Source organism: Nomascus leucogenys, chromosome 17 (assembly GCF_006542625.1).
Source record: "Nomascus leucogenys isolate Asia chromosome 17, Asia_NLE_v1, whole genome shotgun sequence".
Classification (NCBI taxonomy): Eukaryota; Metazoa; Chordata; class Mammalia; order Primates; family Hylobatidae; genus Nomascus; species Nomascus leucogenys.
The window spans coordinates 7,489,951-7,624,094 of NC_044397.1; the positions used below are offsets into that span (position 1 = coordinate 7,489,951).

The 134,144-nt window shown below is 51.1% G+C and overlaps 3 protein-coding genes, 1 long non-coding RNA gene and 1 pseudogene across 9 annotated transcripts in view; 2 read left to right on the forward strand and 3 right to left on the reverse strand.

The window, feature by feature from the left end:
- Nucleotides 1-12,872, reverse strand: part of LOC115830960 — a 14,562-nt gene extending 1,690 nt beyond the window's left edge. The window contains exons 1-2 of one of the 2 annotated variants that reach the window (XR_004026507.1): nucleotides 12,726-12,872; nucleotides 4,075-4,156 (exon numbers count right to left, since the gene is read on the reverse strand). This is a non-coding gene — a long non-coding RNA (uncharacterized LOC115830960). The remainder of the gene's footprint in view (nucleotides 1-4,074; nucleotides 4,157-12,725) is intronic. The other variant, XR_004026506.1, reaches the window with a different exon arrangement.
- Nucleotides 12,873-27,409: 14,537 nt separating this feature from the next.
- LOC100593103 lies at nucleotides 27,410-27,858 on the reverse strand (annotated as a pseudogene).
- Nucleotides 27,859-49,054: 21,196 nt separating this feature from the next.
- MRPL14 (mitochondrial ribosomal protein L14) lies at nucleotides 49,055-63,190 on the reverse strand. Of its 2 annotated transcripts, none has more exons than XM_030795980.1 (3): nucleotides 61,708-62,028; nucleotides 51,980-52,068; nucleotides 49,055-49,628 (listed from the first exon to the last, which is right to left on the reverse strand). In XM_030795980.1, exons 1-3 carry the CDS (start codon nucleotides 61,846-61,848, stop codon nucleotides 49,262-49,264), a joined length of 597 nt encoding a protein of 198 aa, XP_030651840.1. In that variant the 5' UTR covers nucleotides 61,849-62,028; the 3' UTR covers nucleotides 49,055-49,261. The 2 variants fall into 2 exon arrangements, with proteins under 2 accessions (XP_030651840.1, XP_030651841.1); XM_030795981.1 differs by lacking the exon at nucleotides 61,708-62,028 and adding an exon at nucleotides 63,071-63,190 and having other exon boundaries at nucleotides 49,059-49,628.
- Nucleotides 63,191-63,286: 96 nt separating this feature from the next.
- On the forward strand, nucleotides 63,287-91,521 carry TMEM63B (transmembrane protein 63B). 4 transcript variants are annotated; one of them, XM_030795982.1, is made up of 24 exons: nucleotides 63,287-63,405; nucleotides 70,289-70,471; nucleotides 70,744-70,823; nucleotides 71,055-71,093; nucleotides 72,073-72,163; nucleotides 74,210-74,247; nucleotides 75,214-75,356; nucleotides 75,455-75,506; nucleotides 75,996-76,104; nucleotides 76,749-76,819; nucleotides 82,851-82,931; nucleotides 83,369-83,492; nucleotides 84,236-84,369; nucleotides 84,497-84,634; nucleotides 84,775-84,928; nucleotides 85,845-85,951; nucleotides 86,209-86,295; nucleotides 86,549-86,614; nucleotides 87,830-87,992; nucleotides 88,596-88,701; nucleotides 89,678-89,845; nucleotides 90,086-90,201; nucleotides 90,378-90,458; nucleotides 90,705-91,521. In XM_030795982.1, the coding sequence occupies exons 2-24, from the start codon at nucleotides 70,313-70,315 to the stop codon at nucleotides 90,894-90,896; spliced, it is 2,499 nt and encodes an 832-aa protein (XP_030651842.1). In that variant the 5' UTR covers nucleotides 63,287-63,405; nucleotides 70,289-70,312; the 3' UTR covers nucleotides 90,897-91,521. The 4 variants fall into 4 exon arrangements, with proteins under 4 accessions (XP_030651842.1, XP_030651844.1, XP_030651845.1 ...); XM_030795984.1 differs by having other exon boundaries at nucleotides 63,293-63,405; nucleotides 70,237-70,471; XM_030795983.1 differs by having other exon boundaries at nucleotides 63,392-63,592.
- A 3,309-nt stretch (nucleotides 91,522-94,830) lies between these two features.
- On the forward strand, nucleotides 94,831-119,575 carry CAPN11 (calpain 11). The gene is made up of 23 exons (XM_030795986.1): nucleotides 94,831-94,869; nucleotides 102,859-102,930; nucleotides 105,377-105,627; nucleotides 105,988-106,057; nucleotides 108,382-108,500; nucleotides 109,019-109,152; nucleotides 109,297-109,465; nucleotides 112,043-112,126; nucleotides 112,228-112,313; nucleotides 112,556-112,630; nucleotides 112,794-112,954; nucleotides 113,188-113,366; nucleotides 115,588-115,599; nucleotides 115,920-116,131; nucleotides 116,430-116,469; nucleotides 116,567-116,632; nucleotides 116,719-116,776; nucleotides 116,904-116,968; nucleotides 117,224-117,292; nucleotides 118,131-118,209; nucleotides 118,307-118,423; nucleotides 118,893-118,951; nucleotides 119,074-119,575. The coding sequence occupies exons 1-23, from the start codon at nucleotides 94,854-94,856 to the stop codon at nucleotides 119,098-119,100; spliced, it is 2,220 nt and encodes a 739-aa protein (XP_030651846.1). The 5' UTR covers nucleotides 94,831-94,853; the 3' UTR covers nucleotides 119,101-119,575.
- The last annotated feature ends 14,569 nt before the right edge of the window (nucleotides 119,576-134,144 follow it).

Sequence of the window (134,144 nt, forward strand, 5' to 3'; positions counted from 1 at the left end):
ATGCTCTTCCTAAAGTTCCCCAGAGAAAGTTGGGGGTTAAATGATGAGTGTGTTGGCAGATTCGTGCCCTCAAAAAATTATGAGTGTGACCACTGTTAACAATGAGCAGGGACTTTAGAAGAGAACTAAGGAGCTGTCATTTCTCTCTGGAGGAGTGAAGGAGAAGAAATGATCTTACATTAAAGTCAACATGATTCCGGATGACCTAAGGGAGAATTCTGACTGCCCATGACATGAGCTCTCTGTGTGCAAGGAGCTGTGGACTGAGTCCAGAACTGAACAGGGCACACAGCTTCAGTGGCCTGACCTGAAACCCCAGCACAGCCTCCAAGTTCCGGGCTTCTGTTCCCACCTGTGTTAAATCAGACAAGGTAACGATTATGGATAGGGATTTAGGAATCACACAGAGATCAGTTTGAAGGCACTTTGGACAAGTTACCTAACTTCTCTATCCTTTGTTTCTTCCTCTGTTTGGAAGAAAAAAAAAAACAGAACTGGGTGCAGAGGGTTGCTGGGAAGATTAATTCAGTGGATGCCAGCTTAGAGCCTGGCACCCAGGACGAGCTCCATAAATATTCTCTAGTGGGGCTATTTTTCTCCTGTCTGGGCAGGAATTGGACAGTATCTCTTGAGTTCTTTTCAAGTCTAGAATGCCTTGATTCCACAAACCTGTGACTCACTGATTCTGCTTCTGGGGTCTGAGGACTGGGATGAGTTGGTTGCACAGCTCTGCCTGCAGGGCCCTGGCCCAGCACCTGGACATAGCCCAGCCTATAGTCTGCACCATTTCATTTCTACCAGTGGACTTCGCCTTGCCCATCATGTGCCCTCAGCCTCATGGGCAGCCTTGTGGCCACAGGTGGCCCTGCCAGCTGTCCCTGACCTCTGCTCTGCACCTTCACCTGAAGCAGGGCAGTGCGAGCCCCTCCGGCTAACTCCTTCCTCACACCTACGGTCCCCTGACAATGTCACATGCTGTGCAAGTTGGCAGGGCCAGAGGGGCCACAGATGCCAACACAAACACCATTCCTGTGAAGGGAGAAGAGCCCATGGGTGTTATTTTTAACCTTCTGATTAGAGGCCACAGCTCTGCCCCTGGGAGTCCTGGGACTAAGGGCTCTGAGGGGGATGTGAGCTGTCAGGCCTCACCTCAATGACTCCCAAGGGTATCGGGCTGCAGAAACCCCAGCCCTTCTACCACTTTGATGGAGAAGTGGGAAAGGGAGACACAGATAAAGACATGCCCCATCTTGCCCACTGATTTCAACTGGGGCTGAACCCAGCCAGGAAGGGCAAGGGTGCCACGAATCACAGAACATTAAACCTAGAGATGAGTCCTCTCCAGTCCCTGCGTTATACAGATAAGGAAACTGAGACCTGAGGGAGGAGGCCCAAAGTCACACTGCTGGTCAACACTAGCTTCCTACCCCCTTGCCCACCTTTTGTAGACCTGGAGTTTGACAAGGACATTTCTATAACTCTCCATGGCCACATCCTGGCGGTCACCTTGCTCCACCCTCTGTCCAGGTGACCCACCTTGCCTCTGCCCTCTCCCCAGTCTGCCCTACCCCAATGGGCTGAGCTTCTGACAACCCCATGATGAGGGCCCCAGGCCCTGGCTCACCCTGCAAGGACTTCCTAAGTGCCCAAGCAGTGCCCCCTAGAGGCCAGTGGCAGCAGTGGTCAGCACGGCGGGCAGCGCCATCATGGCTAGAGGCCCAGGCGAAGACGTGCAGGCCAGGGCGTGCCTGTGTGGGGGGAACAGGACCGAGCTTCTGCCAAGGGCCCGCTGCTGGCTGTTGCTGAGCTTGTGCTCGTCAGAGGGGTGGGGGCGGCGGGCAGACAATGGACCCCACAGCCCAGCCTCCTGGCCTTGGCCCCTTGAGCTGGGCAGGCAGCCGCTGGCCAAAGCAGCCGCCTCCATTGGTCCCTCACGTAGCCCACATCCTGACTGCTGGGTGGCCCTTATCACCGGGTACGTGCCAGAGTTCCACATGCCCACACTCCACAGTGGGGAGGGGACTGGGGGCCCAAGAGGAATGGGACCAGTGGGAAGTTAGGCTTCCTGTTTCCCTGCATCCCATTCCCAAGGAAGGGCTTGAGCAGGCCCTGAGTACCCCTTGATGGGTCTCTCATTCTCAGAGAGATCTTAGCCTCATCTCGCCAAGTCCCAACTCTCAACAACTGTTCCTCCCTTGGACCGAAGGGGCTGGGTGGAAGAGAAGAAAGAACGAGGCCAACAGCTTCATTTGAATGCTCTAGGTCACCAGTTCACAAATACCAACTGTTCCTCTTAACAAGCTTATACGAGAAGTAGCACTATACCATGCCTATTACTATCCGGGGAAACAGGCACAGAGAGGTTGAGCAATTTACCCACAACCATACAGCTGGTAGGGACAGAGTCAGGATTCAAACCCAAGCAGACTGACTCCAGAGCTAAACCACTCCTCAACAAAGCAGGGACGGGACTGGCTGGTGCTCAGCCCTCTACCCCACAGAAATGATGGCTTTGGGGTCAGACAGACATGGGCTCAGGCCTGGAGCTGCATGCTCTAGGGCCAGTGAAGGCCCTCTTTGGGCCAATGTTTCCTTACCTGTGAAATGGGTGCAGTGATGCAGTGAGGAAGGCACAGCCACATGGGCCTCACTGGTGGAAGCTGCTGCACAAATGCTCCTCCCCTTCACCCAGCAGAGCTCAAAGCCTCCTTTGACTGAATAATTAGAATGTCTTCTGCCTTGCCGCCTGAAGCCCACCATCCCAGCCTCCACTTCCTCTGTCCAAACCTACAGAGTGGCTCCATTCCCTGGCACTTGAGGTCTGCTGCAAGCCCCTAGCATGCCCAGCCAGGTAGCCCCGGCACGCTTGCTCAGCCCACGCACTGTTTAACCTTCCACAGGCACTGGGTTCTCCCTGTCTTCCCCCGAGGAAGACTGTGAGTGCCCGTTGTGGGGCCAGGGGAGGATGGGGCCGGATGAGCCCCTGCCTCCCCGGTATGTGCACACATGTAGAGTCAGGCCTTATTCAAGGAGCTGGGACCCTGGGCCCGGTCTCAGTTGGCTACCAGAGCTGTGTGGCTCTGTACAGGTCCTTTCACCTCACTGGGGCTGTTTCCTCATATGTCAAATGGACATCTACATCCCAGGCTGGTAAAGACACAGTGAAGCCACATCTGGGACACACCCCTCCCAGAAGACTTCCTCGTGATTTCTGCTAGCAGATTAGGACTACAGCGTGTGTGGGCAGGGAAGGGGTCTGGCTGGGAGGACAGGAGAAATGGACACAGACGTCAGAGAAGGCAGGAAGCAGAGGGGTTTCCCCACCACGATGAGGCTGCCCAGGCAGGGGAAGAAAGGCCATGGGGGCTGAGTCACTGGCTGTGTCTAATCTGCTGCCTCCCCAGCCACTGACAATGAAGTGACCACAGGCGGATCACAGGAGATCACAGGAGGGAAGTGGCCAAACAGGACAAGAAAGGGAGCTGCAGGGACTCTAGAGGAAGCAGCCTGAGAGGCAAGGCTCAGCCCCTGCCCTCAGAGGGACCCTGAGCTGATGGGGTAGCAGACACAGCTGCTGCCTTCAGTGAGCTCCCAGTCTGATGGGGGAGACATTCTTTTCTCTCAGGAGAGAAAGGAGCTCTGCCTTCAGGGAACTCCCAATCTGACAGGGAAGTTTTATCACCTTCTGCCTTAAGGGAATTACAGCTGTGACTGGGGACTCAGCCTCTGTTCTCAGGGAACCCCAGCTTGAGGTGTCTATGTCTGAGGGGGCAGGTGCCGGAGTGAGCGCTGTGCATTTGTGTGTTGACACCCTTCCTGGCTTCCTTCAGACCCTCCAATCTGATGGGGGAGACACAGTTCTGTTCTTAAGGAGCTCCTGTAAGATGGGGGAGACATAGTCCCCACATCAGGCGGCCACTAAAATGAAGGGGGAGACTTAGCTCCTGCCCTCTGTCCTCAGCGAGCCCCGTCTGCACCCACGGGCACTCAGGTTAAGCATGCATGTGTGTGCACATGGGAATGCATGCAGGCCCTGCTCTAGCCCTCTCAGGCACCACTCCCCACCATGCCCACCTGAGAACTCCTTACAGGAAGGAAGGAGAATCCTCGTTCGAGCCCAGGCTAAGGAGGCTTCCACAGAGGGGCTCCTGGGAGCCTAAAAGACAGAGGGTGGGGGAGACAGAAGTGCTACCACATCTAGGGTGGCTGGGCTCACTGTCCTGAACAGCTGAGCTGCATCTGCCTTCCTCACCTCCCAACTCCTGATCCCTGATTCACCCCAGCCTCACATGTCTGCTGAGATGCAGTACATGGTATCTCCCACACGCATGCGCGGCTCCAGCACATGGGAGAGGGTGGCTGGGGCTTAGAGCTAGAAGGAGCCTCTTCTTTTCCTCCCCCTGGCCCTCATGTTGCCTTTCACACAGCCACTCTGGGTGATGGGAGGGGGGTGACCAGTCCACCCCGAGTCACTATGACTCGGTCTCTCCACCTGGAACCCTCATACTCGGTTCACAGGCTCCATGAAGGGACAGTGAGCAGACAGGGAGTCAGCGGGGAGGAGGCCCACAAGTCGGGAGCTCCAATTCACCCACTCAATTCCTTCCTAGGGCAGGAAACCTTCAGGAGAGCAGAGGATGGCGCTGGGAGCGAAAATAACAGGCAAGGGAGGAAGCATGGAGCACAGGGCATTTCCCCTCAAGTGGGAGTTCCCCGAGGGCAGGGCTGTGACTCCCCTCAGACTGGGGGTCCCTGAGTCAGGGCTGCATCTCCCCCCTCAGACTGGGGCTCCCTGAGTCACGGCTGTGTCTCCCCTCAGACTGGGGTTCCCTGAGTCAGGGCTGTCTCCCCCCTCAGACTGGGGCTCCCTGAGTCAGGGCTGTCTCCCCCCTCAGACTGGGGCTCCCTGAGTCAGAGCTGCGTCTTCCTCACACTGGGGCTCCCTGAGGATGGGGCTGTGTCTTCCCTCAGGCTGGGGGGTCCCTGAGTCAGAGCTGCATCTCCCCTCAGACTGGGGCTCCCTGAGAACAGAGCTGTGTCTCCCCTCAGACTGGGGCTCCCTGAGGACGGGGCTGTGTCTCCCTCAGACTGAATTCCATGAAGACAGACAATGTGTCAATTCCATCAAACTAGGTCAGAACTAGATCTCCTTTAGCATCTAAAACAGGCGACTCATCCACCATCCCCAACATTATCTGGGGGTTTTCAGACTGGGTGGGGTGGGGCATCTACTTCCCGCCAGGCCACCCTCCTGAGGAAGGACAATCATGCTCACTGGCAGAGGCTTCCTCAGTGAGCAGCCTGTTCCCAGTTCACCCACTCACCCCTCTGGGTGGTCTCTCCCACAGTCTAGCCCCAGTCTCTCACGTTAAATCACCATGGGTAGCTGGGCAGGCGAAGCCCACAGGATGTGTGTGCAGGGCCTGCCTGGGCCTGGTGGGGGGTGTCTAGCTGAGAGCACAGGCATTTTGTAGCATTACCTCATGCCCACTGCCCTCAGCTAGGGGCTCTTCAGGACCATTTGAGCATGGGGAGTGGGCAGACAAGCCTGGGCAGCTATGCCCGTGGCCTGAGGAAGCCAAGCTTGGCAGGTTCCTGCTTCCATGAGTCCACATCAGCACAGGAAGTGGGTCCCGACACCATTAGCTTTCCCTTATCCTATGCTCTAGCCACCTGTATTAGAAGAGGGAGAGGCCTCCTACCCCAGTGGGTCCCTGTGAGGGGCAGCCCGACCTTACAGTGTATACATTTGGTAGTGAAGGAAGCAGGAAACAGCTGGACAGGCCTGGGAATCTCTCCCCACTCCCTAATCACCTTTCAATACGAGGAGCTGGGCTTTCCCAGCCCCCTATCCCCCACCCCTCCCTACCTCTTCTTGACCTCCTGCGCCTTTTTCAGGGAAATAAAACACAGAGCCATGTAGATTGGGGCTGGACTTCTGTGCTCTCCTTTTTCCATTAACAACCCCATCTCCAGGCTGGCAGGATCAGAGTTGGTGTCTCCCACCTAACACTGAGAACTGGGCATTGCCATGGCTGAGGTCACCCTAAGATATCAACCCCATTACACAGATGGGCAGACTGAAGTCTGCGGCTGTCACAGAATCAGGACAGATGGTGCCTCGGTGGTGATGCAGCCAGGCCTGTGGTCAATACCCACTCTGCCTGAGTCAGGAAAGCTCCTCTCTCGGCCAGACTGTGAGCTCCCTGAGCTCAGGGACTGGTCTCCAGCTTCCTGAAAGGGGTTTGCTGGGTAGGATTGAATGGGGGCATGCTAAGTACCGACCTGTGCTGGCCCTGGGATGGGGTTCTGTGGCCCCATCAGCCTAGCCAGTTTAGCTGCAGGGCCTCCTCACCTCTGGGCCCCTCCTTGGCCACAGGTCTCCCTGACTCTCGGTGCATGGGCGGCTGTGCATCCAGGCCAGAATGGGCCACGTGGAGAAGTCCCCAGAGCCTGGTGCAGGAGCCCGCTCCCCTAGCTGGGAGAAGGGCAGGTGGAAGCCCACCTGCTGTTCCCTGCCTCTGGGTCTCAGCCACTTGGCTGAGCCAGGCCCAGCTTGGGCAGGTTCTCCCACCTCCAGTGCCCCCCTCCCCTCACCCCACTCTGGCCTGACCCCTTTTTCAAGTACAGTGTTTGCTCCAGCCAGATGTCTGAACACAGTCTTGTTTCCAAGAAACCCACGCTCTGCCCCACAATCTCTACTCATCCTGCCCTCTCTCCCTCCTGTCCCCTAGGAGCCATCTCCCCAGGGCCACAGGCTCGCCACACTTCCTACAGAGCTTTGACCCTCTAGGAGAGCAAGCCCCTGCCCAGGCCAGGGAAGGGTTTCAGCAGAGGCAGCAGGGAAGGGGCAAGGATCCAGCTTCCCCAGTAACCTAGCATGCCTCTGTCTTCCAGCAAGTCACCAAACCACTCTCCTATCTGTCCCTATTGTCAGCCTATCCCATCCCTCAAGGCAGCAAGTTCTTAGGTTGGCTTCCCAGCGTGTGAGCGAACACGCGGCTTCATTCTTATCGGAAGCCAAGACTTGCTCCAAATGGGCTCGGCAGCAGAGAGTTCTCAAGAAGCCCAACCCTCAAATACATACTCTGTAACCTAGATGGAGGCTCTCACAGAACCTGCCAGCTGCAATCACTAACCCTGCTTTACACACCTAAAGGTAGCTTTTTTAAACTTTAAAAAAATTGTGATAAAATACACAGAACATTTATCATTTTAACCATATTTAAGTGTGCATTTCAGTGACATTAAATACATTCACATTACATACGTTCACATTACATACGTTCGCATTACATACGTTCGCATTACATACGTTCACGTTACATACGTTCACGTTACATACGTTCGCATTACATACGTTCACGTTACATACGTTCACGTTACATACGTTCACATTATATATGTTCACATTGTTGTGCAACCATCACCACCATCTCCAGAAGTCTTTTCATCGTACAAAACAGAAACTGTGCTCATTGAACACTAACCCCCCATCTCTCCAGCCCCTGGCAACCACCGTTCCACTTTGTGTCTCTACGAATCTAACTCCCTTAGTTACCTCGTTAAAGTGGAATTATACAATACTTTTCCTTTTGTGATTTGCTGATTTCACTTAGCACAATGTCCTTAGAGTTAACCCCTGTTATGGCATGTGTCACAATTTTCTGCCTTTTTAAAGCTTAATAATATTCCATTGTACATATGTACCATATTTTCTTTCTCCATTTGGGTAGCTTTTTTAAATTATTAACTTTTTTTTTTTTTTTTTTTTGAGATGGAGTCTCACTCCGTCACCCGGGCTGGAGCGCAGTGTCTTGATCCCAGCTTACTGCAACCTCCGCTACCCAGGTTCAAGCGATTCTCCTGCCTCAGTCTCCAGAGTTAACTAGTTTTTTAAAAAAACCAAAGTAATATATTCTCGTGGCAAAAAGTCTGAACAGTTCAGAAACATATAAAGTGAAAAGTGGACTTTTCCATCCCTTCTCACTCTGGTCATGGAAAGCCCTTTCTTGTGACTCTGAAATTTTAGAGGCAGAATGGCTAACTGGCTTTTATCCATTTTTGACACATATAGTGACATACTCCTCATTAGTACTTCTCAAACATGAGTATGCATCAGAATCATACACAGAACATGTTAAAACCACAGACTGCTGGGCCCCAGCCCTAGAGTTTCTGACCCCATAGTTCTACGGTGGCCCAAGATTCCGGGTTTCTTTTTTGTTTGTTTTTTGAGACAGGGTCTGTCTCTGTCACCTGCGCTGGAGTGCAGTGGCGCGATCTTGGCTCCCTGAAACCTCCACCTCTCAGGCTCAAGCGATCCTCCTGCCTCAGCATCCCTAGTAGCTGGGACTACAGGCTAATTTTTTGTAGAGAGGTTTTGCCATGCTGCCCAGGCTGGTCTTGAACTCCTGGGCTCAAGCAATCCTTCTGCCTTGGCCTCCCAAAGTGCTGGGATTACAGGCATGAGCCACTGCAACTGGCTGAAGATTCTGGATTTCTAATAGGCTTCATGCCCACGCTGGCAGAGGGCACACCCTTCATTGAGTAGCACCATCCAAGCAATGTCTTGCCACTTGCTTTTCTACTTAGAGAATATCAACACACGACCTCAACCTCACTCTTTTTAACCACTGCATACTATTGGTGTTTGGATGCATCATAACATATCCAATCAGTGCCCTATTAATGGACTTAATGTTGCTTCCAGTTTTTCAGGTTTGGAAGCAAAACTGCAATGAACACACTTGTATGTATACTTTGAACACTTGTGACATTTATAACAGTGCATCTGATAAATTCCTAGATATGGAACTCTCGAGTCAATGGTTTGTGAATTAATTCTTCTCATGTATATTGGCAATCATCTTCACAGGTGCAACTGTCTTCCCCCCAGCTCTGAGGACGTCTGTGTCCACACGGTGAGGGGTTGCCCATTTTAGTTGTTGTCAATCAAGTTGGTGAAAAGATAATCTTGTCATGTCTTCATTTTGATTTCTTCTATTTTGACTGAGGGTGAGCATTTTCACCTGCTTGTTAACCATTAGTATCCCCTTACCGGTTTATGTGCTTTGCCCATTTTTCTATTTGTTTTTATTTTCCTTATTGACTTGTAAAAATTCATCTGCCATCTATGTTAAAAATATTTTTTCCAGATGGTTGTCTTTAGAATTCAGGATATTACATTAAAAACAATTTTTTTTTCAGAGATGGGGTCTCACTGTGGTGCCCAGGCTGGCCTCAAATTCCTGGGCTCAAGTTATCCTCCCACCTCAGCCTCCCAAGTAGCCGGGACTACAGGCATGTAACACAACACCCTACGTCATATTTTAATACAGCCAATTTTTAAAAATTCTTTCCCTTTGTGATTCCTAGGTTTTGTGTCAAACTTTCCCCAATCCAAGAACATACACTTTTAGACTTTCAGATGTTTTCTTCTAGTAATTTTATGGTTTCCTTTTTACATTTAAATCTTTGCTCCATCTGGGATTTATTGCAGAATAAGAGATGAAGTGGGGAGCTGGATTTCTTTTTTCTCCCCCTTAACAGCTAACCAGTTGTCCAATTTGATTGAATAATTCATCTTTTCTCCTCTGATCTAAAATGTCACTTTATCATATATTTAATTTCCATTTGTTCACGGGTGTGTGTCTGGCCTCTACTCTGCTCCTTTGATCTGCCTGTCTGTTCTTGTGCCAGTACCCAACTATTTTATTACTGGAGCTTTCTACAACATTTTAGTAGCACTAGTCGTCCCTTATAATACTTCTTTTTCAGGATTTTCCAAGCTCTTTTTGCATGTTTATTTCTCCAGATGAACTTTAATATAATTTGTCAAGTTCAAAAGATCTTGTTGTTTTTCACATCTCCCAACAGATGTGATTTTCGGACGTCTCAGCCCACAGCCAAACAGAAACAAGTTGAGAATAGGGTGGGTTTGGTGGTCTGCCCTGGAGGCAGGCAAAGTGACGGTAACAGAAGTGATAGTTTATACGGAGAGAGCTGATGAAGTGATAAAGTACTATAAAAGCAGACACAAGAACTACGAAAATGTAGCCTTCATGGAATAAGCCTTTGGTGTGGGGCCAGAAAAGGCCTTGAATTTTCACTGTATTACAACCAGGATAGTGATGGACCCTGGTAACCACAACCCTGAGTCATGAAGCCTCACATGTTCTGCAACCTCTGATGAAAAGCCCGGAAAGCGTGTAATATCCACTAATGATTCCTATCCAAAATATCTCTTTTTAAGGTTTCAGATATTAATGTCTGGAAAACTAGTATGAAATGGTTCATTCTTGGATGGTGACATAAACATGACATGTTACTGGCCTCTCTACAGTTTTCTCAAAGCCCACCTTCAAATTCCAAGGAGCTGCCAGCTCTGGGATTTGAATTCACTCTATCCATGGAAACAAAGCTGAGGGAAATGTCGCCAGACTTTCAGCCAGTTCAAACACAGTAACAAAAAAAGGTTTATCTCATACTGAGCATCTGCCTCCAACACATGAGGCATGTAATAGGCAGATTATATTTTAATCCTCAACAGTCCCACTAGGTGAATGCTGTACTCCCATTATACAGAAAACTGAGGCTCAGAGGGGTCAAACAACTGGGGCAAGTTTAAGTTAGTAGGTGACAAAGAGCTCTCAGCTACCTTCACCTGCACATTCCACAGACCAGTCCCCTTCAGTTCACTCCCACGGGGACGTTCGAAACACCACCGACCCTATTCAGACATCCCTCTGCAAGGCCCCGCCACCTGTCTTGCCCTATGCCCACCTAGCCAGGAGAGCCAGGATGCATAAGGGGGAAGGTGGAGTGAGGTGCCAACCTGGCCCATCCAGGGAAGGAAGACAGCCACCCCCCCACCCCGGCCACCCACTTGCCGGTCCCCTTCCTGATCAGGGATTCAGGAAGTGAAGAGAGTGCCCCTGGAAGTCAGGAGACACCTCCAAGATGAAGGCCCTGCCTGCCACAGCCTGACACAGCCTCCCTGTACTCCCTGGGTTGTCCCCAGGACGCAGACTCTGTGCTTACCATACCACACCTTTGTCAGTGGTGTGGGCAGAGCCCAGAAGAGTCCTGGACATCCCAGGGAGTAGGAGCTGTGCAGGTGACATATGAGGGGGTGAAAGGGAAATGAACTCCCTTGGGAGTTCCCCATCCCAGAGGAAATAAAAGTCAAAGCACTCCTTTGTTTTTTCTTCCCAAGCCCTTATAAAGGGCTTTATGGGGCTTGCCTGGGATTGAGGTACAGCAGAGGTGGGAAGGTGAGGGCCTCCAGGCTGAGAGATCCTGGGGCAAAGGTGGAACTATATGGTCATGAACACGGGCATGTTCTGAACTCTGTGAACCCCTAGCCCGGGACCTGGCTGACTGCACAATCCGTCACCCGGCACCCCGTAGAAGAGCCTACTATGCGCAGAGGACAGTACTACCGGGGTGGCAACTGAAAAGGGTCCTGGGTAGAGGCGGGGTTTGCTGGAGGGGTAACAGAGTGTGCGCGGAGGGAAGAGGGTACGGGGGGCTCACCGCCCAGCATCCCCAACCCCGGCGCTCAGAGGAGCCGCGCGCTCCGGAGCTCGGCGCGCGCGATCAAAGCCGGCGCCGCACGCGCACGCGCGCCGGCAACCGCTCCCCCGCCCGCGCGGCTCCGGCTCCCGCGCGCGCGCACTTGAGGCCTCCCTTGTGCGTCTCCTCCATTCGCTACGTGCAGAATGGTCCGTCGGCAGCAGCTGCAGCGCCGGGTGGGAGGGGGAGGAGGAGGAGGGGAGGGGGAGGCGGCGCCCAGGTCTCGGGGAGGGGCCGCGGCGGCCCTGGCGAGAGAGGGGTGGGGGCGAGGGGCTGGGCCCCCGCAGCGGGGAGGACAGAGGGAGAGTCCGGGTGGGCTCGATGCTCAGCCTTCGCCCTCCCCAGCTCCCGCTTCTTTCTGCAAGGCCATTATGGCCATCTCCCGGCCTGAGCCTCCTGGAACCAAGCCGACCAAGAGGGGTTTTCTCCGTGTTGTCTCCTCCCCAAAACCCAGAATCCAGACCCAAGAAAGAACCACTCCTGCTGACCCCTCCTCCCGCTTCCCGTCCCAACCGCATTCCCAAGCTTTCGTGGAGGTGACCCGACAGCAAGCACTTCCCCACTCCGCCTTTCATGGGGTGGGGTCCCTAAGAGGTACTGCAGACTCACTCCCCTTTTCATCTCTTACCCCACCTGGAGGAAGAGGCATGACCAGGATGGACACCAGAGCACATTTCCCAGCATTTCCAAGGGGAAAGGCCAGCATCTCAGCATGCAAACTCCAACATGGCCACAAAGGTCGAGTGGCGCAGAGGAGAAGGCTGCTGCCCAGGCCCCTAGGGCCACTTCCAAAGGAGTGTGACCAGGACTAGGTTGCTGTGAACTCACTCGCATCACAGGGCTGCGCCCTATACACCTGTTTGTAAAGGGTCCTCCTGGAATGTAATGGTGAGGGACCACCAAGCGGTGGACCAAGGATTCCAAACAGACCAGCTCCCTGCCTTGCCAGGAAACCAGATGTGGCCCAGATGTCCATAGCAGTTCCTCCCACAGGGTGGGACACCAGCTATTCTGTGCAACCCCTCCCAACCCTTCTTCCAGGGTCAGGGAGGAAAGCTGGCGACCTCCGTTGTCCCTTCCCCCTTGGGCTGCTAGAAGGGAGTAACTCACTCATCCTCCGCTTCCTGCCAAGAGCCACCTGGGCTTACCTCTCCAGCAGCCACCTAGGTTCAACCTGTGGTCTAACCTCAAGCCCTCTGCTGACAGGTTAAGTCAAGATCGCCGGGAAGGAAGGCATCCAGTTTCATTACACACACATACGTACACACACACCCGACACCGACCCATACGCCTGGGCTCTGCACAGTGGCTAGACCCCAAAAAGCAGATTCTCCTTTTCCTTCCGTGGTGGCCTCAGTCTTTTGGCGGCGCCCTCTGCTGGCCACTAGGAAGTGCAGGAAAAAAGTCTGCCCATAGACGCTTGGTGGATCTGGGGAAGGGTACAAGAGGCAGAGAAACAAGTGAAAAGTGGGAGCCGAGAGCAGCGCTGGGCTGGCCACAAACAAGCGAGGCAAGGTGACGCCTTCCTGGAGGTGGGGAGTTTTGAGCCAGCTTTCCATGGGCCTCGGGAGACAAGCCGAGCTGGCAGATAGGGGCTCAGGACACCCCGGGGGTGGCCCTTCCTGTGTGCTGAGCCCTACCCCTGTCCTGGATGGCTCACACACCCACTAACTCATATGGCTGCTGTGCCCTGCTTGGGAGTCCTTCCTGTCAGCCTCTATTGGGGTGGTGGGTGGGGAGGAGCAGCCATGGAAACCCTGATCCTTCTAGTCATAGTCTGGCTCCCTGGGGCCGTGAGAGGTGTCCCCAAAGGGAAGCCTCCAATTGACAAAGCTCTGCCCCACCCCACATACACACAGGATGGCCCAAGCCCAGGTCCCTGGCATGGTGGGGCAGGGGCCTGAGTCACAGCCTGGCGTGACCCTGCCCAGTCCCAGGAGTGGCCAGCTTGTCCAGAGGTGAGACCCAGGTCAACAATCCATCAGTCTGCCTCCTGCCACCAGGTATCCTCCCCATCACGTCCTACACGTGGGGTGGGCCAGGACAGTGCTGGGCAGAGCTAGTGTTGGGCCTGTGCCTGGGGGCCACTAAGAGGGCCCGGAGAAAAGAATGGAGGAGTTTTCACCTCCTGAGCAGCACGAGGAGCCAGGTGGGGTTAAAGACAGGAGGGACTGGTTGGGCCCACAGGCATTTGGAGTCTCTCCCTGCCTGCTGGGTGAAGGAGGCAGCAGGTGCCAAGAACTGCTAGCTTCTAGGACCTGCCCCTCGAGTTGCTTCTCCTGCGGAGGGGCTTCTAGGGTCACCCTCAGGGCCTTCATCTGCACAGGCCCTTCACCAAGGACTTACCTCCAAAGGCAGCTCGTGCTCGCGCCCACTAGGGCCCAAGTCCCCAGACCCAACCTCAGTCTGCAAGCTGGCCAAGTCAGAGGGCCTGGCTGCCTGGACCACTCCCAAGCAGTAAATAGCACGGTGGGCTTCCTCCATCCTGTCTTCCCTGCCCCACTTCATTGATTCACTGACTTCCAACTTACTGGCCAGGCCCCCTTCCAGACCCTGCCTGGGTGAAGAGGACACCCAGAAGCAGTGATTGAAGGCCTAGGAGGCTACAGAGAGCCAGGTGCTTTAATTGGAGGTAATTAGTTAATTTATTCTGAAAGCAATGGGGCAGGGCGGGGACGGGGAGGAGAGAGGAGGGGAGGAGGTAGGGGGCTGTGACCTAACTGGGCTCAAACTCTCAAACTCTGGTCAGCCTCCTTCTGGACCACGGCAAACCTGTGTGTACCCACCCACTTAGGAGACCCTCTCCTGGGCCCCACGTCAGAGCAAGACCCAAAGTGGACTAGGGTGGCTCTGCAGAAAAAGCAGGTGCCCTGGGGTGGTGGGAACAGGCCTTTTGAGGTTAGGGAGGTGTGGACTGGCATGAGGGGATTGGAGAGGTGCAAGGAGCTCTGGGATGGGAACTGGTCCCTCTCGTGTGACGTATAATTCCATCCCTCCCAAAGTCATTACTCTCACCCAGGTTAGGGGCCCAGCCCCCCTCCTTTGGTCAGTGAAGTCCCAGGGCAGCCTATTTTAAATACAACGGGGCCTGAAGGCTAACTTCTGTCCTTCCTGCCTCGGGAAATCATTCCAATAACTGGGAAAAAAGGGGGCCCGAGGACAGAGCCCCTGCCGGGCCCCAGGGGGCGTGTCGTCGGCTCCTTTGCGTCGTCGGCCGGCGGCGTGGCGGGGACTCTGGCCGGCAGCCTCCCGCGCCGTCCGGAGCAGCTGACCCGCTGGCGGTGGGCCAGGTCGCGGCGGGGCCTGGAGGCAGCAACGTGCGGCGCGGCATGTCGCGGGCGCCGCGGCAGGGAAATGTGGGGGCGGGCCGGCGCGCCCCCACCCCGCCCCCCCGCCTACGCTGGCCCATTCATAAAACCTGCAGGCGCTGCCCGGCCTGGCAGCCTTGGTCTCCTAATTGCAAACTCATTAAGGAGTTTGCATCTCATTTGCATGGAAATCATTTCCTGGCCCTAAACAGAGAAACTTCCCGCCCCTCCACCAGCCCCTCTCTGCCCTGCTTTACCCATGCACAGTCTGGGAGAGGAGAGGGGGCATATCTCTGACCTGCGCCCCTTCCCTGGCCTCACCACCACCCTCCCACTTTAGGAGTTGGGGAGGGGATTGGCAGAACACCCACCCAGCCAGGAGCCCTGCCTGTGCCCCAGGTGAGCCGGCCCTGCCCTAGTGGGTCCAACTGAGGGGTGGTGCCTGCCAAGTCATTTGCCCCCCGGCCTGGCCGTGCCCAGGGAAGGGAGGAGGCGGTCGGCAGTTGGCCCCAGCAGCTGGTTGTACCTGGCAGGAGGTGGGTGAGGCTTTTCGTGCCCAGCCTCACGTACATGCCCTGCCACAGGCCGTGCCCCCACCCCCACACCCCTCACTCCACAGAACAAGCGCCTAGTGACTGCAGAAACAGACACCCAGTCATGGCACACAAAGGCACCCACACCAGGCCAGCCATCATGGCTGCCACCCTGGCAGCCACCCTGGAGGGCAGACAGATGCCTTCACAAGCCATTTTGTCTTTCTCCAGCTTGGTGCCAGGACTGGGGGTGGGGGAAAGGGTTTCTCCTGAGACTTCTCTGAGTAAGGAGGCCCACAGAGGGGTTTCCTTATGTACCCCAGCTGCGGCCTCTTGCCCTCTCTCTCCTGTAACCCATGTTTATAGAGGCCTCCAAGGGCTCTACCCTGCATGAGGACCTGCCCAGGTGAGGGGGTCACAGGAGCCTCCAACCCAGGAGGGGAAGTGGGAGATAAAGCCCCTAAGGAAGGGACAGCTAAGTGCCTCCCCAACCAGGGTCTGTCCTTCATGTCCCAAGTGTGTGTAGTAGAGGAAGTGCTCCCCAATTTCCTGGAGGTTGAGGGGGGGCGGTATTCTAAACCTTTGGAAATGGAATAGAACTACCTAAACTGTATGAAATTAGATACTACTTGGGACACTATATCCTGGTTCTATATGTCCTGGGACAGTGTAAAAACTGATCACAAAATTTTCAACATCACCGTCTAAAATACAAACCTGCCTCTTGTCTGCCTCCCCAGACATAAACCTGCTTACGCTTCCCATCTGCCCACACTCCCACCTGCTGTATCTGAAGTTTCTCCCTTCCGTTGCTAGGGCATAAAGGGGTGGGCAAGGATGTTCTGGAACGCTGACCACACATCTGTCCTGAGTATGGCTGGACTGACCCTACCCTCCCAGCTCCTGGAGCAGTTGGGTTTCAAGTGCCATATGTGTGCGTGGTTCAGGGGTGCTGGAAGAAAGTTTTAGAATGCCTATTTATTTTGCATCTAATCCTTTTTTCGTTTTGTGTGAGTGTGTTTTACAAGGTAAACTATATAAAACATACTCATATGACAGGTGCGTACTCAACAATCTTTTTTATTGCTAAGGGCACATGATCAAAAAACTTCGGAGGTCACTGGCCTAGACTTCAGGTGGGGCAGCTGTGGGCAGGGGATGGCTTGTCTTGTCCATCTAAGTATCTAGCCTGACACATGACTAGTTCAGAGCCTGGCAGGGAGCAGAGGTCAGGGACACAGTATTGAATGAACAAAGTCCACCCCTAGAACTGACAGATGAGGAAACTGAAATAATTCTGGGGCGGGGAGATTGCTCAGAGGAGGACTTGGGCAGGTTGAGAGAGTCTTCCCTCATTGCTGCTATGTCTGCAGCCTGCCCGTGTCCAACACCCAGCACCCACACAAACCTTACTTCTACCCACCGCAGGGAGCACAGCTCCCTCCTCTGCCTACCGGCAGAGTGGCCACCTGTCTTGAGCATCTTACTGGATCCTGATTAGCAGAGCCAGACAGGGTTGTCACCTGCCACATCCCTCTATGTGGCAGAAAGTCTGTTGCCAGCTTTGTATCCTAGAACTCTCTGGAAGTCAGTCTGGTGTAGGAGAAAGAATTTAGGCTCCAGACAGGCCTCAGTCCTCATCCAGTTTGGTGACCTTGTGCACAACACATAACTGGTATAAGCCTCAGTTTCCCACTCTGTATCTTGGGACCAATATTTGTACTTACTGTGCAGAGTTGTTGTGGATGTTGAGTAGCCCACTGTGTGTATAGGGTCTGGCATATACTAGGTGTTCAGCAAGAGTCCTGTCTCACTGTGTGCTGCAGGTGCCCCATGAAGAATCTGTTGAATTGTGATTTGACATCAGCATGGGAGGGAGAATTCCGAAGGCAGACAAATGAGCCTTTGCTCCCTCCTCTGCCTGCTGGCACAGTGGCCACCAGTCTGAGCTCTGTCCTGCGCCTTCCTGCAGAAATGAAGCAGCCACTCTGGCAGCCTTGGGTCTTCTCCAGGCTCATCCACTCTGTGGTGGGGTGTCCTCCCCCTTTTCTCCCTTACAGCTCCTTTCCCTTTTTCTGTGCTGCCTTCACGTCAAGCATGAGCTGAGGGTGACTCCTGGTGGCCATTCATATAACTGCAGAATCCTGACCATTGACACCGCCATCTGGAAGTGCATGAGTGTGCAAGGAAGCCATTCTTCACACTTTCCCTACACCTCCCAACTCCCTGTCAGGGCCCTGGGGAGCCTCGGGTGGCCACTCCCTGGGGACTCCACCCTCTGAAGTTCCACCTCTAAGGGCTTCACTTGCCTGATGGGTGGGGACGATCAAGGAGGCCTCTGCCCAGATCCTGCGCACCAGGCCTGGCTCCAGGCAAAAAGCAGGACAGTGGCTACTCTTCCCTCAAGTGCCACTGAACACCTTGCAGGCATCATTTTGTCCAATTATTATCACTAGAGCCCATTATCACAAAGGAGAAGCCAAGGTTAAGCAACTTGCCAAGGATCACACAGCTCCTCTGTGCCCAAATGGTGAAATGAATACAGGTGACACTCAGTGGGACACCAGACCAGCCCCTGGGGGACAGAGGAGGCCTATAGGAAGGAGCCTGCCATGGGGTTAGAAGCCTCAAATTCTGACCCGACCTTGCCCCAACTAGTGGGGTGGCTTCCATCAAGGGCCTCTGCTCACTGAGCCTCAGCCTCTTCGATGGCACCATGGCGTGGAGGACAGAGCAGGATTCTCAGATTGGCCGTACATGGGAATCATTGGGAGGATTTTTCAAATACCCATGTTTGCCCAGCCCTGACTCAGGAAATCAAAATTGGTAGGGTTGGCTAAGACACAGGTAATTTTCAGAAAATATTTCTAGGTGATTCTATAGGCAGCCAGGGTCGATAATGGGTCCTTTAGGAGTTCCCCATCTTCAGACTTCCCAGCCCTCTAGAGGTCAGCTCCCCAGGGCTCCCCTCTCTCCTAAGGGCTCTCCAGAGAAACTTTTTTTTTTTTTTTTTTTTTTTTTTTGAGACGGAGCCTCGCTCTGTCGCCCAGGCTGGAGTGCAGTGGCGCAATCTCGGCTCAATGCAAGCTCCGCCTCCCGGGTTCACGCCGTTCTCCTGCCTCAGCCTCCCTAGTAGCTGAGACTACAGGTGCCCGCCACCACGCCCGGCTAATTTTTTTGTATGTTTTTAGTAGAGGCGGGGTTTCACCGCGTTAGCCAGGATGGTCTCGATCTCTTGACCTCGTGATCCGCCCGCCTCGGCCTTCCAAAGTGCTGGAATTACAGGCGTGAGCCACCGCACCCAGCCCAGAGAAACTGTCTTAGCTTGTCCACCCAGACCCACAAGAAGCTGCCTCCCAACCACCCAAGGGGACACGGGCCCATCAACGCTTTCCAGAGGGGGCACAGTAGGCTTGAGACTCTTGAGTGTCTGACCCCAAGCCTGGCCTCTGGGGTGGGGGGAGAGAAAGTCATAGGGAGCTTAACCTCAACAGGATGAAGGCGCCATAATTAGGGTCAGGCGGTTGGCTCAGCCTGCGGAAATCCCCAGCTTAGTAGGGATGGGGAGTGGCATTGCAGCCTGCGGGAGGGTTCAGGACAGAAGTGAGGGGGCAGGGGAGCCCAGGCACATGGAAACCCAGGACCTAGGCCCCAATTGCCTCCTGAGAGAGCCCACTGGGAGCTTCTCGACACAGTTCACTCCCTCCTTGGGGTTGCTGAACCCCAGGGAGGGAGGGAAAGTTTGACCAGCCCCCCAACCCCAGAGACCCTACTGCTCCCTCAGGCTGGGGTGCATCAGGATCATCCCCCTACCCCAGCCTTTGTCAGGAGGAGGAGGGCACCAGTGGGAAAAGGCTACGTGAGTGTTCCCAGGGTGACCCAGGCTTCTCTCCTGACTGTAATCCTCAGGCCTTGAGAGAGGGATCGCTTTCCACTGTGGAATGTAACAAAGGGGACAAAATGGGGCAGGGGAGGGGGGCAGAAGCCAGGGAGGGAAGCTTGCAGGGTGGTACTTTTAAACCCCAAAAGGCCCTCCAGGAGGCAGCTGCACAGAGAGAACCCCCCAGCCCCCATAACTCCCTGAGCCTGTCATCCAGCTCACCCCAGGGCACAGGGTCTCATCCTGGGCTGTCCAGGTGTCCCCCCGCAGACTCCTGCCATGAATCCCAGTGCAGGGGGATTTGGATGATCACCTTTGCCAGCCAGTCATTTTGCAGGGGAGGAAATGTTCCAAGAGATGAGAACTAGCCAAGACCACGCAGCACCAGAACCACTCCTAGAAGCCCCGGCTTCCCCAGAGACTGCTTCAGTGAGCCGGCAAAAACTGGAGCCTGCAGCCTCAGGAGTTCCCACACATACCTAGGCCAGAATCCCTCTGCCCCACAGCAGGACACCCCTCCCTCTTGCCCTCCAGGGTCATGGGCTGGACATGGTAGGGTAAGCAGAGGGCAGATGCATACTAGTCCACACAAGCTGGTGACGGCTGGGACTAGGGGCCAACCTAGTGGCTCCCACATTGAGAATCAACGCCAATTCCAGGAAGCCTTCCCAGCTAACCCCCAAAAAGCTGGCAATACTTCCCTCCCACAACACAGCCTTGGCTCTCGAAGGCTGTCCTCTCTCCCAGCCTCACTCTGACTCATCATGTAGGTCCTGCATAGACCTCAGTTCTCCTGGCCATGGGCTCTCCCCATACCTTAACCTGGGAACCATTGTGGGCAGGACCATGTGGGACAAAAAGGTCCTGTGCCCAACCCAGCACCACTCACAGGGAGGCCTGGGGATAAGGAGGGGCTCTTGGAAAGGGGGCAGAACTCAGCTCAAGTCACAGAACCTGGGAAGGACCTTCTGTGGAAAGCCACTTCACATGTCATCTGGGATGAGCATGGTAGCTCACACCTGTATTCTCAACACTTTGGTGAAGCTGAGGCTGGAGGACTGCTCAAGGCCAAGAGTCAGAGACCAGCCTGGGCAACATAGCGAAACCTTGTCTCTCTGTATATTTTTTTAATATTAAAAAAAAAAATGTAAGGTCATCTGGTCCACTCCTTTGTGCCTCCCAGTTGGGAGGCATTGAACTTCTCAACACTGCAGAAATGGATATCTCTTCATGTATTTAGTCATTCATTCATCCATCCAATGAACCTTGCCCAACTATCTTCTACATCTCTGCAGCCCAGGCAACCCAGTCCATTCTCAAGGCACAGGCTAAATCCTTACCAAATAGAGTCAAGGGTCCATCCATTTCCTCTCCTGGGCCTAGCATGGTGCTAAGTGGAAGTAAAAGGTGCTGATCAGCAACTGCCGCCCACCTTTATGTTGTACGGTGGCATTCTCACCTGGCTTACACATCACAGGTTCATTTCAGACTCAGCCACCATTCCAGACAGGTTGGCCCTCACTGGCAGATGGGAAGCTGAGGCTGAGCAGGTGAAATGGTCTTGCAGCTGGAAGAAAGGTAGGGCCAGGACTTGGCCCAGGCAGCGGAGCTCCCAGCCCCAGATTTTACACACCTACTCCCAGCCCTCCACCAGCTTGGGTTTCATGTGGAAGACAGGATTTCCCCCGGGGGAATGAAAATTTGATTTTGGCCCCTAATTATAAAAATAATAACAGTGAAGATGGATCAGAGGCCTGCTGGTCCCAGTGCTGTGCTGATTTTGCTAAATGCATGGTTGTCAAGTGTTGCCCACAGAACCCCCCACCCCTCCTCGGGGCCAGGCTCACAATGCCCTTGGCTGGCACAGCTGCACATGCAGACACACACGCACGCACACACATGCATGCATGAGTCTCCGCACGTCCCAGGAGGTGTGTCCCACCCCCTTCATTCCCCTCTGATAACCCAGCGGCTTCCAGCAGGACAGACACGTACCCTTCAGGCTGGCCACGTCAGGCACGTGCCAGACCAGCTGCCAGGGCCCAGAACCTCAGGCCTGCTGGGCCCTAGAGGGTGACCTGCTCCATAGCTGACCCTGTTCAACCTCAGGAAGGATGGTAACTCTCCGGGACGTGAGGGATGTGAGACCCCACCCAAGCCCTCTTCGGAGTCAGTGTCCATGCAAGGTAGGGTTTAATGAGAAGCCTCAGGGAGCCCCCCAGCTTCCTGTGGGCACCCAGCCCCTGCTGGAGTCCTGAGGAGAGTGGGCATACTCCGAGGAGATGCAGAGAAACAAGCAGAGGCTCAGGTGGGGCCAGCAGGGCTCCAGCAGGAAAGGGGGTGAATCTGGGAAGGGTGGAGGTGATAGAGATGCATGGAGAGGGCTTGGCCAAGGAGTGCTAACTGGGTAGTTGGAATTTAAGAAAGGGAAGACCCGTGTGACCTGGAAAGAGATTAGGAAATGGGCTCTAGAGCAGGCAGCACTGGGTTTGGATCTTGGCCCTGCCACTTATAAGCTGGGTGACGTTGGGCAGGTGGCTTACCCTCCCTGAGCCCCTCCGTTTCATCTGCAAAATGGGCATACTAATAGCACCCAGCTCACAGATTGTGAGAAGAAAACGAGGTCCTCGGTGTAAAATGCTAAGCGTTGTGTCTGGCACACAGAGCCTGCTCAATTCACGGTAGCTGTTCTTTGGAAAGTACAGAGGCTCTGAGAGAAAACCCTGAGAAGTGAGCCACAGCTTACCCTGTGGGCTGTTAGAAAGGGGGTCCACATGAGTGAGAGGCAGCAGAGGGGCTGGGGCCAGGGACCAGGGCAGCCTCTGTCCTCGTCACTCTTGTCTTTGAAGGGTGTGACAGGGTGAAGAGGTAAAGACAGCCACTGCTGCCCTGCTGGGGTCTTTCCAGGGAAATTGTGAGGGTCCTGGGGAGCTTCTCTCCACCCCATGCCTCCATCATTCAGATGAGGGGGCCAAGGGCCACAGAGGAGAAGAGACTTGCCCAAGGTAACTCAGAGAGTGAGGATAGAGGCAGGCCTGCTAAGCCCAAGTCAACTTCCTTTTCCCTGCCCCTGCTCAGAAAGAGAAGCCAGGGGCCAAAGACCTGGAAACCACATTCCCTGGGAATAGAGATGCAAGACTCTGCTCCTGTTCCCATCCAGGGCTTTGACTAAGACCTTGCTGAGGCCTGGAGAACTCTCGTGCTTCCTCGAAAGCCCAGACCAAAGACACCTCCTCTGGAAAGCCCACCCTGACCGGTGATGGCTGTCCTGCCAGATGGCCAAGCTGTGTTCTGCCAGGACGGGCTCGTACCCTTCAGGCTGGCCACGTTGGCACGTGCCAGACCAGCTGCCAGGGCCTGGGGCCTCTTTTGAGGCTTTGACTTGGCCCCCACCCTGGTTCGTGGACCTGTTATTTCCCCATGCTGAGCTTCAAGGTTCTGAGGCCAGAGACAGGGTCCTAGTCAAGTTTGAGGCCTCAGATCCAACACCATGACCCAGCCCAGTGCTTTTGTGCATGGAATGAAGGAATCCTGACCATGCTGGGCTGAGACCTGCCAGGGCAAGGGCCCCAGGAGTAGGCACAGGGCCCTGGGGCATAGCCATCCTGCCCTGGCCTATCCCTGCCCCATGCCTGAGCCCCGTGCTAAGAGCAAGTTCCTGTTGCAAGCTGTACCCTGTCCCAGACACATGGCATTTACCAAAAGGGCAGAGACAGTGAGAAGGGCCTCCCCTGTGCCATCCACTCACAAAGGGGCTGGAAAGGCCAGCAAGGAGAGGAGTCATATTTCAAAGGGCTCTGAAGATGTCACAGTGACGGCAATGCTCACCACCTCAAACCGCCCAAGGAGCCATATCCAGACTAGACAATATAAGAAACAGCTGCAGAGCAGCGAGAGGACAGCAACCCTACCCCAGAAATGGACATGAGAGGTAAACAGACAAACAATTGAGGCCAGGAGCTCGAGACCAGACTGGGCAACATAGTGAGAATCTGCCTCTTCAAAAAATGTTAAAATTAGCTGGGCAAGGTAGGGTAGTGTGTGCCTGTAGTCCTAACTACTCAGGAGACTGAGGTGGGAGGATCACTTGAGCCGAAGTTGAAGGCTGCTTTGAGCTATGAGCACACCACAGCACTCCAGCCTGTGTGACAGAGTGAGATCCTGTCTCAAAAAAAAGAAAGAAAAAAAAAGAAATGAAAAGATGCAGAAAATCATTATACATCACTCTACCTCTGGTAGATGGGAAAAATTCAAAAGCCGGATAAAGCCCAGCATTGGTGGGGATGTGAGTGACAGCCCCATCCCCACAGGGCATGTACTAGGGGAATTTGGCAGCTCATTCATAGAGTGGGTGGACAGGAAAATGTGTGGCTGCACATCATAGGGTTCCATGTAGCAGGTGGAAGCAACAAGGCTAGATTTTATTTTGATTGATTGATTGATTGATTGACTGCACTCTGTCACCCAGGCTGGAGTGCAGTGGCGTAATCATAGCTCACTGCAGCCTCCAACTCCTGGGCTTAAGTGATCCTCCTGCCTCAGCCTCTCAAGTAGCTGGGACTACAGGGGTACATCACCATGCCCAGCTCAAGGCTAGATTTTATACAGTGTTGACTCAATGAGATCTATAACACAATGACATTTATCAAAGTAAAAAGAAAAATACGTGTTTACAAAAGAGTAATGCCCACCTGCAGGAACCATACAAACAAAGGCATCAAAGACAGTAAAATGGGGAGACAAAGGAAGGGTGCGAGGAAGAGAGGAAAGGAATAAATACCAAACGAGAAAGGTCAGTGATGCCAGTGAGCCTGCCATGGCCTGAGTAACACTAGCCACACCCCCGGTCCACACTGAGGACCACATCTGAGGTCCACAGGGAGGAACAGTCCCCAAGGTCCTCAGCACAGGCTCAGGTGGAGCCAGGAGCCGCGTCTGTGAGGGTCAGATCTGGGCCTGACCTCAGAGCTTGCCCCTCCCTGCACCCTCCACAGCAGAGGAGGCTCTTGGTGGAAGTCAAGCTGCTGTACACGCAGGGTTGCACCCACCTTGGGCCCCTTTTATGCCCTGGAAGTGGAAGAGGACAGACCTCAAACTAGAGCGGTGATTCTACCGAGCTGGGTGCCAGGAGAAAATGGGAAGCAAGTCCTCACTCTTATAAAAGTTCCTGGCAGGTCAGGTGCAGTGGCTCATGCCTGTAATCCCAGCACTTTCGGGGGCAAAGGCAAGAGGATTGCTTGAGGCCAGGAGCTCAAGACCCCAGCCTGGCCAGCATATTGAGACCCCCATCTCTAAAAACATTTTTTTTTAATTAGCCAGATATGGTGGCTTGCATCTGTAGTCTCAGTTATTCAGGAGGCTGAGGCAGGAGGATCATTTGAGCCCAGGAGGTCCAGGCTGCAGTGAGCTATGATCACACCACTGCACTCCAGCCTGGGTGACAGAGTAAGACCCTGTCTCAACTTTTTTTTTTAAAGTTCTTGGAATTCAGGTGATTTTTTTTTCTTTAAGGAGAGTCTTTATCTTTAGACACACATTTAGAAAAATCTGTGAAATGATAAGCTGTTATAGATGTGCTTCAAAATCTAGGTGTGGGGGCGGGGGGGCGGGCAAGGAGGTGGATGAAACCAGCTTGGTCATACATTGATAGTTGCTGAGTCTGGGAATGAGTGCGTGGGGTTCATTATACCTTATTCTCTATTTGTGCATGTGTTTCAGAGTTTCCACAATAAAAACTTCAAGAAGAAAAACTTCCCAGTAAGAAACTCTCCCATGTGAGGGGACTAGCCCCTGACCTCAGGGAACCCCACCCAGTCTGCCAGAGGACACACAACCCCTGCCCTGCATCTTCTTAGCCTGCCTCGGCTGGCCAGGAGCCACATTGTAGGACACAGGCATGGGGGTCCTGACAAATGCTCAGCCTCGGACCTGGCCCTTATCACTGAGGCCAAGGGTCAGGCACTGGAGCCACATCTAAGCAGACCTGGTTCTGGTTCCAGCTCCACCTTGCATGCGGCCTGAGGCACCTCACCTGAACCACACCTGCCTGGATCCGAGGAAGTGCCCAGTGAGTCCTGGGTCATTATCAGTGAGAAAGTCCTCCTGCTCTTTTTGTGGCTGCTCCTCTCACTGCCTCTGCCTCCACGTCTGTATGATGAGGACTGGAATCACCAGGCAAGTTTGCAGATTAAATGAGACAATGCTCAGTGTGCACTCAAGACAGAGCTGCCAGGACCAGGGGAGGGAGCTGACCAGGGTCATACATCCAGCTAGTGGCAGAACTGGGTTCTTCACGGGAGCAGGGCACCGTGCCAGCTGCCACTCCCATCCCCCACCATGAGGCCTTCAGGCCAGTGGACAGCATGTCTTCTTTCAGAGTCTGAGGCCGTGTCCCTGAGACCCTTCCCTCCAGCCCCAACTCCCACTCCAGGAGCCTCTGACTCAGGAGAGCACCAGGAAGCCTGTTTGGGCCAGATGCAAGCCAGGAAGGAGAGGGTTGGGGAAGAAGGAGGCAGAAGCCTCTATCCTGCCCTCCCGGAACACAGAGGTATCCAGGGACATCAGTCTGGGAGAGTGCACCCAGACTCAGGGACTCTACCAGGAGACTGCTGGGTGACTCCTAAGTCAGGAGTCTTAGCCTTGCCTGGCCTTTCCTTTAATTAACAATAATAATAGTCAACATTTGTATACCTCCTACTGTGTACAAGGCAGTGTTCTGCTTTAGGTATATTATCTCATTTAATTCTCACAACAACCCTAAGAGGCCAATGCTATTATTGTCTTCATTTTACAGATGGGGAAACCTAGACAAAGAGAGGGTAAGTAACTTTCCAAAAGTCACCCAGCTTGCACACAGCAGAGCTAGGATTTGGCCCCAGCCAGCCTGCCTTGAGTTTGTGCTCTTACCCCCACAGTGCACTCTCAGACAGCATGGCCGGGCTTTTCCTGAGCCAGCACTTCTGATTCCCCCTGGGGTGTAACAGCTGATACCCTGTTTATACCACAACACCTGGATGGGAGCTTCACCCAGGGGTGGCAGTGCTGGCACCCGGGCAGCACTCCCACCTTGTCTCTTACTTGGGAAAGCAGAGCAGAAAGTAAGTGGAAATAACGCTATCAGAGGGATGGGTTTTTAACTCATTTTTTCTTCTTCTTTTTTGCTGTTGTTGTTGAGATAGGGTTTCACTCCCATCACCCAGGCTGGAGTGCAATGCCACAATCTCGGCTCACTGCAACCTCCGACTCCTGGACTGAAGTGGTTCTCCTGCCTCAGCCTTCTGAGTAGCTGGGACTACAGGTGCATGCCACTGCACCTAGCTAATTTTTGTATTTTTTGTAGAGATGGGGTTTCTCCATGTTGCTCAGGCTGGTCTCAAACTCCTGGCCTCAAGCAATCCGCCCGCCTCTGCCTCCCAAAGTGCTGGGATTACAGGCATGAGCCACCGTGCCCAGCCTCCTTCTTCATTTAAATCACTCATAAAAAGTTAATCTGGGCCAAGTGCAGTGGCTCAAAAAATATATATATATATATACAAAAAATTAGTAGAGCATGGTGGCACACTTACTCGGGAGGCTGAGGTGGGAGGATTGCTTGAGCCAGGGAGGCAGAGGTTGCAGTGAGCCGAGATTGTGCCACTGTACTCCAGCCACTCCAGCCTAGGCAACAGTGAGACCCTGTCTCAAAAAACAAAAGAATGTTACCCAAGATCAGCAACAAAGTAGTCATGAAATGCCCTTACAACCAGTCACAGCAAGGCCCTGGAGAATCTGTTTCCTCTACTGAATGCAAGCAGCTGGGGCATCCCCTCCCAGCTGAAACATGCTGAAAGAGGAGTGGATAAGAGCACAGGTCTCAGGGTGGGTGCTGGCACTTCCAAGCTGTAAAACCCTGGACCACAGATTAGTTCACCTCTCTGGGTCTCAGTTTTCCCATCCATAAAGTGGGGTGATAATAGCATCTCCTTGCAAAGTTGTTAGAAGTTTGTTTGTTTGTTTTTCCTGCCTCAGGTTTATTTGTACAAATAGCAGAGGAGGACACCAGCCCCATGCAGATGGCAGCCCAGGAGGAGTCATACTAGTCCTTCTGTCCTCATGTTGGCGGACAGAGATCTCTACTCTGAAACCTTTGTAGGGGCCTGGGCAGCTTTGGGAGCCTGAGCTGGAACTGAAGCTGGAGCTGCAGCCCGGGCCTTGGTTTGGTCCTTGGCCTTGGACTTTGGCCGGCACAGCCTGAGCCCTTGGCAATGCAGGCACAAGCACACTTCCCAAGCTTGGGGTGGGCAATGTAGGCAAGTCAATGAAGCTTGTGGCTGACACCCTTTAGGATCTTGGGCTTAACCTCCTTGGGCTTTATGAGGACCTTGATAGCCTCAGCACGTGCCCGCATGGCCTTGGCATTGTTGGCCTGCATCTTTTTTAGACCCTTCTTCTTGTGCTTCTTGGCAAGGTGCATGCTCCTTAGGAACTTGGGGTCCACCCCATTAAGACGGGGTTTCCTGATGCCATTTTTGTGCCATTTTGGGGACTGGTTGTGTGTGTTGTGGTTCTTGGACTTTGCCATGTCTGCACCTTAAGCCGCAGCTGCTGAAGCACCTAGAACCAAAAAAGCTAGAAAGTTTAAATGAACTAATGTATGTAAAGCATTCAGCCTAGGGCCTGGCACATAGAAGGTGCACAACATGGGCTATTAGCATTACTACCGCGATCAGGACCACCCCAACCAAGTCATGCCCTCCTTTGGGGGAAGGAACTGCATCTTATTTATCTTTGTCTATTTGAGCATTTGCCATGGGGCTTGGCACACAGTAGGTGCTCCATGTCTTAGACCAGGTTCCCCAGAAGCAGATCCTGAGATGAGGATTCACAGCTGAATGATTTGGGAGTGCTCCCAGGGAAACTGGAGAGGGACTCGGGGAGCAAGACAAGAAAATAAGAGGCCAAGAAGAGTGCAGATTCAGGCAAAATTCTGCAGAGGGTGACTTCAGCCTGATCTCGCAGGGGAACTTGGAAGTGTAAATTACACCCCAGGGTTGTCCTCGCTCCAGGCAAGGGAGCTGGGACCTCACTCTCCTGCACCCCAGTCATTGGCTAAGGGCCACCATGGAGGGGATAGACTTCCAGGCACTTCCCATTATGCTCCAGTAGCAGAGGGCAGTGCTGAGAGGCCACCTAGAAGGGAAGGCACCCAGGGGCCAGGAGGGTCCATGAAAATGGAAAAGGGGTGGAGGGGACCTGCCACCTTCCGTAAATGTCATCCCAGCCTCTGAAAGGTCACAGTTCCCCAGGAAGTCCAGGACAGTGGAGGCAGAGTGGGCAGGGGGGACTGCCAGGCTGTGGGAGTAGCTCTAACTTACACCTTGGTCAGAGCCGGGAGGGTCCTCTGAGCAGCCAGCCTCCCTACCAGCTGACAGGGGCAGGCCTGGGACTGCCTGAGTTGGTCTGAAGAGCCCCTACTATGTGCCTGGCATAAATGCTGAGTTCTTCGCATGATTTTCTCATTTAACCCTCACACCACCCCTAGACAGATGACTCTGAGGCACGGAGGCATGTCATGGAGAGGCCTTCCTGTGACCCCCAAAGAGTGAAGGGCAAAGATGATTGATGTCATTAAGAAATGCAAATAAAAACCACAATGAGCTATCATTTCACACCCACTAGGGTGGTTATAATAAAAAATCTTTAATGAAACATAAGTGTTGGTGAAGATGTGGAGAAATGAGATCCCTCACACATTGCTAGTGGGAATGTAAAATGGTACGGCTACCATGGAAGTTTGGCAGTTCCACCTCAAGCTAAACACAGAAGCACGACAGGACCCTGAAATTCCACTCTTAGTACAGACTAAAACAAATTAAATACACTTGTTCAGACAAAAGCTTGCACAAGAATGTTCACAGCAGCACTATTCACAACCCCAACAGTGGAAACAACCCCAATGTCCCCCACTGATGAATGGATAAACAAAATGTGGTATATCCATACAATGGAATATTATTCAGTCTCATAAAAAGAAATAAAATACCGATGCATGCTGCAACATGGATGAACTTTGAAAACATTATGCTGAATACAAGAAGCCAGACACAAAAGGCCATATAGTGTACAATCCCATTTATAGGAAATGTCCAGAATGGGGAGATTTTTAGAGACAGAATGCAGATTGCTGGCTGCCAAGGGCTGGGAGGCAGGGACTGAGGAGTGGTGTGGAACTGGGGAGTGGTGACAGTCAAGAAGCATTTTCTATTTTTTTCTTTTCTTTTTTTTTTTTTTTTTTTTTTTCGAGACAGGGTCTCACTCTGTCACCCAGGCTGAAGTACAGCAGCATGATCTCCGCTCACCACAGCCTCAACCTCCTGAGCTCAAGCAATCCTCCCACCTCAGCCTCCCAAGTAGCTAACTACATGGGTACACCATTACCATCAAAACAACTCATTTTTGTATTTTTTTTTTGTAGATACAGGGTCTCCCCATGTTGCCCAGGCTGGTTTTGAACTCCTGGGCTCAAGCAATCCGCCCACCTCAGCCTCCCAAAGTGTTGGGATTACAGGCATGAGCCACTGTGCCCAGCCTGCACAGCATTTTCAATGTACTAAATGCTGCTAAATTATACACTTTAAGGCCAGGTGCGGGGCTCACGCCTGTAATCCCAACACTTTGGGAGGCCAAGGTGGGCGGATTGCCTGAGCTCAGGAGTTCGTGACCAGCCTGGGCAACATGGTGAGACCCCCATCTCTACTAAAAACACAAAAAATTAGCCAGGCGTGGTGGCATATACCTGTAATCCCAGCTACTCGCGAGGCTGAGACAGGAGAATCACTTGAACACAGGAGGCAGAGGTTGCAGTGAGCCGAGATTGCACCACTACACTCCAGCCTGGGCAACAGAGTGAGACTGTCTCCTAAATAAATAAAATATTTTAGAATGGTTAAAATGGCAACTTTTATGTGTACTCTACCAGAATTCTCAAGTTAAGAAAAAAATGTGAGTTTTGAACCTCCCCTCCAAGGGCCTGGGAGCTGCCAACACAGAGTCAGCCACAGTGTTTCCAGATGGACAGAACGAATCAAAAACATGTCTGCCAGACACTATGCTGACAGGAAGATGGGACTCAAATTGTTTTTAAAAATTTTTTGTGCCTTGGTCTGCTGGAGAAATAAAAGCTCTGACCTTGAGTTCACACAGGCCTGAATGTAAATGCTGGTTCCACCACTGGCTGTGTGACCTTGGGCAAATCACTGAGTCTTTCTGGGCCTCAGTTTTCTCATCTGTAAAATGGAGATAAGCAGCAGCTCTTCGTTCACTCATGAAAAAGCCCTAAGTGCAGTGCAGGAGCACAGTAAGGACCAGCAAGGGTTGGTTTCCTTCCTCCCTCTCCTTTCCCCACAAATGCCCTTGACATTTATCCCAGCCAGATTTCACCTGTACAGACACCCTCCCGGGAGGCTGTGCACAGGGCAGCACTTGTCGAGGTTCTCTGATGGACTCTGCCCGTGGGATGTTTACACTTTCAAAGAGAAAACGAGTTAATCGACAGGAAGCCTAAGTGATAGAGGAGACTGAAGAATTTCTGGACTAATCCAGGAAATATTCTGGACTAATCCAGGAAATATTCAGGCCCTTTCCCTCCAATCACGCCACCAGGCCAGCAACCTGCTTCAACGCTATCTCCCTTCCCACACACATGCTCTCCAAACTCCTAACCTAATAATTCCCAGGAGCTGGTTTCTGACCTTGTTCTCCCCTGTCCACAGCTCAAAATGTCAGCATAAGAATGCTGTTCGGCCTTTCCAGGGAAGAACTATTCTTTTTTTCAATTTTTGGCATTCAAATATTCATTTTTTAGGATACGATAGTAGGAAACTAATTTTTTACCTATCCTGTGTCCTTACTTGACAAAATAAGATGCCACCAAACTTTATGCCAGTTCCCAAAATGACTTTTTGAAATTTTATTGATAAATTCTCAAATCTGAGAGCACAACACTGTGCTCCCTGACCCCAATCTCCCTCTCCCAGCAGGGACTGAATCCTGCTTCATTTGCTCAGTGAGCACGAGGAGGGCATGGGCCCTGGGGTCCATCCCTGCCAGGCCACTCCCTCCAGCCCTCTGTCACTCCACAGTAGCAGACAGGCAACAGCATTTCCTCTTCCCAGCATCGCTGATGCCAGGCTGGGTACCACAGCCTCTGCATACCAACGGACTGGTCCCTACATCCTGGTGCCAGGGGAGGTGGGTAACGTGGAGCCATCACACTCACCCAATTACCAGACCTCTGGGTCAGCTTAAGAAGGGATGGAGGCCAGGCACAGTGGCTCATGCCTACAACCCCAGCACTTTGGGAGGCCAAGGAGGGTGGGTCACCTGAGATCAGGAGTTCAAGACCAGCCTGACCAACATGGAGAAACCCCGTCTCTACTAAAATTACAAAAAATTAGCTGGGTGTGGTGGCAAGAGCCTGTAATCCCAGCTACTCGGGAGGCTGAGGCAGGAGAATCGCTTGAACCCAGGAGGCAGAGGTTGCCGTGAGCCAAGATGGCGCCATTGCACTCCAATCTGGGTGACGAGAGCGAAACCTCAAAAAAAAAAAAAAAAAAAAAAGAATGCAGTGTCCCCAGCCCGAGACCCCGCCCTGCTTTCACCCCACCTCCCTACCCAGAGTTTGGCCTGGGTCCATGGCTGGAGTCCATTCCTAGCCTATAGCCCCAGGCCCTGCTGCAGTGACCCCCATCAGCCCAGGGCATTCTGTTCATGCCCCATGACTCCCATGAAGAATGAGAGCAGGGTGCTGGCTTTACAGGAGTTGGGTGAACCTCAGATACTGAGAGTGGACAACACTTACACAGCCCTGACCTGGAAAGGGGACCTGTTTTAAGTGCTTTATTTTGACTCACTTCATCCCTACAAGGTAGGTACTATTATATTCCAAGGAGGGAAAACTGACACACAGGGGACTTGCCCAAGGGATGTGAACCCTGGCAGTCTGGTGCCAGGGTCTGTCCTCTGTACTCTGCCTCAAGGTAGTCATTGCTCTGTCTAGACTCTGAGTGTCTCTACCCGCTCTCCTCTCTCCTCTTTGCTTTCACAATGATCCTGCCAGATGCTCCGTTTCCTGCCAGGAGGGAGGGCTACATGTGAAAATTTGGCATCAGAGTCTCAGCCACTCCCTCCTCAGGAACCACCTGCCTGCCTGCCACAGCAGGCGGTGAAGAGCCAGCCCTGACATCAGACAGCCCCTGGAGGCAGGCAGGCCTGTCTGAACCCTCCTCCCTGCTACAACAGAAATGGCTATCAGCCCCAATGGTCAGGCCTACAGCAGGCTGTGCCTGGCCACCACTTGACAGGCAGCGCTCACCCCCCACCTCTGCTCCAGGGGCCCAGCTGAGGCAGCACCTACCCAGGATGTCATGGTGCCATAGTTGCACCAGCTCCAGGACCAGGGCAGCTGAAAGCCCCTTTGCCCACTAGATGGCACAATGTGCACAGAAGTGTGTGTTGACCACTTGGCCACCCTTTCCACCTGCAGAGGAACTGGATTTCACCACACTCAGCATTTATCTCATTTTTATTCTCATTCCTCATCCTAACCCATAGCCAACCATTTGTATGTGTCCTTGCAAAACAAGTGCATGTATTTTTTAGTTTCACAATTAGTACATTTTATTTATGCACACACACACACACACACACACACACTATATATATTTCTTAATTGTTTTCACTCAGCACTGTAATTTTAAAACTCATTCATGTTGCTGTGGGCCCATTTCGTTTCTGGTGGGCACCTTCCACATTTATTTACCCACTCTGAGGGCGACAGGCACCCAAGTTCCCTCCAACACCCCAGCAACCCTGCCATGACCGTCCTTGACAGGAACCGTTACTGCCCGGCCTGAAAACCTAAGAAGCAGAATTGCCAGGTTACGGGGCATGCAGCGACTTCATTTGGCACAGTACTGCCAGCCAGCTCTCAACCCACCCAGTTCTTGGAGGGTTCCTGGGGAAAAGACGCCCAGCCTCCTAGGACTACTCAGCCTAGCACCCCTTCCTGTGGGGAGGGGCCCCAATCCTTTCTGCTTGGGCCTAGGGGAGATGAAGAGTCAGCAGCCTCTGTCAAAAGCATCTTACAAAGGTAAGACCTTAAAGTCCTACATGTCCCCTGGGCATTTTTTTTTTTTTTTTAAGTAAAGGGCAATGGCTGGCCTGTTAAATTCCCCACATCCCTCTCTTCAGGAGCCTTTCTGATTACAAAGCCCATTCTTTTTCTCCCTTCTCCCACGGAACTATCCCAGTTTCCTGCATTTCTCTTCCTCCGCCCATCCCTTTCATGTGAACACCCTACACTTACTAGCTATGTGTCTGTGGACAAGTTACTTGGACTCTCCCTCTTTGTCTATAATATGGAAATAAGTAGTATCATTACTAATAATAGGCACACAGGCATAATCCCTCCCTGGCCTCTGCACACAGCCCTCTCTCTAACTCAATGCTGCCCCGCTTCCCACGTATATTTAAGTAGCTCAAGCTCCTCCTTCCCCAGGAAGTCATCCCTGATTGAACCAGATACAGTCCCAACGTCCTTAATCCAACTTTCACCTAGTAAGAGCTCAAGTGGTTATTTTTGGCTGAAATTTGAAATAACAATAATGGCTATAATGCGCTGAGCACCTACTATGTGCCAAGAATTCTATGGCCTACTCCATATCCACACAAGAGTCCTGGGAGGCAGACATTGTCATCCCCGCTTCTCAAATGAGGAGGCTGAGACTCAGAGAGTGAGGTGATTTGCCCAAAGTCATTGGCAGGTAATTGTCAAGGTCAGGACTGGAATACAGGCTTGTCTGATATAAAAGCTCTACCCCACACCACCTCCTTCAGAATCCCTTCCTCTTGCCCTCATTCCCCCATACACATGGTGTGTGCATTGCATTTTAAAATTATTTGTGGTTTTAAGTACACAAATAATAGAGGGATATAGTCTCTTTATTAAAAAATTAAAGCACTATAGAGCTGTGTCATCGTTGACCAGGAACCTTCTACCTTCCCTTCTCCCCAAAGGAACTCCCACTATTAGCACTGTCTTGGGTATCATGCTTGTGTTTTTTTGCTTTTTTTTTTTTTTTTTTTTTTTTTTTTTTTTGAGACAGGGTATCTTGCTCTGGTGCCCAGGCTGGAGTGCGGGGAATGCAGTGGTGTGATATCACAGCTCACCACAACCTCTGCCTCCCAGGTTCAGGTGATCTTCATGCTCAGCCTCCCAAGTGGCTGGGATTACAGGTGCATGCCACCAGGCCCAGCTAATTTTTGTATTTTTAGCAGAGATGGGGTTTCACCATGTTGGCCAGGCTGGTCTTGAACTCCTGGTCTCGAGTGACCACCCACCTCAGCCTCCCAAAGTGCTGGGATTATAGGTGTGAGCCACTGCACCCAGTCCCATAAATTTTTCTGTATTTGTAGGAAATAATGTTGTTAAGTGATTTTACATAAATAATGTGTGTGGGGCCGGGCACAGTGGTTCACGCTTGTAATCCCAGCACTTTGGGAGAACGAGGCGGGTGAATCGCTTGAGACCAGGAGTTGGGGACTGGCCTGGTCAACATGGCAAAAACGTGTCTCTACTAAAAATACAAAAATTTTCTGGGCATGGTGGCCTGTGATCCCAGCTATGCAGGAGGTTAAGACACCTTGAACCCGGGGTATGGAGGTAGAAGTGAGCTGAGATTGCACCACTGCACTCCAGCCTGGGTGACAGAGTGAGACCTTGTCTTAAAAAAAAAAAAAAAAAAAAAAAAACAGAATAATGTATGAGGTATATCACTCTTCAACAGGCTTTTTTCCATTCAACACTATGTCTTGGAGAGCGGCATCTATCTATACCTACACCATCCTTTCTTGGAACAGTTGTGTGCTACTCCATGGCACACATGGACTTTGCTTATTTACCCAGGCCCCTACTGATGGCTATTCAGATTGTTTCCAATTCTATTAAAAACAGACGGAAACGAGTATGTACGGACCTCCCTGGGCACTGTGGGATGTGCTCTGTACAGGGCCTGGACAGTCATCTCATCTGTCACATTGTTAGCAAATACCTCTCACAGGGGTTCTCAACTTGGGAGCCACTGGAGGTTTCAGGGGGACCTCAAATCCCTGAAATTGTACCCAGAGTAACCTATGTGTGCCTCTGCATATAGGCACTATCTGGGGAGAGAGTCCACAACCCTTAGCAAGTTTCAGGTTTTCAAAAGGCCCATAAAAGCTAAGAAGTACCAACCTGTATTAACTTTCATACCTTTATGTTCTGGCTAATACGATGTTATGTGCTCAAAAGGACAAGCCGGGTAACATAAAGCCTCTTCTCCCCTTTGTTCTGCCAACAAGGATTCCATCTAGTGCTGAAAGAAAGGACCTCTGGAGTCAGACCCAGGCCTAAATCCTGGCTCCATCCATTACTATGCAATTTTGGGCAATTAATTAACAGCCAAGCTTCAGTTTCCACGTTACAAACTGAGGTGAGTAAAACCTGCTTCATAGAGTTGTTGTAAGCAGTAAACAAAATCCCTTGCGCCAAGCATCTAGCAGGCACAGTAGGTACTGCTATGCCCCTGTGCCTTTGGTTTCCTTAAGTTCTGGCCAAGAGCTTTAGGCAACTGGGACCTTCTCAAGGGCAGGGACAAAGGCTCACCCAGAGTCTGCAACCCCGTTGAGCTCTGAGCCTAAATCTGTCATGGACAAATTAGGAGTGAATACACTGAGAAGAGTCCTTGTCCAGGCTCTCTGGGTCATACCACAGCAGTGCCACTAGGAGGCTGCAGGACAGGCCCTGGGGCTGGAGAGACTCTGCAGGAGCAGCTCTGACTGAAATAGTGTGTGTATGCAAGTGTGCATGTGTTGTGTGCTCATCTATGTAAGTGTGTGAATGAGTATGCATGTCTGAGTATGAGCCTATGTCTGTGAGTGTGTATGTGTTGGCATGTGTGTGTGTGTACACGTGGGTTGGGAGAGGCAGAAACCAAAGGGAAGACAGGGTTTCCAGAGAGGCGGCAGCAGCCCTGGCTTCTCCCCTTGAGTGTCCAGGCTGCTGGAACAAATATTCCATTACCTACTCTGTGTTAAGCACTGCTCCTGTCCTTGAACTCACAGGAAGACAAAAACAAGACAGTTAGGTTCAAGCAATATTTCCAGGTGCCAGCATTGTTCTAGGCACTGGGGATACAAAAAGACACATTGCTTGCCCTCCACCAAGGTCAGACACGACACAACCCTGGAGTCGGTGGCACTTCAGTGAGTAGAGCCCTGTACAGGGCACCCAGGAAGAGCTGTGCTCAAGACCAGAAATCGTGGAGAAAGGCATAGTTGACCCTGTCCTGGGCAGCAAACCCTTTGAGAGGGGCCACATCCCCTACCCTGCCCTGCAGACTCAGACCCAAAATATCTCCAGCCACCTTCTTTCCTCCCTCACTTGGCCACCAAGCAATGCTGGACAGAACTCTTCCCTGTCGGGGGAGATCATGGGGCGTAGGGCCCTCAGTACCCTGATAACCCTTTCTCCATCCTCACCTTCCCGCTGGCAGCTGGCTCTACCTTTCCCCTCCCACCCTTCCCCTCACTCCCAGCAGACAACCCCCCTCTCCCAATTAACATACAAGCTTACCTCTCTGAGCATCCAGTCCCCCCACCAGGCTCAGGAAATGAGGTGCCCTTTCTCTTGCTCAGATTCTCCTGCTTCCTGCTCTGCTGGGGTCTCCTTCTATCAGTCACCACTGACCCCCACCCCCACTTCCACTCACAAACAACCACCAACTATGGCAGCCCAGCGCCACCGTTTCCCAGGCCTGGGACCTTAGACAAGTTACCCCACCTCTCTGAGCTTTGGTTCCCGTGCCTGTAGCACAGGGCGAAACCCAGTGATGCCGACAGAACCTACCTCATGAGGCTGCTGGGAAGATAAGATTAGACTGGGCACATAAAATGCTTAGGACGGGCTAGGAAGTGTTTAGTGAACGTGATCACTGCTGTAAGCCCCTGACAGCACCCACGGTATCTGAAGGGCACAAAGCCTCTAGTAGATGGTCAGAAATAGAGTCCAGGGATGGCATCAAATAGTTGTTTACTTTCCCCATCAAATCATCCTTCGTCCAAGTCAGATAAGCCCCAGGGGTCCCCGCAAGGGTCTCCATGCAGAGGCTAGGCTCTCCATCAGGCAGCCTGGTCCCAATTCTCTGGGTCTGGGCATCACCAGACAGCCTTCAGGGTAAAATGCAGACCATACTAGTGGGCCTTCTCTTGCTGATGATATTGACCTCTTAGTAACTTACTATGCCAACATATTCTTACCAAAGACCCCCTCGAAACAAGGGGAGAGCCACCTGTCTACAAGAAGAGTTGCTCAGGTGTCTCCCATCCTAAAATCCTTATGTCCACCTCCAGTTACAGCCCATCTCTCTCCTTCCCTTCTCAGCCAAGCTTCTTGCAGAAGTCACCTGCACTTCCCCCTTCTCACCCCACCACAGGCTGCCTGACCCCACAGCTTCACCAGTGACGGCCTGTGGCCACTCCACTTGTCCCTCCACAGGCCTCACTTCATCTGTTGAGGTTGACCACTTCCTCTTGGAACATCACCTCCCTTCCCCAGTCCTCCTCCCATCTCCTTGACTGTCTTCTCGACTCCCCACCCAGCTTCTTCCTCCCCACCTGCCTCCTAACCATCGGCTTCTCCAGCGCTCCACCCTGGCTTACTGCGCCTCTCCCCAGCCTCTCGTTGGGTGATCTCATGACTAGAAGCACCGCGCATTTCTAAAGCCTCTCAAGTCTCTCTCCCTCTGTTCTCACCCCTGACCTTATGTTTGGTGTACTGTACTGTCAACAAAACACTTGCAACTAAACAAGCAGAAAAGAATTTCCTCCCTTCTCCTCTCTCTCCTCCTAAGATCCTGAACTCCATAAAGAGCCCCATCCATTCCACCAAGTCAGAGCCCTAGAAGGTACCCTCACCTCCATCCATCTCCAAACTTTCACCAGATCCTGCCTGTTCCACTTCAGGGGAAGTTTATCAATTGAGTAGCCCAATAGGTTTAAGACTGCAGGTGCAGGGAGGCATGGATGCGCTTTATTTCTTGGACATGGCTTAGAGGAGGGGCACCTCCAGAGCACAAGGGCAGGGTGAGGGGCAGCACAGGCCAGCAGGAGAGAAAGCCCTGTAGCCCAGATCACACACAGTCTCACCAGACCCCCAGCTGTGCCATGGCTGCTGCAGGCATCTCCCCTCCCTGCCTCAGCCCAGGCCTCCACCAGTCAGCAGCTGAGCTGGCCCAGCTCCCCTCCACAGGAACAGCCTGCAGCTTGCCCTGTGCTCAGCCCCGACCCCCTACCCCATTCTCCTTCACTATGAAGTTCCTCTGAATACAAAGCCCACCTCTCAATAACCTATCCCAAGATAATTTGGTTGTGCTAACTTGAATTTCTGAACTCCCTGCCCTGTTTCCCAGCATGGTCCTTTCTCTATGCCAAGCTACTTCAACCTACTAAATAGCTATTTTCCCTCAAATCTTTCTTAACTCCTGTCCTCCATCCCTGCCTTGCCCTACCAGAGTATTATGTTGTTTTGTTTTCCTTTTTTTTTTTTTTTGAGATGAAGTCTTGCTCTGTCACCCAGGCTGGAGTGCAGTGGCACGATCTCAGCTCACTGCAACCTCCGCCTCCCGGGTTTAAGCGATTCTCCTGCCTCAGCCTCCCGAGTAGCTGGGATTACAGGCACATGCCACCACGTCCAGCTAATTTTTGTATTTTTAGTAGAGACAGTTTCGCCACGCTGGCCAGACTGGTCTCAAACTCCTGACCTCAGATGATCTACCCGCCTCGGCCTCCCAAAGTGCTGGAATTACAGGCGTGAGCCACCGCGCCTGGCCATCTCTTAAATTTACCGAATTCCCTGCTCCCTTCCTGGCCCCTCATACCATCCCTTTTAGAGGGGTTCTTTGCACAGCAGCTGGGCGATCTTAATAAATGTCCATCTGGGATGGGGAGCCACTGGCAAGTTAAAGCAGGGCAGTGACAGGGTTAAAGTCCCAGCACCTAGTGCAACCCATGTAGCCTTCCCTGGCCTGGCCCATCAGCCACCTCAGCCCCACTGCAACCCTCTAGGTACCTCAAACAGCTGGCAGGTCCCGGCACATCCCACCTGGCATCACACCTCTGGTTTTGGCTGGGATGAAAGGGTATTCCCACTTCAGCCTGTCACTTGACTAACTCTGACTGTCCAGCTTCCAGGCTCTGGGCATCTCCTCAGGAAGCCTTTCTGACCCTCTCGGGTCAGTGTTGCCACACCACATGGGCTCCTGTCACCTGCTGCAGGAGGCAGAAACTGCTCATGGATGTGTCTCCCTTCTGAGAGCTTCTCCAGGGCAAGATCCGTATTTTGCCCATCTGGGCACACATAGTAAATGTTTGCATCAGTCAGCGTCCAAGCAGGCAACAGGGGGCCACTTGAAATGGGATAATTTGAGAATTTAACAAAAGGACTGTTTACAAAGGTGTGGACCAGTACAGTGGGTGCTGCAGTGCCCTGACACCAAGGCTCCAAGAGTGTGGAGCACTGCCTGAGGGGCTGTGACATATGACTGAGGAGTGTGGTCAGCCCTGCAGCAATGGGAGCCCGCTGATGCAGTCCATACAGGTCAGCCTCCTGGGGCACAGGGCAGGGTGGAAAAGGGTGAGAGGGACCCCGAGGGACAGATTAAGATGTCCAACCCAGGGCTCAATCAATGTCAATTGAACAGAACTTCACTGATGAGACATCTGAGCATGGTTCCACAGGATGACCAACCTCTTCTCCAGGGAGAAAACGACATTCCAGGCCAAAGATGTGCCGAGGCTCACCTGTGGGGTCAGCATGGCTTATGCTGGTGTAAAGGCAGCAACAGTACCGACAGGGTTGGAGAAGCAATGAGCAAAGTCGAGGTCTCCAAGTGGGACAAACCCCTGCCTCCAGGCTGAGAGCACCGAGTGAGCACAGCTCCTCCGCCAGGCTGCAAGGGACTCCCTTGGCTTGAGTTTTCCAGACGAGGAATTGGGTTTGGAGGTGAGTGGTGGCCCTTTGTGGGGATGGGGAAGAACCCACACTCTTTCTTCACTTGATAACTCACTCAGCAAACATTAGGAACCCACTTGGAAACGGGTGTTAAGAGCTCCGGGGTGAGCCAAGACCCAGGAAGCCCCCAGTCGGCCAAGTGCAGAGAATGAAGACTGGCCCATTTCCTTGGCCAGAGTAGATGACCAAGCTGTGGAGTGACAGGAAACAGTGGTGTTAAATAAGGCCAGGAGCCAACCTCCAGCAGGAAGCACTGACCTCAGCTTGGGCCGGAAGGTGCTGACCTAAGAGGCAACTGGAAGTAACTACAAGTATCCACAGTGGTCATCCAACAGATGCTTCCGGAAAACTATTTTAATAGCTGAGGGAGGGCACATTACCAAGAAATATTTCCATCACAGGTCAGTGCAGCAGAAAAAGCAGAAGAAATGAGGTCAGGCGGTCCTGACTTCAAATCTCAGCCTGCCACTTGACTACAAGTCCCTTCTCAGCCTGGGTTTTCTCACTCATAAATCAGAAACAATAATCACACAGCATCATTGTGAAGACTTGGAATATGCAAAGTGTCCAGCACAAAACTGGCCAAAGCAAGCCCTCAATAAATTGGTTTCTCTTGTCTGTTCCTACTACTATGTGCCACAGACCAAGGCTGAAAGAGATGTGGCTTCTACCTCCAAGAGCTGCCTCCAGTGGGCAGCTAGATTGTCCCAAGAAGTTGGCAGCACGCCAAGACCAGGTCAGAGCCCTGGGATGAAATGTGAAGTTCCAGAAGGAAAGGGAACAGCACTGCTGCTGTAGGAGAATGGACAGGACTTCATAAAAAACAAAAATGAGGCTGGGCACGGTGGCTCATGCCTATAATCCTAGCACTTTGGGAGGCCAAGGCAGGCAAATCACCTGAGGTCTGGAGTTTGAGACCAGCTTGACTAACATGGAGAAACCCCGTCTCTACTAAAAATACAAAATTAGCCGGGCGTGGTGGTGCATGCCTGTAATCCCAGCTACTCAGGAGACTGAGGCAGGGGAATCACTTGAACCCGGGAGGCGGAGATTGCAGTGAGCTGAGATCGTGCCACTGCACTCCAGCCTGGGCAACAAGAGTGAAACTCCGTCTCCAAAAAAAAAAAAAAAGAAAAGGGAATAGTAGGACAAACCCAAAAGTGACTCCAAAGTTGTAAGATTTGTAAGGCAGGAAGGTTGCTGGTGCCACTGCTAAGACAGTCCTGAGAGGTAAGGGCAGAAGCAGAAACCAAAGCTCTGAGAAATGTGACCAGCCAAAGTGACCTGACATGTGAGCCAGTGGCTGAGCCCAAGCTAAAGCTTTGGCCTCAACCCCCCACCCAGAGCACTGCACATGCAATCATGTGGACCAGTTCTCCCCACCTCACTCTGTGAGCCAAATGGCCCCAATCTTCCGATGGCCTTGACTGCTGGCCTCAACCCTTCAGTAAACTGCAGCCTTTCTACATTTTCCAACACCTGCTCCAGCTTTAGGGCCCAAATCATGGCAATGGGCAGATAAACAGTGATCAAGTGCATATCTCCATAGATTGCGATGTGGTTTCATTCCTATAATTCTACACCACTATTTATGAACCATCGGCTCACTATGACTCCCAGATGCTCTCTGTCCTCCTTATACTCAACAGGTCCCACCTAGTCTCACCCTTAAGACTGTCAACACTTGGGGCCAGGGAGTTCTTTGTTGTGGGGGCAGTCCTGTACATTGTAGCATGGCCAGCAGCATCCCTGGACTCTACCCACTAGGCGCTGCCCCCAGTTATGACAACCAACACTATTTCCAGACATTGCCAAATGTCCCCAGCTGAGAACCACTGCCTTATCTCTTGTACAGCTTTTTCTTTCCCCCTAAACATGAAGAGTAAAAACACACACCAGCTTAAGGGATTATAGACATCACAGGATATCTTAAACTGGAGTCATAAACTGGAGTTTAATGGGGAAACAGGAAACACTGGGCATCTGGCCAGTGTAGGTGAAGCCCTTGGGATAAGGATCTATGTGGAGATAGGCAACTCTGTCCACCATGGGTCCTTGTAGACACTCCATAATGTCTTAGTTTTTACCAACCCCTATACTAGATGTCTACATGCAAGACTCCTAAATTGAGAATACAAATGTTAACTTTTCAGCTCTCATATTTTTGTGCATCTACTAAGCATCAGTGATAGAACTATGAACAAGACAGAGACTGCTCCTGAGCCCATAGGTTTGCCCAATTTCAAAGTGCTGTTAAGAAGTGCTATGCTGAGGAGCAACAGCGCTCAGCCTGGGCCCCACAGAGGAAGGAGAACACTGGCCCAACTCTACTACTTACTTACTGTTTCCTATCTTTAAAACAGGGACACCAGCCCTACCTACTACTCAGAGTTGTCACCAGGGCCTGCAGTAACAGAAGTTCTAGGCCGGGCATGGTGGCTCACGCCTGTAATCCCAGCATTTTGGGAGGCCAAGGTAGGCAGATCACTTGAGGTCAGGAGTTTGAGACCAGCCTGACCAACATGTTGAAACCCCATCTCGGCCGGGCGCGGTGGCTCACGCCTGTAATCCCAGCACTTTGGGAGGCCGAGGCGGGTGGATCACAAGGTCAGGAGATCGAGACCATCCTCGCTAACGTGGTGAAACCCCATCTCTACTAAAAAAATACAAAAAAATTAGCTGGGCGTGGTGGCGGGCGCCTGTAGTCCCAGCTACTCGGGAGGCTGAGGCAGGAGAATGGTGTGAACCTGGGAGGCGGAGCTTGTAGTGAACCAAAATAGCGCCACTACACTCCAGCCTGGGCAAAAGAACAAGACTCCATCTCAGAAAAAAGAAAAGAAACCCCATCTCTACTAATAACACAAAAACTAGCTGGGCGTAGTGGTGCATGCCTGTAATCCCAGCTACTTGGGAAGCTGAGGCAGGAGAATCGCTTGAACCCGGGAGGTGGAGGTTGCAGTGACCTGAGATCATGCCATTGCACTCCAGCCTGGGCAACAGAGTGAAACGGTGTCTAATGTCACAGTCAGATGCAGTGAAAAGAGCTGGACTGGGCATGAGAAAACTCAAGTTCTAGTCCCAATCATATGTGAAATGTGGGTGGCTCTTCAGCTCCGCAAGTCGAACATGGTCATCATGAATGGTCCAAACCACAATGGTGGGAATCCACTTCAGCTTTGTTTTGAAATAAACTGTTCTGAAGCCATAGGTGAGCTAACTCCAACAAAGCCTTGCCCTCAATTATGGGGACCCGGCCTGGAGAAACAAAATCCAGAGATAACCTTGAAACCTAATTTCAGACAAGGATTTCATCCTTTACCTGCAAACCTTTTACCAGACCTGGCAGCATAACTGATGAGTTAATGCAGTTGGTTGACAGGATGCCAGTAGACACATGGACAAATGAAAGCCCTGCTCCCTGACCCATGTGTACCTGCCTCTTTGCAGACATCAGCCATGGCCAGCCAGGAAGGGCACTGGGTCAGCCTGTGGGGATGGGGCAGTGCAGCCCACTCCCTGCCTGGGAAATCCAGTGGAGGCCAGGTGTAGTATCCCTTGAGAAGGCCAGCACCCAAAGGTCTCTCTCTCCTCTTCCTGTGCTGGGCAGCCCCCTGAGAAGTGGTGCCAATCAACATGGAGCTCAGTGGGGAGCAGGGAGAGCAGCTGTGATCACACACTGGATGATCAGTCTAGATTGGCCAAGAACTGTCTCTATTGAGCATGTAAACACTTGACTTCAAATCAGTTGCCAATGAAGGTTTCATAATATCCAAAGGTATCACAATTATTCAAGAGTTCTTGTGAAACTCCCAAAATAAGTTTAATTTTCATTTAAAAAATGCCTGCAGCGTGTCTTATGAAACAGCCTGCCGTAATATCAAGCAAATGACAACAGATTATTACTGTTCCCAAATCTAGCTAGGAATCACCATCTTTATACTGAAAGTTGAGAAGCAAACTCATCACCACTTTCAGCCCAGGAAGCCCAAATAATTCAGAAAATTACTAATATTTGGCAAAATAATTCAGCAAGAAGGTGTCCAAAATGCTGGGAAGAACTGAATTGTGATCCATTACCATTCTCCCGGTGGGAAAGAATGAAAGTCCCACGATTTTAAGTTTGAATTACAAAATTAGAGGAAGAAAAGACATGCAGTTGCTGGTACAGATTCGAATTTCAGTTAAGCATTTGAGTCCAGTTATCATACAATTTTTGTCAAAAACAAGATTTCTCAGCCACTGAGAAAGAAAATGAAAGACCATGAGAAGAGGCCACGAAAGGCAATGAGAGGCCCGAGCAAGGACACTGAGGAGGCTGCGCACGGGGAGGATGGAGCGGAACGGCCTTGGGCTCCCGCCTGCACATTAGGGTCTCACCCCCGGAGAGACCCCAGCCCTGGCCCTCCTCCTCATTCTGACACAGGAGGAGGCACACCTCCATTGAATTCTGCCTCACAGTGGCCGCTGCCCTCCTAAGTGCAAGGCTGGGCTTGAGAATTTTAGGGGAGAGACTCAGTGGTGAGTGCTTCTCCTCAGCTGCAGCAGCTGGTACTTAGTGGCTCTTAATTTCCCTGCTTTCTGTGCTACTTCCCAAAGGCACACAGGAAGTGGACTGGACATCTGTGCCAGAGGTGACTAGCTTCAGGAGTGCTGATGGTGGCAAGGCCTCTCTATACATGTTTTGGCCAGGTCCCCCCTCACCTCATCAGTAGCCAAGGGCACATCCCTCAATGTGGCTGGTCCTTAGGAGTCACACCCACTGGCCAGAGGTCCTGAGCACCAAGCCCTCGAGCAATAAGCTCCCAACTCCTCGAGAGGCTGTGGCTAGTTAGCAGCAGGGTTCCATCTGGAACCCAGGTCTCTGACTACAATAACTAACCTAGAGCTCTTTTCTCACATTTCTTCAGCAGCTGTCTAGCAGAGGGAGTAGGACCATGAGCAGAGCCAGCCACTTCAGCAAAGAAAATGTGATGAAGTCCATGAACCCAGAGAATAAAGCCCTTTGGCCTGTCAGGGGCAGATTCTTAAGGGCACAGAAGGGGAAAAACAACAAAAGCAAGTTTATACTCATAGGGAAACATAATCTGTGATTATAAATATTTTATGGGCAAAGAAAGCAGCACTGGCTGAGAGACTGGGGTGGAGAGGGTGGACAGCAAATTAGATCCCAGCCTGCAAAGTGATAGGGCAGCTGGAAAAGCAGCAAAGCCAAGGCTATTCTGGGCTGTGCTGCGAGGGCCTGCGTCACAGGCCCTGGCCACAGGCTTTGTTGAAACCACAGCCTTCCAGCGGTCAGCACAGAACACCTTGGGGAGAGGGTTTAAGTCCATGAAGACCAGAGGAGGGGACAGTGAGGACAGAGGAGAGTCATCTGAATGACTCTGGTGAACCTCAACAGCAGGGAGGCGGGTGAGGGGAGACAGCACCCTGCAAGCACGTGAAAGGAAGACACTTCCTGCTGACTAAGGGCAGAGGAAGAAGTGAGGCTGACCCCAGAAAGCAAGTGACCTGAGAAGCCAGAAGGCAGCTTGGGTCAAGCTGCCCCACTGAGGGCAAAGGTCCAGCCCTCGAGCAAGTGGTGCCAGGCTGAGAACAATTCCACCTTCCCTTTGCCTTAGGCCAGGGTTCCCTACCTCCCACAGCCTTTAGGAAGTAGCACAGAAAGCAGGGACATTCAGAACCTGCTGAGCACCAGCTGCTGCTGCTGGAGAGAAACACCACTGGCAAAGCAGGCCCTGGTTTCGATGATTCCTCCTCCTTGGCCACATCCAACCACTGCAGCAGAGCATGTTGGCCCTTCCAGAGGGCCAGATGGAGAGGATATTAGCTCCTAAAATACCCAGAGTACCTTGAATCAGGCTTAGTCAGAGGAGCCCTGCGGAGCGATGTGCTCCTCCAATGGAAGATGTAAAACTAAGAGCCTCTGCCTCATTGCAGTGAAGGCTCAGTGGGCAATGGGCTCCAAGGTGTGCCCACAGAACTCAGGAAAATCAGAACATCAGCCTCTAGGATCACAGCTAGTAAGAATCGGGTCAAGATGGTAGACTCATCAATTACGAAAGGAAGACCCAATGATGTTGTGGAAGGACCCTGGGTTGGAAGTCACAGGATCCAGCTCTGAGACCAGCTTTACCACTCAATAGCTGTAGAACCTTGAGAAATCACCTCTTACCTCTGAAACTCAGTGTCCTCAGTGTTATTCCAATTTAAGAGATTTACATCCAGCTACCTACTCAACATCTCTTCAGTGTCTCAAAGGCACCTCCATTCAGCTTGCCCACAACTGCTCTTCCTCCCTAATCCTCCAGCCTAGCTCCAAGTTCAACACAACCAACCATCCAGGCATAGAAGCCAGAAACCTCAGACCCATCCCTGGCCTTTCCCCATTAGTATTCCCCATTACGAACTCATTACCAAGTCAACTCCACCTCCTAAAGATGCCCACTGCCCTCCACCACCATCCTGGTCCATATTATCACCTCGCATATAGTCTATTGCAAAGCACACACTCATCCATTCTGGCCTCCCGGAGGAGCTCTCTGCCGACCAAATCTAACCATGTCTCCCCTCCCACCAGCCTTAACCCGCTTGCTAAATTACTTTCCAACAGCATCCCAATGCCCTCAGTATGAGGAAAATCTTCTCAGGGCTCATAAGGCCCCACTCCTCTTTTGACTTCAACCCACACCATGTTCCCTCTTGTGGCTCCAGTCACACTGGCTTTTTCTTCTAGACCTGGCATTTATCCCATTCCCTGCTGTCACAGGGTTTGTGCACATGCCCTTTCCTCTACCGGCAACATCTCCTCCTCTTCTCTCACCTAGCTAATGCCTATTCCTTTATTTCACTATGAGTGAAGTGCACTAAAGTATACAGCTCAGTAATTATTTACAGATGTCTATCCTCATGGAACTTCCACACAGATCTAGATTTAGAACATTCCTGAGACCCAGAAGGTTCCCTCTTTCCCCTTTCCAGTCTACACCTTCCCTACCCCCCAGGTAACCACTACTGACTTCTATCACTGTACCTATTCGGACTGCAGCTGATGCAATCCTTCCTCAGGGAGCTGCCTCTAATCCCACTGAAAAACTCTTAGCTCCGTTATCACAGACCCTTGCTACACTTGGGACTTTGCACTTGTTTGAGGAACTGATTCACGTTGGTTTCCCCTGGGACTCTATAAGCTCCAGGAAAGCAGGGGCCACACCTGCTTTTACTCACCTTTGTTTTCTCAGTGCTGACCCATGCAGTCGTGACAATAGGAAATAGCTAATTCCTATTTCTAGAAGTACCTATTGAGTGTGTGTGTGTGTGTGTGTGTGTGTGTTTTTAAGAGACAGGTCTTGCCATGTTGTTGCTAAGGCTAGATTCAACGCTTGGGCTCAAGTGCTCCTCCTACCTCAGCTTCCTAAGGAGCTGAGACTACAAGCATGGGCCACCATGCCCAGCCTGAGTGCTTATTATTGCCAGGTTATCATTCTAAGCACTTACAGGTACAAACTCATTTAATCTTCACATCAATTCTGTCAAGTAGGTACCATTATTACATCCCCCTTTTACAGATAAGGAAACTGAGCCACAGAAAAGTAAAATAATTTGCCTATAGTCATTAAGTGGTAGAGTCAGGATTCAAACCCTTACAGTCTGGCTACAAGAGCCTGTGTTCCTAATTATTATCCTACTCTGACTCTCAGAAGCCACTCTGATTAGTTACTCATTTAATGAGTTAACTACCTAAGATATTCTAAACGGAAAAGAAAAAAAAAAAGGGCCGGGTGCAGTGGGTCACACCTGTTAATCCCAGCACTTTGGGAAGCCCAGACAGGCAGATCACAAGGTCAGGAGTTTGAGAACAGCCTGACCAACATGGTGAAACCCCATCTCTACTAAAAATACAAAAATTAGCCGGGTGTGGTGGTGCAAGCCTGTAATCCCAGCTACTCTCAGGAGGCTGAGGCAGGAGAATCGCTTGAACCCAGGAGGCGAAGGTTGCAGTCAGCCAAGATCGTGCCACTGCACTCCAACCTGGGTGACAGAGCGAGACTCCACCTCAAAAACGAAAAAAAAAAAAGAATTTACAAATAAGTTGATGAGGTTCCACTAAAGAAACTAAGGGAGCCTCTAAATCTTCCCATGCAGACCAACAGATGAACGAAAGATAACTGTCACTGAATCACCTGCACAGGCCCAACATTATGTCATCTGCAAAATGTAAGAATGTATCCATTTCTCCAGCAGTCCAGGAAGGAAGCTCTGCTACTGGGCACAGAGGAGTGTTCTGGCAGACTATCCAGAATAAAGAAAGGATTACTGTCTGGGCTTTACTGCAGCCTAAAAGAAATGTTCACTAGATTAAATCAGCCTCTCTGCTCTTATTCCATGCTAACCCGGTCATCTTTATAACCATTTAAAGCCTCAAGCCCACGAATACAGGAAGAGGATATTTTGGATAAGAAAAATAAAAACAAATATCTTTTGGTTAGAAAGTGGCAGACACCATGGTACATTTATAAATTGGCATTTGGTGTGTACTTCAGTTTTCCAGGGCCTGACAGTCCTGGATGAACTCATGGGGTCCAAACCAGAAAAGCAAGGGCTCAGACCCTGGCACCAAGGCTGCTCCATGTAAAGAATGCTACCCCGTGTGGCCAGCCTTGGGTAAGCCACCTTTCAACTGCTTCAGTGTCATTTATTTTCCCACCACATCCCAGAAAGCTCCGGAAAAACACATAAATGAATATATTTATTCTCTCACAGGATACTACACTGTTACCCAGTGTGAAGGGATGTGGCTTCCAAGCTCTCTCAGCAAAAGTGTGGTTCTCAGAACTGCTCCATTCACAAGTCATCCTGCAACCAGAGGCCTGGGCTCAACTCACACAAAGTTCTGAGCAATGGCCAGCACCTTGGAATACTCGCCTTCCCGCTTGCGCAGGCAGGTGGGGATGGGTGTCTTAATTCGGGTCCCCACAGGGTTCCCGTTGTCCTCAATGAGGACCACGTTGTTGGAGTCGAATCTGGGGGTCATTCGGGGGCCAGGCATGCAATGCCCCACAATGAGCGCCTTTTTCTTCTGTCCCTTGATGGCCAGTAGTATCCGGTCGCCCACCTTGCCCACTCCATTCTTGTTATAGACATGGATGCAGCGAGGAGCCCGATGGTATGGGCTGTTCCCCAGGGCACTGTTGTCCACCACTCGTACCCGCGTCATCTTCTGAATCGCACTCAGGCTCCCAGTGGTGCTGGTGGGAGGAAAAAAAAAGTCTGCAGTCTGTATCTCTCATGGTCAGGGTGCATAGGCCTCTGAGAGGTCAAGGCTAGGGAGAATGTACATGTCAGCAACACACATACAGCAGAGTGCTGTCCAGGAGCAGCAAGAAAAAGTCAGGACTTTGTGAAGACTTATCTGTACCCACAACAGTTTCCTCACAATTGAGAGCTTCTGCTGTTCTGTCAAGATCTCAATTTGGATGGGTTTTAAAGAGAACTCAATTTTTCTGTGACGATGAACTTCACAGCAGCCATAACTTAAAGCCTTTGCTTTCCAAAAGGACTCTGAGGACTTAAAGGAATCCCTCATGGGCTAGGCCTCACCCACTGCCTATCCTGAAAAACCTGCTTCCCCACAATACACCATTCCCTAATTTTCTGTTTTTCTTTTTTCTTTTTTTTTTTTTTTTTTGAGACAGAGTCTCGCTCTGTCACCCACGCTAGAGTGCAGTGGCGCCATCTTGGCTCACTGCAAGCTGCGCCTCCCGGGTTCACACCATTCTCCTGCCTCAGCCTCCCAAGTAGCTGGGACTACATGCGCCTGCCGCCGTGCCCAGCTAATTTTTTGTATTTTTTAGTAGAGACGGGGTTTCACCGTGTTAGCCAGGATGGTCTCGATCTCCTGACCTTGTGATCCGCCCGCCTCGGCCTCCCAAAGTGCTGGGATTACAGGCGTGAGCCACCATGCCTGGTTCCCTAATTTTCTTATTTACATGTTGCTGGGAACTAGAAGATATGGGTAAGTTTGCTAAGGGAATTCTTTGACACAACATAGCAGAAACTGGAAATAAGTCAAGGTAACAATCTTTTGTTTTAATACATTTTTCCTCATTAGAAAAAAAAAATTTAGAGAGTACTTATTAAAGGCAGACAAGGTATTATTAAGCAAGCCGATTACAGTGGGATTCCTATTTTCCTGATGCTAGCACCTGATGCTGGTGTTTCCACAGGGTAATCCTAGGACCTCTTCTCTTGTTTTTTATGCCTACTCTGGGCAATCTTACCCATTAGCATTGCTGCCAACTAGTAAATTCCATCTCCAGCCCCACCTCTCTTCTATATTCTAGTTCTATATATTTCCACTCTCCTCAACTCCCTACAACATGCTCTATAGATACTGCAAACTCAGTAGGTCCCAAACTGACCTCACTGCCTCCCCTTGTGAACCTCCTCCTGTTGCTACACTTCTTATCTAGACAATGGCTTCTCGAGCAGCACCAGAACCCAAGCCATAAACCTCTCTCCACCAACATCAACTGGCCACCAAGTCCTGTTAATATCACCCCCTTAAGCACTTACGTCCTTTCTCTCCAATCCCGCCAACAACTTCCTTCATTTAGGAGCTCACTCTCCTACACCAAGACTGTGACATTAGTGTCCTAGTTGCACTTCACTTTGCCAACAAAGAGCTCTCTTTAGAATATAAAAGTGATGCTACTCCCCACCTTCTACACTGTCAACAACCTTGTCCCAATTTACCGACCTTCTAAGGCTACACATCCTACCACTCTGGGCAGGAGAACCAGGAACCACTTCCCCAAGCACACCCTGCCTCCCAATTCTCCCTGGAGGCCTAGACAGGATCTGCCCCCACCTCCCTTTTGAGAAGACTGCCTCCACTCTTTCTCCTCCTTTTCCTCCACTAGCAGCTCCTATATGAAGCCTTCCAAAGCACTGTACAATCCTCTATTATAATATTCTATCACATTTTCTTAGAGTTACTTATTTTCAAGTTTGCTCCTGTGGCTGACAGTGAGAATTCTTTCAGGACAGAAAGCAACTCTCATTCATCTCTGTATGGCCAACCCCAGGCGCAGTGCTCAGGAAACGCCTGTGGGATGAGGGCATGACGGGGCCAGGAGGCATGTCTGCCAACGAGCGTGCCTCCTGTGCTCTCCTGGCTTAGCATCTTCAAGGAGGGGAGGGTGTCACACTTCTATCATGCTCAAGTTCTTGGTAATAAGCATGTATTATTTTTGTAATTTAAAAAATTCCATTTTTAAAAGAGGATTTTAATGCTCTAGGGGAATGACAGGGTTGAGAGATGTCAGATTCACTGTAAAGAGACTTGGAAGGACTGAAGAGTAACAGCTTCCACCATGTGCCATTCCCCATCGCACTTCTAACAGCAACATCACCTCTTTACCTATCCCCCATCCTGCGCCCAGACCAACCAAGCCAGCTCAGCCTGATCCCTTTAGCTTTCCCCAACCCCATGCCTACCTCCCTGAGTTTTTACTCCTGTTCTAGTCACCATAATACCCAGCCCTGATAGGAAGCTTACACAAAGACACAGTTTTAAGAACGTAATGAGGAAAGTTACCTGAAACAGCGATGGCTCAGCGCTCTGCTTACACAGGTGAAGGGGCCCCAGAGCCCAGTAAAGAAAGCCATGGGATCCCAAGATAGATCCTGCAGGAAAAACGAGAGGGAGAAAAATTGGTTTCTAAGTCAGAGCCCTTAGAGCCAGTTTTCTTTGGGGACTTGTGTGGGAGATGGCACTTCCAGCACAAGATCATTAGTCACAAAATATAAATCTTAGTGGTTAAAAGATACACAGATGATTAGACAGAGCTGTAGCTCCGATTTTGCTGATTCACGTTCTAACTCTGGGGTTGGAGAGGTGGAATGGCCCACAACAGCTTCTGCTATAAAAAAATACAACAGCATAGAGAATGCCTTCCTTATTATATCACTTCCACAGGCAGGAGGAAAATATGAACCCTTGGTTATAAACCCAGCCAGGGACTTCTTCTTGAGTCCTCCATAGAGGAAAAACTACACACTATTGCCCCTGTTGATATTCATATGCCTTCTGAAATCAGCACTTCAACTCCCTAAGAGAAAGTAAATTATCTAAGCAGCCACCCAAGTTGTCTGTCACTACATCACCTTTCCCCCAAATGTAAAGGCCAGAACATCTGTACAGCTCAAGGCCAGCAAAGCAAAGCCAATGGCTGCTCTCGCCAAGTCAAAGACCAAAGTCTCTATTTGGGTCAGTCTCCCAAAAAACACTGTAACATGGAAAACTGACCTACACCATACTACAGCTGAAAGTGGGCTTTGAAAAACCAAGTTGAAGAGTTAGTTAAAAGAGCAAACACCAACCCAAGACTTGTTGCTCCAGTTTTCAGAATCTCAACCCTGTTGCTCCCTAGCACTAACAAATATGGAGGCTGCCAGTGCCCTGAAACACCTGAACATCACTTCAGAGCGTGCTTCAGAAAGACCTGTAGCCAGCTGCAAAACACACCTGTTTTTCCACCCAAATGTTTGGCAGCAGAGGTGCCCATTCAAGAGGTCTGCCGAGAAAAGCCTCTACACTGTAGTATTTACACACAGCTTTGCTTTGCACAAGTTCAAACCACCTCAGATAAGATTTTATTTAATAAGAATGTTAGGGTGGGGCAGGGGAATCCACTCTTCCCCAGGAATACCTAGACACTCCATAAATACTTTTTTTTTTTCTTTCCTTGAGACAGAGTCTTGCTCTGTCACCCATGCTGGAATGTAGCAGTGCAACTGCAGCTCACTGCAGTCCTGAACTCCCCAAGCTCAGGTGATCCTCCCACCTCAGCCTCCCCAATAGTCAGGACCACAGACACGAACCAGGATGCCAGGCTAATTTTTTGTGTTTTTTTTTTTTTTTTTTTTTTTTTTGTAGTTGATGGTCTCACTATGTTGCCCAGGCTGGCCTGGAACTCCTGAGTTCATGCAATCCTCCTGCCTCAGCCCCCCAAAGTGCTGGGATTATGGGTGTGAGCCACCCACCACACCTGGCCTTTAAATGCTTATTAACTACAATTTAGCCTCAAATCTCAAACTTACTCCCAAATGTTTTCCTTAAGACAACCCCTGAAACATCGGCCAAAATGTAATTATGATTAGAAAAATCAAATGCAAAAGAAGGCAGCTAATGTATGCAACTACTAACATGTGACACACAGAGAATCACAGACTACCAAATGAGACCAGCTTTACTTTTACTGGTAAGGTGACCCTGGACAAGCAACCAAACTGCTGAGCTTTGGTTTACCATCTGTAACACAGGGATACTAATAGTATCTGCCCCCAAGGTAGTTATGAGGATTCAATTAGATAAGCCATGCAAAGCACAGTGTCTGGCACTCATTACCTATTAGCTATCATCATCATGATGTCATATATCATTTTAAAGATTAGAAAATTGATATACAGGCAGATTAAGTGACTTGTGTAGAGTCCCACAATTAGTCAAGCGCAAAACCAGAACTGGATCCAGGTTCAGTTCAAGAGTGTTCCAACTGCACCCTGCAGCCTTGCTCTGCTATACCAAAGCTCATTTCACACGAGCCCTGGGTGTCAAGCAGCTTTAAGGGTCATTTGGCCTCTTTCTGTGTTCTTTGTTTATGAACACCTATCAAATGGTTACAATGTGTCACGAAGCAGGCTACATGTCTTACATTACCATCTCATTTAAACCTCACGGCCAGGCACGGTGGCTCATGCCTGTAATCCCAGCACTTTGGGAGGCCAAAGTGGGCAGATCACCTGAGGTCGGGAGTTTGAGGTCAGTCTGACTAACATGGAGAAACCCCGTCTCTACTAAAAATACAAAATTAGCCGGGCATGGTGGCACATGTCTGCAATCCCAGCTACTTTGGAAGCTGAGGCAGGAGAATCGCTTGAACCCGGGAGGTGGAAGTTGCGGTGAGCCGAGATCGCATCATTGCACTCCAGCCTGGGCAACAAGAGCAAATCTCCATCTCAAAAATAAGTAAATAAAATAAACCTCAAAAAACCCTATGAAATGGGCCGGGCGCGGTGGCTCAAGCCTGTAATCCCAGCACTTTGGGAGGCCGAGGCGGGCGGATCACGAGGTCAGGAGATCGAGACCATCCTGGCTAACAGGGTGAAACCCCGTCTCTACTAAAAATACAAAAAAATTAGCCGGGCGTGTTGGCGGGCGCCTGTAGTCCCAGCTACTCGGGAGGCTGAGGCAGGAGAATGGCGTGAACCCCGGGAGGCGGAGCTTGCAGTGAGCCGAGATCGCGCCACTGCACTCCAGCCTGGGGGACAGAGCAAGACTCCGTCTCAAAAAAAAAAAAAAAACCCTATGAAATGGGTACAGTTATTATTAGCCTCGTTGTTAATACACAAAGAAAGCCAAATAAAGCCCAGAGAAGTTAAATAACTTGCCCAAGGTCACATGGCGAGGAGTGACCAGGCTGAAATAGGAACCCCAGATGTGGGCTTCCTAAACCCATGCTCTTACTCAACGGAGTAAACATGGCAACTTTAATTTAAATATTAATATTTTGCAACTATTAAATCATTCTTGTTCCATTAAGAATACTGACGTCAGCTGGGCGCGGTGGCTCATGCCTGTAATCCCAGCACTTTGGGAGGCCAAGGCAGGCAGATCATTTGAGGTCAGGAGTTTGAGACCAGCCTAGCCAACATGGTGAAACCCCTTCTCTACTAAAAATACAAAAATAAGCCGGGCATGGTGGCGGGCGCCTGTAGTCCCAGGTACTCAGGAGGCTGAGGCAGGAGAATCGCTTGAACCCAGGAGGCAAAGGCTGCAGTGAGCCAAGGTTGGGCCACTGCACTCCAGCCTGGGCAATACAGTGAGACTCCGTCTCAAAAAAAAAAGAATACTGACATCACATGCACATTTTACTCACAGCCAATTCAGTGCTTGCTGAATCAACTGAAATGTAGACACATACCAGGTGAAAATTATTCACTTTAAGTTTTGAAGACAATTTGTAGTGTAGGAGGCAAGAAGAGATCCATACTCAGAGCAATAACTAAAAACTGGCAAAAAATAAACAACAAAACAAAACTTCTAAAAAGCAGAGTCCTTCTGGTACAGGCTGCAGTTAGCTCAAATCCCTGCCAAGCTGTTCCCATCTGATGCTGGCAGGCCCTTGGCTCCCTGGGAGAGAAGAGTCTCCTGAACGACTCCACAGAACCCTCAAGATTAACCCAGCACCACCCACATTCCCTCTCCGGAGAAGTGCAACACCCTGCCTCTCAACATCACACTGCTTCCTCAAGAACACTGACATTAGTCCAAGAACTGCAGAAGCACTTAAGGGTTTCCCAGAACTTTCCTGACTCAGGTATCATCACAAAGCGCCTCCCTAAACTCTGTAAGGCTGTCAGTGCACAAACACAAACTCAGGCCTCCTCTCTGCACCTTGCTCACAAGCCATCTCCACAACCAACACTCATCTCTGCCCAGACAAATGTGACCCAGCTCCACAAGTATCTCCTCCACAAAGTCTTGTGTCAAACGGCAGCATCAATTGCTACCCCTCCTGAACACTGGGACATCCTTGTGCCAGTGCAACTCTCACTGAGCCAATATTCACTATCCAAACACCCACAATGAGTAAATTTGGATACTTTGAGATAAGGCTGATGTCCTTTAACATTCTATTTCTTCCTACTCACTATCCAAAATTCAGAAACCAGATATTCCGACAACACGGCATCTGAATGTGCTACAGGAATTCAGGAGCCACAAAGACTCTGATGGTAAGGATTACCTGTACTGCCCTCAGACACAAGAGTGATATATTCATGTCTCTAGGGAGCACTTCCCAATTCAGTGACTTTTCACTAGCTCTTTAGTGGATCTGATATTGACCTCTAGACCTAAACCCAAAGGACTCAGACATCAAATGGCCAGCAGTTAGCATTCCTATGAACTTGAAAGCACAAAAGAATCACATATTCACTTATTGTATATATGTCCCTTATCCCTCCAAAAAAAAAAAAAAAAACTGTTGTAACCCTCCTCTTCCACCCTAGCAAAAGACCCCAGCCAGTCCTGATAAACAGTAGGAGTGCAATAAATACTTGAATAAAATAAATGAGGGAGCCAGGAGAAAGACAGATCCCCCATGGCTCTGACAGAGGGAAATCCAGAAACGGTAGAGCTCTTATCTGTATTTTCGGAATCAGGACATGTCAGGCAAACACGCTGTAAGAGAATGATGGTGCTAATCATGGAGGATTAGCAGTGCTTTGTTTCCAGGCCCCCTGGGCTCACCTCCTGGGCCTGGTGCCTACACTGCCCACTATGGAAAATGCCTCATCCCACCACTAAAATAACTGTTTCAGATCAAGGAAGAGCAATGGAGGCAGCAATTTACTTCAAAGCAACTTTGATGGACCCTGATATTATTTCCTAACATAAATCCACCCTATGGACACAGACCCTGAATCACTTCAGACCTAGTCTATATACAATGGTTGTTTCACAAACAATGTCACTCTGGATCTTGTGCACAGGAGACTGACTTTAATGACAGTTCCTTCTTTACAACACTCTCACTTAGAGGAGGCCAGGTATTTGGAAAACTCTGGTGCCAGAGATGGCATTTCATGCCACTTCCTGGTCAGCACTAAGTATTACCCTCCTGTTTTAGAATATGAATCACAACTTCTCCTTAAAAAGAGCTGGGGTGGGGGGTGGGAAGAGAGGGTGGGTGGAAGGAAAAGAAAAAAGAAATTAATACAATCTAAGCCATGCTAATTTTCCATCTTGCTTTAAGATCTCCCTTCAGTTGTAGAGGTAAGAGAGGACTATGGATTTCAATGGAATACGGGGGAATTGCCATTGCCCTACAGATCCCATTGGAATGTATGCTCTGTGAGAGCAGGGACCAGCCCTTGCTCTGCTCAGTGCCAGACACTCAGTGCCCAGAACTGTGCCTAGCACACCTACAGCTTAGTGACTCTCTGTTAGGTGGACAGAACTGATTTATGGCTGGGCATAGTGGCTCACGCCTATAATCCCAACACTTTGGGAGGCCACGGCGGGCGGATCACCTGAGGTCAGGAGTTTGAGACCAGCCTGACCAACATAGTGAAACCCCATCTCTACCAAAAATACAAAAATTAGTGGAGCATGGCGGCACGTGCCTGTAGTCCCAGCTACAGCCAGTCCCTGGCTGAGGCAGGAGAATCTCTTGAACCTGGGAGGTGGAGGTTGCAGTGAGCCGAGATCACACCACTGCACTCCAGCCTAGGCAACAGAGTAAGACTCTGTCTCAAAAAAAAAAAAAAAAAAAAGAACTGATTTATAATTCAACCTCCAGCTCCAGAAAGGCCCCATTTCAGTGGGGTTGGTGGTTTTTCTTGTGCCCTTTACCCAGGCTCCCAGTGACTTGGGAGAGCCTCATAGGCACACAGAGCTCTTTCTTTTTTTCCTTTTTTTTTTTTTTTTTTGAGATAGAGTCTTGCTCTGTCGCCCTGGCTGGAGTGCAGTGGCGCCATCTCAGCTCACTGCAAGCTCCGCCTCCCAGGTTCACACCATTCTCCTGCCTCAGCCTCCCAAGTAGCTGGGACTACAGGCGCCCGCCACCAAGCCCAGCTAATTTTTTGTATTTTTAGTAGAGACGGGGGTTTCACTGTGTTAGCCAAGATGGTCTTGATCTCCTGACCTTGTGATCCGCCCACCTCAGCCTCCCAAAGTGCTGGGATTACAGGCGTGAGCCACCGCGCCCTGCCAGAGAGCTCATTTTTAGCTACTCTGAGTTGGAAGGGCAGACACAAAGAGCCTGTACCTCTGATGCTTTGTGGAAAGCTGGAAAGTACCATTACTTTAAGTTTTGAAGATCAGCAAAATATATTTAGTATCACAGATCTATATATAATTACATTGTTTCTACCTAAACAATTTCAGTATTTAGGTGCCTGGCCAGTTACATTTTAAAGACCTTTCAAGGAAAATGGCCTCTAAGTAGAACTTAGATCTGATAGAAAGAGGAGAAAACAAAAAGTTCAGCACAATCACAAATGAGCCTTTAAAGGAGATTCTGCTACTATGTAATGGTCGGGAAAAGAGACACTGAGAAATCAAATGGAAAGCCCAGACACAAAAAGGACAAACTCTGCCAGTGTGAGGATATAAATGTCCTTCTTAATCAAAGTAGGAAAAGCAAAGGCCTGGCAGCTCTGATAAATCAAAAACAAAAAGGAATTCTCGGGACCCTCTGTCCTGTCATGCAAACACAACCCCTCCCATCTCAGGTTTCTCCTCAATCATTCTAGACCAATAAGTACTTTCATTTGTGGCTTACAGACTCATTACTGTTTTTGCTGCCCAACTATTTCCTTTTAGGAAGTTTGGTGTGTGCATGCTTTTGTAACCTCACACAATAGCCACAATAGCATGTTATAATTCTCAAAGTACTTTCACACAGATCACTTTCTTTGAAGATTTCAGTCCTAGCACCCAATGGAAACAAAGACAAACAGGAAAGACCAACAGTCTGCAAGGGGGCTGAATCTGCTAATGATTTTAAACAGTTCTGCAGGCTCCACAGAGTTGGAGAAATGAAGACAGAAATGCTAAGATTTGTTGGTTGATTCGTCCAAGGTTACAAGGCAACAAGGCCCAGACCAGAGCCTAAGGCTGTTTTTATTAAACACTGCACAATACTTGCACAGTGAAGATGCTGCTTTAGCCACTAATAAGCTTCATGGATACAAATAAATGTTCCACACGCAGGGCAAGTACTCCTTCTCCTTTGGCAAGGCCGCCACATAATCTTTAAAAAACTCAGGAAACAAAAAGCCATCTCTTCATTAAATATCTGCACTACACTCAGGACAGCCTTGGACCAAAGCTAAAGCTGATTTTGAGTGGTCTGCCAGCAGCACTATCAATAAGTAAAGTATCCCTCAATAGCATGATCAGCTGTTTCCACCATAGCTATCACTGAGTAAACCCCATTTCTCAACCCCATTTCACAAAGGGAAAACATGTCTAGGGTTCTTGTCCTATATTTGTTTATATAACTTATGCCCCACCTTGTTGCAAAAGTATTTAAAGTAGGGAGTGGTGGTTCACACCTGTAATTACACCACTTTGGGAGGCTGAGGGAGGAGGAACACTGGAGCTCAGGGGCTGGGGGTTGCAGTGAGCCCATAATTTCAGCACAACACTCCAGCCTGGGTGACAGAGCGAGACCCTGCCTCAAAAAAAAAAGTAAACAGTAGTACTTAGATAGATCTGACCATTCTCAATTATTCAAGATGGTTTTTCAATGTGTAGATTTGTATATTTTATCTACTCCAGTTTTGCTCCCCCTCCCATCCCTACCTCACAAGTGTACAAACATCTATAATCCAGATATAAATTTGTAATATTCTTCATCTGGTCAAACTCAGGAAAAACTGCACAAGTCAAAGTAAAATTCTACTGAATCATATACATAATTCCCTTCCTATTAGTACCTACATTGGGCCAGGTTTAGGTGGGCTCCAGGTTTATTAAGATGTCAGATAGGCAGGAGAGTAGTGTGGAAAAGTTAAAGAATGGGGGTGGGAGGGTGCTGCTGATGGAAAGCGTATATCTCTTTCACTCCATCCTCCCCTTCTCTCACACCAAGTCTGTGACCCTGGAATCACTTGTCCAGGTCTCAACGACTCTCCGTCAAGCAGAGATCATATTGGGAAAAGCAAAGAGGTCTGGAAATGGAAGTACTTTAGCTTCACTCATGTAAGGGATCATTTTAATGTGGACAATCCTTCTCTGAATTATCCAGTAGGGACTAGATCTGCAGGACAAATAGTTTGTTTAACAGATCCTGGCCAGGAAGAGCAAGCTCATTCCCTGATTCTCAGGGCAGCACCATAGGTGCCTCTTTAAGATCACAGCCCTGAAAGTGTTTTCAGTTTAGAGTGCACATGGTAAAGTGCTTCCTCTCTTTTCTAAAGACATAAAAGATTTTTTGAGTTTTTAACACAGGGCTTTCCTACTCTGAGTTGTGTTTCACTGGTGAATGGTAAGCTACTTTACTATGACCTTTTTAAATATTCAGCACATTACCTGACCCAGAACATTTCTGAGATCTGAACTGCAGTCTTCTCTTGCATACTAGTTGTCACTGTAAATACACATGTAAAATCATACCAGGGTAAGCTACAACCCAGACAAACCATGAGCCTATAAAATAGAAGGCTAAACCATAACCTGCTTTTCGAGACCCCCCCACAGCCCTAAGAACTATCCAAGTAACCTGACAGTAGGAAAATCCATCTTAGGTGGGCCCAGGTATCATAATCCCAAAGACATGAGTGGAGCAAAATAGGTTTTAAAGGATTCTTGCAACACTGAAGACTCTGGGAGCTAAGGAGAGTCTAAATAACCATGTTCAGTGTGCAACCACCTGAAAAGTGGACTCCAGGGAAATTTTGTTGTTGTTATCCACCGCCCTCCCAAGGGAAACATTTTATCTTTAATATTCAGGAGCAATAATAAAATATTTTGGCCACTGTTCCTTCAAGGATTCCACAAGGCACTTAATTCTCATGTCAGGCTTTCTGAAATGCTTGCCCTGGAAAGTGTCACTTGATGGCTCACACACTCCTTGAGGATTAGGTGCTGACCCTAATTAGGCACAGGCAGAAACAGCTCAGGAATCCACATGTTCAGATTCATAACTATACTTTTTGTAAAAAATAAAAACATATAAAAAATGCCTTCTGGCTGGGCAAGGTGGCTCACACCTGTAATCCCAGCACTTTGAGAGGCTGAGTTGCATAGATCGATTGAAGTCAGGGGTTGGAGACCAGCCTGGGCAACATGGTGAAACCCCATCTCTACTAAAAATACAAAAATTAGCCAGGAGTGGTGGCGCACGCCTGCAGTCCCAGCTACTCGGGAGGCTGAGGCATAAGAATTGCTAGATCCCAGGAGAGGCTGCAGTGAGCTGATATTGCACTGCTGCACCCAGATCTCCCCAGCCTGAGCAAGAGAGACTGTCTCAAAAAAAAAAGGCCTTCTAGTGATCCTCAGAAGTCCAAAAACCAGATAACTATGGCTTCCACTTCCATTTTTCAGATATCCATTATAATGCTATTTGACCCCAAAGTGAATTTTATTGTTCCACACAAGCAATAGATTACACCAATTTCACAACTCCCAGAATCCAAACCTACAAAGACCCTTCCCACCAGGCACTTTACCAAAAACGGGCTTCATCTCCATTTTCCTTTCTGCCACAGTTGAAAAACTGCCCTTCCTAATTAAGCCAACCAACTTCTTACCTCAATAAAATCCTTGTTTTTCAATAGCACGTACAGTATTTCTAGTGATGAAGAGTGAACTGTCTTTCGTCTCACACAGTAACCTCCGTGAAGAAGATCCACCTTGGTCTTTACTGTATATTCCTGGCATGCTAACTGCATCCTCACAGACAATTTTAAGTGACTGAAAACTCAGGCGAAGAAAGGCAAGAAGGCAAATAGAAGGGCACAGGAGACCAATACTTTTCAAATTTTTCTCACTGCGACCTACAGAAACACCTGTAGAACACCTCCTAATACACTCACACGTGTGTGTACACCTGAAGCAAGTGTCAAGAAACAATACCCTTACTAAGTGCAACACCCTCTGATATTTTAAATGGCTGTGATCTACTAAACTGATTTCCAACTCACCAATAGGATTCAGTTTGAAAAACACTGCAATAAATCAAACCTTATAGTTGCATTCCACAAGCTACTAATGAACTCTTGAAAAGCCAACATACAGCAGAGACGCTGACCAACTACAAGATCCAAACCCCCCAGGTGGGCAGTGTCCTTCTGTTCAGCAGTGGCAGTTCCCCACCACCACCAGCCCTGGGAGTTAATTATCTCCCAAACTCCCAGAGTTTCCCAAGTAGCCCAAGGTGTCTGTCATATGCCCTTTTAACCTCTTTATAAATTCAGACCCGTCCATCTCTTATGGTGGCAAAGTTCATTTATCGTCCGCTGTGGAAAGCAATACTTCCTTTTTGTCCCCTCCAGGAACCAGAAATTAAATGACCAGGTTGGTGCCCGTTGTGCCTTTATGATCTATTTGTGCGGGTGATATATAGAAAGAGTCTCAGTCTCTCCCTTCATCTTTCCAGTCTTAATCACTGGTAGATGCAGTCTCTGGTGAAATAAGAAACCAGGGAACCCCCTGGCCTGGGGGAGGGCGCACTCATCAGCGTGACAGAGTGAAAGCAAAAACTCAATCCTCACAATACAGAGGCGTCTGGCTAACTCATCTCCAGACCCAAGTTGGGAAAGGGGAGGGCAGCGCGGAAAGCGGAGAAGCCGGAGCAGACGGAGGAGACGCGCCGGAGTGACCTGCGACGGCTGAACGCAGCCCGCCCTCCCCAAGCCGGCTCTGCAACCCGGGGAAAGCAGGTGAGCGCCAGCCACGGACTTGGGGGTCGCAGAAGCGGCCCACGGAGAGCGGGAGGGAGAAGGATCCGGGTAAGGGGCCTCCCCTCCCCGTCGGGACCCCTCCCACTGACGCTCTGCCTCCCACTCTGGACTCTCACTCACGCCGGGGAGTGGGCCTCCCCTACTGGAGAGAAAGGAAGAGGAGAAGGAGGGATATTAGGGGCTTAACGCCCACCCTCGCCCGCCACCATACCGCTCTCGCCGCCCGGGAAAATCCCGCCACGGGCCCCACCAGCCAAGCGCCGCCTTCGCCCCACGCGGCCTCTCCCCAGCGCCTGCGCGCCAGGCCCTGACCGGCGGACGCGATCTGAGAGTGCGCGAGCGCCTTGCGTGCGCCGGCGTGAGGGGCGGGACCTGCGGGGCTCCGCCCCCTCCCCCTCCCTCCTCTCGCTCCCCCTCCCCCATACACTGCCGCGGCCGCCGCAGGAGCCCGGAGCTCGAGCCGCCCAGCGATTCCCCCTCCCCCTCCCCCAGCCCCGCCCCGCCCCAACCCGGGGCTCCGAGCTGGAGCCGAGTCTGCGCCTGGGGGTGAGTACGCGACCCTCCCTAGCCCTCGCTCTTTTCTTCGAAGATCCCACCACCACCCAAAGAAAAAACCTGGACTCAGCTGGGCGTCCCCTCCCTTCAACCTCCTGCGGGACCCAGAGGTGCCCGGGCCCGCGGGACCCAGCGGTGGCGCGCGCTGCCCCCAACCCCGCACCATCCCGAGCCAAATGTGAGTCCTCCAACCCCTGCCGGAGGTCCAGAGACGCGCCGCCCGCTCTCCCCAGCCCCGAGGAGATCCCAAGGGGTGGGACCCCCGCCCCCGGCCCCCGAGTGCCACTCTTCTCCCACCTGCCCGGTGCAGGTGCGCGTCCCCTGCGCGACCCTCGGGCAGCTGCGCCCCGACTGTCCGCCGCCGCTGTGGGGAACTAGCCGCCCCCGCCGCCGAGTTTTGGACCCCGGGGTCGCCAAGTCCGATGCCTTCGGTCCCTTTTATTTTTTCTGCTGCTCCCGGGGGCGAGTACACCCGAAGCCGGCCCAGGGTAAGGGCTGGGGCTCGGGCAAAGGCAGGGTTCGCAGGTGCTGGCACGAGGCCGGCCGCTGCCCCCGGCCCTTCGGGGGACTGACTGGTCGGCGGGCTGGGGAGGCGGCCGGCCCCGGGAGGGTGTCCTCTCCTTGCGCCCCGCATAGTGCAGTTCATTCATGAGCTGCCCGGGCCTGCGTTGGAGGGTGCGGTGGGGAAAAGATTCAGACGCGAAACCGAGAGTGGGGCAAAGGCCCTGTTGCGGGGAGGGGGCGCCGCTTTGTCCCTCCTGGCTGTCTTGACCGCCTAAGGCGGACAGTCCCAAAGCTTGGCACCTTGTTCCCCAGAAAAGGAAAGGACGCTTGGGAAGTGGGGAGGAGAGGTCAGAGGGGCTGCCCTTGGGGCTTTGTGCTGCCATCTGCCTGGGTCCCCTGGGCAGAGGTCTGGCCGCTCGGGGCAAACCTGAGCACTCCACTGCCTTGGGGGGCTGGGGCTTGCCTACCCAATACCAGTCTGCAGCAGCCCGGGAGCAATGAGGCTGTGCCCAACACCTGCTGAAGAGGGGCCCATCCTGCCTCCCAGGCCAGGATGAGGAGGGGAGTGGGAGTGTCAGCCAGGCTGCAAGTGGGGGTGTGCTGGCAGCATGATTGTCCTCCAGGGCACCAGAGGGTCCAGGCCCTGGCATGCCCCAGGTGGCACATGCTGGGGCCTGCTGTTGGCTCACTCAGTGCAGTCTTGGCCTGTGGGTGGGTGGGGACATGGCAAGGCAGAAGGCAGGCAGTGGGTAACTAAGAACCCCGTTGGACATCATTCAAGTTCCCTCCAAGTATAGCAGAGTCTTAGAGACCTGGGTTCAAATTCTAGCTCTCCCATTCTTCAGCTGTGTGACCTTGACAAGTTACTTAACCTGTCTGAACCTCAGTTTTCATTAAAAAGTGTTTATGCCTATAATTCCAGCACTTTGGGAGACTGAGGCGGACAGATCACTTGAGGTCAGGAGTTCGAGACCAGCCTGGCCAACATGGTGAAACCCCATCGCTACTAAAAATACAAAAATTAGCCGGGCATGGTGGCGCACACCTGTAATCCCAGCTACTCGGGAGGCTGAGGCAGGAGAATGACTCAAACCTGGGAGGCAGAGGTTGCAGTGAGCCGAGATTGTGGCACTTCACTCCAGCCTGGGTGACAGAGGGAGACTCCGTCTAAAAAAAAAAAAAAAAAAAGAAAGAAAAGGAAAAAAAGTGTGGTTACTACCACCTCCTTACAAATTTTACCATGGGGATCATACAAGGTAACAGAAGTAAAGAGCTTGGCATCCTTCCTGGTAATTGATCAATAATGGGTTATCATCTCTGAACTTCTGACCCATTACTCTCCCATACCTCCAACTCCCAGGCTACCACAGATGGATGGGGTATGTTCAAAGAGTGAGAATATTCCCTGTCACTCAGTGGCAGAGTCCCTAACACAGTGTAAACCCTTAGGTCTAAATAAGAAGCCCAACCTGACTGAGGGGCTCTGTTATATTTCTATCATGTTACATTCTATGTCTTTAATTATTTTTGTTTTTACCAATTTTCTTTCTCTAAACCGACTCCTTTTATTCCATACCTTATTAATAACAATAACTAATTCCTAGAGCACATTATATGCCTTGAACTATATTAAGAGCTTTACATAAGTCATCTTGTTTAATCCCCAGAACAATGACACAACTGGATTACTGTCCCATTTTACAAATGAAGAAACTGAGGCCCAGGGTGACTAAATAATTTTCCCAAGTTAGAAGCCTGGTCTATCACATCCTAGAGTCTGTGCTTTTAACCACCAGACTATGGTGCCTGTCCCCTACGCCTGCCTCAGAACCTGAAATCACAAACCCAAGGCCTGAGTGGAGGGAAGCTACAAGCAAGAGGAAAGGCAAACGGGTAGAAATAGGGTATGGCATTTCTCCAGAGTGGTAACTGACTGCCTTCAGCTCCCTGGTGGAAGTGGCTCTTGTTTGCAGATATCTCTGCAAAGTGCAGTGGTTAAGAGCATACACTTGAGTCAGGCAGCCTGGGTCCTTATCTGGGTCTACCACAGACTGGCTGTGTGACCTTGAGCAGCTCATATACTCTCTCTGTACCTCAGTGTCCTCCTGGGGTTGTGATGGGGAGCAAATGAGTTACATTTGTAAAGTGCTTAGAACAGTGCTTGGCACAAAAGAAGAGTTAAATAAACATTTAATACATGTATTATTTTACTACTTTTTTTCTTTTTCTGTTTTTCTTTCCTTTTTTTTTTTAGACAGGGTCTCTGTCTGTCGCCCAGGATGGAGTGCAGTGGCGTGATCTCGGCTCACTGCAGCCTGGAACTCCCTGGGCTCAGGTGATCCTCGCACCTCAGCTTCTGGAGTAGCTGGGACTACAGACATGTACCAGCACGCCCAGCTAGCCCAGCTAAATTTTGGTGGGGGGGATATCTTTTGTAGAGACAGGGTTTTGCTATGTTGCCCAAGCTGGTCTCGAACTCCTGGGCTCAAGCGATTCTCCCACCACAGCCTCCCAAAGTGCTGGGATTACAGGTGTGAGCCACCATGCCTGGCTTTTTGTTTTTTTTTTTTTTTCCCTCAAGACAAGGTGTTGCTCTGTTGCCCAGGCTGGAGTGCAGTGGCATGATCATGGCTGACTGCAGCCTCCAACTCCTAGGCTCAAGGGATCTTCCCCACTTGGGCTTCAGAAGTGCTGAGATTACAGGGGTGAGCCTCCCACCCTGCCTACGACTACCTTTTTTTTTTTTTGAGATGGAGTCTCACTCTGTCGCCCAGGCTGGAGTGCAGTGGCATGATCTAGGGTCACTGCAACCTCTGCCTCTTGGGTTCAAGTGATTCTCCTGCCTCAGCCTCCCGAGTAGCTGGGACTACAGACGCATGCCACCACATTCAGCTAATTTTTGCATTTTTTTAGTAGAGACAGGGTTTCACCATATTGGCCAGGCTGGTCTCGAACTCCTGACCCTGTGATCTGCCCAGCTCGGCCTCCCAAAATGCTGGGATTATAGGTGTGAGCCACCGTGCCTGACACCTACCACTACTTTTATGCTCACTTGTGGATATATTCTTGCCTTTCTCTCTGAAGTGGGTAGGGGGTAGAGTAAGGATATTCATATCTGTTACAGATTGGAAGACTGAGACTCAAGTTTCATAGTAACAGAGCTAGCTTCCATCTTCCCCTCATCCCCTCAGACCACATGGCCTTGCTTTGATCCCAAGCCCTAACTTAAATCTTGCCCAGTAACTCCATTGAAAAAGCTTATATCACTCCTGTAATCCCAGCACTTTGGGAGGCCAAGGTGGGCAAATCATGAGGTTAAGAGATCGAGACCATCCTGGCCAACGTGGTGAAACTCTGTCTCTACTGAAAATACAAAAATTAGCTGGGTGTGGTGGCATGTGCCTGTAGTCCCAGCTACTCAGGAGGCTGAGGCAGGAGAATCCCTTGAACCCAGAAGGCGGAGGTTGCAGTGAGCCAAGATCGCGCCGCTGCACTCCAGCCTGGTGACAGAGCAAGACTCCGTCTCAAAAAAATACACAACAACCGCCAAAAAAAAAAGCTTATAAGTTATAGCTCTCCAACCCCTACCATGCACACACTCCTTAATGGTAAAATTAAAAAGTTAGCTAGAAATAAAATCCTCCATCACTCTCTGGACACACCTCAACCAAAACCTCAATATCAGACTAGAGAAACTGGAATATAGCGGGTGCAGGCACCTCATGGAGTGGAAGAACTGCCACCTCCCGTCCCTGAGGTATTCTGCCTCAGTGTCTTCCCTCTTCTCAGATGCTCAGCCCAGTGCTGGCTTTGAGAGCAGCTGCCCTTGATGAAACTCAGCCCGGCAACCCCGCCCCCACAATTAAAAGCTTGGAGCAGCCCTGTCAACTGGCAGAGCTGCCAGCCCAGGCTCCACCCCTTACCTGTCCTGTCACTGTGCAAGTTGCTTCCCCTACTGGGTTCCTGCTTCCTCCCTGTAAAATGGGGATAGTGATCTGAGTGCGCCCTGCCTTCCTCCCATGCAAATGGGAGGGTTAATGCTGTTGTGGAGGGGAGAGTACTTTGTGACACTAAGGAGGCGGACAGCAGAGGAGCATGATGATTTCAGTTACTAAGCATCTAGCTAGATCCTGTCCACCCTGCTGGGGCCACTTCATGTAGAAGCTTCCAAAATGCTCTACCTTTCTTTGGTGTGGAGAAGACAGGAGGTGATAGGAATGGTACTCTGGGGCTTGTTCTCATTTCATTCTGATCTGATGGAGCCTTGGAATTCAGAGAGAAAAACAGGCAAGGGGTGGAAATAGAGTGTTGAGATTGCTGGAGTACATTGGAGTTGAGAATTGAGAATGAGAGACTAGTTAGAGCCCCCCCAATCCAAGATACCTATGCCTACCTTTAACCTCCCATAGTGCCCCAGGCTTCTGTGCATCTTATGTTTACATACCCAGGCTCCCAGACACACCCATGTTCACACCCCCACTTCGAAGCCAACAACTCCCTTCATTTCCGTGGACTGCCATGCAGTCACCTAGCTCCTCCTGGACACAGGTCCACACATCAACACACATTTACATACCTGGACACACACATTTCCACAGCACCCTCAAGTTCTCTGGCCTGAGAACATTTAATGAGCATTTATAAAGCTTCCATGGTCTGCCAAGTCCTGTTTTAGGTACATCAGAAAAGCACCGTGGTGCCCTGAAAACCATTCTAGCTTTAGAAAGAAGGTGAGCTAGGTCTGAGTCCTACATGCCTCATTTTATTAGCAGTGTGACCCTGGGAAAGTTACTTAACCTCTGAGTCCCTGTGCCCCCACCCTAAAATGTCAATGACACTCAATTCAGGATCGTCGAGGATTAAATGAAATCATGTAATATATTATTCTTGAAACTGAGGGCACTGGACAAATGGTACCTGATACAATTACTAAATTAGTGTGTTTTTAAAGGCAGCTTGGACTGAAAAAGGGGGAGGCATAACACACCAGCACACACTCCTTTAGTCTTCCTAATCCAGGCTTTGCAGAGACTCCCTAGGACCAAGTGAAACACATAAACAACTCCATCCTCCCCTCCATCTGAGGGCCTCTGCCTCTTGCCCTGTGGTTGAAGTGTTAGGAAGAGGCAGGAGAAACCCTCTGAGTCCCCCTGGGGGCTAAGGGATGCTGCTCCTGAAGTTGCAGTCACTGTTTCTAGTTTTGTTGTTCTCTTTGGTTTTCCTTTTTCTTCCCTGAGGACCTCCTCCCCCTCCACAGCCCGCCCCCGATGCAGAGCTTCAGTGTTGTCAGCAGAAGGGTCCCCCAGGGACCCCCCAGTAAAATGGGTGGGGCAGTGCTGCCTCTGTTGAAGCCACACTTCTCTGCCATCCTGGGATCCTCCCCAGGGCCCCACTCTGCTCTGTCCCCAAGCACTTTGATAACCCAGGCACTCAGGCTGGCTGTCCCTTTTCTCCTCCTCCTGCCCACCCCATCCACTCTGAGCATCAGTGCAGCCGGCCAGTAGCAGGGAACCAGGCAGCACCCTGACTGTCCGGGCAGGCTAAGAGGCCCCCATCCACTCTCCCCTCCTTTGCCAGTGGAAAAGCTCGCCGTAGGGCATAGCTTTCCCAGCCTTCCCTGCTTCAGAGGCAGGAGCATGGCACTCTGGGAGTTGTAGTGCTCATAACACTCAGATGATCCCTGTGCAAATAACTGGAGAGAGGAGAACGGTATAAGGAAGAGAAATGAGAATAAGCAGGAGTGGCTGGGGCCAGGCAGGTAACTCAAACCCAGAAGTCCTACTATTTACTTGACTTCCCACTCTGACCCATCGTCGAACCTAAGCCAGTTATATTGAGTTCAAAACTCTAATCAAATGAAATCATGCCATTTTTTCTAATAGGCATAGAAAGAAAAGATCAGGATGAGGCAGCTGGCTCCTGACCCATTCTCCCCTGACGTGGAGACCCCTCATCTTACCCTTGAGTCCTCAGGCCTAAGACCCCTCCCTGTCTTCCCAGGCTCAGCTCCACCCCCTGCCCTAAGACAGAGAGAATGAGAGTGTGGGGGTGGCGGCGGCAGGGGGGATTTAGATAGATGTTAGAAAATCACAGATACCTTCCAGCTTAATGAAACCAGCCTCCCCAGTCCAGGCCTGGCATCTAGACTGAGATCCCCAGACCCAGGGTGGGGTCATAGCCAGAGAGCCAGTGAAGGTAAATCCATGTGACTCAACTCTCCCCTCCCTAGGCCCTTATCTCCAGAGGCCAGAGCTTCCATCCACCCAGGCAGCCTGGTGATCTGTCCTCACTGCCCCCTCCCCACGCCCACCCTACTAGGCCGTGAAGGGGATGGGGGCAAGCCCAGCTGACTGCTCCACCCTCTGCCCAGGAGGATCATGCGGCAGTAGCAGCCATGCTGCCCTTTCTGCTGGCCACACTGGGCACCACGGCCCTCAACAACAGCAACCCCAAGGACTACTGCTACAGCGCCCGCATCCGCAGCACTGTCCTGCAGGGCCTGCCCTTTGGGGGCGTCCCCACCGTGCTGGCTCTCGACTTCATGTGCTTCCTTGTGAGTGCCTGCTGCCACCACCCCCTACCTTGGCATCCATGCCCTGTACACACCTGGCAAACACCTCCAGCTCTAACCACTCTCCCACCTGCCCCTGGCTTCCCAGGCTTAAGCAGGAGGAGTCCCATCATCCAGCCCAAGCCTCGCCTTTGACCATTCACCCAAGCCAGGGTCATCCCCTTCTAAGACAAGATTTTGGACCCTCTGCTTCTGCCCCCTAGTCCAGCAGGTGGACAGCCTCTGCACTTGCCAACTGTCCCCTCTTCCCTCAGGCACTGCTGTTCTTATTCTCTATCCTCCGGAAGGTGGCCTGGGACTATGGGCGGCTGGCCTTGGTGACAGATGCAGACAGGTAAGGGTCTGGGACCCTCCCTCTAGCTCTCCACACACACATGTTGTTCCACACTCCTCAGGAATAGGAAGGAGCCAGCCCTCTCTCATTCTCCTTTGCTGGGGGGATGAAAAGGGACTAACCCCAATGTGGGCATGGGGGCATGAGGGCCCTAAGTTGGGCCCCTGTTCCTCACCTGTCCCCAGGGACTCTCCCCCACCCCTGCTAACCCTGTCTGTTCTCTGTCCCCAGGCTTCGGCGGCAGGAGAGGGACCGAGTGGAACAGGAATAGTATGTGGGGCACCAGCCCCCTCATTCCCACTAAACCAGCTTTCCCTTTTCTTCTCTCACGCTTCTCTTCTCTTCCTGCCAAGTTGCTGGTTTCTTTTTGCAGTTTTCTCCTCTGCAGGCTCATGTTTCGGATTAACGCAGGCGGTGTGCTTTGCAGAGCAGGGGGCTCCCCAGCTTGTCTCTGCCTCACCTCCCGTTCATCTCTCCCTCTGGCTCCCTGCCTGGGAGAAGTCCCTCCCTGTGTGCCCCTGCCTATGCAGCCCTTGTTGGCTGGAGGGGAGGGGCTGTCCTCCAGGAAATCCTCAGCACAATCACGTAGAGACAAGATTGGGTGTCACCAGCAGCTTCTTGTCCGCTAACAGCTAGTTCTTCATATTCCAGGGTTCCCCGCTCACCTCTTCTGGAGGCCTGGGAGGAGGGCTGCCCAAGGAGCCCCCCAGTCTGGGCTTTTTTGTCACTTTGTCATCTCTGTCTATAGGATTGGAGTTGGAGTTGTAGCAGCTGTTGGAGTCAGAGAAGAGGGAGGGGATCGGAGGGTAGGGTCCCACCCAGGAGACCTTCCAGTCTCCCCAGCCCTTCCAGGCTCTCCTGGTCCATCCTTTCCTCCACCTCCTCATTGCTCTTTGCATAATATTGGCTCCGTTGCCCGCCCCCGGCCCCGCCAGTCAACTCTGGAACTGCAGGGCCCTCTGGCATTCTCGCTTCAGCCTCCTTAGGGAGATGATGAAGATTACCTCCTCCCTCGAGTCCCCACTGCCCAGCATCAGTGCCCACCTCTGCTCCCACCCTGAGTCCCCCTGAAAGGAAGAGGCATATTTGAGGGAAGCGGGGTAGAGGGCAGTCATTCCTCTGCTTCAGCCTCTGTGCTTCCTGTGCCTTCTGTGCCTTCTATAGCCCTGGAGCTCTGGAGCACTCAGCCCAGCTCCCCGGGGGCTCAGACTCACCAGACTCTCTGATCTCTCATCTCCCTCACCCCCAGTGTGGCTTCAGCTATGCACGGGGACAGCCATGACCGGTATGAGCGTCTCACCTCTGTCTCCAGCTCCGTTGACTTTGACCAAAGGGACAATGTGAGTGCCCTCCCCCAAACTTCTTAGTCCCCCACCCCACCCCCAGGGCACATGGGCTGAGAAGTCCCTCACTTTCAGTGATGTGGAGTCAGGGATGCTGGTTTGGCCTCCTCCTCAGCAAAGAACGTGATTCATCCAAGGAGCCACAGGATGACCCCCCAGGCCCTGAACTCCTGGCTCCTGTCCTCTATGTCACAGCCTCCAAACTAGCACAGCCCTAACATTCATGAATTCCCAACTTTGTTTGCCACAAAGAGTTCTGTGCCCACTTCTGCTGATTAATCCTAAGGCCACCTTTTTTCTGTAGTCATGGTTTTAGAAATAATAATAAGCCCTTGGCTCATGCCTGTAATCCCAGCACTTTGGGAGGCCAAGGCAGGAGGATCACGAGGTCAGTAGATCGAGACCATCCTGGCTAACACGGTGAAACCCCGTCTCTACTAAAAATACAAAAAATTAGCCGGGCGTGGTGGCGGGCGCCTGTAATCCCCGCTACTTGGAAGGCTGAGGCAGGAGAATGGCGTGAACTCGGGAGGCAGAGCTTGCAGTGAGCTGAGATCGCCCCACTGCACTCTAGCCTGGGCGACAGAGCGAGACTCCATCTCAAAACAAGCAAAAAAAGAAATAATAAGCCCTCCAGCCCTGTCTAGCAAAACAGAATCTGTCGTGTTGCTTGGAGGTTGCAGGTGGGTGGCCCCTGGCTGTGTGGGGCCAGTTGGCCTGCTTGTGGATTGGAGCTGAGTGGCAGTGGTCCCTTTCAACAAGACATGTGAATGGCAGTTCATAACAGACTCCAGACCCCTTTCATATCAGACCTAACACACAGGTGTTATGTGCCTGGCTCTTCATCATTAATTCCATGAAGGTGAGGAGCCTAGTCAGAACTCTAATCCTCAGACAGGGGGTGGCCCTGGTCAGTCCCTCTTGGGCTGCAAGTCCTAGGGGTGGCAACTCTTCCAGCAGTCCCAGCAGAAGATGGCCTTCAGCTTCCTGAGTTGGACTCATACTGGTAGGTGGCAAAGTTGTCACACCTGCTAGCCAGAGGTGTCCAGATGGTCCCCAGACTCAGGTGATGTTGGCAACAGGTAGCATAGTCCTGAATCATGGCCAAAAGGCACCTTTCTACCCCATCCTGTGTTATGTCTGGACCTTCTTGGGGATGGAGTTTGGGGCAGGGTGCCCTCTGCCCAGCCCTCCCCAGAATATCCCCATTCTCTTCCTTTACATGCCTGGAGGGTGGAGGGGAGAGGTATCTTTTTTTTGTTTTTTTTGTTTTTTTTTAAATTTTTCCCTGAGACAGAGTCTTGCTTTGTCACCCAGGCTAGAGTGCAGTGGCGTGATCTCGGCTCACTGCAACCTCCGCCTCCTGGGTTCAAGCAATTCTCCAGCCTCAGCCTCCCAAGTAACTGGGATTACAGGCATGCATCACCACACCCAGCTAATTTTTGTAGAGACGGGGTGTCACCATGTTGGCCAGGCTGATCTTGAACTCCTGACCTCAGGTGATCCGCCCGCCTCGGCCTCCAAAAGTGCTGGGATTACAGGCATGAGCCACCGCACCTGGCCGGAGGTGGGGAGATACCTTGCAGGTCACAGTGACCCTGGGCTTTAGTCCTACTAGGGTAGACTAGAGAATAAATAGCTGGAATTTAGGCAGCAAGGCCCTCTTCTCTGCTTTTGGCAGCCATGTTGCAAACTGTTATTAGCCAAAGGTCTGGAGGTCCTGCTAACCTTAGAACCCCAAGCCCCACCCATCCCACCGTGGCCCACACAGCCACAGGGTATTTGCAGAAATGTGTAGATCTGGACGTGAGGATTCACAGATAACCGTGTTTAGTGTTGGTCTTTTTTCTTTGAGGGCTGAGACCTTCCCTCTCTCCCTTTTTGGGGATAAGCTTGTTCTGAGGGTATAAGGATTTTTTTTTTTAGTGAGGGGTGTGGAAGCTGTGCCTGGAGGTAATTATGAGAATGGGTGGGACTTGAGGGAGAAGAGAGGTTCGGGTTGGTGGGCTGGGGACTCCCGCTGACAGCCCTCTGTTCCCCTAGGGTTTCTGTTCCTGGCTGACAGCCATCTTCAGGATAAAGTAAGTGGACCATCTTCAAGCTCTAAAGAAAGAGAGAAACTTCAGAACCTGGCATCTCCCTACAAAATTCAGAAGCCAGCAGCTTTCAGGGCCTTAGCACTCCTCGCCAGCCCAGTACCCTCCTCCCTGCTCTCGAAGGCCAAGCCCTGGGGGCCTGAGCCTCTGCTGTCCTCTGAACACTCACTTGACCCCATAATCTCTGTGACCCCCTGCCTGCCCCCCCACCCCTTCTCTCCCTGCCCGCCCCACCTTGAGGGAAGGGGTGAAGCCCCTGCCTCAGCCTCTGTGCAGCCAGTGGGTGGGGGCAGCAGTAGGCTGGGAGCAACCAGCCAGCTGCAGGCAGAGCCTGTGTCCAGCAGGCAGAACTCAGGAGATCCAGCCAGAGTCCAGCAGGCAGGCAGTGAGCGCTGAGAAAGGCAGGAAGCCAGGACAGGTCAGCACTGCCGCCACCCACTTCCCCAGGCCTCCCCCAAGGGTACTGCGCTTCACTACGCCAGGCTCAGCCACACCCATGAGGTGCTGCTGCACCTCTTCCCATCCTTCCTTCACTTCTGCCTCTTTCACCACTCCCTCCTCCTGCTGGTCCTCCTCTCTCCTCTTCCTCCCTCCTCAGATATTTCTCTTTTTTCTTCCCTTTTCTCTGCATTCCTCATTTTTCTTCTTCCCCTTCCTGTCTCTGCAGTCTCTTCTTTCTTTTACCTATTTTTTCCTTCTAGCCCTCTGCCTTCTTCCCTCCCCTTCTCCATGCATTTCTCCTTTTTCTCCCTCCCCATCTCTTTTCCCTTGCTCCCCTCTCCCCTCACAGAAAATAGGGGACCAAGAAGTCCCATTTCAGCCCTATACTACTGCCAGATCAGCTGGAGCTAGGGTGGGTTTGGGGTGGGGGTGGGTCAGGGCAGGCAAGTTGCAGCCCCCTTCTTGCCCTGGTCCTAACCTAATTCCTCTGTCCACCCCATACGGCTGCAGGGATGATGAGATCCGGGACAAATGTGGGGGCGATGCCGTGCACTACCTGTCCTTTCAGCGGCACATCATCGGGCTGCTGGTGGTCGTGGGCGTCCTCTCCGTAGGCATCGTGCTGCCTGTCAACTTCTCAGGGGACCTGTTGGGTCAGTGAGGGCCAGGACGGCTAGGGTGGAGAGAGGATGGGGCTGGAGGAGATGTGCCCTGACCCCACCATCATCCTCTCCCTCTTCCCACCCCGCAGAGAACAATGCCTACAGCTTTGGGAGAACCACCATTGCCAACTTGAAATCAGGGTAAGATGCAAAGCTGGTCAGCCAGGCCAGGGTCTACGACCAGAGTCTGGGCCATGATGTGGGACAGGGAGGAAAGGCAGCCGCGTTGATGGGAGCAGAGGCTACAGGGATGGCTGTGGGTCCCTGAGGGCTTGGGTTGGAGACAGAAGAGGGAGATGCCTGCTGAGGATCCCCCAAGAATGAAGAGGATACAGAAGAGGAGGGTGAAATCTCAGGAACCAGGGAGGGCTAGCTGGGACAGTTGGAGACACTGTAGCCAGCGGGTAGGGCATAGAAAGGTGACCTATCAGGGACATTTTCGTTGGAATGGAAGAATCTTGGTGTCTAGGGGATGTGGGATGTCAGCGTCCCTTGTGAGGAGTCAGTGCCAGAAGGCTGGTGGCAGTAGAGGGCCCTGCCTGTATCAAGGGTTTAACGCTGACAGGCTGAGGTGTCTCGTCTGAGTGTGTCCTAGCCCCACTGGCTCCCATGTATCCTGTCTCCTCCCAGGAACAACCTGCTATGGCTGCACACCTCCTTCGCCTTCCTGTATCTGCTGCTCACCGTCTACAGCATGCGTAGACACACCTCCAAGATGCGCTACAAGGAGGACGATCTGGTGCGTGGAGCAGAGCCCAGGTCCTGCCCCGCCCCCAGCCTCTTCCCTTCCCTTCCCTGCAGGCCTCTTTTGTCTCAGCCCCAAGAGGTGTTAGCTAGGTTTGAATGCTGGCACAGCAGCTCAGGAGCTCCCATCTGCAAGTTATATAACCTCCCAAGCCACGATTTTCTCATCTGTAAAATGGGATAACAAGGGAATACACAGAAACAGCCGTGCTGTGCCCAGCACTTGGGGAAATAGCTGTGGCTGATACTAGGATAGTAATATTCCTTCCCCTTCTACATGCACTCACCAAGCCAGAACTGGACACCTACTCCATGCCAGCCACCGTGCTGGGTCCTCTGGGTCTAAGGAGCTGAAAGTAGTACCCCCTTCTGCCTCTATAACCCCTCAAGAGCATGGGACGGCGTGGCTTTTTTGTTAGGCTCACTGCCTGATTTCGGTTAGAAACACTCCCCTGCTTTCCCTGGGACCTGGCTTATCCATAACTAAGGCCTCCTCCCACCCCATCTGCTCCCCTCTGCTCACCTACTTCTCTACCCCCTCAAAACAAAGCCTCCTTCTCTAATGCCCCCCACCCCTCACATCCCCTGGCTCTGCTGGGGTCAAGCCTCAGAAGGCAAACCCACTCCCCTGTCACCCAGGTGAAGCGGACCCTCTTCATCAATGGAATCTCCAAATATGCAGAGTCAGAAAAGATCAAGAAGCATTTTGAGTGAGTAAGCCACGCTTCCCCCTACCCTCAAGCCCTGCTGCAGAGCCTTCTCTGCCTTTGAACTCCAAGAACATCCTTATACCCTAACCTGGAGCTCTGCTGTGGGTGGGATAGAGATTAGATCCAGGAAGAAATGTCCGATTCCAGGGTGGTTTAGCACTTGGGTCGGGTGATAGGCCCCTTTAAGAACAGGAAAAATAAGACAAAAACTTGAAGAGTAAGTCATTCAAACCCCCTACCCCCAAAACCTCCTCCTGGCTCAGACTGGGTCATAGGTTGTTGACCCAGGATCCACTGGAGTATATAGCTTCTTCGAAATTAAAAGCAGCATTCTGGAGTTTGTGTGCAGACATGACAGGGAGAAGCTCCTTGGTTTCCAGTGGATTCCAAGGAGTCCAGGAGAACTTGAACTGTGTATTCTCTGAGGCTTTTTCAGCTCTAGAATTATGTCTTGGGGTGGGTAGAGCAGACCGGTGGCCAGAAACTAGAGAGAAGGGAGGTGGTGTAATGAGGCAAAGAGGGAACTCACCTGGTCACCCCATGGCTAAGGATGCACCTTGGGGCGCAGCTCATAGGGTGGGGAATCAGAGTGAAGGGCCCCTCCATGGGGGTGTGTAGGGACAGTCTCTATACCACAGGATTAGGGCTCTTCTCACACAGGCATCTGTTCACTCAGCAAACTTTCTCAAGTGCTGTTAGTCATAAGTTACTGTTGTAGGCTTCGGGACTGTAAAAAATGAATGAGGCCAGGCATGGTGGCTCATGCCTGTAATCCCAGCACTTTGGGAGGCCAAAATGGGCAGATCACTTGAGCCCAGGAGTTGAAGACCAGCCTGGGCAACATAGCAAGACCCCATCTCTACCAAAAAAAACAAACTTAGCCAGGTGTGGTGGCGTGCGCCTGTAGTCCCAGCTACTTGGGAGGCTGAGGTGGGAGGATCGCTTGAACCCAGGAGGTCGAGGCTGCAGTGAGCCGTGTTTGCACCACTGCACTCCAGCCTGGGTGACAGAGCAAGACCCTGTTTCAAATGTTTCAAAAAATAAAAAATAGAAGAGGCCAGGCACAGTGGCTCACGCCTGTAATCCCAACACTTTGGGAGGCCAAAATGGGAGGATTACTTGAGGCCAGGAGTTCAAGACCAGCCTGGTCCACATAGTGAGACCCCATGTCTTTAAAAAAAAAGATCACTGAGGCCAGGAGTTTGAGACCAGCCTGGCCAATATGGTGCAACCCCATCTCTACTGAAAATACAAAAATTAGCCGGGCGTGGTGGCACGCACCAGTAGTCCCAGCTACTCAGGAGGCTGAGGCAGAAGAATCGCTTGAACCCAGGAGGCAGAGGTTGCAGTGAGCCGAGATTGTGCCACTGCACTTCAGCTGGATGACAGAGCAAGACTGTCTCAAAAAAAAAGAAAAAAAAAATCATTGAGTTCTCAGGGGGTTCACAGTATGGCGATCGGCTTTAGGAGCTAGTCCGGGGTCTGATGAGAGATTGCTCTGAGGTCAGTCTGTGGTCAGAATCAGGAGCTGGCCAGTGGTCATGATAAAGGACGTTGGTGGTCTGGATCATGGCCCAGACTGAGGTTGAGATTTGGGCTCAGTCTACCATCAGAATCAGGGTTTAGGCCAGGTGTGGTGGCTCATGCCTGTAATCCCCTTGAGAAGATTGCTTGAGCCCGGGAGTTCAAGACCAGCCTGGACAACATGTCAAAACTCTATCTCTACAAAAAGTGTAAAAATTAGCCAGACATGGTAGCATGCACCAATAGTCCCAACTACTCAGGTGACTGAGGTGGGAGGATGGCTTGAGCCCAAGAGGCTCATGCTGTAGTGACCTGTGATTGCGCCACCGTGCTCCAGCCTGGGTAATAGGGCAAGATCCTGTCTCAAAAAAGAAAGAAAGTAAAGAATCAAGGTTTAATCTGAGGTCCAGACCTGTCAGTTGGCCAGAATCAGAGTTCACTCATTGTCAGGCCAGTGTGTGATCCAATCAGAGATAGTGTTTGGGCAGGATTGAAAGTGAACATCTATCTGGTCAGGGTCAGATTCCAGAGCCTGTGTTAGAAGAGTAAGGACTGGTGTGTGATCAGCATTAGTAGATGGATACTCTTTCATACTATATGCAATTATTGACAACCTTCTATGTGCCAGGCACAAATAAATTAGAAACAAGCCCAGCCCTTATACAGGCTATAAAACAGCAGTCAAAATTAGATCATTCTTGTCAGTATGAGAGAACTATTTGGGGTCCTGTCTGAGGTTCAAGCTGTCATCAGCATTAAAGGGCACTCTGGATCAGGATTAAGGACAGTGTGTACTCAGAATTAGGTGACATCTTTTTTTTTTTCTCATACCATCTCTCGTAACAATGAATTAGGTGACATCTTAATATTACCATACAGTTGGAATCAGGCCGGGCGCGGTGGCTCACGCTTGTAATCCCAGCACTTTGGGAGGCCGAGGCGGGCGGATCACGAGGTCAGGAGATCGAGACTACGGTGAAACCCCGTCTCTACTAAAAATACAAAAAATTAGCCGGGCGTGGTGGCGGGCGCCTGTAGTCCCAGCTACTCGGAGAGGCTGATGCAGGAGAATGGCGTGAACCTGGGAGGCGGAGCTTGCAGTGAGCTGAGATTGCGCCACTGCACTCCAGCCTGGGTGACAGAGCGAGACTCCGTCTCAAAAAAAAAACAAAAAAAAAAATTACCATACAGTTGGAATCAGTTGTCAGCTTGTATTGAAATCTGGTGTTTGTTTTTGTTTTTGTTTTTGTTTTGATACAAATATCTAGTGAGCACCTGCTCTGTGCCTGCATGGGGAGGAGCTGGGGGTATAGCAGTAAACAACAGAAGACCTGCCCTCATTTGCTTACATTTTAGTGGGGAGTGGTGAACAGGGAACAGATGAACTAGTAATAGAGACTGTGTCAAGAGGGGGTAGGTGCTAAGAAAACCACAGCAGGGAAGCGGGCAGGGTAAGAGGGGTTGGGAAGGGTTGCTATTTCTGATGGGGTGGACAGGGAGGGACTCTGACAGGGTGGCATTTGAACAGAGACCTGAGTGAACCCTACTAGTCAGCTGTCTATTCATTCAGCCCACATTTATTGTATACCTACTATGTGCTTCATGCCTGGGAGACAGTGTATAACCAGACCTGATCAGCGCCCTTGGGAAGCTGAAGATCCTAGCTGTGTTTCAGGGGTTGGTCTATAGTTTTGTTTAGGAGAGGTCAGCCTATAAGCAGGGGTAAGGGAGACTCTAGTCCTAATTGGAGTTTTTTGGATCACTGGGATGAGCATTATGGAGTAGCCATTTCATCGATCCGCTCATTTACCACATGTGTATTGAACACCTACTATATACAAGCTGTTGGGACAGGGCTGGGTATATGGTGAGGAGTAAGAGACAGCCCTTGAGCTCATTGGCAAGATTAGGCAGGGCTTGTGGTCCGAGTCTGCGGTCTGTCTGGATTGGAAGACTGTCTCAGCACAATTAGGAAATATCTTGCATGCAAATCAAGGGGCCTGTGTGGTTGGATTTAGAGGATTAGAGATGAGTTTAGTGAGAATGAGAGCTCACCCTTCCAAAGGGGAAACCTAAAATGGTTTGAGGAACAATATCAGAGAAAAGGTCTTCAGCCTCCTGGGAAGTACATTTCAAGGACCCTATCCCAGTTTTAAGTTTCTAAATTCTCATGGGTTTATGAGGACTATCTTAATACTTTAGAACAGTAACTCATGCATTCAATACTTGGTGGTCCTACATTAAAAAAAAAAAATTTTTTTTTTGAGACAGAGTCTCACTGTCTCCCTGGCTGGAGTGCTGCAATACAGGGGTGTGGTCACAGCTCACTGCAGCCTTGACCTCCTAGGCTGAATCGATCCTCCTGCCTCAGACTCCCGAGTAGCTGGGACTACAGGCACTCACCACCACACCTGGCTAAATTTTTTTTTCTTTTTTTAGAGATGGGGTCTCACTCGCTATGTTGCCCAGGCTGGTCATGAACTCCTGGCCTCAAGCAATCCTCCTGTCTCAGCCTCTCAAAGTGTTGGGATTACAGGCACGAGCCACTGTGTTCAACCTAAAAATTTTAATAAAATATAAAAAGATGGGGACTCAGTCTAGATTAAGGATTAGGATCAAAGAACAGCGCGTGATCAGATTTAAAAACAAACTACTGGCCAGGCGCGGTGGCTCACACCTGTAATCCCAGCACTTTGGGGGGCCGAGGCGGGTGAATCACAAGATCAGGAGTTCAGGACCAGCCTGGCCAAGATGGTGAAACCCCATCTCTACTAAAAACATAAAAATTAGCCAGGCGTGGTGGTGCATGCCTATAATCCCAGCTACTGGGGAGGCTGAGACAGGGGAATCGCCTGAACCCAAGAGGTGGAGGTTACAGTGAGCTGAGATTGCACCACTGCACTCCAGCCTGGGTGACAGAGCAAGACTCAGACTCAAAAAAAAAAAAAAAAAAAAAAAAAAGCTATTAGGCTGGGTACGGTGGCTCATGCCTATAATCCCAGCACTTTGGGAGGCCAGGGTGGGCCAATCACCTGAGGTCAGGAGTTCCAGACCAGCCTGGCCAACGTGTTGAAACCCCATCTCTGCTAAAAATACAAAAAAAAAAAAGAAAAAAATTTAGCCGGGTGTGGTGGCACACACCTGTAATCCCAGCTACTCGGAAGGCTGAAGCACGAGAATCACTTGAACCCGGGAAGCAAAGGTTGCAGTGAGCCAAGATCACACCACTGCATTCTAGCCCGGGTGACAGAGTGAGACTCCGTCTCAAAAACAAAACAAAACAAAAACAAAACAAAAAGAAACTATTCCCGCCAGCCATGGTGTTCACTAGTGTAATGCCCGCACGTTGGGAAGCTGAGGCAGGAGGATCACTTGAACCCAGGAGTTTAAGACCAGCCTGGGCAATACAACAAGACCCCATCTCAAAATATTTGAAACAAACAAACAAAAAAAATGAACTATTCCTTCACTCAGCAAGCATTCTTCAAGCCCTGCCCGGTACCAGGTACTAGTGAGTCAGTGCCAGTTTCTCTCTGGTCAGTCTTAAGGTAGGGATGAATCTGGGGTCAGGGTTAGGAGGTCAGTCTTGGGTCTGGGTAACAGGTCTGGGGTCAATCTTTGGCCAGGGTGGGCTTAAGGGTCAGTCTTTGGCCAGGGTTACAGGTCAGTCTCACCCTGGTCAGGGGTCAGGATCAATCTCTTGTCTGTCTTGGGCCAAAGTTAGAGATCATTTTGTAGACTGGGTTATGGGTTGGTTGAGGTCAGTCTGTGGTCAAGGCTAAGTGTTGGGCTGTGACCAGGTCTTCTGGGAAAGGGGTTAAGGAAGTATATAGCCTATGACTAGATGTAGTTTCTTTCAACCTAAAGATCACAGCCCTGGACAGGAATCAGACCGTAGCCCTGGCTTCCCCAGCTGCATGCAGTGTGTCACTACACATCCTGGTTCGTTAGCCCAGCCTGCACTCACACAGTGCTCAGGCCTTCTGCTCCCACTTCCCCACTCAGATAAGCTTGAGGAGGAACTCCAAAGCTTTATTCTTGGGGAACTCTCAGTTTTGTAGACTAAGAAAAAGGCAGCTTGAATTGGAGATGTGGGTTTTTTTGTCTTTTTTTTTTTTTGAGATGGAGTCTCGCTCTGTCGCCCAGTCTGGAGTGCAGTGGCGTGATCTTGGCTCACTGCAACTCACTGCAACCTCTGCCTCCCAGGTTCGAGCAATTCTCCTGCCTCAGCCTCCTGAGTAGCTGGGACTACAGGCATGTGCCACCACGCTCAGCTAATTTTTGTATTTTTAGTAGAGACAGGGTTTCACCATGTTGGCCAGGCTGGTTTCGAACTCCTGACCGCAGGTGATCCTCCCGCCTCGGCCCCCCAAAGTGCTGGGATTACAGACGTGAGCCACCACATCCAGCCGGAGATGTGTTTCTTGAAGGTGATGGGGTCATGGATGAAAATCAGGGGCAGGTGGGTGGGGTTCCTGCACAAGATGATACATGGACTGTGTTTCAGGGAAGCCTACCCCAACTGCACAGTTCTCGAAGCCCGCCCGTGTTACAACGTGGCTCGCCTAATGTTCCTCGATGCAGAGAGGTAAGGGACTGGGGGCAGAGGAGGGTGACACCAAGGGCCCCCTGCCATTGTGGAGGACATCTTGGTTACCACACAGGCTCCCCTTCTAGATTTTTTCCTAGGGCATTTGATTTTAATTCAACTCGTTGGAGTGCCTGTTAATTCAGCTCTGGAAAGAGCAAGGCCTGGAGGTTAGAGTTTGTTGTGAGGGGAAGGGGGGCCCATGGTCCCCACTGCATCTGAGGACATGCCATTCTTTGGCTACAGTATGAGAAATTTAGGACAGCCTGCAGGAAGAACTTCTGGTCCTCTAGGGATGGGTGGGGAGACCTTGGGATGTGGCCACATCTGAAGCATATATCCTAAACAAATTCAAGAACAAGACAGCCCCTGTCCTTGGGGAGTGAGCTAGATGACCCCCAAGCTGATGTAGGTGACCAGGCATCTGGGTCCCACAGGAAGAAAGCCGAGCGGGGAAAGCTGTACTTCACAAACCTCCAGAGCAAGGAGAACGCGCCCACCATGATCAACCCCCAGCCTTGCGGCCACCTCTGCTGCTGCGTGGTGCGAGGCTGTGAGCAGGTATGACGCAGGCTGGCTGTTGAGTCGGGAGAAGTTGGACAGGTCCTGGGCAGGCAAGGCTGGGGCCCTGCCCTCAGTGAGTCCCCACCTGTCCCTGGAATCCTTAAAGCCTCGGTTCCCACTGTTGGGTTTGTCTAATGTCCCTACAGTGACCAGGTTTTCAAACCTCAAATTAGAAAATGTCAGCCAGAAGGACAATGTTATGTACCCACTGACTCTGGGGACTTGAGCAAGTTGCTTACCGCTCAGTGCCTCAGTTTCCTCATGGGGTTAACGTACCCACCTTATGAGAGTATTGTGAGGGTAAAGTGAGTAATACATATAAAAAAGCTTGGAGGTGCTGGGTGCGGTGGCACATGCCTGTAATCCCAGCACTTTGTGAGGCTGAAGCGGGTGGATCACTTGAGCCAGGAGTTTGAGACCAGCCTGGGAAACATGGCAAAACCTGATCTCTACAAAAAATACAAAAATTAGCCAGGCATGGTGCTGCACACATGTAGTCCCAGCCACTTGGGAGGCTGAGGTGGGAGGGTCACTTTAGCCTGGGAGGTTGAGGCTCCAGTGAGCTGAGATTCCACCACTACACTCCAGCCTGGGCATCAGAGCGAGACCCTGTCTCCAAAAAAAATGCTTAGAGGAGCAGTGCCTGGCTTGTAGGAAGCCCCAAGTCAGTGTGGGCTGGATGCTGCAGGCCCTAGCCTGGCTTTCCCACTAGAGGCCCTGTCCTTGACCCTCCCACAAAGGTGGAGGCCATTGAGTACTACACAAAGCTGGAGCAGAAGCTGAAGGAAGACTACAAGCGAGAGAAGGAGAAGGTGAATGAGAAGCCTCTTGGCATGGCCTTTGTCACCTTCCACAATGAGACCATCACTGCCATGTGAGTCCTCAACTCGGCCCTCGGCCCTGAGCAGCCCTCCAGGGCTTCCTGACCCCTGTGCTCATGGCCTTCTGCCAGTGGTGTGGCCTCCAGGTGGGCCTGTGGTAACCAGTGCCCATCTTTGTAGCATCCTGAAGGACTTCAACGTGTGTAAATGCCAGGGCTGCACCTGCCGCGGGGAGCCACGCCCCTCATCCTGCAGCGAGTCCCTGCACATCTCCAACTGGACCGTGTCCTATGCCCCTGACCCCCAGAACATCTACTGGTGAGCAAACAGGTGGCAGGGCAGGCTTTCCAGGGCCTGGGATGGGCTCAGTAGGTTGGCGGGGGAGAGGGAGTGTCTTGGTGTCACTGGGGGCCAATTCTGCCCTTGGTTCCTGGAGTGACTGTTCCCCACCTTTCCAGGGAGCACCTCTCCATCCGAGGCTTCATCTGGTGGCTACGCTGCCTGGTCATCAATGTCGTCCTCTTCATCCTCCTCTTCTTCCTCACCACTCCAGCCATCATCATCACCACCATGGACAAGTTCAATGTCACCAAGCCTGTGGAGTACCTCAACGTGAGGCCCCATGCCCCTGTCACTTTCCACACTGGGTCACAACACACAGATACCGGGCCCTGATCCCTCTTCCACCTGCCCAGCCCAGCCCATTCTGCTTGTTCCAACCCTGTGCCACCAACCAGCTCCCAAAAACCCCTGTGTGCACTTCCCTTGGGCTCCCTGCCACCTTCCCCCTCAGAGAGGCCACCCTCAAGTGTGCAACACCTGGAGAAACACCCAGGGAAGAGAGAGAGCCTGCATTTAGTCCTGATCTCAGAGAAGTCCCCTTCCCTCACCCCTCAGTCTTTCTAACTGAAAAAATGGAAAGGTTCAACTAGATCAGTGGCTTTTAGACTTGGATTCTGATCTCTTTATCGGTGTGAAACCCAATGTGGAAAAGCAGGGCTGCTCCAATGACAGTAGGGTGGCATGCATGTCTGCCTAGCCTCCCCTCACCCCTCCTCCCACGCATAGAGCATACCTCTGTAGAAACTCAGAGTTTGAAGAAGGACAGTTTGCAAATCCTAGGAGTGATAATATCATAATAGATAAGACCCAGACTGCATGGATTCAAATCCCTACCTCATGGCTTGCTAGCTAGGGAAGCTATTGAATCTTTTTTTGCCTCAGTTTACTCATCTGTCAAATGGGGTAACAGCATTATTGTGAGGATTAAGACATGGAAAGTACATCGACAGTGCTTAGCACATACTAGGTGTTCAGCAAATGCTAACTATCAGTATTATTCACCCTGGGGTTATACATATGGCCCTCACCCCCACCCTCACCCCAGCCCTCCAGATGTTCTGGACTTCCAACATGGGAGCCCTGAGAGTTGTGAGGCCCAGGGCCCAGCTGGGGAGGAGGCACATAAGCAAAGCCACCTGGGCCCCCTAGACTGCCCTGCCTGACACCCCCCTGTGCCCTGCTGCAGAACCCCATCATCACCCAGTTCTTCCCCACCCTGCTGCTGTGGTGCTTCTCGGCCCTGCTTCCCACCATCGTCTACTACTCAGCCTTCTTTGAAGCCCACTGGACACGGTAAGGTGCCTCCACTCACACCACACCTCGCTGTGGCCTGCCCTCAATGACCCGTCCTCACTGGGCAGCACTTTGCCCTTCAGGCTCCTGGCCCCGGGCAGTCCCACTGCTGGCAGGGAAGGGGTAGTGCCCAGCACCCTCACCTTGGGAGGCCCACCCTTCCCAGGGGACACTCCTTGGACATTGTCCTTGTTGGGGAGCAAGTCTGGGGCCTGGGCGCACTTGACCTGTACCGTTCCCTGCTCCCCTCCCTCCAGCTCTGGGGAGAACAGGACCACCATGCACAAGTGCTACACTTTCCTCATCTTCATGGTGCTGCTCCTACCCTCGCTGGGACTGAGCAGGTGAGTTGAGGAGGATGGGACAGGAGCCAGGGTAGGGGGACTGCAGGACAGGGAGAGGAGAGCAATTCAGGCTCCCTACCTCCCCTACAAAGCAAGGGGCCCAAGATGGGAAGCCTGGCCACCCCCAGGCCTCCTGAGCTACCCACCCCGTGTCTGGGAATCTCCCCAGTGGCTCACAGAGGAGAGACTTCCCCTCCCCTGGTGTTCTGCACCACTCCGGCTCCCACCCCATCTCTCCTCTGCTTCCCTCCAGCCTGGACCTCTTCTTCCGCTGGCTCTTTGATAAGAAATTCTTGGCTGAGGCAGCTATTCGGTTTGAGTGAGTGACTGGGGCCCCTGGGGAAAGAGACCAGACAGGAGGGGTGGGTATGCTTGAGAGACATTGCCAGCCCCATGGGAGGGTGCAACAAAGCTTCCAACCCCTGGAGGGGGAAGAAGAGAGAGGAACTGGCGGGGTTACCCCAAAGGCACCCACAAGGTGTCTTGGGTGTGTATACATGGTAGAAGTCCCTGGGGTCTGTGTTGGTGTTCACTCTCTGGTAACCTGTCTGGATGCTAAGATCACCCTCAAGGTATATTTGGGGCGTGGGGGTCCACATTCTGGTAGTTTCTGTGGGGGTGTCTTGTGCCCATATTCTGGGACTAACTATGGGCATCTCTGGAGTTCCACGTGGGAGGTTTGGGGAGCCATCTCTAGGGAGGTCTTGGTCATACTTAGGGAGTATCTTGGAGGCTACTAGGGGTATCCCTGAAGGTCTCTAGAGCCCATATTTTTGGGTATGTGTGGGAGGCTCTTGACCTTATAACTCTGGGGTTGTCTGTGGAGTGGGGGGAGCTAAAGGACTCACACTCTGGGATGTTTAGCGGTACAAGTTCTGGGAACATCTCTAAAATGCCAGGCCTTTATTCAGAGATGTGACTGTGGAGTTCTGTATGGGCATCTTCTCTGGGAATCATGTGAGGATATATTGAGGGTCATGCACCATGGCTGTGGGCACAAACTCTAGGGGTTTTGCTCTAGGCCATCTGTGGTGATCTTTGAGTCACACTTGGGGCATCTCAGGCACTGATAAAGGTTCCTGGGCTCCCCCAGAGATGTCGGGGGGAGGGTCTGAAAGCTTGTTTGTGGAGGTATCTGAGGCTCACGTCACACTCTGGGGGTAACTCGAGTTATGGTCTAAGTGGGGGAAACTTCTGGGTGTTCCTGGGGCTGTCAGCCTTTGGGTTCTTTGAGGGTCTCACTGGCTTGTCTTTGGGGGTCCTGGACAGTTCTCCCCTGAACATTCTAGCCTTAGGTGGTCTTGAGCACTCTCTCCATGGGTCTTTATGGGGCACAAGTTCTTGGAGCTGTCTGTTGCCACTCTGCATGTCTCTGGGGGGAACAGGGCACAGGTGCTTGGGGGGCTAAGCTGGGGGTGTCCACATGGAAGAAGCATGTTGGTGGTGGAGGTGTGGGGTGCTGTAGTTCTGGCAGTGGGCGGGCGGCCACCGGGTCACCCCAAGGGTGCAGTGCTGGAGCACCTGGTGCCCGCAGGTGTGTGTTCCTGCCCGACAACGGCGCCTTCTTCGTGAACTACGTCATTGCCTCAGCCTTTATCGGCAACGCCATGGACCTGCTGCGCATCCCAGGCCTGCTCATGTACATGATCCGGCTCTGCCTGGCGCGCTCGGCCGCCGAGAGGCGCAACGTGAAGCGGGTACGGCCGCCTGGGGCAGCAGCGGCCCGCACAGCGCCCCCTGGTGGCCCAACAGAAACAGCAGCCATCGCGCTAGGGTTGAAGGGCACAGGAGGGCTGAGACTTGGGGAGTACAGTTGACTCACCGTGGCTCCGGGCCATCCCCTTCCCATATCTGGGGCCTTCGTATTCTGCCATGGGTGGACATAGGTAACCCTGAAGGCCCCTCCCAGTTCTGACAGTAGCATTCTATGATGGGAGTTGGGGAGATCTGGGTCCCTAGCGCTAGGGTCCCTCTGTCTTAATAAGAGGGTCTGGGCATCCCGTTCCCAAGTCTACCCAACTCTTGCTCCCTACCTGCCAGGCCCCGACCCTTGAAGGCCCCTCTCCATGCCCCATCACTGCAACCGCCCTGACCCTCTTCTCGGCCATAGCCCCTCTCTCCGTCTGCTCTGCCCTACCCTACCCTAGACATTAGGTCCTGTTCCCCATGGCTTCTTTTCCTGCCCCAGAGGTCCTGGCTCCCTTCCCCCTCCCTCCTTCCCTGCCCCTCTGGTCAGTCCCTGCCTCCCTGAGCCATCCTCCTGCCCCCCTGAGCCATCCTCCTGCCCATCTCCCCCCCAGCATCAGGCCTACGAGTTCCAGTTTGGCGCAGCCTACGCCTGGATGATGTGCGTCTTCACGGTGGTCATGACCTACAGTATCACCTGCCCCATCATCGTGCCCTTCGGTAGGCACCGCCGCGCCGGGACCTGGGCCCTGCTCGGGGGGACCCAGGACCTCACCGTCTCCACTCTAGGAATGCAGGCCACCCCGAGTGGACAGAGCCCGGCTGGGAGACCGGCCCCTCGGGGCTCCCGCCCGGTCCCTGGCTCAGTCTGGGGCCTGGCCTGCGGGGAGGAGGGGGAGAGCCATCAGCTCAGGCCAGACCCAGCTGGCATGTGGGCCCCAGGGCAAAGTCACCCCAACATGGCCATACACACCCACACCTGTGCCTTCCCTCAGCGGGATGTGCTTGGACACAGATCACGTACAGGCTGACAGGTTCACACACACACTCCCACACAGGCATCCATGTGCACACTTTTACACCACCCTGTAAACTCAGGAAAGACCTGGATTCCAGGGTGGGATGGGTCCTTGCCGCTCATGGAGATAGTCTGCTGTTTCTGAGCTATGTGACTTGGCCAGGTCTCTCTTCCTTTTTGAAGTTTAGCAAAGTTTCTCTTTAACCATCACCCCCACTGGTAGCCTCTACTTTCCTCCCCAGTAACATCCCAACTCCTTAACCAACCCTCCCTGGTTATTGAAGGCTCCGAGTTCCCAAACTAACATCCTTGTCCTCATTAGAAACTCCCTATCCCTCAGCCTCCGGGGAAATAGAACTTGTCCCTTAATTTATACTTATCTGTTTAGGGACAGGGATAGAGAAAAATGATATGAGTTTTAAGAAGATGCTTATTGATCCAAATGACTAATTTCCAACAGTAGCATTCCCGATGAGCAGTGCAGAATGAAGGGTTGTAGCAGAGGAAGCTGAAGTTCCGTGATCATGCTGGGGCATGGGGCACTATCCCGTCCTGGGGCCCGGGCAGGAGGAGGGGGCCAACCCTTCAGCACTCTCAGGACCAGAACAACCTGTGACAGACACACAAAAGGTTCGGCAGCACTGGTTCCAAGGTCAGGGCCCATGTGGCTTCCCTTAGGGCTCATGTACATGCTGCTGAAGCACCTGGTAGACAGGTACAATCTCTACTACGCCTACCTGCCGGCCAAGCTGGACAAGAAGATCCACTCAGGGGCTGTGAACCAGGTGGTGGCCGCGCCCATCCTCTGCCTCTTCTGGCTGCTCTTCTTTTCCACCATGCGCACGGGTGAGGGATTCCTACCCAGGGAACGGGGGATGGTGAGCAGAGTGGATTCCAGCCAGAGCAGGCCACAGGAGAAGCCGCATGGCTGGGGGTGGCAGGCAAGGGGCCTGGGAGAGGCTGGGGCCAGTCTGTAGCACCTGGGAGAGTGAGGACTGCATTCAGAGGGTATCAGAAGCTGGGGTGGGGAAGCCCTGGGGGGGCCCACAGGAGATAGCAACCCCATTCTTTGCCCCCCAACACCAGGGTTCCTAGCTCCCACGTCTATGTTCACATTCGTGGTCCTGGTCATCACCATCGTCATCTGTCTCTGCCACGTCTGCTTTGGACACTTCAAATACCTCAGTGCCCACAACTACAAGGTGTGGGGCGAGGGTGGCAGGCGGATGGCTGCGGGCAGGAGCTCAAGGGGAGGGATGCAGAGGGCCACAGGGCTGGCGAGGGCTGAGGGCAGCGCCAACAGGGCCAAGCAGGCGTGGGGTCATGATCAGGGCTGAGGACATGCCCCCACTTCCTGACTCATTCTGGGCCCCTCAAGATTGAGCACACGGAGACAGATACTGTGGACCCCAGAAGCAATGGACGGCCCCCCACTGCTGCTGCTGTCCCCAAATCTGCGGTGAGTGCCCTCAAGGGTTGGGAGGGGCCTCTGACAGACTCAGCCTCAAAGTCCAGTGTTCCCTTAGTCCTGCAGGAAGCGGAACCTGTGCCAGACCCCATGGGGGCGGGGAGAGAGCTGGTCTCCCTGGAGGGCTGCCCCCGCCCCCCAGGGCCCTGCCCACTCTGCTGTCCTTCATGCCCTGGTGTTCCTGCAATCCATGAGGGGCAGCTGTTCACCTTGCCCCCATTTCCTCTCCCCCTTCAGAAATACATCGCTCAGGTGCTGCAGGACTCAGAGGTGGACGGGGATGGGGATGGGGCTCCTGGGAGCTCAGGGGATGAGCCTCCATCATCCTCATCCCAAGATGAGGAGTTGCTGATGCCACCCGACGGCCTCACGGACACAGACTTCCAGTCTTGCGAGGACAGCCTCATAGAGAATGAGATTCACCAGTAAGGGGAGGGAGGGGCCCTGGAGGCCACATCCTGCCCCACCCCACCCCCACTCCCACGGACACTAAAACGCTAATAATTTATTAGATCTAAAGCCCCTTCCTTCCCAGCCCCTGCTTTCATTAAGGTATTTAAACCTGGGGATTTCACCGCTCTCCCCCACGATGGAGGGAGGGAGCCCCCCAACCTCAGTGAGGAGAGCCCCGAGCCGGCCCCGGGGCAAAGAGGGGTGCAGAGGGAGTTCCCCCAGATCAGTACCCCCCACCCCTCCCCAGCTAGTAGCATGACCAGGAAAGGGTTAATGAGAGCCAAGAGGAGTACCTGGTGCATCTGGTGCTGGTGGCTGGAGACCTGGGGGGCAGGTGGATCTGGGGCTGTCACCCCCGGTTTTTTCCACCCCACAGTTCCTCCTGGGATCTGGCCCTCCAGGGAAGTGGATCCTCCAGTCCCTAGGGGATGCATGAGAGGGGAGGGGGTGCTGAGTGGGAGGAAGAGTCAGGCTCAGAGCTGGGGTGGCCTGGGGCGGGGGGTGGGCAAGGCTGACACTGGAAAATGGGTTTTTGCACTGTTTTTTTTTTTTTGTTTTTTGTTTTTTTTTCCTTTAAAATAAAAACAGAGAAAAGCTCTGAGGCAGGTGTCTGACTCGTGCTGCCCTGGGCACCTGGGCTGGGTCCCCACCCTCCTATCTGGAGGGCCTGTTTGAGGTCCCTGCATGACGCTGGGCAAGGGACTTGTTCAGAGTCTCATTTCTGTGTCACAGAGAGCAGAGAGTGGGGCTGGGGAGAGACTTAAGGGATATCTCAGAGGCAGGAAGGGCCCCTGTGCCCAGGTGGCCACCACACCGGCCCCGCCCACTCTGATCATTCCCCTGAGTCCCTGAGCAACACACATGGGACAGAGATTCAGGGAGAAAAGGTCGTGCAAAGCCACAGGGTCCATGCTAGGCCAGGACGAAGGCCCTTATGAGCACCTCAAAGTAAGCCTGGCGCCAGCCCATCTGTCCCTTCCCCAGGAGGGCCTGATCTCCTCAATGAGAAGCTCCCTCCCACCCTCCAGTCAAATCTTACCCATTCTCCAAGACCCAGCTCAAATTCACCTTCTCGCCAGGCGCGGTGGCTCATGCCTGTAATCCCAGTACTTTGGGAGGCCAAGGTGGGTGGATCGCCTGAGTTCAGGAGTTCGAGACCAGCCTGGCCAACATGATGAAACCCCATCTCTACAAAAAATACAGAAATTAGCTGGGCATGGTGGTGCACCCCTGTAATCCCAGCCACTTGGGAGGCTGAGGCATGAGAATCACTTGAACCTGGGAGGTGCAGGCTGCAGTGAGCTGAGATCATGCCACTGCACTCCAGCCTGGGCGACAGGGCAAGACCCTGTCTCAAAAAAAAAAAAGAAAAAAAAAAATTCACCCTCTCGAAGAAAGGTCCTGTGACTGCTGTAGCCCACCCTGCAAAGGTCCACAGAGCCATGAGGTCCACACCCACACACATGCACACACAGCATGTACTGTAGGAGGCCTGCATTCCAGTCATTCTGTCACTAAATCACTTTGCAACCCTGAAGAAAAGGAAGAAAAAGGAACTCCTAGAGGGAAGAAAAGAGACCTCTAGAGGAGGAGGAGAACCAGGTTCCACAAAAGTCAACAGGAACCACCAACAGCAGGAACAGCAAACACAGCAACCCTGATAAAGATTGCCCAGGCGCCAGCAAGGAGCAGGAGCAAAGAGCGCCCAAGGTCCAGCCCCAGGCTGCAGGGGGCTGCGGCAAACACAGCTTGGAGGGCCGGTGTTTATGGGCGGGCTGTGGGTGGAGGATGGGCCGGTGACAGTGGAGGTGAAAGTTGAGGCCTTGGTCCTGGCCTCAGCCTCCATATATATGTCAGATCGGCAGTGTTGTGAAAGATGAGCTCCCAGGTAGAGTCCCCAAAGTCTTGGGGCCAAGGAAGTGCCTGCTGGTGTTTGGACAAAAATCGGCATGGCTTTGAAAGGAGCACCTTGGTTGTGTGAAGGCTTCCCGGTGCTCCCGAAGCCTGTTTTCTGTATGGATGGGCAGGCACGCCACTGCCATTTGCCTGGCAAGCCCCCTTGTCTGCAAAGCATGGCCTGGACAGACCTCAGCCCCCACCTCTGGTTAGCCGAGACCCCCTCATTCCTCATCTGCCCAGCATGCCTTCCCTTTCCTGCAGGGCCTGAAGTTCAAAACCAGGTTCCAGCATTTCCAAAGGTGAAACTCCAGATAATGCCCGCAAGCAGCACACACAGCAAGAGTCCTGGGGACAGCCCTTCCCCGGGGTGGGAGGCTGTAATAGAGAGGAACACCTGTGCCCGCCTGCACCCTGCCCCTGGCACCTCGTCACAGAGTTCACATCCAGGCAGATCACATTAGAGGCATCCAAGAGGTGCAATAGTGGAATCAGGAGTGGGCAGGGGAGACCACAGGATCCCCAAAGTCCACTTCCTCCTTTCACAGCTGGGGGCAGCAGAAGATACGGATAAGAGCCGAAGTTATGGCCAGGCGCGGTGGCTCATGCCTGTAATCCTAGCGCTTTGGGAAGCCGAAGCGAGTGATCACCTGAGGTCAGGAGTTCAAGACCAGCCTGCCCAACATGGCGAAACCCTGTCTCTACTAAAAATACAAAAATTAGCCAGGCGTGGTGGTGGGCACCTGTAATCCCAGCTACTTGAGAGGCTGAGGCAGGAGAATTGCTTGAACCCAGGGGGGAGAGGTTGCAGTGAGCCAAGATTGCACCACTTCACTCCAGCCTGGGCAAAAGAGCGAGACTCCATCTAAAAAAAAAACAAAAAAAAAAAAAAAAACCTGAATTTACTGGTTTAAATCCTGGCTCGACTGCTTAAAAGCTGTATGACCCTGGGCAAGTTGCATCTTACCTCCGGACCTCACTTTCCTCATCTATAAAATGGGAATAGCGATGTCATGCCCTCTAGCTGTTTTAAGGATTAAAGAAGTAGGAAGTTCTTAGCCCAGTGTTTGGCACATAATAACAAGCCATAATTAATATTCTCGTAGATGAGGAGATTGAGTCCCAGAAAGGAGAAAGGGGGAGGGCTCGCCCAAGGTCAGCTCCTGTATCGGAGCTTGGAACAAGGTTCTCTGATCCCACTGGGTGCTCTCACACCTGTTCTGTGCCTGATTAGCACCAGGCAGGGCTGAGGGGCACTGGGATGACCTTGACAGTCCCTGTTCTCAGCCATCATACACTCCAGAGAAGACTGCACTCCAGAGCAGAGTTCTTAGCTCAAAGCATTCCCCCTTTCCAGTGCAGAGGCAGGACATGTGGTCAGACCAGTGGCCTAACCATGCCAGACTGGGGCCAGGCAAGGAGAGTGTTGCAGATGGAATTGTGTCCCCCAAAAAGGCATGTTGAAGTCCTGGCCCCCCAGTACTTCAGAATGTGACCTCATTTGGAAACAGGGTGGTTGCAGATGTAATTCGTTCAATTAAGATGAGGTCATACATACATGGGACCCTAGCCCCATATGACTGGTGTCCTTAGAAGAAGAAGAGACACAGAGGAGGGTGCCATGTGAAGACAGCAACACAGGAAAAATGCCATGTCAATGAGAAAGGGGGTTTTGGGAATGAGAAGGCTTTCTGGATGTAAAGGTCAGGTTGGTGTGTCAGGGACAACCCCTTCCTGGAAACCTTGGGCTGAAAGAAAGGGACTGGGACCTACCCTGATGGGATGACCGTGATACAGTGAGGACAGCCAGGCTGGTGGAGGCTGTGCAAGGTGGGGATGCTGGGTCATCTGTCCCTAAAGCGGGTAGCCCTCAGCTGGGTAAGGGGCTGGGTTACTGAGAAGGAGAAAAGGGAAGGCAGCTGTTAAACGGGCTGCTGACCTAGGAATCCCATTGCCATGAGAGAGTTCTAGGGGGAGGGTCTCTTCTCCCCCTCCCACCAGAACTTTCAACTGTCAAGCACCGAGCTAGCCACCAGCATGCTGTCCTCCCCAGGTAGGCACTCTTGGGGACTCGCCCCACTCCTGTACCTCCTGCAGGCTACAGCCTCCCCCAGGGAAGGAGCTTTGTCCCCCATTAGACTGGGTGCCCCTTAAGGGTACAGACAGTGACTTTTCCATCAGACTGGATGCTCCCTAAGGACAGGACCTGGGCCTCTTTCTCAGACTGTTTGGGGAAGGATAGGCCACTGGTGGTCAGACTGGGTGGTAGGCCGGGCAGGAACTCTTTCTCCTCTCCACTGACAGTTGGAGTTGGGGAGAAGAGAGGGGCCGGCCATCCCACTGTCATGGCTGCTGGGGAAAAGGGTTTGTGTGAAAAAGCCCACGAAGAGAAGAAAACTTTAGGGAACAGAGAAAACCTCTCCTAAGCCTAGAAAAGCAGGTCCCTCAGCCCAGGAAGATGGGATCCTCAGGGTGGCAGGGGCAGGACTACCTGAGGCAAGCCGGGGACCAGACTCCAGGAGATGGGGGAGAGTGGGCTGGGGGGAAGGGGAGGGCTGGGCAGACCTGAGTTGTTCCTATGGGGCTGGGGTGCACAGAGGGCAGCCAGCCTTGGCCAGCAGAAGGTCAGCCCTGTACCTCACCTTCAGCCTGGGGCACCGCGAGACCATGGGCCCCTAGACCCAGCCTCCCAGCTTCTCAGGCCCTCCCTGTTTACCTGACTCTAGGAAGTTTAGGCCTAGCAGGTGACCCCAAACCCAGTCATTGTTCTGCAGAAGTGCCCTGAGCCCAGGATTTCAAGACCAGCCTGGTCAACATAGCAAGACCTCATCTCAAAATATAATTTATTTATTTATTATTATTAATTATTAGTATTTATTATTTTTTTAAAAGTTCCCTGAGACAACATCTTAGTTTTTTCCCAGTGCCGGAAATCAAACTGTCCTTAAATCTACCGTCCCCTAATATCAATGTATTGCATTTAGAAAATCACTGAGAGAAGCCAGGCACAGTGGTTCATGCCTGTAATCCTAGCACTCTGGGAGGCCAAGGCAGGTGGATCATCTGAGGTCAGGAGTTCGAGACCAGCCTGGCCAACATAGTGAAACCATGTCTCTACTAAAATACAAAAATTAGCCGTGTGTGGTGGCGGGTGCCTATAATCCCAGCTACTCGGGAGGCTGAGGCAGGAGAATCTCTTGAACCCGGCAAGTGGAGGTTGCAGTGAGCCGAGATCGTGCCACTGCACCACAAGCCTGGGCGAGACAGCAAGACTTTATCTCAAAAAAAAAGAAAATCACTGACAGTAGATTTTAAGTGTTCTCACCACAAACAAATAACAAGTATGTGCAGTAACGCAGATATTAATTAGCTCAACTGAGCCACTCCACAATGAACACATATTTCAAAACCATGTCGTACACAACAGATATATACTTTTTTTGTCAATAAAATAAAATAAATTTAGTTAAAACCGATCTGGCCGGGCGCAGTGGCCCACGCCTGTAATCCCAGCACTTTGGGAGGCCGAGGTGGGCAGATCACAAGGTCAGGAGATCAAGACCATCTTGGCTAACGCAGTGAAACCCCGTCTCTACTAAAAACACAAAAAATAAGCCGGGCGTGGTGGCGGGCGCCTGTAGTCCCAGCTACTCGGGAGGCTGAGGCAGGAGAATAGCGGGAACCCAGAGGTGGAGATTGCAGTGAGCCGAGATCGCTCCGCTGCACTCCAGCCTGGGCGACAGAGCGAGACTCCGCCTCAAAAAAAAAAAAAAAAAAAAAGACAAAAAAGCAAAACAAAACAAACAAACAAACAAACAAAACGATCTACAGGTTCTCAGTCCGATGGAGGAGACAGGATGTGCAGCTGCAGCAGAAAGCTTCCTGTCCATTCATGCCTTTTAAAATGCAGCAGCCCCTGCTTTCCACACTTCGCAGTTTCAGTTACCCACTGTCAACTGCAGTCTGAAAACATTAAGATATTTTGAGAGAGAGAGACCACATTCGCATTACTGTTATTATATTGTTGTATTTGTTATAGTTTATTACTTGTTATGGTTAACTGCTTACTGTGCCTAATTTATAAACTAAACTTTATCATAGGTATGTACATAAAGGAAAGACACGGTATTGGTATATACAGGGTTTGGTACCACCCGCAGTTTCAGGTGTCCACTGGGGGTGTTGGAAGGTACCCCTAGGGATAAGGGGAGCTACTGTGTTGCTCTGGCCATCCGTCTGTGCTTCCCACAGGCAGCCTTGATCTGTCTGTCTCAGCCTGCTTATGCTCCTAGCCCATGCGACAGCTTGGATATTTTGCCCTCTCTAAAAAGATATTTTCTTTTGTTTTTTGGGGGTTTTTTTGGTGCTTTTTTTGTTTTTGTTTTTGTTTTTGTTTTTTGAGATGGAGTCTTACTCTATTGCCCAGGCTGGAGTGCAGTGGCCCTACCTTGGCTCAATGCAACCTCCACCTCCCGGGTTCAAGCGATTCTCCTGCCTCAGCCTCCTGAGTAGCTGGGACTACAGGCACATGCCACCACACCCAACTGATTTTTGTGTTTTTAGTAGAGACGGGGTTTCACCATGTTGGCCAGGCAGGTCTTGAACTCCTGACTTCAGGTGATCCGCCCACCTCAGCCTCTCAAAGTGCTGGGATTACAGGCGTGAGCCACAGTGCCTGACCTAAACACATTTTCCATGACAACTGTGGTGGTGTGGATAGGTGTGTCAGTCCTTCCTGCAAGTCAGAGCTGAGTAATGACCTCACACCCTGGGGACTGGGTATGCAGCTTCGAAGCAGGGTTTGGGGGCCAGACAGTGAGAAATGGCTTGTTGGGCTCGGTGGTGACTAGGGGACAGAGGGCTCTGGGGAGATGAGACAAGGGAGGTAAGATGGAACCTGAATTGGCTTGGCCTGCCCTCTGATGTTCTTTCAGTCTTCTTGAACAACAGCATCTTCCCTGGTCCTTTCAGGCCCCCCGGAGAGCTCGACACCCTCAGTCCTCAGAGCAGCCAGGGTAGAGGCTGCCTGGAGCGACTGCACGGTGGAAGAGCATGGAGTGGTTTGCCTTATCGTGTGAATGGCCTTAGATGATTCGTTCAACCCAGGTTTGTCAACCCCAGCTCTCTTGACATTTTGAACTGGAAAATTCTTTATTGTGGAGACTTTCCTCTACACTGAGGGGCGCCCAGCAGCATCCCTGGCCTCTACTTACTAGATGCCAGTAGCTCCCCTGAGACTTGCCCCAGTTATGACAACCAACACTGCCTCTAGACATTGCCACCTGTTCCCTGGGGGCCATAATCACCCCGGGTTGAGAACCTCTGACTCAATCTCTCTGTGGAGGCCCTGGCTTCCACCCAGGTCAGATGGGAATGGTCATCCTGATCTGCCAGCTTCACAGATAGGGATAGGGGCTGAAACAGAAGTGTTCAGCTCTCCCCTCTCAGGACTGCTTTCCACCCTTCTCTCGGAACCCTCTTCATCTGAGGGGGGCTCCACTGTTTATCCCCCTGCCCCTGCAGCCCCCTTCAGTCTCTTTGAACAAAGACACACACACACACACACACACACACACACACACACACCTGTAATCATAGCCTGAGGGGGCGAGGGAGCTTCCGTTACCATTTCTAAGATAATCCCAGAGGGCTTGGGTTAGAAGAGACAGGGTTTGAGGAAAATGGAGGCAGAAAAGAGCGAGAAGAACTCCCAGACTCTGGCTCTACCCACCCTCTTCCCTGCTTCCCGGCCCTGATGCTTCCAGAACCAGGACGTCAAAGTGCACCCCACCCTCAGGGGAATGGGATGTGCTTAGAGTAGGGAAAGGAGGATTGTCAGTCCTCCACAGAAGCTCCCTGATGATTCCATCAACCTGGTGGCCCCTTTTCATGGCACTTTCTCCTGTCTTTGTGGCCCATGGAGCTGAACCTGGGGGAGGAAGCGCATGGGAGGGTCTTCTCCACACTCCATGTTGGGGGTGCATTCACTTTGACCCCTCAGTACCAGCCCAGAATAAATTCTCCACAAAACATGTCTAACACGAGTTAGGGTTTGCTCTCAGGAGCTCAAACCAGTGGCAAAGACAGACACACGCACATGACTCCGATATTGGAGTCATATCACTAGTATCATTAAATCCTATGATGGAGGGACGCATATGTGACACAGAGCATGGGCCATGTGATCCTAGAAGGAGCTCAACAAATACCAGTTGACTAACTAGGTCAGTGGGGAGAAGGTGACTAACATTTTCTGAGCACCTGCTGAACTCCAGTCTTTTTCACACGTTGCATTCTTCAATCCTGAAACACCCTCGCAGGTAGAATGCAGCAGCCTCTATACACAGGTGAGGAAACCAAGGCTCAGGGAGGTCAAACAACTCGCCCAAGGTCACACAGCTGATTCTCTGGCTCTAGTGCAACCCAGGGCGTTAGCTCTGCTAAAAAGGGACAAGCCACCCCTTTTCCAACACCTTTATCCATCCTCAACACCCCCGTCAGCTGCTCCACACAGGGGAAGTGACTTCACAAAGACCACACACAAGTTGAAGTGCAGTGGACGAAGGGGGCGCACCGAGGCCAGCTGACTCACTCAACCCTCTCCAGCACAGCCATGGCTCCTCACCATGGCGACCTCCCAGCAAGGCAGCGAGCCTGATGGCTGACAGCATAGAGCAGCCTGCCCTGACTCTAATGCCCACTGAGTCTGAGGAAGTTCAGCCTCTCTCTGCCTCAGTTTCTCTGTCTATAGCAGGGAAGTTATAAGAGTAAGCCTAACCAGTGGGGTTGTTGTGATGATTCAATCAGCTAATGCACGTAGGGTGTTTAGAATAGTGCCAGGCATGTAGTGAGCCCTCAAACGCTGCTAACTATTATTATTTTTAGAAATGCTATATAAGGGCTCACTACTCATAACTGAGGCAGGATTCCTAATATCTTCTCATCACAAGCCAAAGGCTCTATTTTCATGAGCCCTCAAACACTGCTAGCCATTATTTTTAGAAATGCTATATAAGTGCTCACTACTCATAACTGAGGCAGGATTCCTAATATCTTCTCATCACAAGTTGCAGGCTCTACGGAGAAGCAAAATTCAGGATGCTGAGTCTCCTTAACCTTATTATTTTGTGTTTGTTTTTGAGATGGGGGTCTCACTTTGTCATCCAGGCTGGAGCGCAGTGGAAGGATTATGGCTCACTGCAGCTTCCAACTCCCAGCCTCAAGCAATCCTCTCACCTCAGCCTCCCGAGGAGCTGGGACCACAGGCACATGCTACCATGCCCAGTTAATTTTTAAAAATTTTTATTTTGTAGACACTAGAGTCTCACTATGTTCCCCTTGCTGGTCTCGTGAGGCTGAGGAGGGAGGATCGCTTGAGCTCAGGAGTCTGAGGTTGCAGTGAGCTGTAACTGTGCCACTGCACTGCAGCATGGGGAACAGAGTGAGACTCTGTCTCAAAAAAGTGTATCTATATTGAACACTTACTATGTACTCAATACAGCAGCAGGAATACAGCAGCAAACAAAGCAGACAAAAATCCCTGCCCTCACAGGCTTTCACTCATGAGGGAGGTAAACAATAAACAAAATATATAGTACATTGGGGTTGCTGCAGGATAGGGAGTAGGGGAGGGGTGGGAGAGAGAAAACATCTATGAATAATTAACCACAATACCAAGCAAGGCATCCGTTCATTCATTGCAGACATTATTGAGCCAGCATTTTGAAACTCAGTAGTATACAAGATGGCCTCGCCCTCTCCTCTTGAGAGCTCACAGCCTCACAGAGGAGGCAGACAGGTTAACTCAGGGAAGGCAGGTAGTGATGGGTGTCCTAACAAAAGTGTGGGATGCCAGCGCAGCCCCAGGTTCTGCGCAGACACCACAGGGGAGGCTTCACGGAGGAGGCAGCATCAAGCAGGCACTGGGAGGCTGAACAGGACTTTTTCCCAGTGGACCCAGTGTGAGCATGGGATCAGGAATGATTGCAGGCAGAGGCACAAGGATGGGAAGAGGAATGAGGGTAACCTGTGCAGAAAGGCATGGGGCCAGATGGCAGGTGGAAGCCTGGTTTAGGTTTGTCATGCTAACAAGGGAGAGACATCTAAAGTATTGGGGAGCGGGAGCAGTATCTATAATCAGGTTTGCATTTTATTTTATTTTATTTTATTTTTATTTATTTATTTATTTTTGAGACACAGTCTTACTCTGCCACCCAGGCTGGGGTGCAGTGGCGCTCTCTCAACTCACTGCAACCTCCACCTCCCAGGTTCAAGCCACCTCCTGCCTCAGCCACAGAAGTAGCTGGGACCACAGGTGTGCACCACCACACCCGGCTAATTTTTGTATTTTTAGTAGACACGAGGTTTCACCATGTTGGCCAGTCTGGTCTTGAACTCCTAGCCTTAAGTGATCCACCTGCCTCGGCCTCCCAAAGTGCTGAGATTACAGGGGTGAGCCACCATGCCGCCCCAGGTTTGCATTTTCAAAATCTCAGCTAACACTGTGGAGAACTAGTGGGGGAGGAGGATGTTAGAAGAAAGGCGCCAGATAGGAAATCATTCTTCTGGCCTAGATTTTTGCTATTTAAGGTTAATTTATTGAGTGAGTTTTGTGTCAGAAACAAATGCAAACACTTTAGAATATCACCCATCTCACAGGTGGAGAAGCCAAGGCATGGGGAGATAAAGTGATGTTTTGGGAGGCCTCCCTGTGAGGGGATGCTTGGCTTCTAGTCCTCGCTTACTGCACTGAATGTGGCTCTGCACAGGGGCAGCCCCGATCGCGGGCTGTGTGGAGAAGGACAGGAGAGATGCTAAGAGGGTGCAGTAGACAGTGCAAGGGACATAGTGACAGGGTCTGGGAAGATCCCCAGGTCTCTGGCTAGGTGGAGGGAAGGGGAGGATGAGGCTGAGGAGACTGCTGGAGGGACTATCTCTCCTGGGGCACAGAGCTCAAGAGAGCTGCTTGGACAGACAGGGTCTCCCCAAGTCTGGAACACTCAAGAGGGGTCAAAGGGATGGGTTTGTACTGGGAGTGGTGGGCCCAGGGCTGGAGGGGGCTCTGGGGGCTGGCCTTATCCTGCTGGCAAAGCAATGTCCTGAAAGTTTCTGGAAGAAGTAAAGGGTTCAAAACCTCACTCGAAGGGAGTTGGTGTGATGTGTGGTAGGGGCAGCATATGTGATGAATTGGAGACAGTCTTCAGGAAACAAGAGGCCATTTGAGGTCTGGGGGTTGTCTGAAGGCCCTGGCCTCGGACAGTGATGGTAGCAATGAGAAATTAGGGTCCTAGGAGGGGATGCCCCTGTGAAGGACTCCGTGACTGTTTTGATGTGGGATGCGGTGTGTTGGGATTTTGGGGGACCAGGAGAACAGGGGGTCATTATAGGACCTGAGGAAATCCCAAGGAGGTACTTGTGTGGAACAGGAGAAGGGGTTTGCTTGGGGCAGTGGCAAGAGGAAGGGGGATAAGTTCAGCAACAAATCATCTGTGAATGCCTTTGTTAGCAGAGATGGGGTGGGTTCTGCCAGCCTTCAGGCTGAGGAGAAACACTTCCCCTCGGGAGGCTCAGCATAGGGTGAAGGTTGCAAGCTTGGTCCAGGGTCTGCAGTACGGACTTCACCGCGTGCCCAACCCTCACTCTGTGACCTCGGGCAAGCTGCTTATCCTCTGGGCGTCTGCTCCCTTTTCCAGTAATCAGGGTATTGCAGGTACCCCCTTGTAGGGCTGGTGTGCCTGGCACAGAGAAGGTGCTCAGTGCTGTCAGCTCTGCTGTTATAACTAGTCTCCTGATTCTGTCACTCAGGGGAGGAGGAATAACTGAGACCTCCTGCTCTTGCCTCTGGGGGACTCACCCTTCTGTGGGCTCAATCAGGGTCTCGCCTCTAAACAACCCAAGAACCCTGCTGCCCTCCCGGTAGCTGAGCCCCAACCCAGTTCTTTTCCTCATTCTAAAATCTTCCTACACCCCAGCCCCAGCTGGGCTCTGTTTAACTTTAGACCACAGCCTTCCTCCCCTCCTCCCACTCTCTTTCTTATTCTAGGGCCGAGTCTTACAGAGTCAGCAGAGAGCCTGGATGGATCACAGGAGGATAAGCCTCGGGGCTCATGTGCGGGTAGGACTGCAGACTCAGTCGTGGCTCTGTGGCCTCCTGTTTTCTTCCTCCTCCTTCACTCTCTTCTCTTCCCCTGGGCCTGCTGGTGGGGGAAGTCAGTCGTGTTGTGTGGGGAGGGCAGCGGGGGGAGGGGAGGCTACCCTCAGGAAGGGATGTTGGCAGTTTGCAGTCTCCCTGGGGGCGGAGGTGTGGGCAGGGTGTCCAGAGTCCCAAGCAGCCTGGCAGGCCCAGGATCCATCAGTCAGCCTGACTCGACTCTTACCCTGACACTCGCCCAGTGCCACCCGCTCAGCCATAACCTGACCCAGCCCAGCACCAGGAGCCCTTCCCTCTGCCCTCCGCTCTCTACACTCCATTATTTCCACTCTCCTTAAAAGAGCAGCGTCTAGGCTGGGCGTGGTGGCTCATGACTGTAATCCCAGCACTTTGGGAGGCTGAGGCAGGTGGATCACCTGAGTTCGGGAGTTCAAGACCAGCCTGGCTAACATGGTGAAACCCTATCTCTACTAAAAATACAAAATTAGCCAGATGTAGCAGTGGGCACCTGTAATTCCAGCTACTCGGGAGGCTGAGGCAGGAGAATCACTTGAACCTGGAAGGCGGAGGTTGCAGTGAGCCGAGATCATGCCACTGCACTCCAGCCTGAGCAACAGAGTGAGACTCCATCTCAAAAAAAAAAAAAAAAAAAAAAAATAGCAGCATCTGTTTAGATGGTCTGGAGGCCATTTTTTTTTTTTAAACAGCTTTATTAAGAGACAATTCAAATACCCTACAGTTCACCCATTTAAAGTGTACCATTTGGCTGGGTGCAGTGACTCATGCCAGTAATCCCAGCACTTTGGGAGGCCAAGACTGGAGGATTGCTTGAGCCCAGGAGTCCAAGACCGGTCTGGGCAACATAGTGAGATCCTGTCTCTACAAAAATTAGAAGTTAAAAAATCAGACAGGCGTGGTGGCACACACTTGTGGTCCCAGCTACTCAGGAGGCTGACATGAGAAGATAATTTGAGCCCGGGAGGTCAAGGCTGCAGTGAGCCATGATCAAGCCACTGTACTCCAGCCAGGGCAACAGAGTGAGACTCTGTTTCAAAAAAAAAAAAAAAACGAAAAGGGATAATTCCAAAGTACAATTCCAGCCAGGTGTGGTGGGAGAACAAGACCAGCCAACATGGCAAGACTCTGCCTCTTAAAAAAAAATGGAAAGAGAAAAAAACAGAGTGTATAATTCAGTGGCTTTTAGTATATTCACAGTTATGCATCCAACACCACAACCAGTTTTAGATTGTTTTCATTATCCTCCCAAAGAAACCCCATACCCTTTAGCCATCAACTTCTAATCCCCTATCTCCTTAAGCAACAGGCAACCCCTAATCTACGTTCTGTCTCTCTCTATAGACATTTTATTTACATAGAATCACACAATATGGGGTTCTTTTTTTTTTTTTTTTTGAGATGGAGCCTCACTCTGTTGCCCATGCTAGAGTGCAGTGGCACCATCTCGGCTCGCTGCAACCTCCACCTCCTGGGTTCAAGCAATTCTCCTGCCTCAGCCTCCCAAGTAGCTGGGATTACAGGTGCCTGCCACCATGCCCGGCTAATTTTTGTATTTTTAGTAGAGACAAGGTTTCACCATGTTGGCCAGGCTGGTTTTGAACTCCTGACCTCATGATCCGCCCACCTTGTCCTCCCAAAGTGCTGGGATTACAGGCATGAGCCACTGCACCAGGCCAATATGGGGTTCTTTGTGACTGTCTTCTTTCCTTTAAAAAAATATATTTATTTATTTATTTTTATTTATTTTTGAGACAGAGTTTCACTCTTGTCGCCCAGGCTGGAGTGCAGTGGCATGATCTCAGCTAGCTGCCACCTCTGCCTCCTGGGTTCAAGCGATTCTCCTGCCTCAGCCTCCCAAGTAGCTGGATTACAGGCACCTTGCCCCCACACCCGGCTAATTTTTTGTATTTTTAGTAGGGACAGGGTTTCACCATATTGGTCAGGCTGGTCTCGAACTCCTGACCTCAGGTGATCTGCCCACCTTGGCCTCCCAAAGTGCTGGGATTACAGGCGTGAGCCACCATGCCCAGCCTATTTATTTTTTTTTAGAGACAAGGTCTTGCTCTGTCACCCAGACTGGAGCACCACCATCACATCTCATTGCAGCCTCAAACTCCCACAGCCTAGAACTCCAGGGCTCAGGTGATCCTCCCATTTCAGCCTCCTGAGTAGCTGGGACTACAGGCACATGCCACCATGCGCAGCTAATTTAAAAAAATTTTTTTTGTAAAGATGAGATCTCACCATGTTGCCCAGGCTGGTCTCAAACTCCTGGGCTCAAGAGATCCTCCCACCTCCGCCTCCCAAAGTGCTGAGATTACAGGAGTGAACCACTGTGCCCAGCTTATTACATTTTTTAATTGTGTTATTTGTCTTTTTTTTTCTTAAGCAGAGCCCACTTTTACTGATACAGGAATGGTGGTTCACATACACAACAGCCGGCTCAAGACCAAGGGCGTGGGCCAGCACCACAACGCCCGGAACTTTGGTAACCAGAGCTTTGAGGAGCTGCGAGCAGCCTGTCTAAGAAAGGGGGAGCTCTTCGAGGACCCCTTATTCCCTGCTGAACCCAGCTCACTGGGCTTCAAGGACCTGGGCCCCAACTCCAAACATGTGCAGAACATCTGCTGGCAGCGGCCCAAGGTGGGAACTGGAAGGGAGGCATGGACTCATGGACGGAGGGGAGCTTGTAGTGATCCCTCTATCACTTTTAGAATCTTCAACGCCCCCCACCACCCCATTCTGACCCTGGCACTAGGCCCCACCTTCATCAGAGCTAGGGACGGTTCTGAATATGCTTAAGCCAAACCTCCTAAGTAACTCTAAGGAACTCACCCACCAACCTCTGCTATCACAAGCTGCAGCTGTGCCAAGTTGGTCCTGTACCCTCTCCCTGCCCCTCGTATCTGTTCCCCAAGGTGGGCATCATTCCCCAGCAAAAGTGGGAGAAAGGTGGGGAGGGGGTGTCCTGGGACCCCTGAAACCTTTATTCCTTTGCTGCAGGATATCATAAGCAACCCTCTCTTCATCATGGATGGGATTTCTCCGACAGACATCTGCCAGGGGATCCTCGGTGAGTGGGGCACAGGAAGCTGGTCTCCACCTGGGGAAGAGGATTGGGGGAGGGGTGCCAGGGTATCTTTTGAAGCTGGAAAACAGGGAGCCCTGAGGTTCAGACAGCCTGCTTCTGTTCCCCTGTCCCTCCCCTTCTGAGGAGATGACAGTGAGAACACCATGCATTCTTCTTGCCCCTCCCAAGTCTGGATGCCGCTCCCTGCCTGCTGCAGCCTGGGTCTTTGGGGGGAACATTAGTTATATATGACTACATAATAAATTAGCTAGGACTTAGCAACTTAAAAAAAATTTCTTATCTCCCGGTTTCTGTGGGTTAGAAATTCAGAAGCAGAATCACTGGATGGGTCTGGTTCAGGGTTTATCAGGAGGTTACAGTCAAGACGTCTGCAACCTGTGATCATCTGAAGGCTCACCTGGGGCTGGAGGGTCTGCTCCTAGGAGGGTGCACTTACATGGCAGGAGCTCTCAGGTCCTTGCTGGCTGTTGGCAGGAGGCCCCAGTTCCTCTCCATATAGGCTTCTCCATGGGGCTGCTCGAGTGTCCACGCAACGTGGTAGCTTTCTCTTCCAAAGCAAGTTATCTAAGAGAGAGGACAAGGAGGGAAGCCATAATGCCTTTTCTGACCTAGTCTCAGGAGTTGCACATCATCACTTCCACCATATTCTATTTGTTAGAAGCAAGCACTGAATCTGGTCCACACTCAAGAGGAGAGGAATTAGGCTCTACCTTTGGAAGGGAGGATGGTCGAAGAAACCACTACAGGTGCTAGAACCTGATCAATCTGGGGTATCAAATAGGAGGGCAACAGGGTCCACTCAGCCCACTCTCACAAGGCTCCCATAGAAAGCCCCAGGGTAGATCTTTCTCCCTAAGTCTGGTCCTGTTCAAGGGTTTCCTCCGGATCCCTCGTTGCCTCTTTAGGGATAAAGCCAGGGTGGGCTTTCTCTGAGACTGAATTCTGTCCCCTTGGGACAGAAAAAAGGGCAAGGTGTGGGCAGAGCAGAGGCCAAGGAGACCTTAGACCCCAGGGCCGCTGCTGTGGCTGCTGTGGCTCAGTAGGCTGGAGGGACAATGTGCTGGAGGAGGAGGGAATTCACTTCTCCGAGGCACTCTAACAGTGAGGGGGATTGGAGTGCCCTTAATATTCCTCTTTCCAGGCAGCCAAGAAATACCAAGGTTCTATGGTAATCATAGAAACTTTCTGCCCCCTCAACCTCAGCCTGGCCTAGGATGGCCAGCACCCTGCCCTGGACCCCATCCAGCAAGGGCTGAGATGCCCAGGAGACAGGTGGCAACGGAGGTCTGTAGTGCTCACCTCCCATAGGATTCCCTTTAGCTGAACTTCAGGCCAGGGACACTGTCTCATACCCACTTCAATGCCTAGCTCCAGGGATCCTGCTGGGGTACATACTGAGCCCTGGGTCCCCAATATAATGTGGGTGACATGAGGGAGAGACCTCTTGGGACCTTCATGGCCACACCAGTGTACTCACCGGGTGCAGGAAGGTGACTGGATCTGTTGGAAGAATGTGGAGAGTATTGGCTCTGTCTCAAAGAAAGCAGGTTACTGGTCAGGTGCGGTGGCTCATACCTGTAATCCTAGCACCTTGGGAGGCCAAGGCAGGAGGATTGCTTGAGCTCAGGAGTTCAAGACCAGCCTGGGCAGCATAGTGAGACTCTGTCTCTACTTATATATAAAAATTTACTTTTAAAAAAATAGGTTCCTAGAGCCTAAGGCCAAAAGTTCCTCTTTTCCAAACTCAAGAAAACAAAAGCATGTGGCTCTCACATAATAGAAAAGGTACAGCCAGGCACTGTGACTCACACCTGTAATCCCAACACTTTGGGAGGCCAAGGCTGGCAGATCTCTTGAGGCCAGGAGTTCAAGACCAGCGTGGCCAACATGGTGAAACCCCATCTCTACTAAATATGCAAAAATTAGCGAGGTGTGGTGGCGGGTGCCTGTGGTCCCAGCTACTCAGGAGGCTGAGACAGGAGAATCGCTCAAACCCGGGAGGCAGAGGTTGCAGTGAGCTGAGATCGTGCTATTGCACTCCAGCCTGGGCGACACAGCAAGACACTGACTCAAAAAAGAAAATGTACAGAAACTCACCTTACTAGAGTCTCTCTGCCTTCAGTTTCTCCCTGTTTGCCTTCTTCCTGAACACTCTTTAGTGGGAGGGCTGAGGGAGGGTGCCTCTCTGCCAGAGGGTGAGAATGGGGTACAGGGTCAAGTTCCTGCTCCCCTAGGCCTTGGATTCTGAGGCCCACCCACATATATGGGGTTGCTCAGGGGTGGCAAAGCCCTGCCTGTCTTTCCAGGGGACTGCTGGCTGCTGGCTGCCATCGGCTCCCTTACCACCTGCCCCAAACTGCTGTACCGTGTGGTGCCCAGAGGACAGAGCTTCAAGAAAAACTATGCTGGCATCTTCCATTTTCAGGTGAAGGACAGTGTGAGAGCCGCCATGGCTTTGTGGGGGGCGGGGGAAGAATCATAAATGCTTTGAAGTTTACCTTCTTTCCTTTTGAAAAATAGCATTTATTAGGGTGGGTTTTGGGCTAATTATCAGAGAAATATCTGCCCACCAAAGAAACCATGTAAGCTAAGTTTTTAAGTCCCAAAAGATAATCGTTGTTAGCAATCTGTGGCTCTTTCTCCCTTCTCCCTCTTTTCCTCTCCACTGTATGTGTGGGTGTGTGTGACACTGGTAGTCTTTGTCACATAATTTTTGTAATCTGCCCCTTTAACTTAGCAACATGTGGACAAATTCCCCTCGGGAGACCGTGGCAGAAGCTGGAGAGGAGGCGGGGCCAGGCTCAGGCTTTGGGTTACCTTTCCCTCACTATTCAGTGATTCTGGAGAGTGGAGCCTCTGACACTGGCGTGTCATCAGGTCTGGCCACTAGGAGGCGCTTGATGATAGAGTTCCCAAGCAAGGGGTGTGCGTTGCTACCCGCAGATTTGGCAGTTTGGGCAGTGGGTGAACGTGGTGGTGGATGACCGGCTGCCCACAAAGAATGACAAGCTGGTGTTCGTGCACTCAACCGAACGCAGTGAGTTCTGGAGCGCCCTGCTGGAGAAGGCGTATGCCAAGTGAGTGCTGGGAGCTGAGGAAGAGGGCTTGCCTTGCCTCTGTCTGGGCAGCTGGAATCAGGGGGAAGGGAGGGGGTCGCAGGATATCCCTCCCTCCCCTCACCTCCATCCTAGAGCCCAACAGTGCCTTCTCTGTGCCTACAGGCTGAATGGGTCCTATGAAGCATTGTCAGGGGGCAGTACCATGGAGGGCCTTGAGGACTTCACAGGAGGCGTGGCCCAGAGCTTCCAACTCCAGAGGCCCCCTCAGAACTTGCTCAGGCTCCTTAGGAAGGCCGTGGAGCGATCCTCCCTCATGGGTTGCTCCATTGAAGTAAGCAAAGCATGGTCCCACCTCAGGGCCTTTGCACCTGCTGTTGCTGTCACCCAAAAGGCTCTTCCCCCAGTATCTGCATGGCCAGCACCTTCTCATTCAGTTCAACTGCCCTTTCCCCAGACTAGCCTTCCCCACCTCCCCGTCTAAAGTCGCTGTCTCCACCCTATTTACTTTCTTTTTCTTTTCTTTTCTTTTTTTTTTGAGACAGGGTCTCATCCTGTCTCCCAGGCTGGAGTGCAGTGGCAAGATCTCGGCTCACTGCAACCTCCACCTCCTGGGTTCAAGTGATTCTCCTGCCTCAGCCTCCCAAGGAGCTGGGATTACAGCCGCATGCCACCATGCCTGCCTAATTTTTTGTATTTTTAGTAGAGAAGGTGTTTCGTCATATTGGCCAGGCTGGTCTCAAACTCCTGACCTCAAGTGATCCACCTGCCTCGGCCTCCCATAGTGCTGGGATTACAGGCATGAGCCATGGTGCCCGGACAGCCCTGTTTACTTTCTGTCTGGTTTTTACTTTCTCCCCAACATTTATTGTGACCTGAAATTATCTTGCTTATCTATGTTTTCACTCATAGCCCATCTTCTCCAGATAGTACTCACATTCCATGAGGGCAGTGACCTTCTTTGTCTCATTCACTGCTGGACCCTGGAACTTAGGAAGGAGCCCAGCATGCAATAGGCACCCAACCAACATTTGCTCAATGAAATACATGAACCCAGGGTGCTACATATGACCCTGCATCTTGGCATTTATCCCAGAGAAATGAAGACATGTCTCCAAAAATGTTTGTACACAAATGTTTACAGCAACTTTATTCATTATAGCCCCAAAACAGGAAACAACCTAGATGTCCTTCAATGAGTAAACGGTTAAACAAACTGTGTTGATTACACACCGTGGAATATTACTCAGCAATAAAAAAGAACAAACTATTGATACTCAGAGAAACTAGGACAGATCTCAGGGGAATTATGCCGAATGAAAAAAGCCAACCCAAGCCAGGTGCAGTGGCTCATGCCTGTAATTCCAACACTTTGGGAGGCTGAGGTGGGAGAATTGCTTGAGCCCAGGTGTTCGAAACCAGCCTAAGAAATATAGTGAGACCTCATCTCTACCAAAAAAAAAAAAAATTTAATTAGCTGAGAAAAAAGAAAAAAAAAAAAAAAAAGACAATCCTCCCCAAAGGTTACACACTGCATGATTCATGATATCCATTTTTTTTTTTTTGAGACAGAGTCTCACTCTGTCACCCAGGCTGGAGTGCAGTGGTGTGATCTCGTTTCACTGCAACATCCACCTCCTGGGTTCAAGCGGTTTTCCTCCCTCACATTTTTAGTTTCACCATGTTGGCCAGACTGGTCTTGAACTCCCGACCTCAGGTGATCCGCCCTCCTTGGCCTCCCAAAGTGCTGGGATTACAGGTGTGAACCACTGTGCCTGGCCTTAAATGACATTCTTGAAATGACAAAATAATAGAAATTAAGAACAGATGACTGGTTGCCAGGGTTTAGGGAAAGGGAGTCATGAGAAGAGATGGGTTTGGTTATAAAAGGGCGACTCAAGGGATGCTTGTGGTGATAGAAATGTTCTATATCTTGACTGTGGTGGTGGCTACACGAAACTACACGTAATGGAATTGCATAGAGCACACAAAAGTGAGCACTTGTAAAACTGGGGAAATCTGTATAAGGTTTACGGATTGCATCCATATCAACATTCTGGGCCAGACACGGTGGCTCACACCTGTAATCCCAGCACTTTGGGAGGCTGAGGTGGGCAGATTACTTGAGCTCAGGAGTTTGAGACGAGCCTGGGCAACATGGCAAGACCCAATCTCTACTAAAAATACAAAAATTAGCCGGGCATGGTGGCAAGAGCCTGTAGTCTCAGCTACTCAGGAGGCTGAGGTGAGAGGCTTGCTTGAGTCTAGGAGGTCCGGGTTGCAGTGAACCGAGATCACACCACTGCACTCCAGCCTGGGTGACATAGTAAGGCCCTGTCTCAAAAATAATAATAAAGCCAGGTGCGGTGGCTCACGCTTGTAATCCCAGCACTTTGAGAAGACGAGGTGGGCAGATCACCTGAGGTCAGGAGTTCGAGACCAGCCTGGCCAACACGGTAAAACCCCATCTATACTAAAAATACAAAAAATTAGCCAGGCACGGTGGCGGGTGCCTGTAATCCTAGCTACTTGGGAGTCTGAGGCAGGAGAATCACTTGAACCTGCAAGGCAGAGGTTGTAGTGAGCCGAGATCTCGCCACTGCACTCCAAGAGCAACAAGAGCGAAGCTCTGTCTCAAATAATAATAAATAATAATAATAACAATTTTTAAAACGTTCTGGTTTTGATATTTCACTGTAGTTTTGCCAGATGTTACCACTGGGGGAAACTGAGTATGGGATACATGGGATTTCTCTGTATTATTTGTTACAATTGCATGTGAATCTGCAATTATTTCAAAATAATGATAATTTAAAAGTTTAGTTTAAAAAAATTAACCTGGAGAGCTCTCCCCTTCCTTTGGGTGCCCAGTCCAGGTGCTCCATGCCCTCCCTCCCTCTCTGTTCTGTAGGTCACCAGTGATAGTGAACTGGAATCCATGACCGGCAAGATGCTGGTGAGAGGGCATGCTTACTCAGTGACTGGACTTCAGGATGTGAGTCCTGAGAAATGCCCCCTACCCCGAGGACCCTGAGAAGGAGGAGAACATCTCCTTGACCCCATAACTCTGACCTTTAACCACCCCCACCCACCCAGGTCCACTACAGAGGCAAAACGGAAACGCTGATTCGGGTCCGGAATCCCTGGGGCCGGATTGAGTGGAATGGAGCTTGGAGTGACAGGTAGGTGCCCCCAACCCAGGTGAGGGGCGGTCTGAGGATACAGCAGGCAGTGCCAGGTGGACTGACTGGTGTCCCATCTGGGAGAACAACCTGTACAACAGGGCAAAGCCCCTCCCTCTAGATTCTCCATCTAGCTCCTCACCCCAGCAGGCAGATATTCAGGGAAAAGGCAGTCCCTTGGAGAGGAAGGAGGTGCCACGTGACCTCCGCCCCTCTCCTTCCACCGCCCATCTCTGCTCCAGTGCCAGGGAGTGGGAAGAGGTGGCCCCAGACATCCAGATGCAGCTGCTGCACAAGACAGAGGATGGGGAGTTCTGGTCAGTGTACCACCGCTGCAGGCCCTGGTCCTTCATCTCCCTGCTCTGCTCCTCTCTGTGCCTCGGATGGGGAGGCTTGGGGTGGTTGTGGGGGGTGGTTCAGGGAAAGGGAACTGAGGACGCAAGTGTGCTGCTGATGGGCTCCACCCCCACCCCACCACAGGATGTCCTACCAAGATTTCCTGAACAACTTCACGCTCCTGGAGATCTGCAACCTCACGCCTGATGCACTCTCTGGGGACCACAAGAGCTACTGGCACACCACCTTCTACGAGGGCAGCTGGCGCAGAGGCAGCTCCGCAGGGGGCTGCAGGAACCACCCCGGTGGGTGAGGGGGTGAGGGGGGAGGGGGTGTGCAGGGAGCGAAGGATGGGCCACGGCTCACCATGAAACCAGACCTGGGGCACAAGTCACTGGAGTCAGGGTCCATGAGGTCAGATTTCACAGCCCGTGTGGAGGAGACAGCTCCTGTGTGGCTGGGGAAGCTTGGTCCACCCTGGGAAGGGCGTGGCCAAGGCAAGGCCCTGTATAACCATGCTGACCCGCTTCCTCCACAGGCACGTTCTGGACCAACCCCCAGTTTAAGATCTGTCTCCCTGAGGGGGATGACCCAGAGGATGATGCAGAGGACAATGTTGTGGTCTGCACCTGCCTGGTGGCCCTAATGCAGAAGAACTGGCGGCATGCACGGCAGCGAGGAGCCCAGCTGCAGACCATTGGCTTTGTCCTCTACTCGGTGGGTGCCTGGCTGGTCCCTCCGGCCACTCACTGTCCCTCACCTGGCCTCACTCCTTTCTTTCTTTCTTTCTTTTTTTTTTCGAGACAGAGTCTCACTCTGTTGCCCAGGCTGAAGTGCAGGGGCACAATCTCCATTCACTGCAACCTCCGCCTCCCCAGTTCAAGTGATTCTCGTGCCTCAGCCTTCCCAATAGCTGGATTACAGATGTGCAACACCATGCCCAGCTAATTTTTGTATTTTTAGTAGAGATGGGGTTTTACCATGTTGGCTAGGCTGGTCTGGAACTCATGACCTCAGGTAATCTGCCTGTCTCGGCCTCCCAAAGTGTTGGAATTACAGGTGTGAGCCACCACACCTGGCGGCCTGGCCTCACTCCTTTCTCCCCGGGGCCACTTCCTGCCTGGGAGAGGGACAGTTTCCAACAGGCTTCACAGCCCTGATTATTAACTTTTTTTTTTTTAAGACAGGATCTCAATCTGTTGCCCAGGTTGGAATGCAGTGGCGCGATTACAGCTCACAGCAGCCCTGACCTCCCAGGCTCAAGCAATCCTCCCACCTCAGCCTCCTGACTAGCTAGGACTACAGGCAATTGTCCTGCTAGTTTTTTTAATTTTTTGTAAGATAGGATCTCACTATGTTGCCCAGGCTGAGCCCTGACTCTTGAATGGTGCTTTGTGCTTTTCAAGCCAGAGCCGGCAGTTTTCTCTTCACAGATTTTATCCTTTGTGCCAGGCATTGTTCCAAAGGTCTTAGGAATACTAACTACTAACGCCTTTAAGGAAGTGGAAGGAGCCTGCGGGCCAGAGACATGAAGTCACTTGCCCAAGCTCACACGTCCAAGGGTTAGAGGCCAAGTCTGTGTCCTGATTCCCAGGCGCTCTGAGACTTTTCCACACGCCCCCCCGACAATCCGTCCTCCTTGTTTGCCCCACCAGCAGTACTCACTCCAGGAGCCAAGAAAAAGCCCTGATAAGCATTTCCCAAGCCAAACCACGCTTTGCAAAATTCTCCAGATTCTCCAAAAGAATGTTGTTCATTCACTTGCATTCCCTTATATAAGCAAGTATTTATGGAGCATCTACTGTATGCCAGGCCCCTGTCCAGTCTCCAGGGGTTCAATAGTGAGCAAAATAGATACAAGCCTTGCCCTACTCTTAGGGCCATTAGTCCACCAGGCTAACAGACTGGTGCCTCAGGATAACATTTTTGCTGGGGGAAGTGGCTCATGCCTGTTATCCCAGCACTTTGGGAGGCCAAGGTGGGAGGATCACTTGGAGGATGCCCAAGGAATTTAACACCAGCCTGGGCAACACAGCAAGACCCTGTCTCGACAAAAAAAAAAAAAAAAAAAAAAAAAAAAAAAAAAAAACAATTAGCCAGGCATGGTGGCACACACCTGTGGTCCCAGCTCCTCAAGAAGCTGAGGTGAGAGGATCACTTGAGCTCAGGAGGTTGAAGCTGTGGCGAGCCATGATCGCACCACCGCACTTCAGCCTGGGTGCAGAGTGAGACTGTCTCAAAGACATCTTCCAGGTTAAAAAAGCTCGGGAAAGACTACTCCAGCCTGAGCTCTCCGGTGCATACAAGCACACTGAGGTGCTGATAAGCCACCTCTGCAATAGAGCAACCTGTTTAACTTTGTTTAACTTACATTTTTACAAACTTATTTGTCCTCGATCCTCAATTTTAGTAATCTTCTATTCACTTCCTGCAGGATATGAGTGTTCCACGGAAAAGCAAAACACTGTCCTAGATTTTTATCTTAGCTTTTTCACTTTTCAGCCTTCTGAGGTTGGACAAATCACCTCACAGCTTTGGGATTCTGTTTCCTTCCCTTAACCTGGAAAGATAAAAATCTACCTCGTATAAACTGTACTTTCCTATCCAAAGCCGAAGGATTTTTTTTTTTTTTTTGACACAGGGTCTCACTCTGTTGTCCAGGCTGGAGGGCAGTGACATGATCATGACTCACTGCAGCCTTGACCTCCAGCTCAAGCAATCCTCCCACCTCTGCAGCAGAGGGATTATTGATGCCAGGACCTTTGAACTGTCAGAGCCCGTGCCCCACTCCACCACCAGTGTCCCAGTGCCCTTAATACCCCTCCAACAACACACACACAGACACAGACACACACTATACACATCCCACTTGGCTTCTGAAGGCCTGAGGCCCTTCACCACCCTAGAGATCTGACTCTCCTCTTTCTTCCCTTCCCAGGTCCCAAAAGAGGTACAGAAGATAAAGATGTGGGGCTTATTCCTGGACACACACCCACCCCACCCCTGGCTGCAAGTGGATTGGCAGAGGGTGGAATTTGGCGAGAGGCTCTGGGGGTCACTGGGTTAGGATTCCAGCCCTCTTCGGGGCTGCTAGGGGTCGGGAAAGGAAGAGACCCTACTGGGGCTACGGGCCACTTAGGCAGTGTCCAGGCCAGGGCAGTTGGTGGTGGCACCTACCTCCAACCCTACCCGGCCAGGCCGTTCACCCTGGGGGACCCTCCCTCCCTAACCTCCATGCCAGTCCTGTACCCACTTCCAGGATGCATATAGTTTCAGAACATCCAGGATGTCCACTTGAAGAAGGAATTCTTCATGAAGTATCAGGACCACGGCTTCTCAGAGATCTTCGCCAACTCACGGGAGGTGAGCAGCCAACTCCGGCTGCCTCCGGGGGAATATATCATTATTCCCTCCACCTTTGAGCCACACAGAGATGCCGACTTCCTGCTTCGGGTCTTCACCGAGAAGCACAGCGAGTCATGGTAAGGGGCTGCAGCTCACTGCTCCAAGGCCTGCCACCCAAGAGCTGCAGGATATCAAGCTCAGGCAGCTGCTGTCGGGTCCTCCCTCACTTTGTCCCTATTTTACAGTCAGGGAAACTGAGGCATGAGACGGTGAAGTCTCAGTTAGTGGCAGAACCAGAAATAGAACTAGAACCCAGATTCCATGGAGCTGCCCTATATTGCTTCAAAGACATGACATGACCCCCCCAGAGCACCCCGCTGAAACCCCCTCCTCCCTCCCCATGGTAACTCTTGAGCTTTCAATCATTTTGCCCAGGGAATTGGATGAAGTCAACTATGCTGAGCAACTCCAAGAGGTGAGGGGAGGCTGTAGGGCTGGGGGTTGGAAGGAAGCTCCTGGGCCTGTGAAGGAAGTTTTCTGACCAGGTCCCTCTCCTGCTCCCTTGCCCCCAGGAAAAGGTCTCTGAGGATGACATGGACCAGGACTTCCTACATTTGTTTAAGATAGTGGCAGGAGAGGTGAGCAGGCCCCGGGCAGAGGGCTGATGAGAGGGGGAATGAGGGGCTGGAGGGGCTCGGGTGGGGTTCACAGTTCCCCTTCCTAGGGCAAGGAGATAGGGGTGCATGAGCTCCAGAGGCTGCTCAACAGGATGGCCATCAAATGTGAGTCTTCCGCTCCTGCTGCACATGACCCCTCCCCCATATTTTGTGCCCCTCTTGATCACTCCAAGTGCGCCCACGATACCTCATTGACCCTGTCTCTCCTTTCTACCCCTTCCCTTCCTCACAGTCAAAAGCTTCAAGACCAAGGGCTTTGGCCTGGATGCTTGCCGCTGCATGATCAACCTCATGGATGTATCCTCCTGTCCAGTGCTCTCTTGGCCCTGTCCCCTGCCCACAAGCCTGGCCCAGAGATGGCCACCCTGGGCCAGCCACGTCCTCCTCCCTGATAGGGATTAGGCTCTGGGGTAGCAGAAGATGCCAGTTCTTCTGGCTGCTATGGTACCGGAACCCCAGCACTTGTGTGTCCCCTCAGGAAGCCCCGCTGCTTCCCTGTCCCCTGGGATGCCTTCTTCACTCCCTTCTCTGTTGTCCTTGACCACCTTCCAGAAAGATGGCTCTGGCAAGCTGGGGCTTCTAGAGTTCAAGATCCTGTGGAAAAAACTCAAGAAATGGACGGTAAAGGGCACTAAAGGGGCAGCCTCCAGGGGTGAGGAAAAGAGGGTCTTAGGAGAGATGGAACTAATGAGGGGAAGCTAGAACCCGAGCCCTAACTACCACACACACACACACACCCAACCACACCACACTCACACACACACACACCCAACCACACCACACTCACACACACACATACACACTCACACACAGACACAACCACACCACACACACACACACACACACACACACTAGAAAAGGGTCTGTTGGAGTGTGGCATATTACCCAGTCAAAATATTTTATAACAAGTATAGCTCAGGTATCAACTAGTCATGAAGGATGCACACACAGAGCGCTGGGCAGGACACCAGTGGCCCTGACAACCCATGCTTGGAATTAACCCTTAGGTCACCAGATGATAGGAATATCAGGAGTGGGCCAGGGTTGGAGGGGGGCATGGGGTCTTAGACCACTGCTGTGAGCCGACTGTCCTAAAGTATTTCTTTTTTTTTTCTTTTTTTTTTTTTTTGAGACGGAATCTCACTCTGTCGCCCAGGCTGGAGTGCAGTGGTGCGATCTCTGCTTACTGTAACCTCCGCCTCCTGCCTCAGCCTCCTGACTAGCTGGGATTACAGGCATGCACCACCACGCCCAGCTAATTTTTGTATTTTTAGTAGAGACGGGATTTCGTCATGTTGGCCAGGCTGGTCTCAAACTCCTGACCTCAGATGATCCACCTGCCTCGGCCTCTCAAAGTGCTGGGATTACAGGCATGAGCCACCACGCCTGGCCTCAGTATTTCATTATTTCAACCACCATGCCATGCACGTGGCCCTACCATACCTGTCTGTCTATTCAGGACATCTTCAGAGCGTGTGACCAGGACCATTCAGGCACCTTGAACTCCTATGAGATGCGCCTGGCTATTGAGAAAGCAGGTGGCCAAGGGTCAGGAGTGGGCCTTGGGGCAGGGAAGAGGATGGCAGTGTCCAGAGGCCTAGACTTTTCCCCTCCCCACTTCTCTCTCTCTCTCAGGCATCAAGCTGAACAACAAGGTAATGCAGGTCCTGGTGGCCAGGTATGCAGATGATGACCTGATCGTAGACTTCGACAGCTTCATCAGCTGTTTCCTGAGGCTAAAGACCATGTTCAGTGAGTTAGGCATCTACCCACTCCCCAGCCTAGGCCAGGGGCCACAGGCCCTTTCCCAAACACCCACCCTAATGGGTGCTGCTCCAGAGCCCCTCCCCCTTATAAGGCACACATGAAATGGGTTCAAAGCCCAGCTCCGCCACTTGCTGGCAGCGGTGACTTGAGCAAGTCACTTAATCTTTCTGTGCCTCCATTCCCTCCTCTTTAGAATGTGGATAATAATAGTACTGCCCTCAAAGGACTGAGGTGCAGGTTAAACCAGTTAGTCTATGGAAGGCACTCAGAACTGGGCCTGGCTCCTGGTGAGGCTATGTGAGCTGCTATCATTAATTCCCCACTGGGCTAGGGGATTTATGTGGGGAACAGCCAGGAACAGCTGGTGTCGCCCCTTCCTACCTAGTTGGGAGTGGTTCTTTCGCAACACTGACTTAGCACTCAGCCCCTCTCCCCCGCTTCCTCTGTAACACAGCATTCTTTCTAACCATGGACCCCAAGAATACTGGCCATATTTGCTTGAACCTGGAACAGGTACTTGGAGAGGGGTGGGAAGGAATCTGCAGGATTGCACCTGCCTGCCCCTCAACCCCAAACCAGGCCAGCATCCTGCCCCCATCTCTTCCCACCCTGGGATCTGCTTCCTGTCTCCACAGTGGCTGCAGATGACCATGTGGGGATAGAGGCGCTATAGGAGCCTGGTCATCTCTACCAGCAGCAGCAGCAGCAGCGAGGTTCTAGCCCAGGAGGGTGGGGTGCTTCCTGTAGCCCTCAGCTCTCCGGTCTCTGCTGATGAAATGGGCTCCAGGTGGCAGTGCCCAGGTCCCAGGTGCCGTGTTTACTGCAGCAGTGGGACCTCCGTGCCCACTCCGCCAGCTCAGAGCCTTTCTCTTTTTTCCCCAACCAGGCTTCTGATGGCTGTCTTTCCCCCACCATCGCTCTCTCTGAGTATATTTTACTAAAGAGTAGTTGATGCTTCCCCAGGGTCCCCCTGGCTGGGGAGGCCAAGAATAGGGGAGGGACTTGTAGCCCATTTCTTACCCTCCATGCTTGCTGTCCTGCTCACACCTACCTGCTGACCACCCATCCTGGCACAGCCTCTCTCTTTTCCTCCCCATCTGTGGACACTATTCTAATAAATAGCACATGCCATTGGCTTCCATGTCTCTGTGTTTTTATACCAAGAAAAGACTGGCGAGGGTGGAAGTCACTTCCCCAGGACCAAATGATTGGGTAGCTCTCAGCCAAGGGTGATAGGGAGCACATAGAAATGTGCAGTTGTCACAATAACTAGAGGCCACAGTTGGCGTTTATGGGCAGTGCCAGATGCTAAGCACACAAGTCCCTCCCTGTGAAGAACTGTGCGGTGTGCCCTATGGTGGAGCGCCTCTAGAGGGGCTGAGCCAGGGCTGGCAGGACTCTCATCTGCTGCTTCAAACTGGGGTCCCCAAAGGTGGCACTGCAGGGGCCTCAAAGGTTAAAAATCTGACACCTGCAGCCAGCAGGTCACATAAATGAATGAAACTGTCGGGCGTGGTGGCTCACGCCTGTAATCCCAGCACTCTGGGAGGCCAAGGCCGGTAGATCACCTGAGGTCAGGAGTTCGAGACCACCCTGGCCAACATGGCAAAGCTCCGTCTCTGCTAAAAATACAAAAATTAGCTGCGTGTAGTGGCACATGCCTATAATCCCAGCTACTTGGGAGGCTGAGGCAGGAGAACTGCTTGAACCTGTGGGGTGGAGGTTGCAGTGAGCCAAGATCATACCACTTCACTCCAGCCTGGGTGACGGAGCAAGACTCTGTCTCAAAAACAAATTAAATAAATAAATAAATGAACAAATCCTGCTGGTGTGGGACTGGGAGGGCTGAGGACTGTGGCAATAGGTGAACTCATTCCTGCCTTAAAGGTGTTCAGATTCAAATCATTATTATTATTGTTAGAAATTTGTTGTCTGTCCACTTACTAAAACCTCCCTTAACTATCCTCCACCTTATCCAGAGAAGCTTCTTCTTTTAGAAAATGCAGCAAAGCAACTAAGCCAAGACATGTTAAAAAAAAAAAGTATGAAAAGAAAGCTGTAAGGAAATACAAGGGGAGGGATCGTTAGATATGAGTTCTAAATTTCTTTTCAAAGAATTAATATGTCAGTATGTTCAATTCTTTGCCTTCTATTTTTAAACTTAACTTCCTCATAAAGCAACCTTTTCAATTGCCTACTCCACCCTGACTCATTCCAATCACCTGCTCCACCCTAATTTATTCCAATTACCTGCTACCTGCTCTGCCTGACTCCCACCAAAGCACTCACCCTGTCAGTCTCTTTAAATTAGTCAATCAGAATTAGTTTAGCCTGTGCGGTCTAACCCTAGCCAATAGGGGAACGACACAGCAGCAGGGGCCACGTGCGTCAGGGATAAGAACCCCTTCCCCTCCCTTGTCCAAATGTGCGCTCACCATTCTTCCATCTATAAGGGCGCGCCCTTCTATATAGAAGTGACTTGCTGAGAATTAAAAAGAAAAGTGAAAAAAAAAAAAAAAGAAATTTGTTGCCTGTCAAGCTACTGTCCTTGCAGGAGGCTTGGAAGAAACACTCATTTCTGGGTCCACCTGTTTTTGACCTCGGGGTCTCTGCCCCAGGTGCCCACACCCCAACCCCAGCCCCAGCCCCCTGCAGTAGTGAGAAGACCCAGGCCGCTCACAGCAGCCCCTTAGCTGCACTTCTCCTCCTGTCCTTCGAGAGCCCTCCACAGCCTCCCCTTCTGGTTTCTGGCAGGGACACTGGAGCCCAAGCACATGTGCTTCTCAGCCTCTCAGGTAGAGACAGCGCCCCCAACTTCCCCTAGATTAGAGATCTGTCATCCCCAATGAAGCTAAACCCTTCCTGTCTCTGTGTACCTGTGCAGCTTCCTGGGGTCACTAGGTTCCTTCCATGTGCACTAAACCCAGCCCTTGTGTGCTTAGTGGGGCAGGTGGGATTCTGATTTTCCTTAACCTGGTGACTGATTGTCTGCACCAGCCCTGGCCCCTGCCTCCTTTGTGACTTCAAAGACTAAAGCTAGTCTGCCTGGCTATAAAGCCACCTTCCCTCCATTATTGCCACCCCACACCGCCTTCAGAGGAATCATTTCCTGTCCTGCCAGCCCTCCCTGCTTCCTCTCCGTCTCCAGTCCTGCCTGAAAGAATAGGTCACACTCTCTCTGCAGCCTCTTGAAAGACTGTTCTCCCACTCATCACCCTCCCTTTCTCTAGGAGATGGCAGCCACCACCTGCTCTCCACAGAGCTTCTCTGGGTGATAAGCAAAAGTCCCCAGAGAGAGCAGGGAGAGGTCAGTGAGAGCCTCAAGCTAACAGGTCCATGCCGGGCATGGTGGCACATGCCTGTAATCCCAGCTACTTGGGAGGCTGAGGAGTTTGAGACCAGCCTGGGCAACACAGGGAGACTCCATCTTTTAAAAAACAAAAACCTAGCAGGTCCTTTGAGACTATGAGAAGTCCCGGGCAGTCCCAATTGGTTCTGGGAACCCTAGGAAGATGCTGACCCCACCCCTTGTTCCATGGTCTAGGGTGAGATGCTGCCAACTTCAAGCCAGGATGGAAAGGAAGCAGAAAACTCTGAAATCAGGACTATCCCTTCCGGTTTGTAACAAAGCTGGTTACTCATGAACACTCTGTAAACATAAAATGAAGCAAACTTCATATGCTTAGAGAGTTTATTTGGGCCAAACTTAAGGATTGTAACCCTGGAGAATAGATTCAAATTGTTCTGAATATACATTCTGATTAGCAGCAGTTACAAGTGGATTTTTTAGGCTGGGTACAGTGGCTTACACCTATAACCCCAGCACTTTGTGAGGCTGAGGTGGGCAGATCACTTGAGGCCAGAAATTCAAGACCAGCCTGGCCAACATGGTGAAACCCCATCTCTACTAAAAATACAAAAAAATAGCCAGGCGTGGTGGCACACGGCTGTGGTCTCAGCTACTCGGGAGGCTGAGGCATAAGAATCGTTTGAACCCGGGAGGCGGAGCTTGCAGTGAGCTGAGAATGTGCCACTGCACTCCAGCCTGGGTGACAGAGTGAGACTGTCTCGAAAAAAGAAAAGAAAAAGTTAGCCAGGACTGGTGGTGCACACCTATGGTCCCAGCTGTGTGGGGAGCTGAAGTGGGAGGATCACTTGAGTCCAGGAGGTCGAGGCTGCAGTGAAATGTGATCATGCCACTGCACTCCAGCCTGGGTGATGGAGCAAGGCCTTGTCTCAAAAAAAAAAAAAAAAAAGGCTTTTGTTTTCTTTTGGGGGTGTGTGTGTGTGTGTGTGTGTGTGTGTGTGTGTGTGTCAGGGCCTCTCTTTGTCACCCGGCCGGAGTGCAGTGGCAATTTTGGCTTACTGTAACCTCTGCCTCCCTGGCTCAGGTGATCCTCCTGCCTCAGCCTCCTGAGTAGCTGGGACTACAGGTGCACATCACCATGCATGGCTAATTTTTGTATTTTTAGTAGACACAGGGTTTCACCATGTTGTCCAGGCTGGCCTCAAACTACTGACCTCAAGTGATCTGCCCCACCGCCCACCACCACCCCCAGCCTCCCAAAGTGCTGAGATTAAAGGCATGAGCCACTGCGCCTGGCCCAAAATGCATTTTTAAAGGTAAAAAAGGGCCAGGCATAGTGGCTCACGCCTGTAATCCCAGCACCTTGGGAGGCTGAGGCAGGCAGATCACAAGGTCAGGAGTTCGAGACCAGCCTGCCCAACATGGCGAAACCCCATTTCTACTAAAAATACAAAAAATTACCCAGGTGTGGTGGTGGGCGCCTGTAATCCCAGCTACTTGGGAGGCTGAGGCAGGAGAATTGCTTGAACCCGGGAGGTGGAGGTTGTGGTGAGCCAAGATTGCACCATTGCACTCCAGCCAGGGCGACAGTGCGAGACTCCATCTCGAAAAAAAAAAAAAGAAAAAAGAAAAGAAAGGTAAAAAAGGAGGACAGTGAGTGGAATGATACAAAGCTGTTTGTCATGCCGGGCGTAGTGGCTCACGCTTGTAATCCCAGCACTTTGGGAGGCCAAGGCGGGTGGATCACGAGGTCAGGAGATCGAGACCACGGTGAAACCCCATCTCTACTAAAAATACAAAAAAATTAGCCGGGCGTGGTGGCGGGCGCCTGTAGTCCCAGCTACTTGGAGAGGCTGAGGCAGGAGAATGGCGTGACTCCGGGAGGCGGAGCTTGCAGTGAGCCGAGATCGCGCCACTGCACTCCAGCCTGGGTGCCTGGGTGACACAGCGAGACTCTGTCTCAAAAAAAAAAAAAAAAAAAAAAAGCTATTTGTCAGGAATTCTCACTGGTTTTCAGAAATAACATTGATTAGTTATTGGCTATAGTGTCTGGTGTCCCATTATTAGGATAATTTATAGCTACCTGTAGAAATAGCAAGCAGTTTCAAGAGATGAATACATAACTTAAAGGCGAGAGCAGGGTATAGGGTGCAATTGTGTGTCATGTTAATATCTCTCTGGGTCTGATAATTAAAAGGATTTGCATTCCTCAGATAAAAGTTATTTTTATTTTATTTATTTTTATTTCTTTGAGCCAGAGTCTCTCTTTGTCGCCCAGGCTAGAGTTCAGTGGCGCGATCTCAGCTCACTGCAACCTCCGCCTCCCGGTTTCAAGAGATTCCCAGGCCTCAGTCTCCCAAGAAGCTGGATTACAGGCACCTGCCACCTCGCCAAATAAAAGTTATTTTCTTTTCCCAACACTTTGCATAGTGGCTCAAGGTGAAGATTCACGAGCTGTGTGTCTTTGGGCAAATTATTTTACCTTTCTAACAGAGTGTCCTTTTGAATCTGTCAATTAGAGGTGATAATTCCTATCTCAGAGGGGTGTTGTATGGACAACTGCGATAATGAAAGTGAAGCACTTATTCACATCATTCTTTTTTTAAAAAAAAACTTTGATATTATCTATAATAGTAAAAAATAAATAAATAAAAATTTTCAATTGTGAACACGTTATATAGCCAGGAGTGGTGGGTCATGCCTATAGTCCTAGTTACTCGGGAGGCTGAGGCAGGAAAATTGCTTGAGCCCAGGAGTTCAAGGCTGCAGTGAGCTCTGATCAAACCACTGCATTCCAGCCTGGGCAACAGAGGGAGACTCTGTCTCAAAAATAAATAAATACACATCAGATGTTACACACGATAAAATATCAAGCTATTGAACTAAATAACACAAATGGCATGAGGGTTATGACACAGAGTTGAATAAGCAAGATGCATATTAGATTTACAATAGTCCTTACTATTACGTTAGTGTTTGCCATTTGCTTGCATTAAATATTATTAGCAATGGCTATATACAATATTATTTAAAATTTGGAAAATGAGGCACACCATTCTTCTAGTCCCTTCAGGCTCCATTTCCATCCAACTTCACTGCAACTCCATCCCAGCTCAGCCTGAGTGCCCTGGGAGGCCATTCCCACTACGTCCTTGCTGTCTCCGAGGGACCTGTAACCGCAGGCAGGCAGTCCACACTTTCTAGTCCCTTTTAGTCCTCTGCTCATAAAACCAGGTGGCTGAGTTTTGCTGGGAATGGGCACTAAACCATGCTGCCTGCATCCTCCCGATCCATGCTGGTTGACCTCGATGGAGGCCACATGGCAAGCTAGATTTCTTCTCCTGATGACTGACTGCCATTCTCCACACCCACTGCCCCGATTTCCCCCAGATCTCTCACTGCAGCCTCCATTTTTACTGCAAAGAATAAGGCTACGTCAGAGAAACAGCCTCAACCCCACTTCTCTCCTCCCTCAGAATATCTTTGCAGCTTCATCCTCTGGTCTCCGAGAAAATTGGATGCCAAATGTGCTTGAAAACCATGGAATGCCATGCAACAGAAGCAGCAGACTAGATGCCACCCAGCCACAGCTGTAGAGCCTGAGAAGATGGTGAGTGAAGAAAAAGTAAAGCAGGATGAGCTCATTGGCTTCTTTTGTTTTTTGTGGTTGCTTTTTGTGTGTTTGTTTTTGTTTTGTTTTGTTTTGTTTAGGCACAGGGTCTCCCTCTGTCGCCCAGGCTGCAGTGCAGTGGTACAATCATGGCTCACTGAAGCCTTGAACTCCTGGGCTCAGGTGATCTTTCTGCCTCACTCTCTCATGTAGCTGGGACTATGGGTGCACGCCAACATGGCCAGCTTTTTTTTTTAATTTTTTGTAGAGACAGTCTCACTGTGTTGCCCAGGCTGGTCTCAAACTCCTGGCTCAAGTGATCTTCTTGCCTTGACCTCCCGAAGTATTGAGATTACAGGCATGAGCAACTGTGCCTAGCCCAAAAGCTAGCTTATTTTTAAAAGCAATTAAAAAATATATATCTTGGAGATATTTTTCTATTAGTATATAGAGAGCTTACTTTTTTTTTTTTTTTGAGTTGGAGTTTTGCTCTTGTTGCCCAGGCTGGAGTGCAATGGTGCCATCTCAGTTCACTGCAACCTCCGCTTCCGGGGTTCAAGCGATTATCCTGCCTCAGCCTCCCGAGTAGCTGGGATTACAGGCACCCGCCACCATGCCCGGCTAATTTTTTTTTTTTTTTTCTTTTTTGAGATGAGGTTTCACCATGTTGGCCAGGCTGGTTTTGAACTCCTGACCTCAAGTGATCTGCTCACCTCGGCCTCCCAAAGTGCTAGGATTACAGGCATAAGCCACCGTGCCTGGCCGAGAGCTTCCTTATTTTTTTTATAGCTGCATAGTATTGCACTGGATTAAAGTCTCATTATTTAGCAGTTCTTTGTTGATAGTTTTTTCCAATCTTTCATTATTATAAATAATGCTGCAATAAATAACACTATACATGTTATTTTATCCCAGTAAAATATTTTTATACAATAAATTTCCAGAAGTAGGATTATTGGGCTAAAGAGTATGTATGTCAGTAATTCTGAAAAAAAGGAAATTCCCCTCTATAAAGGTAATACTAATTTGTACTCCCACAAGCAAGATAAGAGACTGCCGTTTTCCCCTACAGACTCATAAACACTGTGTGTGGGCACGTTTTTACATATTTCTAATCTGGTAGAAGAAAAATGGTATTTCAGCATAGCCATAATTTGCATTTCTCTTACGGCAAATGAGATTGAGCAACTCTTCATTTTTTGCTTTTGCTTGTATTTTATTTTCTATGAACTATCTCTTTATATTCTTTGGGAACATATATATGTTATATATGAAATACATATTATCTATAACGTGTTATATATGTTACATATATGTGTTATATGTTACATATAACATATGTTATATTAAATATATATTATATTATTTGTAACATATATGTTATATATATGTTCCCAAAGAATATAAAGAGATAGTTACATATTTTATATATATATATATATATATATATTTTTTTTTTTTTTTTTAAGGTCTCACTATGTTGCCAGGCTGGAGTATGGCAGCTATTTACAGGGGGGAATCATCAGGCACTACAGCCTGGAATGCCTGGGCTCAAGTGATCCTCCTGCCTAAGCCTCTTGTCCTTGCCCATTTTTGTATTGGACATTTTTTTTTCTTTTTCTTTTTTTTTTTTTTTTTCGAGACAAAGTTTTTCTCCTGTTGCCCAAGCTGGAGTGCAATGGTGTGATCTAGGCTCACTGCAACCTCTGCCTCCCATGTTCAAGCGATTCTCCTGCCTCAGCCTCCCAAGTAGCTGGGATAACAGTTGCCCACCACCACACCTGACTGGTTTTTATATTTTTAGTAGAGATGGGGTTTCACCACCTTGGCCAGCCTGGTCTGGAACTCCTGACCTCAGGTGATCGGCTCCCCCCGGCCTCCCAAAGTGCTGGGATTACAGGCGTGAGCCACTGCACCCGGCCCATTTTTGTTTTTTCTTATAAATTTTTTTTTGTTTTTTGAGACAGAGTCTCACTCTGTCTCCTAGGCTGGAATGTAGTGGCAGGATCTCGGCTCACTGCAGCCTTCGTCTCCCGGGTTCAAGCGATTCTCCCATCTCAGCCTCCCGAGTAGCTGGTATTACAGGCACGTGCCACCATGCCCGGCTAACTTTTGCATTTTTTAGTAGAGACGGGTTTCTCCATGTTGGCCAGGCTGGTCTTGAACTCCTGACCTCAGATGATCCGCCCACCTCAGCCTCCCAAAGTGCTGGGATTACAGGTGTGAGCCACCACACCCGGCCTCTTCTTGCTGTTTATCAGTGCCTGTGTGTGTGTGTGTGTGTGCACTTGCCTGTGTGTGTGTGTGTGTGTTTATTCACACAGTAATTACAAAATAATTGTCTTAAACTGACTCCATCCCTGTGGGAGTCTGTAACTGCACTTTCCTACCTGTTGGACAGCTCTCTGAGCTTATTCTGTCTTCCAAGGAAGGTGAATGAGGTGCTGACGTGGGAATCTCCAAGTGCCTGTCCTGCTCATCCCCACAGCAGCTTCATTCTCTCCTCGACCCCGCTTCCCCCCACCCACTTTTCTCTTGCCCCCCATCCACTCCCTCCAGAGACGTCAAATGCTAGGTTTCATAGGGCTTCAGAATCCTGTTGGGAACCTGGATCATCACCTCATCCCCCAAAAGGGTCCTGGTTTCCCTGTTTCTGTTAGTGACACAGCCAGGAGGGACGTCCAGGACTCGCCTGAGCATTGTTGCTGGCTGACGCCTCAGGTCCGCTAAGCATTTCCTGAATTCACCCCACTGTCTGGCTCCCGTCTGCTCCTATTCTTCCTCACCTGGACTCTAACCCCCTCCCTACAGCATGGATAGAGGGGCTGTTTGTCACATTCTACCCATCCTTCATTCCCAGGACACCCCCTCTTTTCCTCTTGGAAGCCCTCTTCTCTCTCTGGCCACTCCAGGCCTCGGGTTAAAGCTCCACCCTCCAGGAAGCCAGCTCTCACTTTTCACACATTGGCCAAGTGCCCTGGACTTCTAAGGTGCAGGCCATTTCTTTTTCTGCCTTGTAATTTCCTGTTTCCTCCTGTCTCTCCTACTGACCATATCTTGAGAGCAGGACTGTCTTTTTCTCTGATGTACTTCGAGAGCTGGCACAAGAGTGTGTTGACTAAAGCAACCAATGGCGGTCCCAGCTAATGTGACCGCTCCCTATTTTGAACCTTCAAAGCTCTCCATCCAGGATGCCTCTTAAGGGCCAAAGTGCCCCAGCTGGAATTGGAACCCTCCCAGGTCTGATGCACACACTTTTTTACCTTGGCTGTCTTCCTCCCACCCTCTTCTGTCACCGAGGCCCTCTCCGAACTTGTTTATTCATCTGTCAAGGAAGAGAACACTCAAGGGAAAATTATAAGGGCCAGTTGAACCATATACTTGTAAATAATAATAGAATAAATGAATATGAGCTATGAGATATAACAAAGAGTGCTAATAGTCATTGAATATTTACATTGTCATGTTTTCTTTTTCTTTTTTTTTTTTCCAGATAGAGTCTTGCTCTGTCACCCAGGCTGGATGTAATCCCAAAGTGCTGGGATTACAGGTGTGAGCCACTGCACCTGACATGTTTTCTATACCAGGTACCATTCTAACATTTAACCTGTATTATGCCCTTAATCCTAACAAATTGGCTCCATTTCACAGAAAAGTGAACTGAGGCACAGAATGGCTAATGATTTATTTGCCTAAGATTCCACACTGGCAGTAGAGGAGCTGGGATTTGCACATAGGCAGCATAGCTCCAGAGTTCATCTGCTTAACTATCACCCCATATTGTGTTTCTACGAAATAATACTATTACTATTATTTGGTCTCAGAGCTGCCCTCTCCACCTAAAATGAATCCAATCACACAGCCGCTCTCTTCCAGCATGATTCTAATTCTAACAGTAATTTCTGGCCAGGCGCGGTGACTCATGCCTGTAATCCCAGCACTTTGGGAGGCCAAGGCTGGTGGATCACCTGAGGTCAGGAGTTCGAGACCGGTCTGGCTAAAACATGGTGAAAACCTGTTTCTACTAAAAATACAAAATTAGCTGGGCGTGGGGGCGCACACCTGTAATCCTAGCTACTCAGGAGGCTGAGGCAAGAGAATCACTTGAACCCAGGAGGCAGAGGTTGCCATGAACTGAGATGGTGCCACTGCACTCCAGCCTGGGAGACAAGAGCAAAACTCCGTCTCCAAAAAAAAAGAAAAAAAAAAGTAATCTCCATGGGTAGAGTTTTGTGCAGGTACCCGCTTTCTTGGAGATATGTTCAAAATGTAGCAGCTCTTTAAAAAGAACTATTCCAATATTCTTTGTTCTTTGATATATATGTTATCAGATCCAAATAGAATACTCATCAGGTGAACTAAACACAGAGAAGTTTAACGACATCTGTTGTCATAACTGGTATGGACTTGCCTTTAGTGGTATTGAAAAATGTATTTTCCCCAAACCCACCATTCCAGGTCCTCATCACTCTTAGAATGAAGTCTCTAGTCCCTTCCCTCATATTTCCAGAACTCTCTTGTTAAGAGGAAGATGGGGCAAGGGGGGAAGGAAATAGGCCAGCCTGGGCAGGGGCATCCACTGGATTTTCAAGGAGCAGGAGGAGAGTGATAAGCAGAGCTCTGCTGGACACCTGCAGTCCTTCTGGGCCGTGATGCAGGGAGCAGGCTTCACTCCCAGGATTGCCATGGTGTGGTGTGGCAAGGTCACCCCCAGACTCCCTCTTTGCCCATCCTGTTCCACTCCCTTGATGGCAGCCTCACCTCCAGCAAGATCCCTCATCCCTGGCACAAAGAGCCAACTCCTGCCTATGGGGGCTGGAGAGGAAAGGCAGGGTGGAAAGGGGTCAGCTCTAGACACCCAAGGAGACACTGAGGACAGAAAGGAGGCTGCTCGGGGACAGCTGGAAGCAAGAGGCCTGCCTGCCAGCACCGCACTCCCTAACTGCCAGACCACACTGCCTCGACTTCTGGGGAGCCAGAAACTTGTGGGAGGTCGGGAAGGAAAGGGAGGGAAAAAGATGGAAGAGAGTTTGGGAGATCTAGAGAAAGACTGCAGCGGTTAGGGAGACCGGTACATGTTTCACACCATGTTAAATAGATGGTGTGCAGAATAATAATAAAATACAGAGGATAGCAAATAGTATACAGAATACTGCCATATATTCGCCACCAAGATTAAAGTGTTAACAGTTTGTCTTATTTCTTTCCATTTTCTATTTATTTATTATTATTATTATTATTATTTTTGAGACAAAGTCTTGCTCTGTCGCCCAGGCTAGAGTGCAGTGGCACAAGCTCAGCTCACTGCAACCTCTTCCACCTCTTGGGTTCAAGCAATTCTCCTGCCTCAGCCTCCTAAGTAGCTGGGATTACAGGTGCACACCACCAAGCCCAGCTAATTTTTGTAATTTTAGTAGAGATGGGGTTTTGCCATGTTGGCCAGACTGGTCTCCAACTCTTGGCCCCAAGTGATCTGCCCACCTCTGCCTCCCAAAGTGCTGGGATTACAGGCGCAAGCTACCATGCCTGGCCACTTTATTTATTTTTTAAAGGAATAACACATTACTGAAACAGCTATAGTCCCCTTCTCTCCCTGTGGAACATCGCCGTCTCTGCCCCTTCTCCCTGAGAGAGAACCACTCTCCTGAAATTCTGTCTTTCCCATCTGTGCTGTAATTTTTTTTTTATGTGTGTGAGAGACAGGGTCTCGCTCTGTCACCCAGACTGAAGTGCAATGGCATGATTGTGGCTCACAGCAGCCTCAACTTTCCGGGCTCAAGTGATCCTCCCACCACAGCCTCCCAAAATGTTGGGATTACAGGCGTGAGCCACTATACCTGGCTATGTTTCTACTTTTACTACATGGATATGCACCCACAAAAATATACATTATTGCTCATGTATCATAAATTCTTACAAATATGATGTAATTTGGCCCATATCCTTTTGCCATTTGGTTTTATTTTACTCACATTATGTATCATGTTTTTTTTTTTTTTTTTTTTTGAGACGAAGTCTCGTTCTTTCACCCAGGCTGGAGTGCAGTGGCGCAATCTCGGCTCACTGCAGGCTCCGCCCCCCGGGGTTCACGCCATTCTCCTGCCTCAGCCTCCCGCGTAGCTAGGACTACAGGCACCTGCCACCGTGCCCGGCTAATTTTTTGTATCTTTAGTAGAGATGGGGTTTCACCGTGTTAGCCAGGATGGTCTCGATCTCCTGACCTTGTGATCCGCCCACCTCGGCCTCCCAAAGTGCTGGGATTACAGGCGTGAGCCACCGCGCCCGGCCATGTATCATGTTTTTGATACTTATCCCCTTTGATACATGAGATTGTACTTTCATTTTATCTGCTGTATAGTATTCTGTTTTATGAATAAATCTAAATTTACTTTTCTATTCTCCTATTCATGGACATTTAAGTTGTTTCTAATTTTTTTGTTATTATAAAGAACATGAATGGACAATTTTGGTTTTTTTTTTCTTTTTTTTTTGAGACAGAGTCTCACTCTGTTGCCCAGGCTGGGAGTGCAGTGGCATGATCTCAGCTCACTGCAACCTCTGCCTCCCAGGTTCAAGCGATTCCCCTGCCTCAGCCTCCTGAGTAGCTGGAATTACGGGCACCTGCCACCACCACATCCAACTAATTTTAGTATTTTTATTAGAGACAGGGTTTCACTATGTTGGCCAGGCTAGTCTCAAACTCCTGCCTCGGCCTCCCAAAGTGCTAGGATTACAGGCGAGAGCCATCACTCCCAGCCTGGACATCCTTGTACATGTCTCTGCATCACATCTATGGGAGTTTCTCTAGAGCCACCCCTGCTGTTTAGAATTGCTGGGTTCCAGGGAAATAATAAACATGCAATTCCAGGCTTATCAGATATTGCCAAATTGCCCTCTGAAATCATTGTGTTATAAACTCTTTCTCCAGGCTGGGAGCAGTGGCTCACACCTGTAATGCCAGCACTTTGGGAGGCTGAGGCTGGCGGATCACCTGAGGTCAGGAGTTTAAGACTAGCCTGGCCAACAGGGTGAAAGCCCATCTCTACTAAAATTACAAAAGTTAGCTGGGCATGGTGGTGCACACCTGTAATCCCAGCTACTCAGAAGGCTGAGGCATGAGAATCACTTGCACCCGGGGGGCGGAGTTTGCGTCACTGCACTCCAGCCTGGGCTACAGAGTAAGACTGGGTCTCCAAACAAACAAACGGGACGGGCGAAATGGTTCATGCCTGTAATCCCAACACTTTGGGAGGCTGAGGTGGGCGGATCATTTGAGGTCGGGAGTTGGAGACCAGCCTGACCAACATGGAGAAACCCTGTCTCTACTAAAAATACAAAATTAGCCGGATGTGCTGGCACACGCCTGTGATCCCAGCTACTCAGGAGGCTGAGGCAGGAGAATCGCTTGAACCTGGGAGGCGGAGGTTGCAGTGAGCTGAGATGGCGCCATTGCACTCCAACCTGGGCAACAAGAGTGAAACTCCGTGTCAAAACAAACAGGTTGGGCGTGGTGGCTCATGCCTGTAACCCCAGCATGTTGGGAGGCTGAGGTCAGGAGTTCGAGACCAGCCTGACCAACATGGTGAAACCCCATCTCTGATAAAAATACAAAAATTAGCTAGGTGTGGTGGCAGACGCCTGTAATGCCAGCTCCTCCGGAGGCTGAGGCAGAAGAATCGCTTGAACCCAGGAGGCAGAGGTTGCAGTGAGCTGAGATCATGCCACTGCACTCCAGCCTGGGGGACAGAGTGAGACTCCGTCTCAAAAAAAAACAAACAACAGAAAAGCACCACCTCTCCTTCCAGTACCCTATGACTTGCCACTTCTCAGGAGTATGATGTGGTAACTCTTTCTGGGTATAGTTTGCAGTTCTCCATTGTCAGGGATAACTAGCTTTTCACATTTATGGATTACTTACTCATGTTTCAGGAAATTGCCACCTCTGATCCTTTGTTTCTTTTTCTGTCATTTTCTTATTGATTATATTATGTTTTAATAAAGACAGGGCCTCACTATGTTGCCCAGGTTGGCCTTGAACTCCTGGGATCAAGTGATCCTCCTGCATCAGCCTTCCAAAATGCTGGGATTACAGGGGTGAACTACCACTTCTGGCCCTATTGATTATAAAAGTATGTTACTTGTAATTGATACTAAATCTTTTTCAATTATATGGACTGCAAATATCTCCTTCCGCCTGTGGGGGATTGTCTTTTCACTTTGTAGTATCTTTTGTAGTATCATAAGATTTCAACTTACTATTGAAGCTAGGTGGCTCATGCATAGGAGTTTATTATACTATTCTCGTAATTTAAAAAATTACCATAACAAAAAGTTTGTAAAAATCTATACAACACATAATTCTCTACTATCCCAAAATCCTTTTTTTTTTTTTTTTTTTTGAGACAGAGTCTTGCTCTGTCGCCCAGGCTGGAGTGCAGTGGCGCGATCTTGGCTCACTGCAACCTCCGCCTCCCGGGTTCACGCCATTCTCCTGCGTCAGCCTCCCGAGTAGCTGGGACTATAGGTGCCCGCCACTACCACGCCCGGCTAATTTTTTATATTTTTAGTAGAGACGGGGTTTCACCGTGTTAGCCAGGATGGTCTCGATCTCCTGACCTTGTGATCCACCTGCCTCGGCCTCCCAAAGTGCTGGGATTACAGGCGTGAGCCACCGTGCCCGGCCTATCCCAAATTCCTAAAGATCTGAGCCTATATTTAATTTAATTTATTTACTTATTTATTTTTTTGACAGTCTTGCTCTGTCGCCCAGGCTGGAGTGCAGTGGCACA

What these genes read in the sequence shown, in the direction of transcription:
- MRPL14 (XM_030795980.1), bottom strand. Translation starts at nt 61,848, where the DNA reads ATGCAGTTAGCATGCCAGGAATATACAGTAAAGACCAAGGTGGATCTT. An exon ending in AAAACAAGGATTTTATTGAG is followed by an intron (nt 52,069 to 61,707) that starts GTAAGAAGTTGG and finishes TTTTTCCTGCAG; the next exon opens with GATCTATCTTGGGATCCCAT. An exon ending in CTGAGCCATCGCTGTTTCAG is followed by an intron (nt 49,629 to 51,979) that starts GTAACTTTCCTC and finishes TCCTCCCACCAG; the next exon opens with CACCACTGGGAGCCTGAGTG.
- TMEM63B (XM_030795982.1), top strand. Translation starts at nt 70,313, where the DNA reads ATGCTGCCCTTTCTGCTGGCCACACTGGGCACCACGGCCCTCAACAAC. An exon ending in CTTCTCAGGGGACCTGTTGG is followed by an intron (nt 75,357 to 75,454) that starts GTCAGTGAGGGC and finishes CCCACCCCGCAG; the next exon opens with AGAACAATGCCTACAGCTTT. An exon ending in CTGCTGTCCCCAAATCTGCG is followed by an intron (nt 90,459 to 90,704) that starts GTGAGTGCCCTC and finishes CTCCCCCTTCAG; the next exon opens with AAATACATCGCTCAGGTGCT.
- CAPN11 (XM_030795986.1), top strand. An exon ending in CAACAGGATGGCCATCAAAT is followed by an intron (nt 116,777 to 116,903) that starts GTGAGTCTTCCG and finishes CCTTCCTCACAG; the next exon opens with TCAAAAGCTTCAAGACCAAG. An exon ending in TTTGCTTGAACCTGGAACAG is followed by an intron (nt 118,952 to 119,073) that starts GTACTTGGAGAG and finishes CTGTCTCCACAG; the next exon opens with TGGCTGCAGATGACCATGTG.